Source organism: Ursus arctos, chromosome Y, assembly GCF_023065955.2.
Source record: "Ursus arctos isolate Adak ecotype North America chromosome Y, UrsArc2.0, whole genome shotgun sequence".
Classification (NCBI taxonomy): domain Eukaryota; kingdom Metazoa; phylum Chordata; class Mammalia; order Carnivora; family Ursidae; genus Ursus; species Ursus arctos.
The window spans coordinates 22,629,138-22,773,316 of NC_079874.1; the positions used below are offsets into that span (position 1 = coordinate 22,629,138).

The following is a 144,179-nucleotide window of genomic DNA, read 5'->3' on the forward strand; positions in this document are numbered from 1 at the left end:
GAGGAGAACACAGGCAACAACCTTCATGACCTCAGCCACAGCAACTTCTTGCTAGACACATTTTCAAAGGCAGGAGAAAAAAAAGTAAATCTGAACTGTTGGGACTCCATCAAGATAAAAACTTCTTTTTTTTTTTTTTTAAAGATTTTATATATTTATTTATTTGACAGAGAGAGAGACAGCCAGCGAGAGAGGGAACACAAGCAGGGGGAGTGGGAGAGGAAGAAGCAGGCTCATAGCAGAAGAGCCTGATGTGGGGCTCGATCCCATAACGCCGGGATCACGCCCTGAGCCGAAGGCAGAGGCTTAACCGCTGTGCCACCCAGGTACCCCAAGCTAAAAACTTCTGCAAAGCAAAGGAAACAGTCAACAAAACTAAAAGGCAACCTATGGAATGGAAGAATGTATTCACAAATGAGATATCAGATCAAAGGCTAGCATCCAAAATTTATAAAGAACTTACCAAACTCAACATGCAAAAAACAAAAAATACAGTCGAAAAATGAGCAAAAGACATGGACAGATACTTTTCCAAAGAAGACATCCAGATAGGTACCAGACACATGAAAAGATGCTCAACATCACTCATCATCAGGGAAATACAAATCAAAACCACAAGATACCACCTCACACCAGTCAGAGTGGCTAAAATTGACAATTCAGGAAACAACAGATGTTGGCGAAGATGCGGAGAAAGCAGAACACTCTTACACTGTTGTGGTACAGCCACTGTGAAAAACAGTATGGATGTTCCTCAAAAAGTTAAAAATGGAAATACCTTATTATCTAGCAATTGCAGTACTAGGTATTTGCTCAAAAAATACACACATACAGATTCCAAGGGGTACGTGCACCTCAATGTTTATAGCAGCATTATCAACAATAACCATATTATGGAAAGAGCTCAAATGGCCATTGTCTGTTGAATGGATAAAGAAGTTGTGGTGTATATATTATACAATGGAATATTACTCAGCTATCAAAAAGAATGAAATCTAGCCATTTCTTAGGATGTGGCTAGAGCTAGAAGGTATTATGCTAGGTGAAATAAGTCAATCAGAAAAAGACAAATACCATATGATTTTACTCATATGTGGTATTTAAAAAACAAAACAGAATAACATAAGGGTAGGGAAAAAAGAGAGGGAAAGAAACCATAAGAGACTTGACTACAGAGGAAATACTGAGGGTTGATGTAGGGAGGTGGGTGGGGAATGGGATAGATGGGTGATGGGCATTAAGGAAGGCACTTATTGTGTTGAACACTGGGTGTTGTATGCAAGTATTGAATCACTAAATTATACTCCTGAAACCAATATTGCATTATATTTAGGTAACTAGAATTTAAATAAAGTTTTGAAAGAAAAAAAAATTTTTTAAATAAAGATGTGTAACTCTTCCTTTGACTTGAACACTTAGAAGCCATTGTGGGGTTAGTAATTGGCCCAATTTTAAAATTGTTCTGTCTCATGAAGTAGGAGACCCAAGAGAAGGCAGAGAGATGGGGAATATCCTGGTCAGTGGAACAATCAGATCATACACAATATTTATTGAGTACAGTTATATAAGTACAGTTCCTAGCACCTCAAAACAATCATGATAGTAACAGCAAAGATTGCTAATCACAAACCATCATAACAAATGAAAAAGTGAAATGTTGTGAGAGTTACCAAAATATGACACAGAGACATAAAGGGAGCCAATGATGTTGGAAAAATGGCACTGATCGATTGGCTTGATACAGAGCTATCACAAACCTTCAATTTGTAAAATACTCAACATATGCCAAGTGCAACAAAGGGACGTGCTACAAAATAAAGTAGCATCCTTCCACCTCACTTATAACATTCAAGAATGTATTATGATGTCATGAAATATTCTTTATTTTACTAAAATGTCCCTTAGGACAAAATTGGGAATTATTGAGAATTACTGAACTAATAAACATTAATTTACCTAACTACTCCCTCTCTGTTGAGCAGTTGTTTAATTGTTTTTTCATTTGCTATTTACACTAGTCCTATGATAAATGTCATTTTACATGACTTTTGACTGAAACAATTATTATATACTTAGGAGACTGGCTCAGAAGAGAAATTTTTAGGTCAGATATTATGAATACTTTTAAGTCTCTGGCTGCATATTACCAAATGTTTCCCTAGAAAGGCAGTACCAATTTACTTGGCCATCTGCATTGTAGAGCAATATGCTTTTGACTCTTCAACCCCTTTTTTTGAGTAGCTTTGCTTAATTTTTAATATTTTGATATTCAGTATGAAAAAATATTTTGTAATTATTTTTAAAAAGGGTTTCCTTGAATAATAGTGAAATTAAATATACATATTGGCCTTGTTCTGTGTATAGTACCCTTTGCTATTTTTCCTACTGTCCTATTTTCTTAAGGTTCTTGGAAAGATTTGCTTGTTCATATCAACTTTTGCCATTTCGAAGATGAGATGAGTTTATCAATGTGACATTATGAATAAAATTGTTATTTATTATGACTTCTACGGAATGGCAGAAAGTGTACCAAAACGTTTGTTTACCTTCATGTCAGTGCACAAAATCTTAGTTTTTCGTTTTGTTCCATAGTGTCTGAGTCAGTTCGTATCTTACCAAAATACTATTTTGTATTGTAATGTCGCAGTCACATTTTGTTCTTTTTTTTTTTTTTTTTTGTCTCCTACAAATTTTCCAAAGGCGTTCACCCAGGTCTCTTCCGTTTGCATGTAATCTCAGTTATTGTTATATGCAGACAGATTTCCGCATATATATGCATTCAGACCTCAGTTCAAATAGGTTACTTTCTTAGTAGGAGGAGGACAAACCAGTTAAATCTGTAAATTCCCAGTGGGAAGTCCCAGAGGAAGCCTCCAGCTGTGCGGGTCACCCAGGTGCGCCCGCTGCCGGTTCGGGCCCTTGCTGAGGGCGCACAAAGCCCCCGGCGCTGACGTCAGGGCCCCTCTCTGCGCGGCCAGCCCCCAGTGCAGGCGGAGCCGCGCGGCGCTCCCACCCCAGCCCCGGAGCCAGGAGCCAGCCGCCAGCCCAGCCGCGCAGCAGGCAGCCCGGAGCCCGGTCCGCGCACGTGCCCGCTAGACCAGCAAACTTGTGCCACAGGCTCAGCCCGTCCTCGGGGAGCCAGAGGCCCTCCCGCCAGTCTCCAGCCATGGGTAAGCGAGCGCGTTGGCTCCGCGCCAAGGCCACGGCCCCGCACCCCCGCTCCACCCCCGCTCAGGTGGGGCTCCTTGGTCTCCCGGGGCTCCTCGGTGCCCCGCACGGAGGCCGGAGGTGGGAGGGGCGCGGCGCAGGTGTCCCGAATGCCCAGGTGCGCGTCCCTGCCCCGCGGGGGGGGGCGTCCCCGTCCCGGCTGCGCTGTGGCTGCCCCCGGCGTGCGGCTCGCGGGAGGGCGAGAGCCGTTCTCCCGGGAGGGGCTACGGAGCGAGCAGACGGGGCGTCCCGGGCTTCTTTATTTTACGGGTTGGTGGAGAGGAGTCTCTGGCTCATTTCCCGGGACGCTCACCCTGTCGCCTGAGCTCTCAGCTCCCAGTTCGGTCCTGTCCCACCCTGCCGTGCTCTTCTTGCCCTTCACCCCACACGAAACAAACGCCCGAGTCTTCCAAGAGCTCATTTGGGGACCAGCCCCCTTGATACCAGGAAGGGGGGAAGGGAGAGGGACAGGATGGGTCAGAGGCTGAGTCTCTTTTCTTTGTCCCCTGTTCCAACTATCAAAATGCGGACCTGGGCGCAGGTGGAGACGGTTTGCCGAGCGGATTCGAGTGCACTTGGGGGGATCGACTAGTAACGGTGAAAGCCCAGTTCTGGAGATTGAAAATCTCCCACCTGGCCCGGGGCGAATGTTAGGCGGCTGTGGGATTCTTTCTGTCACCTCTTAAGACCCCGAAACGCTGCCGTCAGCAACATGTCGTTAAATGGGGACTCCATGGGAAGGGAAACTCGGGAATGCCGTGGAAAACAACCTAATTCCGCCGCACCCCTGGAAATGTCTGATGGCTGTGGTTGGGAAAGGGTTTCTCTCCCTCCTCTGTTATCCTTCTCTGGTGGCAGCCAGACTGCAGCCGCAAGCGCCACAAAAGCCACAGACTGAGGAGCCACGCGAAGCATTCCTAATGAGGAACGCCTTGGGTTTAACCATTGCGGGTTAATGGTCAGGGCTTGGGAATCCCTGCCCGTCCCCCCACTGATCTTTTATCAACCCCACCGCTACTACTATTAATTATGTCGAGGACGGATACGGGGATTTATGTAATAATTAAAAATTGGTGAAGACGAGTAAGAAAAACCTCTTAGTTTAACATTTAAAACGAAACTCAGTGTTATAGTTAAATCTATTTTTTAATTAAACATATATTACATGATCAAAATGAGAACGGAAATAAGGCTCCTGAATATAATAAGAAAAAAAATTTTTTTTACCGTAATGTTAGGGCAGAGGTAGGATAAAATACTTTTAAAACGGGCAAAATTTTGTGACTTGTAATTCTTTTCTCAGTTCTCTTTAAGACCCCCTCTTTAATGTGACTAGTCGCTTCACTCAATGCTATTTTAAGTGATGCTTATATACAAAAATTAGATAATGGCTGTGTCAGACTGAAACAATTTTGATAATATTTACCAAATACGATTTTGAAGTTACAGAAAATGCGGTATTGAGAAATCGTTAACTAAGTTCCTATAGTAAATTTACTGTTGCTTTTTCTTTCCTTTGTTTTTAATACTAGGCCTACCCGTGCCACTTGGTTTTGTAGCAGTTAGAAACAGGATTAGGTTACCACATAAGACGTTCCTCAAACTGACTCTCACAATACCTTGGATTTAATTGGCAACAGTGTTTATTTGTTTGTTTGTTTGTTTATTTATTTATTTATTTATTTATTTATAAGTTTATTTATTTATAAGTTTATTTATTTATTTGACAGAGAAAGTGGGGAGGGGGAGGGAGACAGTCTCAGTCTCTGAGCATAGACCCAGAATCCCAACCTGGGGTTCTAGATCTCAATATCCCAAGATCATGACCTGAGCGGAAACCAAAAATCTATTCAACACTCAACCAACTGGGGCACGTGGGTGGCTTTTTTTTTTAAACAATGTTGTAGTAACAATATATGTTAAAAGTGTAAAATTTGTCATTCCAACCATTTTGAAGTACAAAATAAAAATGTGCCTTACAGTGTACAATTCATTGGCATTAACTACATTTATAATGTTGTATATTATTACCACTATTTCCAAAATTTATTCGTAATCCCAAACAAAAACTGTGTAACTCTTAATCAATAACTTTTTGTTTCCTCTTGTTCTCTGTTGATATGCTCTACTGTGCTCCTGGTTTCTAATTCATTGATTTCTGCTGTAATCTTGATCAACCGCTTTCTTGTGCATGGATTAGGCCTATTTTTCTGTACCTGTTCCAGCTTCTTGAGGTGAGAATATAAAAACTGCATTTTAGATTTTTCTGTTCTTTTGAGTGAGGCTTGGATGGCTATGTATTTTCCCCTTAGGACTGCTTTTGCAGTGTCCCATAGGTTTTGGACCAATGTGTTTTCATTCTCGTTGGTCTCCATAAATTGTTTAAATTGAGTTTTGATTTCTTGGTTTATCAAGTCATTCCTGAGCAGGATGGTTCTTAGTCTGCAAGTGTTTGAGTTCCTTCCAATTTTTCCTTTTGAGTTCCAATTTCAAAGCATTGTGGTCTGAGAATATGCAGGGAGTAATTTCAATCTTTTGGTATTGGTTTAGACCTGTTTTGTGACCCAGCATATGGTCTACTCTGGAGAATGTTCCATGTGCATTTGTAAAGAATTAGTATTCTTTTGTTCTGGGGTGTAGTATTCTATATATATCTATGAGGTCTGTCTGGTCTAATATGGCATTCAAAGCTCTTGTTTCTTTGTTGATTTTCTGCTTAGGTGATCTGTCTATTGTTGATAGTGGAGTGTTGAGGTCCCCTACAATTAATGTATTTTTATCTATATGTCTCTTTATTCTGGTTAACAGTTGGCTTGTGTATCTTGCTGATCCTCTGTTGGGGGCATATATACTTATAATTACCATATCCACTTGATGGATATATCCTTTAAGAATAATATAGTGTCCTTCTGTATCTCTAACTACAGTCTTTAGTTTAAAATCCAATCTGTCTGATATGAGAATTGCTACCCCACCTTTCTTTTGAGGTCCATTGGCGTGAAAGATGGTATTCCATCCCTTTATTTTCAGTCTGAATGTATCTTTAGGTTCAAAATGAGTCTCTTGTAGACAGCAAATGGATGGATCATGTCTTTTTATCCAATCTGCAACCCTGTGGCATTATGGGAGCATTTAGGCCATTCACATTGAGAGTGATTCTTGAGATATATGATTTTAATGATGTGATGTTGCCTTTAAGGTCTTTATTTCTATAGACTGTAAATTTCTGTTCTGTATCACTCTTGGGGCCTTTTTACTTTTATAGAACCCCCCTTAATATCTCCTGTAGGGCTGGTTTCGTGGTTACGAAATTGGTCAGTGACTGGCGATTCTGAAAGGTCCTTATCTCTCCATCAATTCTGAATGACAGCCTTGCTGGATAAAGGATCCTTGGCTGCATGTTTTTCTTGGAAGCGCTTTAATAATGCCGCCCCAACCCTTTCTCTCATTCCAGGTCTGTGTAGACAGGTCTGACGTAATTCTGATACCTTTGCCTTGGTACGTGAGAAATTTCTTTGCCCTGGCCACTTGCAATACTGTATCCTTGGATCAAATATTTGCGAATTGCACTATGACATGACTGGAGTAGGTTTGTCATGGTTGAATTTCGGAGGGGTCAACTGCCTCTGGGACACGAAGGCTTGTTTCCTTTGCTAGATTAGGGAATTTTTCAGCTACAATTTGTTCAAATATCTCTTCCCAGACCTCTCTCTTTCTCCACCCCCTCAGGGATGCCGATGATTCTGACATTGGAATGTTTCATTGAGTCAGTAATCTCCTGTAACCTACATTCCTGAGATTGGATTTTTTTGAGCCAAGTTTCTGTTTTAACCTTCTCTTTTACCAACCCATCCTCCAATTCATTAATTCGTTCTTCTGCCTCATTCACCCTGGCCGTCAGAGCATCTAGTTTTGACTGCATTTGATTTATAGAATTTTTAATTTCTGCTAGATTCACTCTCATTTCTGCCCTTAGAGATTCTATATTCTCATTAATATTTTCATTAATATTTTTTTCAAGTCTACATATCATCTTAACCATTGTTACTCTGAATTCCATATCTGATAATTTCGTTATATCCATATCCATCAGTTCTGTGGAGAGGCCACAGACTCATTATCTTTTCTTTGCTGGGGGGAATTTCTCCTTCTCATCAATCTGATGAGGTGAGGTTGTGGGGATGCCCAGAGCCCAAATTATTGACCAGGACACATGCAGTGTGCACTTGTTTTATAGGGATCTTAGGGATGTGCACTTCTTGATTTTTCAGGCTGCTTTCTGGAGGAGGGGCCTGCCGTGCTGGTATTAAGGCAACCTTGTTTGGTTAGAGTCTTCCTGTCCCCTGCCAGGGCCGTTGGGGATGGACACACTGTGAGCTGGTATTTCCAGGCTTTTGTTCTCTGGTGGCTTTCCTTGGTGGTTTTCTGTGGCTCTTAGAGTCAGAGCAGCGGTGGCTGAATCCCAGCCGCTGTCTCAGAACAGAGAGATCGCAGTCCTCTCTCCACTGAGCTCATCTGGCCTCTTTTACTCTGTTTCTGTTGGTGCTGCTAAAAACCCTGCAGCGTCCTGAGTTGTGCACCCCACAGGCAGCGTCCCAGCCCTCACTTCCAGGGCCGCCAAGTCTATGTCCTTTGTGTTTCTAAGTCTGCCAGCCGCCAGCCACCCCTGAGCACTCTCCTGAGCTCCCTGTTTCATTATGGTTCACATGCACTCTGGAGTGTTGGTTTTCAGTCTGGTTGTACGCATGCTCCCCAGCTTCCGGTATCAGTCCGGTTCCAGTGAGCGCTCTGGATCTCCAGTTTTCAGTCTGGTGTCACGCGTTCCCAGGCTCACGGTCTCAGTCTGCTCTCTTGTGGGTGCTGGTCTGCGAGACCAGCCCGCTCCCCAGTGCAGGTGGCTACCGCTTCCTGGCGCCCAAGCACGGAGGCTCCCCCCCTTCCGTTTATCTTCCGATATCTGTGTGCAGATTCACGGCTCCCCGCTTCATACCTCAATACTCAGTGCTGGAGATGTTCATTTGTAGAGATCCAGGTGTATCTTCCTACGTCTCAGGCTGATTCCGTGGATGTTCAGGCTGGTCTGGTACCTATCCCACACGACTCAGGGGACCGGCTGAAAAAGGGGTCCCCTACTCCTCCGCCATCTTAACTCCTCCCCCCTCGAGAAATTCTAATTTTGTTTAACTTGTTGTCTGTAATTTTAAATGAAAATGGTAAGTAAAATAACCAGATATAGCAGAATACTTAAATAATAATTTTAAGCATTTTGTGGTAAGGACATTTTTATAAGAATTATGAACTTTAATGTTGCCAATCATTTCACCTAAAGCTTTTAGAAAAAATGATTAAAAGTAGTCCTTCTCAAACTGTAATGTCAGGTGCATTGAATTATCTGATAATCTTGCTAAAAAAAAATAAGATTTTAATCTAATGGGTCTGGAGTGGCGACTGAGTGCTAAAAAAAAAAAACAAAAAACGTTCCAGGTGATATTGATACTCCAGATCTCAGAGGATGCTTGAGGAACCAAGAAATAGATATCTGTACAACTCAACGTTAAAACAAATAAACAATTTGATTAAAAAATGTGCAGAGGACCTGAATAGATATTTTTCCAAAGAAGACATTCATATGTTCAAATAGCATATGTAAAGATGACTCAATATCACTCAGCATCAGGGGAATGCAAATCAAAGACAAATGAGATACCACTTCACACCTGTCTGATGGCTATGATGCAAAAACAAGAAACAAAAATGTTAGCAAGGATGTGGAGGAAAAGGAACCCTCTAGCTCCATTGGTGGGAATGTGCACTGGTCCAGCCACTATGGAAGACAGTATGCGGTTTCCCCAAAAAGTAAAAGTACAATTAACATATGATCCAGTAATTCTACTTCTAAGTATTTATCCAAAGAAAACAAAACAAACACTAATTTAAAGGGCACATGTACCCTGATATTTATAATAGCATTGCAACGAGAGTCAAATTATGTAAACAGCACAAGTGTCCATCAACTGATGAGTGCATTAAAAAGATGTGGGTGGGCAGTGTGTTAACTAGACCAAGGAGATTAAGTGTTACAAACTTTCAGTTATAAATGAGACATACAGATTTAATGTACAGCATAGGGAATATACTCACTATTATAACAACCTTGTGTGTTGACAGATTGTGATTAGAGTTACTGTGGTGACTTTTATATTAGTATGTTGTACACCTGAAACTGATATGATATTGCATATCAAATATTTCTTAATTGAAAAAAGAAAACATTTAAAGATAGTTTTCTAAGCCTCACTTTAGTAAAAATAAAAAGATTATGCTTAGATAAATATCAGGATATAGACCTCTAATTGCTGAACCATTTGTTTTCTTAAGCTAGCATGATTTGTTTGCATCATTTATTGTTGTCTTAAATTTTGGCATCTTTGGTGTTCTTCGTACAGGAAGATTGTCTACTCACAAATGTGGGACAGTGTGACTCAGTTCAATGAAAGAGTACAAGAGAATTTGAATACTGAAGTTTTTTATTCACAGGTTCTGGAGGAAGTACACAGCAAGCCTCTAAGGGCACACTGAGAGGTCAAGACAGGATTGGGCAGAGGAACAGGTGGGACCTGGGCACATGATTTTATTAGGGTTTGGCATTCCTGGACTAATGCTGCTCTGGTCAATTGAAACCAAGAAGAGCACGGTTTTGGAAAGTATTTTGAGGTTTTTATGTAAGCGGTGCACAAAGAAAAGGCCTTTGAAGGTGCGGAGACTACTTTTCACAAGGGCCGTTGGGAAATCGGATCAGGAACATACATTTTCTTGGGACTCCTGGGCTACTGTCTAGGGCATGTCCTTGCATGAGGGGTCAGTGTCCATTTAAGGACTCTGTAGACCATGTCTGTCCTAACACTCGCCTCGGAAATTGGTGGAGAAAACTCTAATGTTTATCGTGTTTAACACTTTGATTCCAAAGGAAATAAGAAGAAATGGCATAACAAAGTACAGGACACTTCACTTCTTTAGAAACACTGATCACCTGGCAAAAACTGGCAGAACTATCAGAACTCAGGAAGACAGTGAAAGCTTTACAGTGACCAAAAGAATGTTTATTCTGAAGAAAGGCAGTGAAACACGGTTGAAAGATTTCTTATGTTTTAAATTAGCCTACAGTACTCATGCCTGGTTGGTAGCACTCTTAATAATAGCAGTCCTTGTTCCCAACATGGGTACCTAGTTTTTGAGGAGCATATCAGACAATGTGGGGATTGTGTGTGTGTGTGTGTGTTTTTTTTTTTTTTTTATCTGATTGGCAGTTCCCAGAAGGAGTAACACAGAGTCCTTTGTTCACTTAACTCAGAACTTTTACAGGGTGGAGAAGTGGCTCTGTAGAGGATATTCCTTGAAAGCATTTAAGGCAAATGAACAGGTTGCTACTGCCTGGTATGAAACAGCAACAAACAGCAAAAACAAAAACAACAAATCTTTGGGACAAAAAAACCAAACCAAAACAAAAAAAACCTATGAAAAGTCTAGAGGGAAACCTGGCTAATAATAGTGGGTTAAATAAGAGCTTTGAAAAACAACCACATCTATTGGTGAATTTAGAAAGCCAAGTGAATGCCAGGGGTATGATGAATCAATCCTGCTAGAAAGAAGCCAATGCCATAAACTTTTACTTGCATTTTCACTGATTTATATGCTCAGCAGCAACACAAAGTGAAAGCTAGAGCCAGCTGTGAATGGTGTAAGGTGTAGAGACTGTACACAGCATTAACAGCAGGGGTTCCCTCTCATTTAAGCTGGTCTAGCTCTTAGTGCTACCAAACCAAATATCAGCCTACCAGAAACAAAGGCTTAAGTTTGGTCCCCAATATCACATCATTCCTTGAGGATATCAGCTAACCACTTGGTGCAAGTTGCCCACAGTGTACACAGTGATTTATCTTGACAGTAACAGATATACTCTGAATATGGATTTGCTTTCCTACCTGCAGGGTCTCAGCTGACATCACTTTCTGAGAGCTTACAGCATTGGATTCATTCATAGTCATTTCATTTATTATGTCAGAAGGAGTATTCCAATAAAGACCCATTCTTCGAAAACCTGGAAGTTTTTCCTCACTCCCTCCATTCCTCTCTGCCTTCCTTCTTTCCTTCCTAATTTTTTAACTCTCCCTCCTTCTTTGTCTCCTTCTCTTTCTTCTTCTTTGGCTACAGATGTTTAACTAAATTTTATAAAATCATGACACTACTAGAAAAGAGATTTTAGAAACTATACATAGCAAAGAACACAGTCTTTATAAGAATACTTTAGATAAGTGACTAAACAAACAAAAAATAGCTAAATGCATAAGCAGCAAGAAATCCTAAAGACATGGGAAAGTTTGACTTCCAGAGTAACTAGATCACATAATTCAAAATGTGCAACTACTAAAAAAATTGTGAAATACAAAGAAACTGGAAAGTATGGCACATTCACAGGAAAACAATGAACTTCTCAGAAACTGTCCCTAGGATGAATAGATATTGAATTTTCTAGGAAAATATTTTAAATCAAGTATTTTAAATATACCAAACAGATAAAGAAAATGATGTACAAAAAACTAAAGCAAATCAGTAGAACAATGTGTCAACAAAAAGAATATCAAAAAAGAGAAATTATAAAATAGAACCAAATAGAAATTCTAGAGCTGAAAATTTTAATAACTAAAATGAAAAAATTCACTTTGGGGCTGAACAGCACATTTCAGAGTCTTAAAAAAGAACGAACCTAATGATTCGTTGAACACTACATCAAAAACTAATGATGTACTCTATGCTGACTAATTGAACATAATAACAAAAAGAAAAAAGAAATAAAGAATGAACCTAACTAAATGAGAGTCACATGAAATTACCCAGTCTGAAAGGGAGAAAGAAAAAAGAACAAAGAAAATCAACTGGACTTGAGACCTGTAATACATTATCAAGCACATGCAAGGAAAGAAAAAATAAATTTCATTCAAAGTTTTATGCATCAAAGTATAAGAACATGAAAAGACAAGCTGTAAAAAGACAAGTTATAGAATGGGAGAAAATATTTGTGAATCATAGATCTGATAAGATCTGAAACTACCTAGAATAAACAAAGAACTTTTAAACTCAAGAGCAAAACAATAACTTAAAAATGGGAAAAGGACTTGAATAGACATTTTTCCAAAGAGACAAATGGGCAACAAGCACATAAGATGGTGAATGTTATTGGTGGTTACAGAAAACAATCATACCACAATGAAATACCACTTCCCATCCACTAACATAAAGACAATTTTTTAAAAATAGAGGATAGCAAGAATTGGTGTGGATCTTGGAAACTAGAGTATCTATACATTTCTGGTAGTGATGTAAAATGGTGTAGCACCTGTGGAAAACAGTTTGACAGTTCCTCAATAACTTAGACATGGAATTAGTATATGACTTATGCTAATTTGTACATGAATGTTTTTAGAACATGTACATGGCTAAGTTGTATACCCAAAAGAATTAAAAAGAATTTCAAGCAGACTTGTACATGAATGTTTATAGAGGCACTACTCATTTTAGCCAAAAAGTTGAGACTATCTAAATGTCCATGAGCTGTGGAATGAACCAACAAAAAGTGTTATATACATACAATGGAATATTAGTCAGCCATAAAAAGGAATGAAGTTCTGATATATTCTGCAAAATATGTACTTCTCGAAATTATTACGTTAAGTAATAGAAGCCAGCACAAAAAATCAAATATTCTTTGATTATACTTGTATAAAATATCTAGGATAAGTAAATTCTTAGACACAGAATGATGCAGATGTGTGGTTGTCAGGAAACAGACAAAGGAAATGATGGTAATTGGCTATTTAAGGGGTTTGTAATTTATTGGGGTAATGAAAATTTTGAGCACTAGATACAGATGGTGGTGGGACAAAGATTTTTTTAAAGTTTTTATTTAAATTCCAGATAGTTAATATATCATGTAATATAAGTTTCAGGTGTACAATATAGTGATTCAATACTTCCATATAACATAAACATAAGTGGTCATTAGAATAAGTTCAATACTTAATCCCCGTCAACTATTTAACCCATCCCCCACCCCCACCCCCTCTGGTAACCATCAGTTTGTTCTCTGGAGTTGAGTCTGTTTCTTGGTTTGCCTCTCATTCTTTTATGTAGTTTTTCCTTTGTTTATTTGTTTTGTTTCTTAAATTCCACATATGAGTGAATCATATGATAATTGTCTTTCTCTGACTGACTTATTTTACTTACCAAAATACCGTAATTCCATTAATGTCATTGCAAATGGCAAGACTCCATCCTTTCTAATGGCTGAGTACTATTCTATTGTATATATGAAGCACATCTTCTTTATCCAGTCATCTGTCAATGGACATCTGGGCTTTTTCCATAGTTTGGCTATTGTGGATATTGCTGGTATAAATATCAGGATGCAGGTGCCCCTTCAGATCACAACATTTGTATCCTTTGGGCAAATACCTAGTAGGGCAATTGCTGAGTTGTAGGGTCATTCTCTTTTTAATTTCTAAGGAACCTCCATACTGTTTTCCAGAGTGCTGTACCAGCTTGCGTTCCCAGCAACAGTGTAAGAGGGTTCCCCTTTCTCTGCATCCTTGCCAACAGTGTTGTTTCCTGACTTGTTAACTTTAGCCATTCTGACTGGTGTGAGGTGGTATCTCATTGTGGTGTTGACTTATATTTTCCTGATGAGGAGTGGTGGTTGGACAAAGTTGTTAATGCAGTGTACTTTACATTTTTAAATTGGTGTATTTTATGTTATATGGAGTAGGCCACAATAAAAAGAATTCAGTGTTTATAATCCTAATGAATAAATTGGCACCAAATATTCCTAAAAAGAGTGCCATTTCTTTGTTTAAAGGTTTGATAAAAGGTTCCAACCTTGGGTCTTTAAGAAAGCTCCTTTTTAGTCTTAGGATGAAAACTAAAATTTAAGTTAAGCCTAATAATCCTGCACCATCAGGGTGTGCCAGTCTTTGTGCATTTGAGTTTTTACATGCCCTTTATCATTAAGGCTCTCAGGGAAATTTATAAGATGGTAACTCACTCAACAAGCATTCACAGAGTCCTTCTCATATGAGTCAGGTACTGTGTTAAGATTATAAGTAATAACGAAGCGAAACTAAATAAACAAAACTTCACCTTTTATTTAAATAACCATAGATATTTGAGAGAGGCAAACAAGTAATTATAATAAAAGTCACTAGGTCCTATAGAATAGAGAAAAATAATATCTGAGGTAAAAATAGGGCGGTGGTGATATTTCGGAGAGGGATTCCCTAGGGAAACAGTTATCTTTGACCTGAGTCTTGAAAGATGAACACAATGACAGGGGTCAGATTGTCTGGGAGAGGATATGCAGGCCTGGAGTTCAGATGTGCAGAAGCAGGAGGTGTGGCAGAAACTGCTGCATAGTCACACTGAGGAGTTGGGTGTGTTCTAAATTGGGGGAAAGGGCTAGAAGACAGACTAGGCCACACTAGATAAGAGAAGGAAAGACTGATTATTGCCTTGATGGTCACAGAGAATCATAAAGGGATTGAAAGCAGGCAAGTGACAGCTAGGAAGAAATGACAGCCCACCCAACGGAGACAAACCCATTGAGACAGAATTATTGTGTCTAGTTGTAAATTTCTGAATAAGTGTGCAGCAGGAGTTTTGAGAAGGATGCTGAAGTGGGGCTCATGAAACTTCTGGTGGAGACCTGAATTTGAGGTGCATTAGGAGGAACAGAAAAAAATTGGATAACCATGGAAAAGAGGTAGGAATGAGTTAGTTTTATAAGTGGGATTCTGAAGAAATTAGCCTGACCATAGCAGAGAGTAGGTGTTGGGAGAATACAAAATAGGATGGGGTAGACAGTGGACAAAAAGTCAAAAAGCATAGCAACAAATGATAAGTGAATTTTACAAAAATATTTTTTTAATTTTGTCTATTCCTTCTTTTCAAAGTGTAGAGTGGTGAAGGAAGGAAGTTTGAAGCTTTCTTGGATGGTTATGGATGATATTGGATGTGATTCCAGAGGAGTTAGGTATTGAAATGGAACATGGTTTTTGTGCATTTTTTATTATTAATTGTTTGTGATGGTTAATTTTAGTTGTCACCTTGACTGGGCATGAAGTTGGTAAACATTATTGTGCTTGTATTCATGTTGGTGTTTCTAGATGAAAATAACATTTAATTGGAATAATGAATAAAACAGATTACCCTAGGTCATCATTAGATCTCTTGTAGCACTTCTGCCTGGGGTGGCATCATTCAGTCTACTAAAGGTCTAAACCAAGCAAAAAAATAAACAAGAGAGAATTTGTTACTACTGCTTGAGTGTCTTTTAGCTGGGATATCAATCTTCTGCCTTCAAACATGGACTGAGACTGCAACTTACACTCTTTGTCCTTCACAGTCTCTTGATCACTGCTGATCTTGGACATTTATTTTTGGATAAGCCAATTCATACAATCATAAAAGTGTAGTATTTATTCCTTAACTTTGATTAATGAAAGAATTTATTAATGAAATAATCTGAGTCCAGAGTTTTCTACATGAAGTGTTTTAAGATATGAATTCTGTTCAGAAGGACTATTCAGATTTTCTTTTCCTTTTTGTTTCCTTTTTGATAAATTGTGTTTCAGAAAGACTTTTCCATTTTATCTGCATTATTACATATATTGGCATAGAATTTTTCATGATATTCTTGTATTATCTGTTTAACCGTTGATTATAGGATCTATAATGATGTCCATCTGTTTATTTCTAATGATGTATGGAATCTGTATGTTCATTTTATTTTTCTTGATCAATCTTGACTATTAAATATTTGAATAGCTTCATACTTACACCTAAAAATTACATCACATTGATGAATTGACCATTTAATGAAAAAAAGAAGTACATTTTCCATGAAGCATGAAATACTATTTTAATGTCTGGAAGTATATGTTGCAATAGGGAAAAAAAACACATTATAGTTTATTCCTAGAATTAAACTCTTAATGACTGTACATAATTTAGTATATTCAAATTTAGTATTAAAAATCTATTGTGAATGATCTTACTTAGTGTTATTATTGGCTCATGTGTTTGCTTGCTTCTGTAGGATTGTTAAATTGTATATTGTTTGAAGAAGCTGGACATAAATTGAAAAAAAAAAAGGTTGTTTCCTTTGTTTACATTTTAAATGTATTTTTAGAGCAGGATGTCTCAATCTTAGTACTAGTGACATTTTGGGCTGGATAATTCTCTGTCATAAATTGCAATATAATCTTGTGCCCAATAGGATGTTTATCAGGATCCTTGGCCTGTACTCACAAGTTGCCAGTGGCCCTCTCTTTGTTGTAACAGCAATAGTGTCTACAGACCTTGCCTCTGCTTTCTTTCTACTCATATTTCCACAACACCTTATTGAGAACAACGGCTTTAGATTAAGAGGGATTGAAAACAATCTGTGTGTCCCAATACCACAAAATCAGAGTAGTATTTTATGGCTGAACACATCGTCAGGATGCTTGATTTTCTCTGTGAAGGAATTAAAAAATTTTTTTCTTTTAAATACCATCGGAGAGTCTGAAAGTATAATAAGGACCATTGCAGATGACCTCATTCACTCTTTGGAGTGTTTCAGTAATGAGACCACACACTCTTGAGAATAGATAGTATCTGTTTTGTGGTGTTTTACAACTCCCTGAAAAGAATGCTTAAATGCAGCTATTAAAATTGGCAGCTAAAATTCAGACATCTGTTCCTTCATACAATCAGCAGAGGATAGAGATGTAAGTACCAAAGAAATTCAAACCCTTAAGGTAACTTTATTCAACTTCAGAATCAAACTGCAGCATCAACTCTTCTGTAGTCTATAGCCTCTCAGCTATTCTGCAACTTTTGGATTTTTCAATCTCCACAGTCATGTAAAAACAATTCCTTAAAACAATATGTGTGGACACATACACACACATCCTATTGGTTCTGTTTCTCTGGAGAACCCTAACTATACGGTTTTGGTAATTCTAAGGTTACTTAATTTCTAGGGTTTCTGTAATTGAGTTTTTAGTCTGATTAGATTTAAAAGCTCTAAATACTCTATTTCCAGTAGTAAAGAGAGCACTGATAGTTGCTGACATGATCTAGCAAAAGAGATATGCCAAATACCATGATTGGATACCCCAGATCAAATATGTATAAGACGCAAAGTTCTGAATGATGATATATATGATGTCTCCAAATTTTTTGTCAAACTGAGGTATAAATGAGATTGACTATTCATTTTTTATTATTATAGGACAAAGTAGGGAAACAAAAGGAGGAGCTAAAGCATTTGAATTCCCAGCATAGGAACTGCATAAATGAGTTGAAAGCTGCTATGTCTTCTTTTAAAGAGACTCTTACCTCGTAGAACCACAAAACGGAGATCACTGAAAATAAAACCCACATCTCATCTAGCTATTGGCTGGATTGCAACATAAATTTAATTCCCAGTTTCACTGGGTGTGCACTGTTAGAGTGATATCATTAATTGGAAAGAGGACATTGGTGAAGGGAAATCCTTCTAGCAGGTGGAACTTTGGGCCATATTCCTGGTTATGCATTGTGATTGGAAGGAGAAATGGCCAGATATGGGATTATATACTGATTCATGGCCTAGCCAATCGCTTTGCACAATGGCCAATGATTTGGAAGGGACATGGAGTATTAATGACTACAAATTTTGGTGGAAAGCATATAGGTAGACTTCTCTGAATGAGGGCAGGGGAGGAAGTAACAATATTACATGAATTTGTGTTCATGTAAATCCTTACCAAAGAGTAACCTCAGCAGAGGAGGATTTAAATTTTAATAATCAAAAGGTGTGATTACGCATTCTGTGGGATGGCACTCACTCTTTTTCCCCAGCCATCCCCATCTTTCACAGTGAGCTTATGAACAAAATTACCTTGGTGGAGGAATGGAAGTTCTGCATTGGGTCATCACATGAACTCTCACTCATTGTCTGTGCCCATCATTGGATGCACTCTCCTAGAAGCATAGACCAACATTGAATCCCTTAATGGTACCATTCCTCAGAGTAATCTATTATCTGGTAGCCAGCTGTCTGGTACCAAATTGTTTACATTGGACCACTGTCATCAGGAAAGGGGCACTGTTTATTCTTACTGGAATAAACATTTACTCTGGATACAAGTTTGCCTCCCCTGCACACAGTGCTTCTGCCCAAACTACCATCCACAGATTCAGAATGCCTTTTTCACTGTCATAATATTCTATGCATCATTGTTTAAGATATGCACTTCATACCAAAGAAAGTATAAGCAATGGGCCCATGCTTATGGAGTTCTCTGGTCTTACCACGTTCCTTACCTTCCTGAAGCAATTTGCTTCATGGAATAATGGAATGACTTATGGAGACTTAGTGACACTGTCAGCTGCATGACAGTAGTTTGTAGGGCTAAGGAATGGTTCTCCAGAAGGCTATATATGCTTTAAATCAGTTCTAATACTGAGTGTATTCCTCCAATTACCAGGATTCATAGGTTCAGGAATCAAGGAGTAGAAATGAAAGTAAAGTTTCCACCCACTATTGCCCTTTCTGGTCCACTGGCAAAATTATTGCTTCTTATTCTCAATGTCTTCTTTTCTGAGGGTCTGTATGTCCTAATAAAGGGAAGAGTGCTTCCACCAGGAGACACAACAATGATTCCATTGAACTAAAATATAAAACTGTTACTGGCAACTTTGGGGTCCTCATGCCTGAGTCAACAGGCAAAGAGGAATGTTCCTATGTTCGCTGGGGTGATTGATCCTGACTACCCAGGGGAAATTGCACTGCTTCTCCACAGTGGGGGACGAAAAGATATGTCTGGAAGGTCTCATTATAGCCAGTCTGCTCTCTTGTTTTACTTTATCTTTTTGTTTTATTGCAGTTAGTGCCTCTTTAAAGCATGCACAGGGCACACGTACACCACTTAATAGTGAATACATTTTCTTTGTAAAGAAACTTAAGTGCAGAATGCTGCACTATTTTGCATACAATAGCTGGGAGAGAGTGCCATGAATTTTACCTCAAGAGGGAAATACATGAGATTAGTGAAAGCTTTTGACCACACAGTTTATATTTGACTGTTTTACAGATGAGTCTTCTAAAACATTTGAAATTCTGGATAAGTGGGACATTACAATTTATGTAGATATATTCATACATAAATTCCACCTTATATCCACATTGTTTATATAAATATGAATCACATTGGGAACATATAAAATGATAACTTCAACTTTTTTAAATACCCATTCCAAAAATTTGGGGGTTGTATTAAAGGTGAGCACATATGAGTATTGTTTCAGTTGCAAGGTTTTATCTGTTGTGTCCTTTCATTGAGAAGCTGTATTTGATATTACTTTATGAGCCTTTTTCTTTGGATGCTTCAGATAAGCTCCCTTGGTCACTGAAAACATAAAATTATAGAGACTGCCTTCAGTGCTCTTTCTTCTAGCCACATGTCAACATTTCCAGACTGAAATTTGGCCAGAGTAGCTAAAAATCCCGCTGGGCCTTTCAGAGCCCCATAAGGAACGTTTAAGTAGCAAACACACTTAATTATTAGATAAATTACAAATACAGGAGAATAAGATTTTTTAATTCTTTTTAAGTTTTAATAAGATTTTCAAGTTGGGACACAAGGCCACTTTATTTTTTATGAACTACCTTGGTTTCCAAAGAAATCAAAATATATGTGTGTATCTGTCAAGAATTGAATATATATAGTGGCCGCTGGGTGGCACACTGGGTTAAGCAACTGACTCTTGGTTTCAGCTTGGGTTGTGATCTAAGGGTCTTGAGATCCAGCCCCACTTCAGGCTCTTTGCTCAGACTCCCTAATGAGAAGGAGTCTGTTTAGGTCTCTCTCTCCTTCTCCCTCTGCCCTTCTCTCCCCCACTTTCTCTCTGTCTCTTTATATATATTAAATAAATAAATAAATATTTTTTAAAAAGATGAATATGTGTATCTGTGTTTATGTATATATGTGTGTGCATGTGGACACATACCCACTGTATATGTACATACTAGATATGCTATGTAATTTATGTATAACATATACATATAACATATACATGCAGCAGATATGCATGTGCATATGTTATATATATATCATATGCATACACACATACTCTATATGTATACATAAATCACATTTACTGAGTCATTCCTTGCTATGTGTAGGCTCTGTACTACTGCCTTATCTCAATCGATATAATCCTCACCATTTCATAGCTATGAGAACTAATGTCACAGAGTAAGAAAGTACAAAAGCCAGTATTTGAACCCAAGCACCCTGCCTTCATCTCTGTATTCTTCATCTCCTCTTAATGGTGGGGGTGAAGTCAATATCATTTAAAAATAAAGTTAATTCAGTTTGTTGGAACTGGGTGTTGGAAGTCACAACCACAGAAGACCTTTGCAGAGAGAGAAAGATAGAGAGAGAAACAAACAGACACACATTACATTTGGGACCCAGCAAAATAATATAAATTGTTTAATCTCTCTGGTGGTGCTTTCAAAAGAAGAGGAGCAGCATCATTGGATCCCATATGAGTTGGAAGAGCAGTTCTGTGAACATTTTCAGTGTTTTTTTTTTTTTAATATAACAAACAGAGAGACAACTTCATTACATTGTTATCATGCTCTATTAGTTGGGATATAGGGGTAACTACTATAATAGAACTGCTATAACAAAGAATAAGCTAGTATGATGGCTCACCTCCACAAACAGTTCAGGAACATAGGCTCTTTCTGTCTTCTGCAGTGATTATCGAGACTTGTCTTTCATTTCATACTCCATAATAGATGCTCCAGCTCCAGTCATCACATTCATGTTCTGCTAATTCATGAAGAAAAAACAGAGTAAACCCTACTCTTTTAACGCCAGGCTGTGTGGGTTCTGTACATCATTTCTGCCAATATCCCATTAACAAATTTCATCATTTGGTCTCGCCTACTTGCAAGGAGCTCTGAAAAGTGTAATCTTTAGCTGGGAATCTATGTGTCCAGCTATAAATATTGTTGCAGAAGAAGAAAGGATTTAGATTTAGGAATTCAGATTTAGGAAAATAGCAAGCAGCGTATGCCTTACATTTTACACATTAAAAAGGAAGAGAAAATTATTAAAATACATAATGTAAACTTTAAGATGTTTCCTTTTGGTCTTAAGTATAGGAATAACGTGATTTCTTTTTTGGTTACTCATGGTGCAGAACAATGACATCCTTGTAATATCCCACGTTCCAAACTATACTTATAATTAAGAAACTTTTTTAAAAAACTCCATGCAGCTTGTAACTATTAAGAAATTCATGATGGGAAATGAGGATTTTTGAAGTTGTTGAGAGTATTAATGTATTTTGAATATGTCTTTCTTTGCTTTCTAAAATGCTCCAAAATTAAGATTTTTAACAAGCTTGAGTAAGAAGATGCTGAAGTGCTTATGGTTTACATTTGAAGTTGGCTGACCTGCTGGTTTTGCTTAACATTTTGGCCAGTGTAAATTGAGGAAGGATATATTTTATAATGAAAAAAGAATATGTTAATTTAAAGTTACCTTTAAACCTAGATCCCTACCTCAAGATCAAGTGTAATGGTCTAGAAAGAATGGAAGAACTGGGTGATGCTGTGATTGTCTTGGAATTTTCATTTAAAGTGATATTAATATATTCTTATACAGCAATTACAACCATATAGCTTTCAGTCATAGAAACTTTTCATTTTAAATACATAACACTTTTCATGTTAATAATACATAAGTAGGGTATACTATATTTGCCTCATAAAGATAAAAGAGATAAAGTTGATATTCAGTTATTTTACAATCCCATCTATTATTTTCTTCAGACCAAGATTTGACAACAAAATAGGTTAAAGTGGAAATTTTAAATCTTCCCCTTATAGTAACTATAAAAGGAGTCAATTTTAAATAGCAAAAATTGTATCAAGTTCAGAAAATGACAGTTATCCTAATGGTCCTTTTCTTACAATGTCCCACTGATGAAAGCAGAAAGTTTTGCTCTCTTTATGCTAAATATCCCAACTGTGTGGAAGTTTTGGTTGGCTGATAGCAGTTGTGGTTAGGAGTATACATTTAGGAACTGGTCCTTTATTTTAATCCTGATTTTTTTTGTTTGTTTGTTTCTTTTTGGGTGATCAGGAGTTTCTTAGCTTTTCTTGAAGACCATTTCAGTGGTCTTCTCTGGTTAGTTGAATAATAAAAACCACCAACATAATTTCATTATTGTGAAAGTTAAATGAGATGATTAATATAAAAAGCCAGTACAGTGCTTGACTCACAATAAGTAATCCATAAATTCATGCCCAGAATCAAGTCGATATTCATTTTATCATGTAAAGAAGCTTCCTAAAGAGCCAATGGGATCAGCTGCTTCATGAATAAAAATATATAAAGTTGGACTTGTTGTATTCTAGGCTGAGAGATAGCCACAGCCAGTACATCCAGAAGAGATGGATTAGAATGGCAAAGGATACAAAATCCAAGGCTTATTTAGTCTGGAAAAGAAGGCTGAGTGTGTATATGTGTTGAGAGGAGGGGGCAGTGATTTTATAAAATTTTATTTGTTTGAATTAGATTATATTCTTATATCACTCCTAAAACATGAATTTCATGTTATTTTAAAGAAAACATTCTATTTACAGTTCAGTTTTGTGAAAATATCAAATTTATCCCCTTCTAAGAATTTTTCATCACTCTGAAGGAAATCACATAATCATTTGTTGCTGTGGCTGAGGTCAAAGAGGTTGCTCCCTGTGTTTTCTTCTAGGATTCGGTGGATTCCTGTCTCACATTTAGGTCATTCATCCATTTTGAGTTTATGTGTCTGATGTGAGAAAATGATCCAGTGTCATTCTTCTGCATGTGGCTGTTTTTCCAACACCATTTGCTGAAGAGACTGTCTTTTTTCCATGGGATGTTCTTTCCTGCTTTGTAGAAGACTAGTTGACCATAGAGTTAAGGGTCCATTTCTGGGATCTCTGTTCTGTTCCATTGATCTATATGTTTGTTTTTGTGTCAGTACCATGCTGTCTTGATGACTAAAGTTTGGTAACACATCTAATAGTTCATTTAAAAGTTAGACATCTTGGTTATGCATATAACTTTATATTTAAATGGCTATAAGTCAGATGCTAGATTTAACTTTTAGTAATGTCATATACTAGTATATTACTTGGCTAACAAGCCTCAGTCTCCACACTCATAAAACCATCTCTTGCATTGTCATGAATAGTAAATGAGAAAATGTAAGGATGCACTGGGCTTTATGTTACATATTTGGCAAATGCCTAGTCATCATCAGTTATTATCTTTAATATTATTCTATGCTTTTGTTATGGGTTTTGTTTAACAGACTATCAAAGTATAATAATCAGTTTTGCATTCTAATTTATCTATATTTGGATTGCAGAACAACCCTGTTTTAAGAGACATAGAAAACAGGAAAAGCAAATATCCTTTGTACATTTATTTGCTAAAATTTAAGTGCAATTAGATCTTTTTAATTTAGTGTTTCCTTTCAAGACTATCAATCTGAATCTCTCTGAGGATGATACGTAGAACACAAAAGATTTTTTTACATGATTACCACATAATTTATTAATAAAAGTGATATATTTATAATAGCATATTAAAATTGGTCTTAGAATCTGTTTTGAGCGTAACCTAAATGTTGAAAAGAGTTTATGGGTGGAGTTAAGATGGTAGAGTGATGGGGATGGGGGGCCTGGGTTTGCCTCACTCCTCAATCACAGCTAGCTAGTTCCATCAAATCATTTTGAATAACTAGGAAATCAACCTGAGGATTAAGAACAAAATATGCAAAATTGGAGGGTGAGAACATCCCTCAACTACACAGTCACCTAATCTTCAACAAAGCAGGAAAGAGTATCCACTGGGAAAAAGTCTCTTCAACAAATGGTGTTGGGAAAACTGGATGGTAACATGAGGAAGAATGAAAATGGACCATTTTCTTATACCACACACAAAAATAAATTCAAAATGGATGAAAGACCTAATGTAAGACAGGAAACCATAAAAATCCTTAAAGTGAAAGCAGGTAGCAAGCTGTTTCCCTCAGCTGCAGCAACTTCTGGCCAGACCCGTCTCCAGAGGCAAGAAAAACAAAAGCAAAAAGGAACTATTGGGACTTCATAAACTTCGCCACAGCAAAAGAAACAATCAACAAAATTAAGAGGCAAGCAGTGGAACAGGAGAAGATACTTGCAAATGACATATCTGCTGAAGGGTTAGTATCCAGAATCTACGAAGAACTTATCAAGAAGAACACTCAAAAACCAAATAATTCAGACAAAAAGTGGGCAAAAGACATGAGCAAACATTTCTGCAAAGAAGACATACAAATGGTCAACAGACACATGAAAAACTGCTCAACATCACTTGGTATCAAGGAAATACAAATCAAAACCACTCTGAAATGCCACCTCACACCAGTCAGAATGGGTAAAATTAACAAGACAGGAAAGAGTGTTGGCGAGGATGCGGAGAAAGGGAACCCTCTTGCACTGTTGGTGGGAATGCAAACTGGTGTAGCCCCTGTGGAAAACTGTATGGAGATTCCCCAAAAAGTCAGAAATACCCAGTGACCCAGCAATTTCACAACTGGGTATTTATCCAAAGGATAAAAATACTGATTTGAAGGGGCACCTGCACCCCGAATGTTTAGAGAATTATTATCAACAATAGCCAAATTATGGAAACAGCTCAAATGTCCATTGACAAATGAATGGATAAAGTAGATGTGGTATATATATGCACGATGGAATATTACTCAGACATCAGAATGAATGAGATCTCACAATTTGGCACAATGTGTATATAACCAGAAAGTATTAATCTAAATGAAATAAGTCAGTGAGAGAAAGACAAATATATGGTTTCATGCATTTGTGGAATTCAGAAATGAAACTAATGAATATAGGGGAAGGGAAGGGAAAATAAAATGAGATAAAATCAGAGAAGGACACAAACTGTAACAGACTCCTAACTTTAGGAAACAAGCTGAGTGTTGCTGGAGGGGAAGTGAGTGGGGGTAACGGGTAACTGGGTGATGAGCATTAAGGAGGACACGTGATGGAATGAGCACTGGGTGTTGTATATATGTTTATCAATAATGAAATTCTCCTGAATCCAGTACTACATTATATATTAAATAACTTGAATTTAAATTAAATACAAGTTTATGAACTAGGGAGTTGAATTTTGTTTATAGCAGCTACTTTTTTTTTCTTTTCTTTTTTTTTTTTTTTTTTTTTTTTTGAGACAGAGGGAGAGCTTGTGTGGGCAGTCAGGTGGAATGGGGGCAGAGGGAAAGGGAGAGATAGATTTTTTAAAGTAGGCCCAGAGCAGAGCCCAGTGTGGGGTTTGATCTCACAATCCTGAGATCATGACCTAAGCCAAAATCTAGAATAGGACGTTTAACTGAGTGAACCACCCAGGCACCCCACACAAACTCAATTTTTTAAAGTATTAGATATTGGTAATGGTTTTTCTTCTAACCAAACCCAGGGAAATCTGTAAACAATGAACAGCTTTATTTAGAGTTTTAGATATTACAGGTTTGGGTATTTATATTTGGTCAAATCAAATGAATGCCCAAGGGTGGAGGAGAAAGAGTTAATAAATGCAAAAACTGCAGGCTTACATAAGATGTTTTGAAAGAATTATGATTGGTGTAGGCAAAAATGACTAATATTGGCCAATATAGGATAGGTTACTCTGCTAGTTGCTATGTTGTAGTTCATCAAAATAAACATTCCGAGAATTATAAATACAGTTTGTGATTGGCACAGTCTAAAAGTTCATGTCCCATCCAAGTGTGGGTGTGCTTTCCCAAAGGCCTCCCAGCTCCATCTTAGGGTCCCTTGACATTCCTGACTTCATTTCAGATGTTTCTTTCTTTCTTTTTTTTTTTTTTAAAGATTTATTTATTTATTTGACAGAGACAGCCAGTGAGAGAGGGAACACAAGCAGGGGGAGTGGGAGAGGAAGAAGCAGGCTCCCAGCAGAGGAGCCTGACGTGGGGCTCGATCCCAGAACGCTGGGATCACGCCCTGAGCTGAAGGCAGACGCTTAACGATTGAGCCACCCAGGTGCCCCCATTTGAGATTTTCCTATTCACCTATTATTTTTATTTTTTTTTCATTTTTTTCATTTTTAAAATTTTTATTTATCTTTGTCTATTCACCTTTTAATCCTGACATATGAGGTTTATTATCTGGACATATCTTAAAGAACATGAAAATGCTAAATTTGCTCTGTCTAGATAGGTAATGTCTAGTTAGGTGTTAGTTTGAAATTTATAGAAATTGTAGCATGATTGCTATATGGTATCTTCATTGAATTTAATATTTTCTCTAATCATAACTTGCTATTTCAAGCTAAAAATCTGTTTATAGTCTATCTCTGTGGGAAAGTAACTGTTGACTCATATGTGTCAGATTATAAAAACACAGTGGTCACTGCAATCAAATTAAACTTCTCTCTCCCCTCCCCAACCTAAATGGGGACATGATGTCCTAGAAACAGCCAGACCTATAATAGATTCCATTTTACTCCTTAGCCTCCAAAATGGGTGTTTAGAATTCAATTTGGCTATTAGCCCACATTTATTCAAATATTTAACAAGCATTGTTTTGTACTTCAGCATGTCCTCCCAGCCCTCAACTTTGTAGCTAGTTAGGGGAGTAGGAGTAGAAGAAGGCCCCAAAACAAGAAACAAAAGCAGCTGTGAGTAAACCTCGTTTTGAAAGAGGGTGAAGAAAAACAATTCTGCCATAGCAGATGTTCAAATTATCAAAAGAGAAACTTCTTGCTTTATATTCAACAACTTAAATTTTTGAAAGTTTATGGCCGTTATTTAGGAGGAAATGAAATGAAGCATGTGTTTGATGTTTGTCAATTAACACATATATAGAATTAATTTAGGACATAGCTGACTCTTGTATCAACAGTCCTTGCTTCAATTTTAAAATTCTGAACTCTTTTTTAAAGTTCAACACCTGTGTGGATTTGGACTTTGTTTTTCTTTTAATCTCATAATTTCAAAACAGTGATATATAGCTGATACAGGCCTAATAGAACATCCGAGATCAAATGGAATTTTAAGCTTGCAGCAGCATGATATCTGTGTGTGGCATAAAACTGTGAGGTCAGGCATCATTACAAAACAATAATCAATTTCAAATTGAAAGCAAATTGCATGCTTGGGTGGTCTAAGAAATCAGAATTACTCTTGGAATGTGGAAAAGTTAGCTGAACTAGAAAAGTCTTTCTTGGAGATGCATATTTCATTATCACATTTCTTAGTACCATAAGTGAGTTCTGCATTTTACAATGTGCCCCAATCTAAAAGGTAATTTTGTCATAGTACAGTTAACTCAGGGGTTAAATGCACCAAACACCCACACATTCAAAAATTCATGTATAACTTGACTACCCAAAAATTTAACTACCAATAGCCTACCATTGACTGGAAGAGTTACCAATATAATATAAATAGTTGATTAACACATATGTTATATGTGTACATATAATATATATTATATGTATGTCACAACATAACTAAGCTATAGAAAAAAAGTCATTAAGACACTCATAAGGTAGTTACAGCACCGTAGTTGAAAAAAAAATCTGCAAATAGGTGGACCCGTGCAGTTCAAACATGTATTGTTCCAAGTCTTGCCTGTGCTTTGGAAGTAGTACAAGTCAACAACGAAGCTTATGAAATTATAAGGAGCTAAAATGAATTCTTCATAGAGTCACATTTGTGTACTGGATGATGTACTCTATTAGGGTCATAGTACAGTCTTGGAACATCACATAATTTTTTGTGTGTCATGTAAAAAGTTGCTGTGGCAGATGTCAAAGAGGTTACAGGCTATGTTGTCCTCCAAGATTTTGATGGATTCCTGTCTCACATCGAGGTCTTTCATCCATTTGGAGTTTATCTTTGTGTATGGTGTGAGAGAGTGGTCAAGTTTCATTTTTTTTGCATGTAGCTGTCCAATTTTCCCAGGACCATTTATTGAAGAGACTGTCTGTTTTTCACTGGATGTTGTTTCCTGCTTTGCCAAAGATTAGTTGCCCAAAGAGCCGAGGGTCCATTTCTGGGTTCTCTATGCTGTTCCATTGGTCTATGTGTCTGTTTTTGTGCCAGTACCATGCTGTCTTTGTGATCACAGCTTTGTAGTACAGCTCGAAATCCGGCAACGTGATGCCCCCAGCTTTGTTTTTCCTTTTCAGCAGTTCCTTGGCGATTCGGGGCCTTTTCTGGTTCCATACAAATTTTAGCATTGTTTGTACCAGCTCTTTGAAAAATGTCCTCGGTATTTTGATCGGATAGCATTGAAAGTGTAGAGTGCTCTGGGTAGCATGGACATTTTAACTATGTTTATTCTTCCGATCCATGAGCATGGAATGTCTTTCCATCTTTTGTGTCTTCTTCAATGTCTTTCCTGAATGTTCTGTAGTTTCTAGAATATAGATCCTTTACCTCTCTGGTTAAGTTAACTCCAGATATCGTATGATTTTTGGTGCTATTGAAAATGGAATCAATTCCCTACTTTCTCTTTCTTCAGTCTCATTGTTTGTGTATAGAAATGCAACTGATTACTGAACTGTGTTGCTCTATAAGTTCTAGTAGTTTGGGGGTGGATTCTTTTGGGTTTTCCATATAGAGTATCATGTCATCTGCGAAGAGAGAGAGTTTGACTTCTTCTTTGCGAATTTGAAAACGTTTTATTCTTTTTGTTATCTGTTTGCTGTTGCAAGGACTTCTGGTACTATGTTGAACAATGATGGCGAGAGTGGGCATACATGTCGTGTTCCTGATCTTAAGGGAAAGGCTTTTATCGATTGAGAGGATCATATGGTTCCTGAGTCTTTTCTTGTTGATATGATCTATCACACTGATCGATTTGCGAATGTTAAACCACGCTTGCACCATGGGATGAATCCCACTTGGTCGTGATGGATAATCCTTTTAATATACTGTTGGATCCTATTAGCTAGGATCTTGTTGAGAATTTTGGCACCCATATTCATCAAGGATATCTGTCTGTAATTCTCCTTTTTGATGGGGGTCTCTGCCTGGTTTGGGGAGCAAGGTAATACTGGCCTTGTAGAATGAGTTTGGTAGTTTTCCTCCTGTTTCTATTTTTTGAAACAGCTTCAGGAGAATAGGTATTATTCCTTCTTTGAATGTTTGGTAGAATTCCCTGGGGAATCTGTCAGGCCCTAGAGTCTTGTTTATGGGGAGGTTTTTGATCATGGCTTCAATCTCTTCATAATTAATCGATCTGTTTAAAAAATCAATTTCTTCCTGTTTCAGTCTTGGTAGTTTTTAGGTTTCCAGGAAGGCATCCATTTCTTCCAGTTTGTATAAATTATTGGCATAAAGTTGTTGATAAAAGTTTCTAATGATCCTTCCTATATCATTGGTGTTGGTTGTGACCTCTCCCTGTTCATTCATAATTTTATTAATTTGGGTCCTTTCTCTATTCTTTTGAATAAGTCTGGCCAGTGGCTTATCGATCTTATTTATTCTTTCAAAGAACCAGCTTCTAGTTTTGTTCATCAGCTCTACTGTGCTCCTGGTTTCTAATTCATTGATCTCTGCTCTATTCTTGATCAGCTGTGTTCTCATGCATGAGTTAGGCCTGTTCTTCTGTTCCAGCTCCAGCTTCTTAAGGTGAGAATATAAAAACTGCATTTTATATTTTTCTATTCCTTTGAGTGAGGCTTGGATGGCTATGTATTTTCCCCTTAGGACTGCCTTTGCAGTGTCCCATAAGTTTTGGACTGATGTATTTTCATTTTCGTTGCTTTCCATAAATTGCTTACGTTCTTCTTTAATTCCCTGGTTTACCTAATCATTCTTAAGCAGGATGGTTCTTAGTTACCAAGTGTTTGAGTTTCTTCCAAATGTTTCCTTGTGATTAAGTTCCAGTTCCAAAGCATTGTGTTCTGAGAATATGCAGGGAATAATCTCAGTCTTTTGGTATCAGTTGAGACCTGTTTTGTGACCCAATATATGGTCTATTCTGGAGAAAGTTCCATGTGCATTCAAAAAGAATGGGTATTCTGTTGTTCTGGGGTGTAGTGTTCTGTATATATCCATGAGGTCCATCTGGTCCAGTATGTCATTCAAAGCTCTTGTTTCTTTGTTGATTTTCTGCTTAGGTGATCTGTCTATTGCTAAAGAAGAGTGTTGAGGTTCTCTACTATTAACGTATTATTATCTATATGTCTCTTTATTCTGTTTAAGAGTTGGCTTTTGTATCTAGCTGCTCCACTGTTGGGGGCATATATATTTATAATTGTCATATCCACTTGTTGGATACATCCTTTAAGAGTAATATAGTGTCTTTCTGTATCTCTAATAACTGTCTTTAGTTTAACATCTAATCTGTCTGATCTGAGAATTGCTACCCCAGCTTTCTTTTGAAGTCCGTTGGCATGAAAAGTGGTTCTCCATCCCTTCACTTTCAGTCTGGATGTATCTTTAGATTCAAGATGAGTCTCTTGTAGACAGTAAATGGATGGGTCATGGCTTTTTACCCAATCTGCAACCCTGTGGCACTTTATGAGAGCATTTAGGCCATTCACATTGAGAGTGATTCTTGAGAGATATGATTTTAATGTTGTCAAGTTGCCTGTGAAGTCCTTGTTTCTATAGATTGTCTCTGCAAATTTCTGTTCTGTATTACTCTTGGCATCTTTTTACTCTTATAGAACTTCCCCCCCTTAATAGCTCATGTAGGGCTGGGTTGTTGGTCACATATTCTTTCAGTTTCCGCTGGTCTTGGAAGCTCCTTGTCTCTCCATCCATTCTGAATGACAGCCTTGCTAGATAAAGAATCCTTGGCTGGATGTTCTTCTCACTTAGTGCTCTGAATATGTCTTTCCAGCCCTTTCTGGCTTGCCAGGTCTCTGTAGACAGGTCTGATGTTATTCTGATGTTCCTCCCTCTGTATGTGAGGAATCTCTTCCCCTTGCTGCTTTCAAGATTGTTTTCTTGGATCTAAGATTTGCAAATTGTACTATTATATGTCATGGTGTAAGTCTATTGTCATTGATCTTGGGAGGGGTCCTCTCTGTTTCTTGGACACAAGTGCTTGTTTCCTTGCCGAGATTAGGGAATTTCTCAACTATGATTTGCTCAAATATCTCTTCTAGACCTCTCCTTCTCCACCCCCTCAGGAATCCCAATAATCCTGATATTGGAACATTTCTTTGAGTCACTAATCTCTCTCAGTTTGATTCCTTTTGGTCTTAATCTGTTTTCCCATGCTGCCTCGGTTTCCTTCTTTTTTTATCATCTTATCCTATAGCTCATTAATTCATTCTTCTGTCTTGTTTACTCTGGCAGTCAGAGCATCTAATTTAGACTGAATTTGATTCATAGCATTTTTAAGTTCGGCCTGATTAGATCTTAATTCTGCCCTTAAAGATTCTATATTGTCACTAATATTTTTCTTGAGCCTATATCGCTTTCATAATTGTTACTCTGAAGTCTGTCTCTGACATCTTGGTTATATCCTATCCTTTAGGTCTGTGGCAGAGGCCATAGTGTCTGATTCTTTCCTTTATTGGGGGTTCCTGCTCTTAGTCATTCTGTTGAGGGGTGGTTGAGGGAATACACAGAGTCCAAAGTATTAACTACGACCCAAGCAAGATTCACCTGTTTTATAGGGACCTTAGGGTTGTCAGCCTCTTGTTCTTCCAGCCTGTCCTCTGGGGGAGGGGCCTGCATGCTGTTATGCAGATAATCCTGCTTGGGCAGAGTTGCCCACCCCCTGTGGTAAAAAATGGTTTTGGGTTTATTTTTTCCTCTGGCAGCTTTCCCTGGTGGCTTTCTGCATCTCTTCAGAGAGTCAGAGCAGACTGATTCACATTCAAACATTTGTCTCAGAACAGAGAGATCGCAGTCTACTCATCACTGAGCTGTCCAGGGCACACTGACTCAGTTTCTGTCTGTGCTGCTGAAAACCCTCAGTCTCCTGAGTTGTGCGCCCCACAGCAGCACTCCCAGCTGTCACTCCCAGGGCCAGGCACATCTCTGCCCTTTGTGCTTCTAACAGTGCCAGCCACCCATGGTTTACTCGCACACCTCAGTAGCTCCAGGTTTCAGTCTGGTGACTGCCTAAGGTCCTTTCCCCACCACTGCCAGTCTACAGTCCCCAGCGCTGGAGGTTTTTGTTTTCCCGGCACAAGAGCATGGAGGGTCCCTCCCACTTCTGTTTATCTTCTGGTATCTTCCTGCAGATTCACAGCTCCCTGCTTCACACCTGGAAACCAACCACTGGAGATGTTCTGTTTGTAGAGATCCAGATGTATCTTCTTACATCTTAGGCTGATGCCGTGGGTGTTCAGGATGGTCGTAGATTTCCAGCTCAATTTGGGGACTGGTTGAAATACGGTCCGTTACTCCTCCACGATCTTTTTTTCTTCCAAACCATTTGAGAACACTTTTGACAGGCCACTTGGCACATAAACATATACACCAATTGGTGGCATGGATTGTATTATATGATGTACTTTAATGCTTGTCAAAACTTATATTTGGTGGCTAGTGACTTGTCAAGTTAGTTGACAAATAGTGACTGGATACTCAAAAGTAGAATGATTATGCTTAAACTGTGCCTCTGAGATTGTTTAGTTGGAAAAAAGGTTCCTTTTGGTTTGTCAGTATTCAGCTAACCACACAACTGCTGCTTTTTGAATACTTGTTTTTTCTTAAGAAAATGGTTTCCAGAAAAAGAAATTCTGTCATACCGAAGGACAATGCTGGACAGGAGATTCAAAGTAATATTAGAAACAGCAGGTGAAGGAAGGTTTCTCTGATCTTCCCTTAGAATATAGTCCAGAAAGAAAAATATCCAGTGCATGGTAGGCACAATTTTCTGCCTGTGGACATTCACAAGGTTGCATTGTGGGAACAGAGGTCATTCAAACTGTTCATTGTTCTGTGGTTCCTACTTTGGCAGCCAGAAGCGAATGAATTATGCAGTGCTTTTTATTTCTGCATATTTCATGCCATGAGTACAATAATGCATTCTGTGCTCTCTGTATCCTCTTGTTTTATCTCTTCTGTTCCTCCAGCCCCACTGCTTCCGGAACTTAGTCACCACCAGACTTGTGACTGCTTGCCTCAAGCCATAGAAAATGGTTATGCGGATAAATTCCCTTCTGACTCCAAGAGAAACACACTTTATTTTCACATCTGGACTGGTCAGCCAGCCAACAAATATTTATTAAGCACCCACGAAGTGCCTTGCAGTGTGTCTGGCCTCTTTTGGGGGACTGCAAGCTGAGACAAATGTCCACAATGGCAGACATGCCACATTAGTCTCTTAGCATCTCCACCTGTGGAAATATGGCCTCTTGGGCTTAGAAGAGGGAACTTGAGAAGCACCTCTTTCGAAATTATCATTTGCAAGGATTTTTTGTTTGTTGTACGTGAATTGCTTTGTGCAGTTGGGAAAAAAGATTAGCATGACTAGTCATAAGTCAAGGTACTATTTTTTATGAATTCATACCATCAAATTTTAATATACCTTTGAATCACTAGTGAGGTTCTAGCTAAAAAGCAGATTTTTTAAAAAAGATTTTATTTATTTATTTGACAGAGACAGCCAGCGAGAGAGGGAACATAAGGAGGGAGAGTGGGAGAGGAAGAAGCAGGCTCCCAGTGGAAGAGTCTGATGTGGGGCTCGATCCCAGAACGCCCTGAGCCAAAGGCAGACGCTTAATGACTGAGCCGCCCAGGCGCCCCTATCCATTCACCCCTAAAAAGCAGATTTTTGATGCACTAGGTCTGGAGTGTTGCCCAAGACTGTATTTTTCACAAGCACCCAGGAATGATTTTCTCTTGGTCCACACACCATGATTAAGTAGCACTTACTAAATCAATGGTTTCTCACCTTGTGGTATATTAGGATAGCTTAGGATCCTTTAACAATAATACTCCACGTTGGGACCCACTCCCAGAAGTCCTGAAGTTTAACCAGTCTGGAGTGTAGACTGGACATGGATATTTTAATTTTTTTAAATTATTTAAATTCAGTTAGTTTACATATGTAACATATATGTGTATATATGTGTGTATATATATATGTATGTATATGTACATTATATATATGTATATATAAACAAATAACATATTATTTGTTTCAGGGGTAGAATTTAGTGATTCATCAGTTGCATATAGCACCCATCACTCATTCCATCATGTGCCCTCCTTAATGCCCATCACCCAGTTACCCCATCCCCCCATGCAGCTCCCCTGCAGCAGCCCTCAGTTTGTTTCCTAGAGTTAAAGAGTCTGTCATGGGTTGCCTCCCTCCTTGATTTCATCTTATTTTATTTTCCCTTCCCTTTCCCTATGTTCTGTTTTGTTTCTTAAATCCCACATATGAATAAAATCATACAGTTTTTGGACATGGGTATTTTAAAGCCTCCATAGATTTTTTTTTAAAAATTTTTATATATTTATTTGAGGGAGAGAGAGCACGTGTGTACACAGTGGGGGGGGGGGGGGTGCAGGGATAGCAACAGGGCTCAATACCAGGACCTTGAGTTCATTACCTGAGCCAATGTCAGACACTTAACCAACTAAACCACCCAGATGCCCCTCCACAGATGGTTTCAATATGTACTATTATGGAGAGGATGCAGCAGATTTATTTTTTTGAAAGGGAGGATAAATCCTTTTTGGTGTGTAGGGGAGGAAAAATATCTTTTGCTCTGTCCTTTTAAGTTCTTGATTGTAATGAGGAGAGATTAACAAGAAAAAAGTATTCAGTTTTATTTAATGTTTTATGTGACAAATCAGCCTTCATAAAGAAATGAAGACCTGAAGAAATGGTAACACCTGAGTATTTTTATGCTAGGTTTGAATTTCTACTGTAAGTCATTGAAAAATGTAATAAGACAAAATGGTGTGAGCTAAGTAATGTGTAGAGTAAGGGAAAATTTAACAAGGGCTATGTCTTCAGCATCTTTGGAGACAAGGATGTTCCCTTCCTGTATGTAATAGGATTAGCACCTTCTTGTGACCTGTGTTCAGGAAATTTGAATGGTATCTGTTCAGATAGGGTTCTGCTGTTTCTCAAACTCCTTATCTAAGAGTATTCAGTTTGCCGTGGTGCCATCAGGTTCTAATTTAAACAAGGCAAATTTTTTTCACTTGAAGAAAGCATCCTTCTAAGTCAGTTATTCTCAACCAGGGTGCCTTTGACCTCCAAGAGACATTTGGCAACATCAGGAGACATCTTGATTTGTCACAACTAGGGAGTGGGCTACAGCTACCTAGTGGGTAGAGCCCATGGATACAATCCAATATGTATCTTACGATGCATAAAATAGCCCTGATCACAGAATTATCCATCCCCAAAGGTTAATAGTCCTGAGGTTGAGAATCTTGGTGTAACTTAATTAATTCCTGTCCTTCACGGATCAAGGAGTTAGTTTACCTCTTTTTTCAGTGACTGTTGGAATAATTACTAAAAACATGTGGCTAGTAGATTTTCTTTCATGTATAATTCCATTTTATAGAATGATACTGTTGTAAAGATTTTGAAAGCACTCTTCCTCCTCTTTAAAGTCAGGTTACAGATGTATAATCTCCCAAAGTTACTTTAAGTTAAATTATATGTTTCCATAGTCATTGGGAGGACAATTAAGAAACCATGTGCTGCCCAGTTCATTAATGTGAAAGCACTATCATGTTTCATGTTCTCATTATAGTCAGTGCTTTTCTTTCTAGCACTTTTTAGCCTTAAAATCATGAGGATTTGTGTAACCATTTGATTAATGCTACTCTAAACTTTCAGTTTCATGAGAATAGGAACCACATCCATTATGTTCTCAACCATATCCCCAAAGCCCAGAACAGTTTCCCTAGGATTTAGTAGACACAAACATTAACTGAATTGATAATTCTACTACTAGCATATATGTAGGACATCATTAGGATCATGAATTGGCCATTATTCACACATTCATATCTAATATCTTCTGTCTTCTAGCCTTTGCCACTGGAGGAATTGTAGGATGGAGAGTTTGTGTCTAAGCACTGTGTTTCTGATATTATTCTCAGGGAATTAATGTCTGGGCTACATCCATGGATTGGGTAGCATTTATCTGCAGTGGGGCCAGACATCAGTAGTATTTAAATCTCTAGATAATTCCAATTTGCATATATGTTCAGAACCACAATTGAGGTCCTTGCTTCTCAAAATGTGGTCCTGAGACCAGTAGCATTACCATCACCTAAGAGTTTATTGGAAATCCAGAATCTCAGGCTGCAGCCCAGACCTTTGGCATCAGAATCTGCCTTTTAACAAAGCCCCCAGGTAATTTGTTTGCATATCCGCGTCTGAGAAGTCTGATTAATGTCCCAATATTGTATCTGGCCTAGAAAACTGTTGAGCCCACTATGAAGGAGTTGTATATTTCTGGAGGCATAACACAATGTGTTGGGAAATAGCAGACTCTCAGGAGGGTGGAAAAGAAGTCTTTTGCTTTTGGAACAAAAAAATTTTCTGTAGTTCTCATATACCTACCATAAGCAATGTGGTGTGAAACCACAAGCACTTCCCCAGGTGATTCTCATGTGCAGTCAACAGGAAGACTCTGCTGCCTTATCACACCATCCTTCTCTCCCAGCATTGTAAATCGCTGTTTCCACCCTTGGCTTCAACAGGGAGAGTAGGGCTAAGGGGTCTTGTTGATGGCAGTCTGATGGAAACTGACTGATGGACTCCAGGACTGCTCTGTGGAGAGAGGTGCTGTCCTCTCACCACCCTTGTTTCTGGTGTAGTCAAGCCAGTATGAGGAGGTTCGTGCTGCTCAGCCTTCCCTGTCTCTTCCCCCAAGATGCCTCCAGAGTCCTCTGTACCAGGAAACCCAAGGTACTTAACTGAACTAACTCTTTCCACTTAGTTCATCATCATTTGATCTTGACTTATGTTTGTTACCAAGAATGGAAGCACACAGCATTTATCAGTGGACCCAGTAGGCACAGACTGGACTGCAGTTAATGTAGTTGGAAGATCAAGGCCACTCTAGAGGGGGCATCTGCTACTTAGTACCCTACTTCATGCGCCAACCATTGAGAATAGGGCTTCTATATTTCGCTGTCATTATCTTTGATTCAGCAGTGACTTACCATAGAGAGAAAAGGGACGCAGAAGAAGTTATTCTCTTTAGTTCAATGTTAGTCATTGAGAGCTGGGGAAGTGATGATGTCTGCAGAAGACTGAGTACTTTGGGTTTGATGGCCTCCCTTAATGGAGGCTGAGAGGGGAAAGGTCTTGAAATTTGAGTACGGAGGGCTGGCTCATATAGACTCTATCCCTTCCAGGCCTTGTAACATCATCAGTGTTGGGAACTTATAAATATTGTGGATGCATAATAGAAACATTTTTTACATGCTCCAGTAAAGCAGCTATATACTGATACATATGGTATTATAAACATACAGAGGAAGGAATGCAGTATTTGTGGGTAATGTTCTAAGATTTTGCCAGAGAAAAATGTGCTAGCCTACAGTTTTGTGAAATGCTTTCTAATTTCTAATGAATTGCTTTCTAATTCATTAGCTTAAAATTTGAGTAAATTTTTATCACTGCATATTGAAAATAGTAATTTTTTGGTCTTTCCTCAGCACATAACCAAAAAATAAAAACAGTAAGTGTTTTATGCTTGTGAATTGTAGAATTGAGAGAAAGGTCAAGGTCAAAATTGCATTTCTGTTGGTAATTTAGTAAATTAAAAGTGTATCACGAAAGTGCACAGTGTAAGTTTCTGTGTTTTTCAAATATTTGTTCTTTTATTTTGCATGTTTTAGCTTGAAAAAGATACTGCTACATTTTATTGGGGAGGCTGTTATGATAACACTTGAAAGTAATTGGGAGTGAAAAACTGCTGAAAATCCAAACATAAAATATTATATAGCTTTGTGGTATAAGGTAAACCTGTTTCCCTGCCATGCACACTTCCATTTTCTTCCCATTTATTGTTGGGAAATGTCAGTCTTGATAGCACTTCCATCTTTCTATCCACCACTCTTGTCTGCAGCAGTGAGACAAGGTGGAAGGATGTGGGACTGTAAGAGGTGGTCTTGGCACTGGGATTTTTTTACACAGTTGTAGTAAGTACCTTTGAATCCTTTTGAGGGTGACAGCACTTCCTGCTGTTTTTCTAAAAAGACAAAAAAGATAATGAAATATTTAGTGCTTATGCTAGCTAATGATAGTTTGAGAAGAATTTCAAAGTGAGGTTTAATCTTCTATATGATGCCTGTATATTGTATAATAAACTAATTCTCCATGAATATTTAATAAAAAATAGGGTTTTTTAATATTATAAAAAGATTTTACTTATTTATTTGAGAGAGAGATTGAGAGAATGACTGGGAAGAGGGGCAGAGGGAGAGGGAGAAGCCAGCTCTGCAGGGAACCTGATGTGGGACTGGATTTCAGGATCCTGGAATCATGACCTGAACCAAAGGCCTGAGCCAAAGGCAGACACTTAACCAACTGAGCCATCCAGGTGACCTAAAAATAGTTTTTTATGTACACTTTAAATGGAAGTTCTACAGAACAATGCCATATTTTGGGAATGCAGAGTTGGGAATCAAGACTCCTACTCTAAGAAGTTCCTGAATTTCTCCTGAAGTAAGGTAACATATGCAAAATATATGTAGATGCTCAACAAATGTTATTTTCCTGTACTTTCCTTTGGGTTACAATTTCCCGTTATATAAATTTGGGAAAAGGCCAAATACCCTGTGGTAATGTCCTCAGGGTCCATTCACTACATGAATATTTTGCTTGTATTTTGAATGCTTATGTAGGCTGGAGATTGGATATTTCTGTCTGTCACATTTATTTACATCTTTGACTCTTTAATCTGGAGTCAGCACCTGGTTAGGAATCAGGCTCAATTATCTAATGTCTACAGGATAACAGCAATTTAATGACATGCTGCCTTATTTTGTAGAAATTTCAAGGGGCTGTCATGGATGTGAGCTTGGTCCTTGCTTGCCTTGTCGTCACTCATCAGCAATAGCTGGACAGAAAACTTCTGGAAAAGATAGGAAGCATATAGTAACTTTCTACCCTTTGGTAAGAGTCTTAGGGATCCTAGCTTGGACAGAGAGAGTAGATGAATGGATTTGTGCCTCTTCTTGTTGGGAACTTGTAGTGGCCCCCTCTTTGTCTCCTATCTAGGTTGTTAATGAGCAAAAAAAAAAAAAAAAAGAGTAGACTAGTTCCCTTCCCTATTGTAATTTTGTTTGGGACAGGAAGTCATGGGGACAGATATGGAAACAGGGTAGCAAGTTTAGGCCTCAATTTCCCACTTCTTCCCCTACTTCTGCTACTTACTTAAAACTTTCAGGATACAGTTTCAGCAAAAAGGTTTATTTCTCAGCTAAAACCTCTGTTTCTCCTCAACTGTAGCCCCAAAGAAGAAATAAAATTAAAGATGAGGTGGGGGGAGAGAAAGAAAGAGAGAGAGGGAGGAAGAGAGAGGAAGGAAAGCGGGAAGGGAGGGAGGGAAAGAGGGAAGGAGGGAGAGAGTGAGAGAAAAGGAAAGGGGAGGGGAGGGGAGGAAGGTAAGGAATGGGAAGTGATGGGGAGGAAAGGGGGGAGAGAAAGAAAGGAAAAAAGAAAGGAAGGTTTTCATAGCTACTGTCTCTATGTTCTGATCCTTTCTCAGCTGTGATGTTGGATAAATTTTTCTTCATGCTTACCGTTTCTTCACCTGCAGGTTTGGAGTGGTGATAGTAACTATCTTCTGAAGTTATGAGTATGTATGTAAATGAATTAATAAACCCGTAGGACTAAGGAAGTATATAATAGCATTACCTCCTTCCTAAATGATCATCATCGTCATTGAAATTTGGTTGGTTGTCCTATGTCTCACTTTTAACTGGCTTATTTATTCATTTGATAACAATCTACTGAGCGTTTTCTACATTTCAGTTGGTGTTTTGGTTGCTGGTGCCAGAGTGGGGAATGAGATGAACCCCCATTCATGGTCTCTGTCACTATCTCTCACCCTCTCTCTAATAAATAATAAATCTTTAAAAGAAAAAAAAAAGGAAAAAGAAATGGCCAGGCTTCATTTTTCATAAAGGAAAGATTGCTTTGTCCTTCGCAAGTGAAATTGATTTTTGTGGTAAGGATAATAGGTTTATACGCTGGATTTCAAAACGTGGTTCCCAAATAGCACCAACATCAGCTAGAAATGGAAAAATATTGGCTTTCTTCCCAGTAGATCTACTTAACCAGAACTTGCTGAGTGGGCTCGGTAATCTTTAAATTGTCTAGGTGGTGGCTTTGAAAATTTGGGGAACCACTGCAAATAAAATTGGTTTTTGCTGATAGAGATGGCTGCTCAAAGTAAAAAATGGTAAGTGGTTGAGGAGAAAAGCCACATCCCTTTTTATGTAATCTTTTAAATCAGTGTTGAGAATTTGGATAACTTTTGGAATCAAGCATCTGAGTCAGCTCTTTCTATTTGAAGCTATTTATATTTCGCTTAGGTTCTCTCACATGCTACAGTTTGATATAATATTTACAAGGTTTTTGAGCTAGCTCATTTTCAGAATTTTCAGAATTGTTAAAACTGAAATACTTATACCTTTACAGTTTTGCATTTAACAGTTTAAACTGGAAAAAACTTCTGGGTGCCCTAATAAAAAGTTCCTACTGAGAACAATTAGCAGCACTGTATTTGAACTAAAAAACTTCAGTCAACAAAGCTAATTCCCACTTGGTTTTGTGTGGAGTGTACATAGCATCTTCTCTCTGGTGACTTTTTAAATCCATTGGTGGCTTATGCTGCAGTCAACCTATTTTATGTGGATCATCTCTTTGATTGTAAGTTATTACCTACTTAAGGAAAGTATACTGATATTTAGCTTACGTACATTTTAAAAGGCATATCTACTGGCTGAAAGTAAATATTCCACACAGTATTTTAAAAGCCAAGAATGTTTTAGTATGGGTAGTGTTCTTATATTTCTCCCACATTCCTGAGGCTAAAGAAGCAAATTACCACAAGTTTTGTGGATTAAATTAGCACAAATTTATTGTCTTACAGTTCTGAAAATTAGATGTCCTAAAATGGGATAGTAGGGCTATCTTCATTTTCAAGGATCGAGGGAAGAATCCATTGTCTTGCCTTTTCTATCAGCCTGTATTTCTTGCCTTATTGCCCCTTTCCCCACCTTCAAAGTCGTAGCACTATATTGTTATCATATCACTCTGACTTCTCTTGCCTCCCTCTTCTACATGTAGGAATCCTTGTGATTGCATTGGGCCTATCCAGTATAGCATAGGATAAACTCCGTATTTTCAGGTCATATGATTAGGAAGCTTACTTCCATCTGTGATCTTAATTTCTGTTTGCTATGTAAAATAATAATTGACATATTTCAGGGAGGCATTATTGTAGCTACCACAACAGGTCACTGAACTTTCTTACAGTTTCATTTTTCTTATCTATTTAACACAGAAAATGAAAAGTTCTTAAAGGATCTTCATGAGCATTAAATAAGATATATGTGAAACATTTGGCACAGTATTGCTCTTTAGTATATACTGCTGGCCTTTTGTGAGTGTTTCAAACCTTTCCACACATTTTTATATTCCAAAGCTACATTGGTTCTTTTAAAAAATTATTTAAAATCTTCCTTCCCACTCCAAGACTCCTCTGCTTTGTTCAGCACCTGTGCTGGTGGGTAGACCACTGCCCCTAATTGACAATGAGGTTACAAGAAAATCAACGTTTACAAGGAAAAGGTGGAGGACGGGGAAAATTTATTGCCTCAGATAATCAATTTCTATTTTTCCCCTCTATTAAGCTCTAAAGTAACAACAGCAACAAGAAAATACACATAGGTACAGATTTTCCACTGATTTTTTAAAAGATGTGCTTTATTAAGGTAAAATTTTCCATCTTTATTTATGTTTCTTTAAGGGAGGGCATTTACTTCTAATTACCTCATTTTACAAACTTGTTGAATCAAATCAGCTAACAAAAACATTTGGGAGGACGAATAGCAATATTTGAATATAGATGGGCCTTGGATAATATGGAAAAAAATGTTGTTAACTCTTGTAGGGATGATAGTATTGTGTTTATGTAGAAATATGCATTTTTTTATATATACATACTGAAATATTTAGGTATGAAAGGTCACAAGGGCTTTATTTTATTTAACCTACTTTAGGAAAAAAAGAGAAATTATGGTGAGCGATTTTTGAAGTATGCACAATCAAATGATGCAAAAGTCCCAGATGGGTAGAAACATTGTTTTTGAAACAATTATTTGTTGTTCTTACCGCTGCTGGGGAAATAAGTTGAATTTTAGAGGCTATACTGAATACAATCCACCCACCCCTAAGCTCTTTTCTCTACATAAGTCATACTTTATTAGGCACCTTAAGGAAACCGCCAACCTCGGCATCCCTGTCAAGTTTACATGCTCCCAGTGCTCTTTGGTGGGCCATAATTATACACTTTAGAGACTGTTGATATCTTATGTTTTGTTGCATATCACAACCCCCACCTCAACTTCAAAAGGCCCTATCTCCCTTCCAGAGAGAGAGCATTCCTTATTTGGAGGGAAGGTGATGTAATCATCTACAGTTCTAGCTGCTTTGCATTTTCCAGTAGATCTTCAGCTGTGTGGGTGTGGCAAGGAGCTGCTTTGTGGGAGAGATGGTCAGGGAAGTGTCCTCTCCTGGCCCATGAGTCGGGCCTTGTAATGACACAGAAACATTCCTGGAAATCACCAGCCAGAAAATAGTCTTCCCTGTGTACTTCTGTGAACCCGAGGCTTGCTCGCTAGCTTGAGACTTGAGGTGGTACTCCCAAATTGCCTCAGTGCCTTATCCTTATTACAGAAGCTAGATAGGGTATGACACAGCATTATCCAATGTACATGATGTCACTTCAGACATTGTCAGACAACAGGCCCATTCAAGTTGCACATATAGCATTCCATAATGGAGGCTGGGTCCCACTGGAAAATAGGTGTTCTCTCATCCACAGGTAGCCATGCTGTGCCAGAGCTTGCACAGGCTTGTGGAAGTTTCCTTATGCCTTCGGAGCCAACAACAGGCCATCTTCACAAGAGTAGATTGAACTGCTGTTCAGGGTTTCCAAGGATCTGGAGAGTACAAAGGTCTACCAAGGCTGGAAAACTAGAGATGGCTTTTGTCAGAAAAGAGATATGCCTAATCCCAAACCCTAGCTTGCACTAACATCAAAATACACATATTCCTCCTGAAGTCACAGTTAGAAGATTCCAGAGACACTTGGGAGTTTTGGCATGGAAGAAGCTTGGAACTAATCAGGCAGCAGGTGTAAAAGGGACTGAGTGTCCTCAAATTGCAGATGCCATTTCACAGTGATAATAGGACATGAGTCCTTTTTACACTGAAAGGTATGGAATCATTCGGGACTGGGATCTAGTTCCTCAGCATTGGATGGCCCCAGCTACTCAAGGCCTTCCACTCCATCAGATCACAGGCTTTTCCTGAAGCAAGGCTCCTAGGTGTCTCTTCTGGGAGGAATCACCATTACACACAGCAGCCCTGATAGACAGCCCTGTACTTTCCACCTGTGCCTTCAAAAGGAATATGCACAGTTTTGTTATTTAAAAAGCCCTTTGTCTCCCCCAAAACAACTGTGACATGGCATCTTCAGACTCTTTCCCTGTTCCAGATCATTGTCAGCACTGAACTCCCCAGCCACTTTTGCACAGAATATACTCCTTTAGCTGGCTTGTTGCATTTTCAACACAACTTTTTTATATCATACATTTACATTTGTTTATTATATATCATCTTCCCATTCATTAAAGTATAAGAGTGAGAATTTTGTCTATTTTCTTGCCAGATACTTTTCAATGTGTAGAATTTTGCCTGATACTTTAGCATTACTCAATAATTAGAATAATAATTGTATGAATGAATTAACTTTGTATAGAAATAGACTGATCCTGTCCATTTGCAGTTTGTATTCTAATGTAAGAAGTAATTTGTATATTAAATTCTCTGCACTATGCACCCATACATAATTATATTTAAATCCATTCATAATACATACACTTTGTTATTTTGAATGAGTACTATGTTTACAAAACATTAAAACAATGTTCTTGAAATATGAAAATGATAATTTTGTGTGAAGTTCTTTGTTAGATCTCTCTACATTTCCTTATTTTCTACTGTATATATTTTGCCCTTACAATGAGAGAAAAGTCCCTTTCCTGCTGAGAAAACTATTTGATATTCTTTGTTCTTATTTAAATACATTTTTGCTGCTTCAGTAAATGTCAATGATCTTTAAATTTAAGGGAAGTATATTAGTCAAAACTTTAACTTGTATCAGTTCTACCCAAGCCTTATTTGGATTTTTCTGCCTGATATTTTCATGTCTCATAATCATGGTAAGTATCTTTGCAAAAACTTCTTTTAATTGTTGAAATTCTGGAGTAAATTAGAAAGATGACCAATAATTGGTCATCTTTCTAAAAGTCTTTTGGTATTGTTGCTTCCCCAGTTTTTTTTAAGCATTTTAACTTAGCCTGTATTTCTCTACAGACCAGGTAGTACACCATTAGAAGCTATTGAATTTCTACTGCCGTTAAATGTTTGTCACTTAAGCAGTCTGGATCTCTTTATTTTAAGGTTGTGTTTAATTTTAAAAGACCAAATACAATGTAATGAATGGGAGGTTCGTATTTTGATGATGAAATATGAAGAGGACCGGATACTTCAGATTCAAGCAAAAACAGAATACATTTTAAATATAAATGTACAATGTTTAATCATTCATTAGGGAAAAAAGAATCCTGACATTTAGAATAAAGCTGCTGAATTCTAATGTTAATCATGATCAAAATCGTAAACAGTACACCTAGAGGGCTAATTGTGTGTCAGTGTTTGTTCTAATTACTTAACATGGATTAAAGCATTTAATCCTAAAACCACTCTATAACGTTTATTCTCTCTCTCTCTCTCTCTATCTTTTAACAATCAGGATACAGAGATGGAGACAATAAGCTATTTTTTTGTAAGGTTACTGAACCAAAAAGTGATAGAGCCTGTTTTTGAACCTGGATTTTGGAACTCAAGGGCACTCTGTACAATTGTTGGAAGATCCATAGTTGAGTCTAAGCACAACCTTCCTTCAGTGCACCGGGGGGGCAAAGCGCTTAGGCTCTCTGTACCTTCATAATTTTCAAATGAAAATACGTAAGATTCTTGCTCATTGCTGAGCACTTGGCTACTCAAAATTCCCTCCATTTTTCCCCTTGGGAATCAGTCCAAACCTTTTCTTCCTCCATCAAACTTCTAATCCCTAGTTTCACAGAGCAAACAGCACACCAGATGGGAATTCCCCTTTATCCATTTATACACCACCTCCATATTTCTCTACATCAACACTCATCCACTAATTTCAGAAGATTCCAATTCTTTCATGAGGACAGGGCCTAGGGTGAAGCAAGAGAGACACCTATGGTACAAAATGTAAAGAGGCATCCACTCAGGTCATGTAAGCTCAGGGTTGTCTCTCTTTGATAATTTTAAAATGTTTGCCTGTGTATTCTTCACTTCTTTAGACTAAGCGCTCCTCCACAGTAGGGCCACTGTCCTGTTTCCCTCTGCTTCTCCATCCAGGCCACCATCAGAATCTCTTAGGAAACTTCTCAGACCTACTGGTTTAGAATCTTGATATGCTGAGCCCAGAAATCTGCATATATAAAAGACTTCACAGACCATCTTGATTTGCAGATCAGAATGAGCATTACTGCCTAAAAGCCTACCTTTAGCTTTAGCATGTGGCAAACATTAAATAAACATTTGTTGAGGGCATGAAGATAAGTTTTAAATGCTAAATGTCAGTGGGCAATCTTGGTAAACCCACCCTAGCTAGATGATTAAGGTTATAAAAATGAACACAATTACTTCTTTTATTTTTTTCCCACTAATGCATAACCTCAATTGAGTCTTAAGGAATCATCAGACAATCACAAATGGAGGGACAGTCTACAAAATATGTGACCAGTACTCTTCAAAAGAGTGAGTAATGAAAAACAAGAAAATAATGAGGAACTGTTGCAAGTTGCATGAGACTAAAGAGATGTGACAACTAAGTGTAATTTAAGATCTTGGGTTGGATCCTAGAATCGAATAAGAACGTTAGAAAAACTAACAAAATCTAAACAGGCTCTGCACTTTACTAAATATTTCTAACAGTTATATTAAGGTTAATATTTTTAGTTTTGATGAATGTTTTCTGGTTATGTAAGATATTAACATAAGAAGAAGCTGGGTGAAGTGTACATGGAAACTAATATTTTTGTAGTTTCTCCAAAAAAGGAAGGTAAAATAATAACTAAATAGAAAACAAGTAAGTGTAACTGAAGACGGTGTTCTGAAGAGAAAGTAAGTCTAAAAGAACACATTAACATAGAAATTAAATGGAAGGATTGTAAATTACAAATTGGTGGTCTCATATTTTCATCATAACTCCTTAATTTTATTTCACACTCACTGGGATATAATCCAAATATCATACAGTTCACCTATTTAAAATATACAATATAATGATTTTTAATATATTCCCAGATATGTGCAATCATGTCCAAAATCTAGTTTAACATATTTTTGTTTATCCTTTAAAAACCTCCTGCCCACAACTGTTACTTGATGTCTCCCCTTTGTTCTCCCTCCCTACCCCATCCTTAAGCAACCACTAATACACCTTCTTTTTGTGAAATTTCTTTGTTGTAGACACTCCATATAAATGGAATCTTGCAATCTGTGGTCTTCTTTGACAAACATGTTTCTTCAGCATAATGTTTGCATGGTTCAGGTTGTGTTGCAAATCAATACTTCATTTGTTTTTATTGTCAATAATATTTAATTATTTAATATTTGGCTTCTCTGTTCATCAGTTGATAGATGAACAATATTTTGGGGCCATTTTCCTGATAGCTTATTGTAAAATATTAGGGTAGAATACTCCCTCAGCCTCCTGTGTTCTATGCATATCTTGCTTCAAAATGTGAAATCTTGGGATGAAGTGTCCATGTGATCTCCAAGTATCGCAAGCTGTATTATTTATTTACATGACATTATTAACCACCTTAAAATTGAGTCAAGAAGTGTCCCAGAATGATTGATAGAAAAATTCAAATATGGGTTATTCTATGTCCAAATCAGTAGCAGCTCCTTCAGAAAAACTGCAGTGAATCTCCTTAATGAATAAATATGGTAAGGAAATATATATATATATATATATATATATATATATATATATATATATATATATATATATATATATATGTGTGTGTGTGTGTTCAAGATAACCATTGTCAAATTTTGAGAAAATGAAATTTATGCTTGTCATGGAGTTTTTCTTGTTTGACCCAAGCCTTAAATGAAATTCTTATGTAATAGCAAGCAATATAAAATATGTCATTTATATAGCCTGGTTAAGAATAATAAACAATTTCATTTAAGAACATATTACTAAGGTATTTCACTTTTACTGGAGTTGATTTGTATACTTAATCATACTTTACTAGTGGAAGTTATAGGAAATAATGAAATGTAAGGAAAAAACACCTCATTTAAGAATGCTTAAAAAGAGCCTACGGGCACCATTTCCTTCTCCCACGCTTCCTGCATAAAACTGAACTACCTGCTGAGGGCAGCTAATCAAAACATGGGTTCTTTAAATTTTAATTTTTTAATTTTAATTTTTTTCTTTGATTTCTTGGTTGATCCATTCATTGTTTAGTAGAATGTTGTGTAACCTCTATGTATTTATGGTCTTTCCAAATTTGTGCTTGACTTCAAGTTTCATAGTGCTGTTGTCAGAATATATGGATGGTTTGACCTCAATCTGAGAGGCATCTTTGTGAATGCCACCTCTCACAGATGCATTCCAAAAAGAGCAAAAATTCTCTCTCCATGTACATTAGGTGATCCTCAGATAAGGCCATCTGCCTTGGAGTTGTTTGCCTGCCTTCTCTCCAGGAGCAGGGCAGAACCTCAGGGCTCTACCTCAGCCAAACCCATGGACTACATGGGCTCTTTGCCTGCTCATGGTCTCTCTCTCTTAAAGAAATAAAATCTTAAAAACAAAACAAAACAAAAACAAAAATAACAAAGCCTAAAGCCAGAAGAAGAAGTGAAATAATAAAGATTAGAGCACACATAAATGATAGAAACTAAAAAACAATAGAACAGATCAATGAAACCAGTAGCTGGTTCTTTGAAAAATTCAATAAAATTAATAACCTCTTAGACTTATCAAGAAGAAGAGAGATAGGACCCAAATAAATAAAATCACAAATGAGAGAGGAGAAATAACAAACAATACCACAAAATACAAGCAATTATGAGAATATTATAAAAAATTATATGCCAACAAATTGGACAACCCAGAAGAAATGGATAAATTCCTAGAAACATGCAAACTACCAAAACTGAAACAGGAAGAAATAGGAAACTTGAACAGACTGATAATCAGCAAAGACATTGAATTGCTAATCAGAAATCCCTCAACAAACAAAAGTCCAGAGCCAGATGGCTTCGCAGATGAATTCTATCAAACGTTTAAAGAAGGGTTAATACTTATTCTTTTGAAACTACTCCAAAAAAATAGAAATGGAAGAAAAACTTCCAAAATCTTTCTAAAGGCCAGCATTCCCTGGATTCCAAAACCAGACGAAGATGCCACTGAAAAGAATTATAGGCCAATATCTCTGATGAATGTGGATGCAAAAATCCTCAACAAAATACTAGTAAATCAAATGCAACAGTGCATTAAAAGAATTATTCATGACAATCAAATGGAATATATAATTCCTGGGCTACAAGAGTGGTTCAATATTTGCAAATCAATCAGCATGATACACCACATTAATAAAGCAAGGATAAAAACCATATGATCTTCTCAACAGATGCAGAAAAAGCATTTGACAAATTATATTATCCTTGCTTGATAAAAACCCTCAACAAAGTAGGGATAGAGGGAATATACATCAATATAAGAAAGGTTATCTATGAAAAATCCACTGCTAATATTATTCTCAAGGGGGAAAAACTGAGAGCTTTTCCTCTATGGTCAGGAACAGGACTGGGATGTCCACTCTCACCATCATTGTTCAACATAGTATGTTAAGTCCTAGACTCAGCAATCAAACACTGAAAAGAAATAAAAGGCATCCAAATCAGCAAGGAAGAAGTCAAATTTTCACTATTTGCAGATGACATAGTAGTCTATGTAAAAAACTGAAAAGACTCGCTGAAATACTGCTAGAGCACATACACAAATTCAGTAAATTTGTAGAATACAATATCAATATATAAAAACCTGCTGTATTTCTATATACCAATAATGAAGCAGCAGAAAGAGAAATTGAGGGATCAATCCCATTTACAATTGCATCAGCAACCAAAAGATTTTTAGGAATAAAACTAACCAAAAAGATGAAAGATCTGTACTTTGAAAACTATAAAACATTAATGAAAGAAATTAAAGAGGACACAAAGAAGTGGAAAGCATTCCATGCTCATGGGTTGGAAGAACAAACACTGTTAAAATGTCTCTACTACCCAAAGCAATCTACACATTCAAAGTAGTCCCTATCAAAATAACACCAGCATTTTTCACAGAGCTAAAACAAACAATTCCAAAATTTGTATGGAACTAGAAAATATTCCAAATAGCGACAGAAACCTTGAAAAAGCAAAGCAAATATGGAGGCATCACAATTCTGGAGTTCAAGGTATATTACGAAGCTATAGTCATTAAGACAGCATGGTACTGGCACAAAAATACACATGTAGAACAGTGGAACAGAGTAGAAACCCTAGAAATGACTGCACAACTAGATGGTCAACTAATCTTCAACAAAGCAGAAAAGAATCTCCACTGGAAAAAAGATAGTACGTTCAACAAATCTTGTTGGGAAAATTGGACAACCACGTGTAGAAGAATGAGACTGGACCACTTTCTTACACCATACAAAAAAATTAATTGAAATGGGTAAAAGACCTAAATATGAGACAGGAAACCATCAAAATTGTAGAGGAGAACACAGTCAGTAACCTCTTTCCCATTAGCATAGCACCATCTTACTAGTTATGTTTCCTGAGGGAAGGGAAACAAAAGCAAAAAAAACAAAACAACAAAACACCAAAAACTATTAGGACATCAAAATAAAAATTTCTGTGAAATGAAGGAAACAAAATTAAAGGCAACCTATGGAATGGGAAAGAATATTTGCAAATGACACACCTGATGAAAGATTAGTATCCAAAATATATAAAGAACTTATAAACTCAATACCCCAAAACTAAATAATCCAGCTAAGAAATATGCAAAAGACATGAATAGACATTTTTCCAAACAAGACTCCCAGATACCCTGTGTCTTTCGATTGGGGCATTTAGCTCATTTACATTCAGATTCACTATTGAAAGATAGGAATTTAGTGCCATTGTATTTCCTGCAAAGTAAGTGTGTCTGTTTATTTTCTCTGTTCCTTTCTGGTCTGTGTTATTTTTGGGCTCTCTCTTCAATCAAAGGATCCCCTTTAATATTTCTTACAGGGCTTGTTTAGTGACCACAAATTCGTTTAGTTTCTACTTATCCTGGAAACTCTTGATCTCTCCTTCTCTTCTGAATGACAACCTTGCTGGATCAAGGATTCTTGGCTGCATATGTTTCCCATTTAGCACATTGAATAATACAAGCCAGGCTTTTCTGGCTTGCCAGGTCTCTGTGGACAGGTCTGCTGCCAGCCTTATGTTTCTACCTTTGTAGGTTACAGACCTCTTGCCCTGAGCTGCTTTTAGGATTTTTTCTTTATCTTTGAAATTTGCAAGGTTCACAATTTTATGTCAAGGTGTTGACCTATTTTTATTGATTCTGAGAGGTGTTCTCTGTGCCTCCTGGACTTGAATGCCTGTTTCTTTCCCTAGTTCATGGAAGTACTCAGCTATAATTTGTTCAAACAAACCTTCTGCTGCTTTCTCTCATTCCTCATCTTCTAGGACTCCTATTATTCAGATATAATTTTGCTTTATGGAATTGATGAATTCTCTAAGTCTCCCTTCATGATCTAATAGTTTCCTTTCTCCCTTCTTTTCAGCTTCCTTATTTTCCATGATTTTATCTTCTATACACTACTTACTCTTCTGCCTCATTTGTCCTCATTTTTATGGCCTCCAGTTGGGACTGCACCTTAGTTACAGCATTTTAGATTTTGGCCTAACTAGTTTTTAGTTCTTTTAATTTTACCATAAGTGATTCTCTAGTGTCTTCTATGCTTTTTTTCCCCCCAAGCCCAGCTGATATCCTTATAATCATTTTAAGTTCTTGTTCAGATGTCTTATATCCACATTGATTAAATACCTGGCAGTGAGTAATACTTCCTGTTCTTTTTTGAGGGGTGAATTTCTCTGTCTCACCATTTTGTCCAGAAATGAAGAGAAAGAGAAAAATCAACAGTGACAAAACAAACCAGAAAAACAAATAACAAAACAAGAAAAAAGAAACAAGAAACAAAACACTAGATCCTAGGTGTGTTTTGTTCTGCTATACACACACAAAAAGAAATAAAATACAATGAAAAGAAACAAAAAATAAAAAATATATATATACATAACATATATGTAAATAAAGATTTTAAAAAAGAATTAAAAAAGAGTTTAAAGAGTAAGAAAATAACTGAAGAAAATAGTACTAAAAGGATAAAGAATTTAAAAAAGTAATGAATGCTATATACTCTTTTCCCCAAGAGATGAATCTTTGTATGAATCTCTGTGATCAGTACACTTGCTGTGAGCAAGTTATTCATGCTGGTCTTCTGGGAAAGGGACCTGTTGTGCTGATTCACAGGTGGACTTGCTCTAGAGGAAATGTGTCTTCAGTGTGTAGGGAGGCAGGACTTGGTGTAGGCCGCTCCAGACTACTAGGTGGTGCTGTTTTGCTCCCTGAGGGCTTTTAGCACTGATGGGTGGGATGAATATGGTGATGCCCAGTTCTCTAGCTCCAGAGATGAAAATTTCCACCCCCCACTCTTCTGTGAGCCTTCACAGAAAAGCTTTCAATCACTCTTGTCTCCCCAGTTTCTGGCAGAAGTCTATTTTCACCTGGCCTGTGAAGAAGTATTTTTATCTGAAGCATGTGACTAAGTTTCAAAAGTCCAAATTTTATGGATTCCTGCTGAACAGACCCTCATTGTTCCTCCTCCCATACTTTGCCACCTGACCACCTTTAAGCCAGGTATATACCCCACTGTAGCAGACTTCTAAAAGTTTCAATTTTGTGCTCTGCTGCTTATAATACTTTGCAGTAGCCTCCTCAAGCAAGCTAACTCCCCTCCACCCTATCCTCAGGTGTATCACCCTGGATTCAAGTCTCTACACCACCTACCTTCTGAAAAGTGTCATTTTTCTACTTGTGGACTTGCAGCATTTCTTTTCTTAGATCTCTGATTGGTTGTGCAGAATGATTGGATATCTAGCTGTATTCAAGGGACCAGAGAAACTTACGGTCCCCTACTCCTCTGCCATTTTAACTCCTAGAATAGAGGTTACTTCTTAAACAGATTGGATAGTGGTTTCCTTGGGTACCCTGACTTAATTTTATTTGTTTATATTTAATAATGATATTAAATTCATCCTTAAATTTTAGTCTCTTAAAATTATTACACACTTAAGATACAAGCTACTTTCCAAATTTAATTTAATTTCCCAGAAATTAATGCTCATAAGAAAAAAAAGTGATTATCTCTTACTTTGCAAAAGTAAGAGAGCAAGTATTTATAATGAAGTAAATGTACATTGGGGAAGACTACAAATTCAGGATACTAGTAAGAGAAAATGGTTTCTAAACCCAACAAAATCCTATAAAAATTAGATAAAAAAGTAAAAAAATAAATAACACAAAACCCCACAAGAAACCAAAGCTTAAGTATGCTTTGCTCTTACTTAACATAGCTATTTAAACACACACACACACACACACACACACACACACACACACACCATAAAACCATTTAAAGTGCAAAGAACCAGATGGTGGTAATGCTTTAATGGAACCATTATGTTATTAAAAAAAAAAAAAAACTGTTAACCAAGTCAATTGCTACTGTAAACATAGTAGAGGATGACTTGGAGGAATTGAAAGAAACTATTATTAACTGTCAGAAACTACTAACAAGCCCTTGTTTTGAAAAAAAGAAAAATTAGGAAAATTTAGTATGTTCACTGTATAAAGATAATACGTGGTTATTTCAGAATGTGTAATGAATATTGCCAAATCATTTAAAATGGAATTTATCTCATAAGGTTACCATATGACTCAGTATTATTATTAAGAATATATCAAACAGATCCATGAGAAGTGAAGCCATATGTACTTATAAAAATGTAAATATGTTGGAATTAACTTAACCAGAGGCGTAAAGGATCTATATTCTAGAAACTATAAATCACTCTTGAAAGACATTGAGGAAGACACAAAAAGATAGAAAAATATTCCATGCTCATGGATCGGAAGAATTAACATAGTTAAAATGTCCATGCTACCCAGAGCAATCTACACTTTCAATGCTATCCCAATCAAAATACCGAGGACATTTTTCAAAGAACTGGAACAAATAGTCCTTAAATTTGTATGGAACCAGAAAAGGCCCCGAATTGCCAAGGAATTGTTAAAAAGGAAAAACAAAGCTGGGGCATCATGTTGCTGGATTTCAAGCTGTACTACAAAGCTGTGATCACAAAGACAGCATGGTACTGGCACAAAAACAGACACGTAGGCCAATGGAACAGAATAGAGAACCCAGAAATGAACCCTCGGCTCTTTGGGCAACTAATCTTTGATAAAGCAGGAAAAAATATCCGGTGGAAAAAAGACAGTCTCTTCAATAAATGGTGCTGGGAAAATTGGACAGCTACATGCAAAAGAATGAAACTTGACCACTCTCTCACACCATACACAAAGATAAACTCCAAATGGACAAAAGACCTCGATATGAGACAGGAATCCATCAAAATCCTAGAGAAGAACATAGGCAGCAACCTCTACGACATCGGCCAAAGCAACCTTTTTCATGACACATCTCCAAAGGCAAGAGAAGCAAAAGATGGCATGAAGTTGTGGGACTTCATCAAGATAAAAGGCTTCTGCACAGCCAAGGAAATCATCAAAAAAAAAAAAACCTAAGAGGCAGCCCACGGAATGGGAGGATATATTTGCAAATGATGCTAAAGAGAAAAGACTGGTATCTAAGATCTACAAAGAACTTCTCAAACTCAATACGCGAGAAACAAACAGATCATAAAATGGGCAGAAGATATGAATAGACACTTTTCCAATGATGACATACAAATGGCTAACAGACACATGAAAAAATGTTCAAAATCATTAGCCATCAGGGAAATTCAAATCAAAACCACACGGAGATACCACCTTACACCAGTTAGAATGGCAAAAATAGACAAGGCAAGAAACAACAATTGCTGGAGAGGATGTGCAGAAAGGGGATCCCTCCTACATTGTTGGTGGGAATGCAAGTTGGTACAGCCACTCTGGAAAACAGTGTGGAGGTCCCTTAAAAAGTTAAAAATTGAGCTACCCTATGATCCAGCCATTGCACTACTGGATATTTACCCCAAAGATACAGATGTGAAGAGAAGGGCCATATGCACCCCAATGTTCATAGCAGCATTGTCCACAATAGCTAAATCGTGGAAGAAACTGAGATGCCCTTCAGCAGATGACTGGGTTAAGAAGTTGTGGTCCATATATACCATGGAATATTACTCAGCTATCAGAAAGAATGAGTTCTCAACATTTGCTGCAACATGGACTGGAGGAGATAATGCTAAGTGAAATAAGACAAGCACAGAAAGACAATTATCATATGATTTCTCTCATCTATGGAACATAAGAACTAAGAAGATTGGTAGGGGGAGAAAGGGACAAAGAAGGGGGGGGTAATCAGAAGGGGGAATGAAGCATGAGAGACTATGGACTCTGAGAAACAAACTGAGGGCTTCAGAGGGGAGGGATGTGGGGGAATGGAATAGACTGGTGATGGGTATTAAGGAGGGCACGTATTGCATGGTGCACTGGGTATTATACGCAACTAATGAATCATCGAACTTTACATCAGAAACCAGGGATATACTGTATGGTGACTAACATAATATAATAAAAAAAACATTAAAAAATGTAAATATGAATGTTCATAGTGTATTCGTGATAGCCAAAAAGTGAAAACAACTCAAGGACTATCAACTGATGACTAGGTAAACAAAATTTAGTATATACATACAGTGGAATATTTTTGGCAAAGGAAGAAAAAAAGAAATTAAGTTCTGATATATGTTGCCAGATGGAACATTTGGAATGGAATGGGATGGAATATTAGGAAATATTATCCTAATAAGCTGCTGATAACAGACCATATGTTGTGTGATTCCATTGATTTGAAGTCCAGAATACACAGGTTTGTAAACACAAAAATGGATCTGTAGTTACATAGGGAAAATGGGGTTAGTAATTGCTGATAGATACAGACTTTCTTTATGGGATGATAAAAATATCTATAGTTGGTTGTAGTGTTGACTATACAACTCTATGAATATACTATAAATCATTAAATAGTTTAACTGAACTGTGCATTTTAATCAAAAACAAATTATCAAGTAAAGTATAAAAATAATTTGCTTTAGATTTTTATGTGTCTGTTCGTCATTTGTATGCCTTTCAAAAAATGTCTATTACTTTGCTCATTTTTTATTTGAATTATTTGGGGGATTTGGTGTTGTTATGTAAGATCTTTATATATTTTGGATATTATTCCCTTTTTTGATATATTATTTGCATATATCTTCTCCTAGTCAGTAGGTTGTCTTTTTGTTTTGTTGATAGTTAAAATCAAAACCACAATGAAGTATCACATTATACCAGTTAGAATGGGTAAAATCAAAATGACAAGAAAGAACAATTGTTGGTGAGGATCTGGAGAAAAAGGAACCCTCACGCATTATTGGTGTAAATGCAAAGTGGTATAGCTACTGTGGAAAACAGTATGGAGGCTCCTCAAAAATTTAAAAATGTAAATGCCAAATATTGAATAATTCCACTATTGGGAATTATCCCAAAGAAAATGAAAACACTAATTCAAAGAAGTATGTTCACTCCTATGTGTATTGCAATATTATTTACAGTAGCCAAGATTTGGAAGAGGCACATGTATAGAGAGTAGAGAGTATAAGGCTAAATGAGATTAGTCACTAAGAAAGACAAATACCATATGATTCACTCATAAGGGGAATAAAAATATTTAAAAATGAATAAACGAAAAAAAATGCAAAATTAGACCTGTAAATACAGAGAACAAGCTGATGGTTGCTGGAAAGGAGGTACATGGTTGGGCAAAATAGATAAAGAGGACTTAGAGGTACAGGCTTCTATTTATGGAATGAATAAGTCACAGGAATGACAGCTACAGCATAAAGAATATGGTCAATGCTATTTTAGTAGCAATGTAGTGTGGTGTGCATACCCTAATGTATAAACGTGTCAAATCATTAAGTCGTACACCTGAGACTAATGTAACTATAGTCAAATTAAAAAATATAAAATTATTTCAGTTCTGCCTATTGTATTTTATATTTTAATTAGGGAAATATTCACCTCTGATCACTTGCCGTTATTCGCCCCGTGTTGCTGTGTTTAGATAAATTATTTATACATGGAAATAATTATTCTTTAATCAGATCAATAAAACAAATACTGTGCACAGGTGGATGTGGTTCCTGTTCAACATTAAGGTCATTATCAACCCTGGTGCTTCACAAAGTTTAAGTGGGAAATTAAAACCAGTTAGTATTTCTGTGTCTGAGCCCTACCAATGTAATACAATAGGTGTATAATTCACCCATCACACTATACCTTGCCAAATTTTCCCTCCATAGTAAGAAGTGCTATTTATACATGAATTTCTTTAAAGGAATGGTAGTGTATCATCTATTTTTATTTCCTTAACTAACTGAGAAAAAATACCTTATTGAAAAGCCACAGGTCATAAACTTTGCAAATATTCTGGTAATAATTATTTCAAAAATTAGTGAATACTCATTAATGTGACATTTTTCTAATGTGGGGTTGGTGCTTGGACCTGGCAGGAGAAGTTATATAACATACTCTTTCTTGGCCATCAGCTATGAACCCCATTTCCTATATCAATAAGCAAGCCAAATAAACAATATGGTAGCTTAGAAAAAAATTCATGGTGTATCATTTAGAATTGAGGGTTCTTGATCTAAAGGACACATTTTAATCTGTTGAGAGAATATCTCTTAGTGTCAGGGGGACTGGGTGACAACTGAACTTTTTAAGCATTCATGGATAATCATAGGGAGAAAGGAAGTGTAATAAAAATAACAGAACATAGATACAAAGAGAGAAAGAATTTCTTCTTACATAGATAAGTACTTGACTTGAATTTCTTCTTACATAGACAAGTACTTGACTCAAAAAAGAAGTCCAAAAAATGTCATATGAATGTTTGTCAGTTTTGAAGGTTTTATATGTATTATATTTCAATATGTAACATTTTTAAATAGAAAATTCATATATCAATTAAAAATATACAATTTATATTCTATATTTTATACTTAAAATATATTAATATATGTTTATAAGTAATTAATATAGCAAGTATCTCTGATGGCTTTGATGGTAAGGGATAGAGCCTTGTCAAAGAATTCATTATGAGCTAGAGAAATCTTCATTTCTCCCCCTCGAACTAAGATTCAGTCTTTGGAGAATTAATATTTAGTGCTGTTAAATAAAAATTCAACCATGTAAATTTTAAAGACCTAATTGGCTTTATAATCAATCCATGAATTGGGCAACATTCCATGTGGTAAATAGAGGGGAGCTCCACAGGGCTATACAAAAGGAAAGGTTTTTATGGTAGAGAGGGAGGACAAAAAACGGAACTTGCTCCAAAGAAGCCATTGTTTTAGGCAAGGTCACCCTAGGTGTAATGAAGGAGGTCATCAATAAACTTCCCAAGGCTGACGAGGAAATTCCAGCTTGACTGGTTAAAGTCCTCCTTCCTGGGGGCTTGAAACTTCAGGTAGTTTGGGTATTTAGCTTTACTGACTTGGGGCCTTAACATAAGTGATACTGATATGGAAAAGATGTTAGGGTTCAAAGCTGACATCCAAAAAAGAATTCTTAAATCCTCTTTGGCGCAAAAAGGTGGTTTTATTGAAGCATGGGATAGGGCCTATGGGCAGAAAGAGCTGCACATAAGAGGCCCATTATTTACTTTCAAGTTGGTAGGGGGTTAGAGATAGTATAAATCTCTAAAGAATTTTGGAAACGAGGTTTCCAGGACCTTGAGGGGCTAGCTATTGTTGGGAAAGGTCATTTATTACCATCTAATAAAACCTGAGTCATGAGACCCTTCAGATGTGTATTAGTGGGTCATATGCTTGGGGGATGATTGCCAACACATATCTTGGGGGATTTAGAGGTAAAGGAAATTTCTAAAGAAATTTTTAATATGTTAAACTAGATTCATAGGATCCTGGGGTTGGGGACATTTTGGGTGCCCCCCAAAAATGTCATATGAATGTTTGTCAGTTTTGGAGGTCAACATTGAGGCAGCTGAGCCTTCAGACTAAAGTTACTAAACCCATTTCAAGAACTTGTCAGTGAGCTGCAAGTAGTAAGAAAATTTAATAATTTTTCTTCTGCGTTTGTTTCCCACATCAGTACAATTGGGGCCTATGGTTTTCTTCTTAACAGTGTCATGTAAAACAAATCATTTCTTTAGCTTAGAGATTTATTGGATTGACATAGTTTTACAGCCTTTCACATGTTCCCATCTGTTTTGCCAGCTAGAGCCCGTTGCAGGTTTAGGACTCTCCTTTAGCAAAGGTAAAGGTGACATATTTAGCAAAAAGACAAGGTCCGTGTGTGAGGTGGTCATTCCCATTCCATAGTCAAGTCTCAGGGTAACCAGAATATCCATGTTGTCTTTCAGCCTTTTTATTTTTTTATTATTGCTTGAGATTGGAAATATAGAAATAAACACAGGAAGGGTTTCACCTCTGAGGCTTCCCCTTAGTAGATATTTAGTTTGTAATTATTTTAATCAAGGAATTTACTTGCAACATAATGATAGTAGATAGGATATTTATTGCATAGTGGCCCAATAAATATTTTCTAATAAATTCTGAAGCCATTTGAGAGGAGACCTGCTGTAAGAAAATTGAAAAACATGCAAGCAGCATTCAGGGAGGAAAATAATTGCTTTCAGAGACCGTTGCTAAGAGCAGCCCAGCTTTTCACTCCTCTTCTTTCCCCTCAGATTTTACAAAACAGAAGCTCAAAAGCCTCCATTGTTTGAAGAGGAGGAATATGTTAATTTGAGGTTCATTTCCCTTCCTAAGTCCCCCTACCATCCACAGTCTATCATTGCTGTAATATGAATGATGATCAGGGGAGGCTCCTTGCTTCTTTGTACTGTGTGGGGACAAAGGAAATGAATAGGTAGCAGCTCCACTCACCCATGAGGCTTCCTAAGGCTGCTGGTGCCCAGAGTTGAGTTGGTTCTCATGGATTTGCTCTGTCCTACCCCAGACACTGCCTCCTGCAGTTGCTAGTAGACAACCCCCAGCTATAGGCCACTCAGGCTGTGCCTTGCAGGAAGACTGTATGCTTCACATTCATTGACGTGGTGTGAGGAAGTTACAGAAGGTACTTGGGGCCTTCCACATTCTGGATAAGGCATAGACAAGAAAAAAAATTAGTGATTCGAAATGGCAAAGACTTTATTAAGCCATGAACATTGATGTGATATGTTGGGGTCCAGGAACAAACTACCAAGAAAGCATTCTTCAGATGTCTTTTGTGCAAAAAGCACAGGTACAGGACACATGAGCAGAAAGAGCTGTCCCGGGATTGTGATGGGTGACTGATTATATACTTTTAACTTATGAGGGTTTTGGGGATAGCATAAGGCGGTAAGGAATTTGAAAGCAAGTCTTCCAGGACCCTTGAGGAGCTAGTTGCTGTTACGATAAGGTTATTTAGAACCGTCCAGTAAACATTAGTCATGAGTATAAATAGCAGACCATGTGTTTGAAGGATGATTGCTAATATACAACGGGCAGGGTAGAGATAAGGGAAGTTTCTAAAGGGATTTTTATATGTTAAAAAAAAGACTTGACAGGATCCAAGAGGTGCGGCTAATGGCAAGCTAGAGTTGCCTTTGCGTCTAGCAAAGTATTAACAGTAAGGCAGTTGTGAGTTCCTAGAGGAAGGTTACTCCACTTATCTCAAGCTGCAAGTTGTAAGGAACTTTAATTTTTTTCTACACTTCTTTTGTATTTGTCCTCCACATCACCATGATTAAAGGGTTATCTAGATACTTGTGCTTTCAAAGCCAGCCTTATCATGGTTTAATACATTTTGAGTTGTGTTTGTTTTGTCAAGTCCTCAGGTTATTCAGCTTGCTCTCTTACTCTGAATAACTACATTGGTAATTTTAAAAAACAAGATTCAAGTGAGTAAATGTTAAAGATGTCATTGGCTTTATTCAATAATGTATGATTTGGGCAGCATCCAGACTGACAAATAGAAAGGAGCTCTGAAGGACTTTATAAAGAAACAGATTTTTATGAACCACAGAGAGCAGGATCAAGGAAATAATTGTGATTGGTCAAAGTAGGATTACTTTATTTAAATGGAGCAAGGAAAGTCTTGGAGTCTGGTTAGATAACATGTGCTAATGTAACTCGGTATTGGTTGATAAAGCCTTCTTTTTCCAAGAGAGCCCAGCACAAAAATTAATTTAAGTATTGGTTTGCTGAGTAGGGCTTAGCATGAGTGACTCCATCTTAGGCCTAATCTGCTTTTTAACAAATGCTAATTTTTTATGTCTTAAACTTCTATTTTTAATGGGACAAAACTATCCAAGGTTGTGGTACAAGAGAAAATAGTATTGCATAAAGAATCATATGCTCATCAACAAAATTGTGTTTTGCTCTTGCTCTTAGTGGCTGATTTTTATGAAGGGAGATACAGTGCTCTATTTAATTCATTCTAAGTACATTTTAGCTCAGTGTTCTTTAAATGTGTGAATTTTATACAACCGTTTGAAGGTTGAAAAGAATCTTACTGAATTCTAGGTTTGTATTGAGTCCTTAGTAGAACAGTGGTATTTTATAACATAATATGTAGGCTGTCATTTATCACAATGATCTCTAATATGGTGTTTTCAAAAAAACAGACATTAAATCTTTTTTTCCTTTGTTTATAGATTCTAAAAACCCAGAACATGATAACATCTTGCACTTTAATAATAGAAAGTATTAATACCCCATGGAATTTCAATGAATAGAAACTGGAGTTAGAGCTCATTCATTCACCTAAACAAAGAAGTAGCTCACATATCTGGATGCAGACAGGTATTAAAAGATTGTCACTATAGATATGTTTCTTAAGTTAAGATTTGGAGGGGCTTTTTGTTTGCTGGATTCTGTTTGCTGGTGTGGTAAGCCAGCTTTGCTATTAAAATCACAGCCTATAAACAGATTCCATATTTTTCTTGATTAAAATTTTAGTAGATCAAGTGTATCACAGTGAAGAAGGAGATAACCCACCCATAATTAATGATTTATACTACTATCTGCTACTGGTTGGAAATGCAGAAGTTTTCTTATTCAAATTCATATAGATCACAGGGATTGATTGAGCCAGAAATAACCTTCTAGCAATGGTTTAATATGTATTTTGTTTCTTTAACTGAGAAATTTAGCCATCGTGGTGAATATCCCATGTGGAAATATCCCATGGGAGCTGATGATATTCCATGTAGTTTTGAGTTGCATTTATCAAATGTCTAATGTGTTCAGCATCTTTTCAGGTACTTGTTTGTTATTTTTATACCTTCCTTGGGGAAACATCTATGTAAGTTATCTGCCTATTTTTATATTCTATAATTGTTATAGTCGAGTTACCTATAAGGTTTTTTTATGTATTCTGGAAAATGGACCATAATGCCAAATAGACCAAGATCCAAGATCATGAAACTGTGTTTTCTCAACTACTCACATGGAGTCATCAGCTACATTCTTAGCCCCCTAAAGTTTCATTACCATCCCACAAATTTATTACAATATTATTGACAGTGTTGTATTTTTCATCTCCATGACTTACATGTTTTATAACAGAAAGTTTGAAATTCCTTTCACCTAGTTTCTTCTCTATATTTATGAATTTGTTTCTTTTTGTGTGTGTTGTTTGTTTTGTTTTTTAGATTCAGCATATAAGTAAAATCATATGGTGTTTGTCTTTCTCTGACCGACTTATTTCACTTAGCGTTATATTCTCTAGCTCCATTTATGTTAAGGAAATGGCAAGATTTCATTCTTCTTTATGGCTGAGTAATATTTCATTCTATATGTACACCACATCTTCCCTAAACATTCATCAGTCAGTGGACACAGGTTTCTTCAATACTTTGATTATTGTAAATAATACTGCAGCAAATATTGGGGTAAAATTGTCTTTTTGAATTAATGTTTTTATTTTCTCTAGATACGTACTCACTGGTGAAATTACTAGATCATATGTTATCTTTATTTTTAATTTTTGAGGCATCTCCATACTCTTTTCCAGAGTGACTGCACCAGTTTTCATGCCCACCAATGGAGCAAGAGAGTTACCTTATTACACATTATTACACATTAGTGTCAATAAGTGTTATTTCCTTCTTTTTGATACTAGCCATTCTGACTGGTGTGAGGAAGTATCCCATTGTATTTTTGGTTCTCTAATGATGAGTGATGTTGAGCATTTTTTCATGTGTCTGTTGGCCATCTGGATGTCTTCTTTAGGAGAATATCTATTTAGGTCCTCTGCCCATTTTGTTTTAAGTCAAATCATTTATTTTTATTTTTTGGTATTGAATTGTATGAGTCCTTTTAAAAAAATATGTATTTATTTATTTATTTGTTTGTTTGTTTATTTATTTATTTTTATTTGAGAGAGAGAGAGAGAGGAGAAGGAGAGAAGGAGAGAAGACTCTGCACTGAGAACAGAGCTGATGCAGGGTTCAGTCCCACAACCCTGAGATCATGACCTGAGCTGAAATCAAGAGTTGGACCCTCAACCAGCTCCAGAATTGTATGAGTTCTTTGTATATTTTGTATATTAACTCCTTTTCACATATATTATTTTCATATCTTTTCTAATTCAGTAGGTTATCTTTTCATTTTGTTGATGGTTTCTTTTGCTGTCGAAGCTTTTTAGTGTGATGTAGGCCTAATTATTTATTTTTGCTTTTGATTCCCGTATCTAAGGAGACAGATCCAGAAAAATAATTCTAACACTCATGTGCTTGTGTTTCCTTCCTATTCTCCTTTTAGGATTTTTATGGGTTCAGGTCTCACATTTACGTTTAATCCATTTTTTTAAAGGATTTTATTTTATTTATTTGACAGAGAAAGAGAGGGGGACAGGATAAGCAGGGGGAGGGGCAGCAGAAGGAGATGGGGAAGCAGACTCCCTGCAAAGCTGGGAGCCCAGTGCGGGGCTCAATCCCAGGCCTCTAGGATCATGACCTGAGCCCAAGGCAGAGGCTTAACTGACTGAGCCACCCAGACACCCTTTCTCTAATCTATTTTTAGTTTATTTTTTGGTGTGGCATAAGAAAGTGGTCCAATTTCATTCCTTTGCATGTATGTAACAAGTGTAGATTTATTCTGGGCTCAATTATGTTACATTAATCCAGCTGTCTATTTTTGGCTAGTCCCATACTATTTTAATTACTATAGCTTTGTAGCTCAGTTTGAAATTTGGGATTATGATACCTCCAGCTTTGTTCTTCTTAAGATTGCTTTGGCTATGTAGGGAATTTTGTGTTTCAGTAAGAATTTTAGGATTGTTTTCTTTACCTCTGTGTAAAATGTCATTTAAGTCCTTAGAAAGATTACATGAATTATAGTTTGCTTTGAGTTGTATGGATATTTTAACAATATTTTTTTTCTAATCACATGCATGGTATATCTTCTTATTTGTTTCTGTAATCTTCAACTTCTTTTCCCATATTAATTTTCAGGGTATGATTCTTTTACATTCTTGGTTAAATTCATTCCTTATATATTTTATTCTTTTTGATGCAGTTGTAAATGGGATTGTTTGCTTAATTTCTCTTTGTACTATTTCATTAGTAGCATACAGCGCACAACAGACTATGATTGATATTGTATTCTGTAATTTTCCTGAATATGTCTATTAGTTGGGTGGAATATTTAGGGTTTTCTGTATATAGTATCATGTTATCTGCAAATAGTGACAATTTTTACTTCTCTCTTACCAATTTGATGGCTTTTATTTCTTTTACTTGTCTGATTTCTATGGCCTGGACTTCCAGTACTGTGTTGAATAAAGGTAATGAGAGCAGCTGTCTTGCTTATTATCCTAAAGGAAAAGTTATCAGCTTTTCAACATTGAGTATGATTTTAGCTGCATGTTTGTCATATTTGACTTTATTATGTTGAGGTATGTTCCTTCTAACCCAATTTGAGAGTTTTTAATCATGAAAGAATATTGAATTTTTCAAATGTTTCTTCTGCATTTGTGATGCTCATAGGATTTTTATCCTTCATTTTGCTAAGTAAAGTATCACACTGATTGATTTGCAGGTATTGAAGCATCCTTGCATTCCTGGAATAAACCCCACTTGATGGGGTAAGGGATCCTTTTAATATATCTTTGAATGAGGTTTGCTAAAATTTTGTTGCGCCTTTGTCTGGTTTTGGTGTCAGGGTAATGTTGGCCGTGTACGTTGAATTTGAAACTATTCTGTCCTCTTCTCTTTTTGGAATAACTTGAGAATCATATTAATTCCAATTTAAATGTTTAGTAGTATTCACCTGTGAAGTCACCTGGTCCTGGACTTTTGTCATTGGGGAGGGTTTTTTAAATTATCAATTCAATTTCATCACTACTAATCACTCTGTTCAGATTTTCTTTTTCTTGCGTCAGTCTTAGAAGATTGTGCTTCTAGGAGATTATCATTCTCTTCTAAATTGTCCAATTTATTGGCATTTAATTTTTCATGGTAATCTCTTATTCTGATTTCTAATTTCATTTATTGAAATTACCTCTTATTTCATAATTAGCATGGCTAATAGTCTACAAATTTTATCTTTAAAAACACTATATTTTAATTTTTCACTGATATTTTATTGTTTGTGTAGTCTCTATTTATTTCATAGGTGATCTTTACTATTTTCCTTGTTTCTGCTGACTTTGGGTTTTGTTTGTTCTTTTTCTAGTTTTGTTAGGTGTCAGGTTCAATTACTTATTTGAAATTTTTCTAGTTTGTTGAGGTAAACCCATGTCACCATAAATTTATCTCTTAGAATAGACTTTAGTGGGTCCCAAAGATTCTGAAACATTGTGTTTTCATTTTCATTTTTCTCATTATTTATTGTTTTCTTCTTTGATTTCTTCATTGACCCATTGATAATATGGTAGTATATTACTTAGCCTTCACATATTTGTGTCTCTTTCAGTTTCTTTCTTTCTTTCTTTCTTTCTTTCTTTCTTTCTTTCTTTCTTTCTTTCTTTCTTTCTTTCTTTCTTTCTTTCTTCTTTCTTTCTTTCTTTCTTTCTTTCTTTCTTTCTTTCTTTCTTTCTTTCTCTTTCTTTCTCTTTCTTTCTTTCTCTTTCTTTCTTTCTTTCTTTCTCTTTCTTTCTCTTTCTTTCTTTTTCTTTCTTTCTTTCTTTCTTTCTCTTTCTTTCTCTTTCTTTCTTTTTCTTTCTTTCTTTGTTTCTTTCTTTCTTTCTTTTTTAAGATTTATTTATTTATTTATTTGACACAGAGAGAGACAGCCAATGAGAGAGGGAACAAAAGCAGGGGGAGTGGGAGAGGAAGAAGCAGGCTCCCAATGGGGGAGCCTGTTGTGGGGCTGGATTCCAACATGCCAGGATCACGCCCTCAGGCAGATGCCTAACAACTGAGCCACCGAGGCGCCCCTCTTTCAGTTCATTTCTTATAATTAATTTCTAGTTTCCTGTTTTTTGTGGTTAGAAAGATGCTTGATAAAAATTTAGTCTTCTTAAATTTATTGAGACTTATTTTGAGACCTAACATGTGATCTATTATGTAAAATACTCCATAGGCACCTGAAAGGAATGTATTTTTTCCTGGTTTCTTTTCTTTTTTTTTTTAATTTTCACCTTTTATTTTATTATTTTTTTAATGTTTTTTTATTATATTATGTTAGTCAACATACAGTACATCCCTGGTTTCTGATGTAAAGTTCGAAGATTCATTAGTTGCGTATAACATCCAGTGCACCATGCAATATGTTCACTTAGCATTATCTCCTCCAGTGCCATCCATGTTGCAGCAAATGTTGAGAACTCGTTCTTTCTGATGGCTGAGTAATATTCCATTGTATATATGGACCACATCTTCTTAACCCAGTCATCCGTTGAAAGGCATCTCGGTTCCTTCCATGATTTAGCTATTGTGGACAATGTTGCTATGAACATTGGGGTGCATATGGCCCTTCTCTTCACTACGTCTGTATCTTTGGGGTAAATAATACCCAGTAGTGCAATGGCTGGGTCATAGGGTACCTCAATTTTTCACTTTTTAAGGGACCTCCACACTGTTTTCCAGAGTGGCTGTACCAACTTGCATTCCCACCAACAATGTAGGAGGGATCCCCTTTCTCCACATCCTCTCCAACAATTGTTGTTTCTTGCCTTGTCAATTTTTGCCATTCTAACTGGTGTAAGGTGGTATCTCAATGTGGTTTTGATTTGAATTTCCCTGATGGCTAATGATTTTGAACATTTTTTCATGTGTCTGTTAGCCATTTGTATGTCTTCATTGGAAAAGTCTCTATTCATATCTTCTGCCCATTTTATGATTTGTTTACTTGTTTCTCACATATTGATTTGAGAAGTTCTTTGTAGATCTTGGATACCAGTCTTTTATCTGTGACATTATTTGCAAATATATTCTCCCATACTGTTGGCTGCCTCTTAGTTTTTTTTTACTGTTTCCTTGGCTGTGCAGAAGCCTTTTATCTTGATGAAGTCCCACAAGTTCATTTTATCTTTTCTTTCTCTTGCCTTTGGAGATGTGTCATGAAAAAGGTTGCTTTGGCCGATGTCATAGAGGTTGCTACCTATGTTCTCCTCTAAATTTTGATGCATTCCTGTCTCACATTGAGGTCTTTCATCCATTTGGAGTTTATCTTTGTGTATGCTGTGAGAGAGTGGTCAAGTTTCATTCTTTTGCATGTAGCTGTCCAATTTTCCCAGCACCATTTATTGAAGAGACTGTCTTTTTCCCACCGTATGTTTTTTCCTGCTTTATCAAAGATTAGTTGCCCAAAGAGCCGAGAGTCCCTTTCTGGGTTCTCTATTCTGTTCCATTGGTCTATGTGTCTGTTTTTGTGCCAGTACCATGCTGTCTTTGTGATCACAGCTTTGTAGTACAGCTCGAAATCCGGCATTGTGATGCCCCCAGCTTTGTTTTTCCTTTTCAACAGTTCCTTGGAGATTTGGGACCTTTTCTGGTTCCATACAAATTTAAGGACTATTTGTTCTAGTTCTTAGAAAAATGTCATCGGTATTTTGATCAGGATAGCATTGAAAGTGTATATTGCTCTGGGTAGCATGGACATTTTAACTATGTTAATTCTTCCGATCCATGAGCATGGAATATTTTTCTATCTTTTTGTGTCTTCCTCAATGTCTTTCAAGAGTGATTTATAGTTTCTAGAATATAGGTCCTTTACATCTCTGGTTAAGTTAATTGCAAGGTAACGTATGGTTTTTGGTGCTATTGTAAATGGGATGGATTCCCTAATTTCTCTTTCTTCAGTCTCATTATTTGTGTATAGAAATGGAACTGATTTCTGAGCATTGATTTTGTATCCTGCCACATTACTGAATTGCTCTATAAGTTCTAGTAATTTGGGAGGTGGAGTGCTTTGGGTTCTACACATAGAGTATCATGTCGTCAGCGAAGAGAGACATTTTGACTTCTTTGCCGATTTGGATACCTTTGATCCCTTTTTGTCGTCTGATTGCTGTTGCAAGGACTTCTAGTACTATGTTGAATAATAGTGGCGAGAGTGGGCATCCTTGTCGTGTTCCTGATCATAAGGGAAAGCCTTCCATCTTTTCCCCATTGAGAATGATATTTGCTGTAGGCTTTTCATAGATGGTTTTTATGAGATTGAGGAATGTACCTTCTATTCCTACACACTGAAGGGTTTTCATCAGGAAAGGATGCTGTGTTTTGTCAAATGCTTTTTCTGCATCTATGAGAGAATCATACGATTTCTGAATTTTTCTTTCTGGATAAAATCTAAGACCCCAATCAATTTGCGAATGTTGTACCACCCTTGCATCCCAGGGATGAATCCCACTTGGTCATGATGGATAATCCTTTTAATGTACTGTTGGATTCTATTAATCAGGATCTTATTGAGATTTTGCCATCCATGTTCATTAGGGAAATCAGTCTGTAATTCTCCTTTTTGATGAGCTCTTTGCCTGGTTTGGGGATCAAGGTTATATTGGTCTCATAGTTTTCAGCTACAATTTGTTCAAATATCTCTTCTAGACCTCTGTTTTTCTCCACCCCCTTGGATGCCAATGATTCTGATATTGGAACGTTTCATTGAGTCAGTAATCTGCCGTAACCTACATTCATGAGTGTGAATTTTTTTGAGTCCGGATTCTATTTTAGCTTTTTTTCTACTAACCCATCCTCCAATTTACTGATACATTCTTCTGCCTCATTCACCATGGCCATCAGAGCCTCTAGTTTTGACTGCATTTGGCTCATAGAATTCTTAATTTCTGCCAGATTCGCTCTCATTTCCGCCCTTAGAGATTCTATATTCTCGTTAACATTTCTGTTAATACTTTTTTCAAGTCTACACATCATCTTGACCATTTTTACCCTGAACTTCATTTCTGATAATTTAGTTGTATACATATATTAGTTCTGTGGCAGCGGCCACAGACTCATTGTCTTTTCTTTGCTGGGGGGGGGATTTCTCCTTGTCTTCATTCTAATGAGGAGAGGTTTTTGGGGTTGTCCAGAGCCCTAATTATTGACCGGGACCCAGGCCGTGAGCCCTTGTTTAATAGGGATCTTAGGGATATGGGCTTCTTGTTTTTTCATCCTGCCTTCTGGGGGAGGGACCTGCTGTGCTCATACTCAGGCAACCCTGTTTGGGTAGAGTCTCCATGTCCCTGTGAGGCACACTGTGAGCCGGTATTTCCAGGCTTTTGTTCTCTGTTGGCTTTCCCTGGCGATTTGCTCTGCCTCTTCTGAGAGTCAGAGCAGCAGTGGCCAAATCTCAGCCCCTGTCTCAGAACAGAGGGATCATGGACCATTCTCCACTGATGTTCTGGCCACTTTAACTCTGTTTCTGTTGGTGCTGCTCAGCCCTGCAGTGTCCCAGGATGTGCGCCCCACACCCAGTGTCCCAGCCCTCACTTCCAGGGCTGGCGCATCTCTGTCCTTTGTGTTTCTTACACCACCAGTCGCCAGCCGCCAGCCGCCCCCGCTCGCTCCCGGTGCTCCTGGTCTCAGTCTGGTTCCAGTGAGCACACCAAAGTTCCAGTTTTCAGTCTGGTGGTGCTCGGTCCCCAGGTCATGGTCTCAGTCTGCTCTCTCACGGGTGCTGGTTTGCGAGTCCGCCCCTACGCCGTGCAGGTGGCTACCACTTCCCAGTGCCCGAATGTGGCAGCTCCCTCCCCCTTCCGTTTATCTTCCGATATCTGTGCATGGTTTCATGGCTCCCCGCTTCGTACCTCAGTACTCAGCACTGGAGATGTTCATTTGTTGAGATCCAGATGTATCTTCCTGAGTCTCTTGCTGATTCCGTGGATGTTCAGGATGATCTGGTACCTATCCATCTCGACTCAGGGGACTGGGTGAAAAAGGGGTCCCCTACTCCTCCGCCATCTTAACTCCCTCCCCTCTCTCTGGGGGTATCTTCTGTGTAGGTTTCATACACCCTTCTGTGGCTGAGCTATGACTGTTGCTGGCATACTGTTGGCTGGTCTTCCTCGTGTGGCTGGCTGAATTGCCCTGCTGTAGCTACTGAGTTTAGCTCCCAGGGTGGGCAGAAAGGGCGGGATAGGTTCAAAGGGGAACACTTGGTTGGGGAAGCAGTGCTAGTGAGGTAGATAAAGAGTGTCAGAACTGGCTTCCACAAGCATCCAGACAAGCTGGGCTGAAGGAAGACAAGGAAAAAGATGTTCCAACTCTTTTGTTCCTGGAGAAATGTCCTGCAGTTCCCTGCCTCTCTGGCAATGTCCTAAAAGTTAATAAATCGTGTGTAATCCAGGTGCTCTTAAATTGCTGCTTCTGTGCTAGGTCTCATGTCAAATGATATATCATGCTGGGTCTTATAAGAGTGGTGACTCAGTTTTGCATTACACTCCAGGTTTCCCGAAGTTAAGCCTCACTAAAATCTAAAGCCAGAAATTATGGGAACTTGTTTGCACTGCAGGGTCACAGGGTGAAGGTGCCTGGTGTGAGGCTTGATCCGTTTCTCCTCTACACTTCTAATGTCCATACCTCTTGTGCTTTGGTTCCTGATCTTGATTCTGCCCCTCCTGCCCTTTTTGATATGGCCTTCTCTTTACGACTTTAGCTGTGGAAGATCAGTCCTGTCATTCTTCAGTCATTTTCAGAGTGAGTTGTGATATGTGTATTTCTTGCCCCAGTGTGCCCACGGGAGGTGGTGAACTCAGGATGCTTCTAGTCCTCCATAGTCCCTCTCTCTCCTCTAGTAAACTATTAACTGCTTTGTAGATACAACTAGAATCCCAATAGCTGCAATTTGACAGCTCACAATAAGAAGTCTGGATGTCCTGGCATTTTTTACATTGATTGGCCCATGTGTGGGAGGTTGGTTAATTGGGAGACCTTGCTGGGAGAACTTATTTGTGATGTGCCATTCTTAATGAGAAATATTAACTCCCTATGGGATATAATAGTTACTAAAGAAGGAACAAATAAAGGGAGTAACTTATGTAGGAGGGAACCAGGCATGAACCAGGATGATAGCATACCCATAGTGGTCCTAAATAACAGGATTCCCTCATTTGGGTCTTGTACTCAAGATTTCCTTCAGTAATTTAGATTGCAACCATATAGCATACATCAAACATGTTTATTGTAGTTGGAGATAAAACTAACCTGGGAGTATAATTAATATAATAGGTAATAAAAGACAAATTTAAAATTATCTGGAGAGTTTAGAAAATGAACCAAGATGTTTAGGCATAGACACGAGGCCCTATGTATATGTTCAAAGTTTAGTTGGACCAGAGGAGCTTCCTATTTTGCAAGCATGACTGTAAAAAAAGACTGGGTTGTCCAGCATCTGTCTCTGCTACTTAATCAAAACTCTTCTTAAAGAAGTTCCAATGGTTACTTGATGATAAAAACTACTTTCTATTTGTTGATCCTTATCCTTTCTGCTCCTTCTTGACCCTTTATTTGACCCTATACAAAACTTTAACTTCCTAATTTCATAATACCATGTTTTCCTTGTTTCCCTGCTTTTCCTGTTTTTCCTTCTTGGTCTCTTTTACTATCCCTTTATTTTTTTTAAATTTTATTTATTTATTTATTTATTTGTCAGAGAGAGAGAAAGAGAGCACAAGCAGGGGGAGTGGCAGGCAGAGGGAGAAGCAGGCTTCCACTGAGCAAGGAGCCTGATGTGGTACTGGATCCCAGGACCCTGGGATCATGACCTGAGCTGATGGCAGATGCTTAACTGGCATCCTTTTACTATCCCTTTAAATGTTTTCCTTTCCTCTATTTATTTAAAAGTCAGTGTTCCCAAAGTTTTAATTTCAGTTCCTTTGTAGTCTTCATTCTCTCTGGTCATTTGTTTGCTATTAATTCATTCTAAATACAGTTGTTGAGGACCTGGGAGGTGAATGACCCATGCACTGAAAACTATAAGACACTCATAAAAGAAATTAAAGAAGACATGGATAAATATAAAGATATTCCATGCCCATGGATTGGAAGAATTAATATTGTTAGAATATTCATACTACACAAAGTATTCTACAGATTCAGTGAAATCTCTATTAAAATGCCAATGGCATCTTTCACAAAAATAGAACAAAAACTCCTGAAATTTTCATGGGATCAGAAAAAATGCAAAATAGTTAAAGCAACATAAAGAAAGAGATAAGGCAGGGACATATTTCTTTCTGATTTCAAACTATATTATAAAACCATAATAATCAAAACAGTATGGTATTGGCATAAAAATAGACATAGAGATCAATGGAACAGAGTAGAGTACAAAAATAAATCCATGCAAATATGGTCCATTTACAAAAAAAAAAAAAAAGACCCAAGAATATGTAAGGGGGAATGGAGGAGTCTTTTCAACAAATGGTGCTGGAAAACTAGACAACCACATGAAAAAGAATGAATCTGAACCATTATCTTACATTATACACAAAAATAAACTCAAAATGGATTAAACTAGAAAGTAAGACTTGTAAAACTCCTAGAGAAAATATACTCAGAAAGCTCCTTGACATCAGTTTTTGCAGTGATATTTTAGATTTGATACCAAAAGCAAAGGAAACAAAAACATAAATCAACATGGCAACTACAATTGCTATAAAGGTTCTGCATAGCAAGGAGAGAATCAACAAAATGAAAGACAACTTATTGAATAGGAGAAAGCATTTGTAAATCATGTATCTGATAATAGATTAATACAAAAAATATATAAAGAACTAATACCAAAAAAAAAATAGCAGAAATCCTCAGAGTTCTGGCAGAGCAGTAGGGGGACTCTAAGCTTGTTTCATCCCTTGAATACAGCTAGATATCAATCATTTCAAACACCTTAGAAATCAATCTGAATGCTGAGAGAACAAAGTGCAGAATTAGAGAGAGAAGTGACATCACAGAAGGTAGGAGGTTCAGAGATGTGATTCCAAGGAGCAAAGAATTACTGATGTGGCAGAGGGGAAGAAGCCTTGATCTCAGAGAGAAGAGAGAAAGAGAGAAGTTCACAAGAGGAAGAGTGAGTACTCAAGAGAAATACTTGGCCAAAACCATTGACTGGGAAAGCTAGAGGAGCATATTATCACAAGTTTTTATAAGAAGCAGAGCTCAAGTCTGAAGTTTTAGAAGCTGATGCCATCACTGGGATTGTGCCTGGTGGGCTTAGCAGTGCTCCAGTGTGGAAGGATGATGGAACCCTGGGAGTGCACTGCATGATCTGATGATCCCCTGGGATGTGGGAAGAAACAGTTCCCCTTGTTGGAGTATATTTAGGAGAGGTGGACGACCTCGCTGGGACAAAAGAGCTGGCAGCACCAGTGTTCTGTCCCATTCATTAGCATAGGAGCAGAGACAGCAAACCTTGGTGCTGGCTTTTTGCTGTGCTTTGCCATGAAATCCAAACCCCACTGTAATTTTATGAGTGCTTTTATGGGACAAACAGTCACCAGCCGTAGCACAGCAAGACCCACCCCCACAGGATCAGCGCAGGTCCACACTCTGCCAGGTCACTAAAATTTGGAGTTTTGAAATCCAACCATGTCCTGAGATAAAATACACTAACACTGTGCTGCCTGGCAGAAAGACTGCTTGGGTTTAGACAGGGTAAAATCAGGGATCTGACAGAAGCCTGTGGCATAAGAGGGGAGACCCCTCTTCTGTGAGAGCTTCCTAACCAGTCATGTATGCAAACCCCTCAGTCCCAGGATGAGACATTGGGGCAAAGCTATTTCCCCCCAACTCATTAGCACTGACAGACTTCATTGAGCAACATAGTGGAGGCTGGAGCCACTTACACCAAGCCCCATCCCCTGTGCCCTACAACTGCATCTTTACTAGGGTAAGACTGCCTGAGTAGCAGCTCACCAGGACCCTACCCCAGAATATGAGCACAAACCCCTCACAAGCACCAGCTCTACTCCCATAGAGTGTTGCAAATCTTCAACTATGTGGAAATAGGATCAGGCTTATTTTAACAAGCAGAACAAAAGACATCTAGTTAAAACACCATATACTAGACAAGATCCAAACATCCTGCTGCAGTAAGGAGAAACTCAGCAGAAAACTGACCTGAGAGAAAGAGCGGCCAAAACACAACAGCAGAATGTGCTATGAAATACTTTCTAAAGTGGCAGACCTTGGACAGTATAGGACCTCTTCTTAATAAAGCCATTGTTCTCAGGAGCAGGAAATAGAATAGGCTTTCCTAACACACATAAGAAAGTGACCTAGATAAAATGCCAAAGTGGAGGAATTCACCCCAAAAGAAAGAACAAAAAGAGGTCACGGCCAGGGATCTAACAAAAACAGATGTAAGTAATATTCCTGAACCAGAATTTAAAATAACAATCAAAAGGAAACCAGCTGGGCTTCAGAAAAGCATAGAAGACACTCAAGAATCCCTACTGCAGAGATAAAAGAACTAAAATCTAGTCAAGCTGAAATTAAATATGCTATAACCAAGATGCAAAACTGAATGAGCACAAGAATGGAAAAAGGAGAAGAATGAACAAGTGATATAGAAGATAAAATTATGGAAAATAATGAAGCTAAAAAGAAGAGGGAAAGAAGTATCGGATTAGGAATGTAGACTTAGGGAACTCAATCACTCCAGAAAGTGTAATAACATTTGTATCATAGGAGTCCCAGAATAAGAGAAGGAAAAAGGGCAGAAGGTTTATTTGAGCATATTATAGGTGAAAATTTCCCTCATCAGACACCCAAATCCAGGAGGCACAGATAACTCTCATCATATTCAACAAAAGCTGGCCAACACAAAGACATATGTTAAAAATGCAAAATATAGAGATAAGGAAAGAACCCTGAATGCAGCAAGAGAAAAGAAATCCCTGATCTACAACATAAGATAAATCAGGATAGTGGCAGATCTCAACACAGAAACCTGGCTGGCCTAAAGGAATGGCATTATATACTTAACATGCTGAAGGTAAAAAATATGCAACCAAGAATTCTTTATCCATCAAGGCTATCATTCAGAATAGAAGGAGAGATAAAGAGTTTTCCAGACAAACAAAAACTAAAGGAGCTTATGAACACAACCAGCCCTGCAAGAAATATTAAAGGAAATTGTTTGAGGGGTGGGAACAACAACAACAAAAAGACCAAAAGCAACAACAAAGGAACAGAGAACATGACCGGAAACACAAACTTTACAGACAACACAATGGCACTAAATTCATTTCTACCAATAATGACTCTGAATGTATCACAGTGGATGAAAAACCTATATGCTGCCTATAAGAGAATCATTTTAGACCTAAAGACACCTGCAGATTGAAAATGAGGGGATGGAGAAGAGCTATCATGCTAGTGGATGTCAGAAGAAAGCTGAAGTAACAATAGCTATATCAGACAAACTAGGCTGTAAATCCAAGACTGTAATAAGAGATGGATGCTATATTATAATCAAGGAGTGTATCCATCAAGGAGATCTAAACAATTCTAAATATTTATGCCCCCAACTTGGGAGCACACAAATATACATGTCGGTTAATCACAAACATAAAGAAACTCACTGGTAATAATACTATAATAGTAGGGGACTTTAATATGCACAGCAATGGACAGATCATCTAAGCAGAAGATCAACAAGGAAACAAGGGCTTTGACTGACACACTGTACCAGATGGACTCTATTCAGAACATTTGATTCTAAAGAGCAGAACACACATCTTTCTCAAGTGCACATGGAACATTCTCCAGCATAGATCACATACTGGGTCACAAGTCAGGCCTCAAGAGTACGAAAAGATTGAGATCATACTGTGCATACTTTCAGACCACAACACTGTGAAACTTGAAGTCAACCACAAGAAAAAATTTAGAAAGACCACAAACACACAAAGATTAAAGAACATCCTACTAAAGAGTGAATGGATTCACCTGGAAGTTAAAGAAGAAATTAAAAAATTCGTGCAACCGAATGAAAATGAAAACAGGACCGTCTTCAACCTCTGGGATGCAGCAAGGGTGGTCCTAAGTGGGACGTATATAGCAATGCAGGCCTTCATCAAGAGGCAAGAACAATCTCAAATACACTACCTAACCTTACTCCTAACCTTACAACTAATGGACCTAGAAAAGGAACGGCACGTAAAGCCTAAAGCCAACAGAAGAAGCGAAATAATCAAGATTAGAGCAGACATAAATGATACAGAAACCAAGCAACCAACAAAAACCATAGAGCAGGTCCAACCAAAGTATGAGCTGATTCTTTGAGAGAATTAACCAAATTGGTAAATCCCTAGCCAGACTATTCAAAAAGAAAAGAGAAAGAACCCCCCAAAATTAATCATGAATGAAAGAGGAGAGATCATAACCAATACCACAGAAATACAAACAATTATGAGAGATTATTATGAGTAATTATATGTCAACAAACCAGGGGATCTGGAAGAAATGGACAAATTCTTAGAAACATACAAACTACCAAAACTGAAACAGGAAGAAATAGAAAATTTGAACAGACACATAACAGCAAAGAAACTGAATCAGTAATCAGAAAATCTCCCAACAAACAAAAGTCCAGGCCTGGATGGCTTCCCAGGGGAATTCTACCAGACATTTAAAGAAGAGTTAATATCGGGGCGCCTGGGTAGCACAGTCGTTAAGTGTCTGCCTTCGGCTCAGGGCGTGATCCCGGCGTGCTGGGATCGAGCCCCACATCGGGCTCCTCCGCTGGGGGTCTGCTTCTTCCTCTCCCACTCCCCCTGCTGTGTTCCCTCTCCCGCTGGCTGTCTCTCTGTCACATAAATAAATAAAATCTTTAAAAAAAAAAAAGAAGAGTTAATATCTATTCTTTTGAAACGTTCAAAAAAATAGAAATGGAAGGAAAACTTCCAAGCCTTCTGCAAGGCCAGCATTAACTTGATTCCAAAACCAAAGACCCCACTAAAAAGGAGAATTATAGACCAATATCCCCAATGAACATGGATGCAAAGAATTCTCAACCAGATACTAGCAAATCAAATCCAACAGTACATTAAAAGAATTATTCACCATGATCAAGTGGGATTTATTCCTGGGCTGCAGCATGGTTCAGTATTCACAAATCAATCAACATGATACATCACATTAATAAAAGAAAGGACAAGAACCATATGATCCTCTCAAAAGAAGCAGAAAAAGCATGTGACAAAATACAGCATCCATTTTTGAAAAAAAAAATCTGAACAAAGTAGGGAATAGAAGGAACATACCTCAACACCAGAAGGGCCATATACAAAAGACCCACAGCTAATATCATCCTCAATGGGGAAAAACAGAGCTTCTTCTCTATCACCAGGAATAAGACAGGGATGTCCACTCTGACCCTTATTATTTAACATAGTACTGGAAGTCTGAGTCTCAGCAATCAGAAAACAAAAAGAAGTAAGAAGCATCCAGATCAACAAGGAAGAAGTCAAGCTTTCACTATATGCAGATGACACGGTACTCTATGTAGAAAACCTGAAAGATTCCACCAAAAAATTACTAGAACTGATAGAGGAATTCAGCAAACTTGCAGGATATAAAACCAATGTACAGAAATCAGTTGCATTTCTGTACACCAATAATGAAGCAGCAGAAAAAGAAATCAAGGAATGGAGCCCATTTACAATTGCACCAAGAACCATAAGATACCTAGGAATAAACCTAGCCAAAGAGGTGAAAGCTCTGTGCTTTGAAAACTAAGGAACACTTATGAAAGAAATTGAGGAAGACACAAAGACATGGAAAAACATTCCATACTCATGGATTGGAAGAACAAACATTGTTAAAGTGTCTATGCTACCCAAAGCAATCTACACATCCAATGCAATCCCCATAAAAATAACACCAGCTTTCTTCACAGAGCTTGAACAAACAAGTTTAACATTTATATGGAAACAGAAAAGACCCTGAATAGCCAAATAAATCCTGAAAAAGAAAAGCAAATTGGAGGCACCACAATTCCAGACTTGAAGGTATATGAGAAAGCTGTAGTCATCAAGACAGTATGGTACTGGCAGAAAAACAGACACATAGATCCATGGAACAGAACGGAGAATGCAGAAACGGGCCGACAACTGTATGGTCAATTAATCTTCAACAAAGCAGGAAAGAATATCCAGTGGAAAAAAGACGGTCTCTTCAACAAATGGTGCTGGGAAACTGGACAGCCACATGCAGAAAAATAAAACTGGACCCCTTTCTTACAGCACACAAAAAGATAAACTCAAAATGGATGAAAAACCTAAATGTGAGCAGGAATCGAATCAAGGTCCTAGAGGAAAGCACAGGCAGCAAGCTCTTTGACATTGGCCATAATATCTTCTGATAAGACACATCCCAGGGGGCAAGAGAAACAAAAGCAGGAATGAACTAATGGGACTTCATCAGGATAAAAATGTTCTGCACAGTGAAGGAAACAATCAACAAAACTAAAGACAGACTATGGAGTGGGAGAAGATATTCGCTAATGACATATCTGATATATTGTTAGTATACAAAATCTAGAAAGAACTTATCGAATTCAACACTCAAAAACCAAATAATCTAGTTAAGAAATGGGCAGAGGGCACGCATACACATTTTTTCCAAAGAAGACATCCAGATGACTAACAGACAAATGAAAAATGGTCAACATCACTTGGCATCAGGAAATACAAATCAAAAGTGCAATGAAATACCACCTCATACCTGTCAGAATGGCTAAAATTAACATAAGAAATAACAAGTGTTGGGGAACCCTCTTATACTGTTGGTGGGAATGCAAATTGGCATAGCCACTCTGAAAAACAGTATTGAGGTTCCTGAAAACATTAAAAATAGAAATACCCTATGATTCAGTAGTTGCATTACTAGGTATTTACCTAGAGGATACAAAAATATTGATTCAAAGGGACATGTGCACCTGATGTTTATAACAGTGTTATCAAGAATAGCCAAATTATGAAAAGAGCTCAAATGTCCATTGATGAATGGATAAAGAAGAAGTGGTGTATATATACACAATGGAATATTAATCATAAAAAGGGTGAAATATTGCTATTTGCAATGACATGGATGGTGCCAGAGTGTATTATGCTAAGTGAAATAAGTTGGTCAGAGAAAAACAAATACCATATGATTTCACTCATATGTGGAAATTAAGAAACAAAATAGAGGAGTATAGGGGAAGGAATGAAAAGAGAGAGGGAAGTAAAGTATAGGAGACTCAAATATGAAGAACAAACTGGGGCTTGATGGAGGGAGGTGCGTCAGTGATGGGCTAAATGGGTAATGGACATTAAGGAGGGCACTTGTGATGAGCACTGAATGTGTATGTAAGTGATGAATCACTGAGTTCTACTCCTGAAACCAATATTACTGTATAATTTAACTAAGTAGAATTTAAATAAAAACCTGAAATGAAAGAACAAAAACAATAAATGCAAATTGAAACTGCAGTGAGATATTACCTCACACATATTAGTAAAAAAACACAAAATAAGTTGGTGAGTATATGGAGCAAAGGGAACTCTTATCTATTGTTAATGGAAATGTAGATTGGTACAGACTCCATGGAAAGGCTAGAAGTTCCTCCAAAGACTAAAAATAGAACTACCATATGGTTCAGTAATTCCACTTAAAATTTCAGGAAACTGAAACAATAAGTTTTAAGTTCATTACAACACTGTTTACAATAATCAAGACAAGGAAGCAACCTATGTGTCCACTGGTGGACAGATAAGGAAATGTGGTATATATAAATATTATTCAGGTAAAAGAAAGAAGGAAATCCTGCCATTTGGATCAACATAGATAGACCTTGAAGGCACTATACTAAATGAAATAAGTCAGGAGGAAGACAAATGTCATATGATCTCACTTATATGTGGAATCTAAAACAAACAAACAAAAATAAGCTACAGGGGAATGAGAACAGATTGGTGATTGCCAGAGGTGAGGAATGGGGTGAGAGACGTGAGAATGATCCAAAGGTACAAACTTCTAGTATAAAATAAGTCATGGGAATGTAATGTATAGCATGGTCAGTATAGTTAATAATGTTGTATTGCATATTTGAAAGTTGCTAAGAGAGAATATCTTAAAAGTTCTCAACACAAGAAAAAATTAATAGTTGTGTGGGATAGATGTTAACTAGAATTATTATGGTGATCATTTTGATTTTACAATCTGTACATATATCAAATCATGATAGTATACACTTGAACCACATAATTTGACATGTCAATTACATATCAATAAAAATTGTCAATTATGTCAATTGAAAAATAAGAGAAAACAAGTAACAGGTAATTCAGACTGTTCCTTTGTACTGAATTAACTTTTGTTTTGATTTTAATCCTCATTTGAAGTGCTAGTGATACATTCTGTCACAAACCAACATTTACCACCTTTCTGGCCAAGTGGACCTTGTACTATTTACAAAAATGCTTTTACACTATTCTATTAGAATACATAATTGAGTTTTCTGTGTAGACATATCACAAACCAATATTTTTCAGAAATCAGCAGATTTAGGCTCACCATACTTCCCTATCTCCTTAGTATGAAACAATATTATTGTCTAGACCATTATTTAAGGGACCAATTAATCATAACATAGTCTTCTAGAGCAATAAGAAAAAAAGAAACATGAAAAATTAAGGAAAATGTTGAAATGAGTCAAAATGATGTTAAAAAATCTTTTCTGGTTTAATAGGCAGAAGTACTGAGTTATATGAGTTTAAGGCCTAGGCAGAAGTACTGAATATGTGAGTTTAAGGACCATCTAAAACATTAAAAGATCAGATTGCTATATAATTTTAATTCAGTATCGTACACACTTTTCTTTTAGGTTTAGAACAACAAACCTTCAAAATTTGGGTGGATTCCTTCCAGAAATTGGAGCTAAGTAAAATTCCACCCAAGGATGCCTAGGTGGCTCAGTAGGTTAAGCATCCCACTCTTGAATTATGCTCAGGTTCTGATCCCAGGATTGTGAGATGGAGCCACACCTAAGTCTCCAAGCTGGGTGTGGATTCTGGTTAAGATTCTGTCTGCCCTCTTCATCAGCACCTCTCAAAAAAAAAAAAAAAATCTATTCATAGTAAAAGACCACTTCACCCTGTGGTTATCAATGGGTATCCAGTATTTAACTTTAGTATAACTTTACACACACACACACACACACACACACACACATACACACTTGGGTTTATATGCCAGTATTTATATATTGAGTATATTGGGTTATTTATATCCCAGTATTTACCTTGAGTTTATATATGTATGTGTGTGTGTGTGTGTATATATATATATATATATATATATGTGTATATATATATATATATATATTTAATTTGAGTTTATATGTATATATACTTGAGCATATACATATATGCCAGTATTTATATATTGAGTATATTGAGTTATTTATATCCCAATATTTACCTTGAGTTTATATATGTATGTGTATATATATATATATTTATGTATGTATATATATATTTAGTTTGAGATTATATGTATATATACTTGAGCATATACATATATATGGTAGAGACTGTGAAGGTAAGCAGTTAATAAAATGCTTAAAATATTGAGCAGAAATTTGTGAAATTTGGAAGCTATGGCTCAAAACTGTGATAAAGGCTCATATGCTTGGATGGGTTGAGAACTTAGGTATCTTAATATCTGGGTATGCAAGAAAGCTTCAAAAACCAGCATCAAAATCAAACAATAGGTACCATAGCCTTTATGCTGAACCTTAAGAATGTTAAAATATCATGGTGACTTTGAATGAGGAGCTCTAGCTAATAAAGTTCCACATAGAAAGAATCTGTTCAATAAAAAAAACCCACTGTATTTTGATATTCGTTCCAAGAATTCTCCAAAATATTAGCTAGAGATAGTTGTAGCGTATTATGGTTATTTTTAAGAGACACGTACCTTTTTATGATTTAGGCTTGAGCCTTTTTTCTATCACGTATTTAGCTATAGACCAAGAAATTCATTCTAATACTGAATTACTACACTGCTATTGCTATATCCATGTTTGAGTTTTCTTCGCTCTAGTATTTTGTTTCCCTTCTAATACATATTTAAAATGTTCCTACTCATATCTAGTATATATTCTAAAATCAATTAGTTAATCTCTCCATTGCGTGAAAGACAAATCCTAAAGAAAGCGAATAAAATAGAGACCGCGGGCTGGTCCTCTGACTCTCTTCTGCCAGGGTCGGGTAAATGAACTTCAGTCAGACCGTGAAGCCCCATAAAATGGTCCGCCGGCGAAGGAAGGAGTTTGCAGGGGTGGAAGCCCAGCATTCTGCGGAAAGAACAGACATCCCGACCAGCTGAGTCACGTGGTGGGAGGGGGCTCTCTCTCCCTTCTCCTCCACATCCCGTCCTCTGATGTCACAAGTCTGTTCTTCCCTGGGAGAGCTGATTAGCATTCAGTGGGTGCATTTGGCCGGGAGCGAGCGGCGCGGGCGAGCGAGCGGCCGGGCAGCGGGCGGGGGCGCGGCTGTCCCCCGGGAGCCGCAGTGGGACCGGGCGCAGGATGGCTGTGTTCTAACTGGGATCCTCGCTGACGTGTGGCCGCCGGCTCCTTGGCAGCTGTCTTTTTGGACCAGTAGGCAGAGGGAAACTGACGCTGACGAAACTTTTGCATCTTGGAAGGGACTGTAATCTAATGTAGTGAAGAACAGAACCTCTCAATCACGCGGTGTAAATAAGAGACGGAGGGGAGTCCAAAGGAAAAGGAAGAGGAGGGGAAAAGTGTGTGTTGGGGGAGCGGGGAAAAGCATTTTTGGTGGATGGTATGAAGCCAGCCATGGAAACTGCAGCCGAGGAAAATACTGAACAAAGCCAAGAGAGAAAAGGTACCCAGCGCCCTGACAATAGCCTGTTTCAAGCTTTTCCCTGGGGGTGCTTTCAAAGGGGTAGCCTGGTTTTGTGTCTCTTGTAAAATAGCTCTGAAACAATCCCTCTGGCAGGGTCTTGCTTTCAGGGTGGTTTTTGCCTGTAGGCTGATGTTAAATTAATAGAGCAGCCTTTCTTCAGCCCATTCCTGTTCCAAATCTTCCTATCTAATGTGGGATTTCTCAGGATGTCTGCAGTTCGTCACCTAGGGTTGGAGAAACTTTTTTTCCCATCAGTGTAATGAGTCATAACTTAAAGGATATATGCTTCTCTTTGATAGATGAGTAATATTCCATATATATGTCCTTTTTATCCATTCATGTGTCAGTGGACATCTTGGCTCCTTCCACAATTGGCCATTGTGGACATTGCTGCTATGAACATTGGGGTGCATATGGCCTTTCTCTTCACGCGTCTGTATCTTTGGGGTAATACCCAGTAGTGCAATAGGTGGATCATAAGGTAGCTCTATTTTTGCTCTATTTTTAGCTTTTTGAGGGACCTCCACACTGTTTTCCACAGTGGCTGTACCAGCTTGCATTCCCACCAATAATGTAGGAGGGATCCCCTTTCTCCACATCCTCTCCAACATTTGTTGTTTTCTGCCTTGTCAATTTTTGCCATTCTAACTGCCGTAAGGTGGTATCTCAATGTGGTTTTGATTCATATGGCTAATGATTTTGAACATTTTTTCACATGTCTGTTAACCATTTGTATATTTTCATTGGAAAAGTGTCTGTTCATATCTTCTGCCCATTTTTTGATTTGATTATTTGTTTCTTGGGTATTATTTTGAGAAGTTCTTCATAGATCTTGGATACCAGTCTTTTATCTGTAGTGTCATTTGCAGATATCTTCTCCCATTCTCTGAGCTACCTCTTGGTTCTGAAGGCTGTTTCCTTTGCTGTGCGGAAACTTATCTTGATGAAGTCCCAAAAGTTCACTTTTTCTTTTGTTTTTCTTGCTTTTGGAGATGTTTCAAGAAGGAAGTTGCTGTTGCTGATGTCGTAGAGGTTGCTGCCTATGTTCTCCTCTGGGATTTTGATGGATTCCTGTCTCACATTGAGGTCTTTCATCCATTTGGAGTTTATCCTTGAGAATGGTGAGAAAGAGTAGTCAAGTTTCATTCTTTTGTATAGAGCTGTCCAATTTTCCCAGCACCACTTATTGAAGAGACTGTCTTTTTTCAACAGGATGTTTTATCCTGCTATGTCAAAGATAAGTTGACCAGAGAGCCGAGGGTCCATTTCTGGGTTCTCTATTCTGTTCCATTGGTCTACGCGTCTGCTTTTGTGCCAGTACCATGCTGTCTTTGTGATCAGCTTTGTAGTATAGCTTGAAATCAGGCAACGTGATGCCCCCAGCTTTGTTTTTCCTTTTCAACAATACTTTGGTGATTCAGAGACTTTTCTGGTTCCACACAAATTTAGGGGATGTTTGTTCCAGCTCTTTGAAAAATGTCATTGGTATTTTGATCGGAATTTGCATTGAAAGTGTAGATTGCTCTGGGTAGCATAGACATTTTAACTACGTTTATTCTTCCTATCCATGAGCATGGAATGTTTTTCCATCTTTTGTGTCTTCTTCAGTGTCTTTCAAGAGTGATTTGTACTTTCTAGAATATAGATCCTTTACCTCTCTGGTTAAGTTAATTCTGAGATATCATATGATTTTTGGTGCTATTGTAAATGGAAAGGATTCCCTACTTTCTCTTTCTTCAGTCTCATTGTTTGTGTATAGAACTGCAACTGATTTCTGAGCATTGATTTTGTATCCTGCCACATTACTGAATTGTTGTATGAGTTCTAGTAACTTGGGGGTGGAGTCTTTGGGGTTTTCCATATAGAGTATTGTGTCATCTGTGAAGAGAGACAGTTTGATTTCTTTTCCGATTTGAATACCTTTTATTCCTTTTTGTTGTCTGATTGCTGTTGCAAGGCTTCTAGTACTATGTTGAACAATAATAGCGAGAGTGTGCATCTTTGTCACGTTTCTGATCTTAAGGGAAAGGTTTCAGCTTTACCCCATTGAGAATGATATTCACTGTAGGCTTTTCATGGATGGTTTTTATGAAATTGAGGAATGTGCCCTCTATCCCTATACTCTGAAGTGCTTTAATCAGGAAAGGATGCTGTATATTGTCAAATGATTTTTCTGCATCAATTAAGAGGATCATATGGTTCTTGACTCTTTTCTTGTTGATATAATCTATCACACTGATAGATTTGCAAATGTTGAACCACCCTTGCATCCCAGGGATGAATCCCACTGGTCTTGATGGATAATCCTTTAATTAATTAACTGTTGGATCCTATTAGCTAGGATCTTGTTGAGAATTTTGGGGTCCATATTCATCAGGGATATCAGTCTGTAATTCTCCTTTTTGTTGGGGTCTTTGCCTGGTTTGGGGATCAAGGTAATACTGGCATCATAGAATGAGTTTGGTAGTTTTCCTTCTGTTTGTATTTTTTGAAACAGCTTCAGGAGAATAGGTATTATTTCTTCTTTGAATGTTTGGTAGAATTCCCCAAGGAATCCGTCAGGCCCTGGAGTCTTGTTTTTAGGGAGGTTTTTGATCACTGCTTCAATCTCTTCATAATTAATTGGCCTGTTTAAAAAATCAATTTCTTCCTGTTTCAGTCTTGGTAGTTTATAGGTTTCCAGGAAGGCATCCATTTCTTCCAGGTTGTTTAATTTATTGGCACATAGTTGTTGATAATAGTTTCTAATGATTCATTCTGTTTCTTTGGTGTTGGTCATGATCTCTCCCCTTTCATTCATAATTTTATTAATTTGGGTCCTTTTTCTATTCTTTTGAATAAGTCTGGCCATTTTCTCTTTCTTGATTGTTACCTTTTCTTTTCCCTTTTCTTTCCTTTGCTTTCTTTTCTTTTCGCTTCTCTCCCTTTCCTTTCCTTTTTTTCTTTTCAGTTGTTCTTCTGTAGTAGCCATTCTAATAAATGTGAGGTGGTAGTTCGTTTAGTTTTAATTTGCATTTCCTAAAGCTTTTTTGTGTTAAGATCTTTTCATGCCATTGGTATACTGTCTTTGGATAAATGTCTATTCAAATCATTTGCTCATTTTTTAAATGTCTTTATTTTTTAATTCTTGAATTCTAGGAGTTCTTTATATATTCTGGATGTTAACTCCTTATCATTTATATGATTTGCAAATATTTCTCCCATTTCTGGGGTTGCATTTCATTGTTTTGATTACTCTTTTGATGCACATAATTTTTAATATTTATATAATCCAATTTACTTATTTTTACTTCTATTGCTTTTGTTTTGGTATCACACCCAAAGACATCATTGCTATAACCAATGTCATGAAGCTTTTCTCCTATGTTTTATTATTCTAAGAGCTTTATAAGTTTTGCCTTTTACATCTAGGTCTTTGATTCAATTTGAGTTAACTGTTCTGTACTGTATGAGGGTCAGCCTCATCCTTTTGCATGTAGCTACCACCTTTCCCAAAATTTGTTGAAAAGACAGACTTTTCGGGGCGCCTGGGTAGTGCAGTCGTTGGGCGTCTGCCTTCGGCTCAGGGCGTGATCCTGGCATACAGGGATCGGGTCCCACATCGGGCTCCTCCACTGGGAGCCTGCTTCTTCCTCTCCCACTGCCCTGCTTGTGTTTCCTCTCTCACTGGCTGTCTATCTCTGTTAAATAAATAAATAAATAAATAAATAAATAAATAAATAAATAAATAATCTTAAAAAAAAAAAAGACAGAATTTTCACCTATTTTTTTCTACCCAATATTTTTTAAAAATTTAATTTAAATTATTTAAATATTTTTTATTCAGTAAATCCACCACAATAAAAATCAAAGCATTGAGGAAGAGAGAAAAAAATCCAGTATTAGGAATAATACTCTTTTCTTACTAGAAATCTGCTTTAGTCTCAGTAAATAAAACTACATATATTTAAAGAATACAATGTGATAATTTCATATACGTATATATAGTGAAATGATTGCCACATTCAAGTAATTAGCACATCCACCACCAAAATACTTACCTTTTGTGTATGTGGTGTGGTGAGAATGCGAACTACTCTCTTATAAATGTTCAAGTGTTTATATATCTAAACTACCTTTTCTTTATCCCTTCATCCTTTGATGGGTAGTAAGTTTCTGTCCATATCTTGGCTATTGTAAGTACGTGCAGATAGTTCTTAGAGATACTGATTTAATTTTCTTCAGATATATATAATGTGAATGGATATACCTACCATCATATGGTAGTTCTGTTTTCAAATTTTTGTAGAATCAACATTTCCAACGGCATGGATAAGGGTTTTCTTTTCTCCACATTCTTCCCAATGTCTATTACTCTTTTCTTTTTCATAATAGCCATCTTAGCAATTGTGAAGTTTTATTTCTTTGTGGTTTTGATTTGTATTTCCCTCATGATGATTAGTGATGACAAGCACTTTTTTTATGTACCTATGGCCGCTTGTTATCTTTGAAAAAAATGTCTATTCGTGTTCTTTTCCTAATTTTTAATCAGCTTTTCTTTCTGTGTGTGTGTTTTTTGCTATTGTGTTTTATTAGTTTCTCATATATTTTAGGTCTTCTCATTATATATATAATATATTGATATTTTCTCCAGTATGGTAGGTAGCCTTTTCATTTAGTAATGCAGAAAGAAACTTTTTAGTTTGGTGTAGTCCCACTTGCTTAATTTTGCTTTTATTACTTGTGCCTGTGATATTTTATCCAAAAAATTGTTGCCAAAATCAACATCAAGGAACTTTTTCCTTATACTTATAGAAATTTTGCAGTTTCAGATATGTCTTTAATCTATTTCAAGTCAATTTTTTGTGTATGGAAAAGATAGTTCAGTTTCAATCTTTGCATGTGGATATCCAATTTTCCCAAAGTTATTTATTGAACACACTTTTGTTTTTCCATTGTATGTTATGACACTCTTGTCAAGATTAATTGACTGCGAATGCATAGGTTTATTTCTAACCTTCTACTCTGTTCCACTGGCTTATGTATTTGTTTTTATGAGAGTATGATTACTATAGGTATGGAATTAGGATGTAATGCCTCCAGGATTGTTATTTTTTTCTCAAGATTGCTTTGCCTCCTTGGGGTCTTTTGTGATTCTGTATGAATTTTAGGATTATTTTTCCAATTTCCATGAAAAATATTAACAGGTCTTTTATGTCCTTGGTTAAATTTATTAATAAATATTTTATTCTGCTTGATGTTATTTTATATGAAATTGTTTTCTTACTTTCCCTTTCTTATAGTTTATTGCTAATACAATTGACCCTTAAAAAAATACGAGGGTTAGGGGCACTCACTCCCCCCAGTGCAGCTGAAAATCCACTTGTAACTTTTGACTCCCCCAAAAACAACTACTTATAGCCTATTGTTGACCAAGAGCTAACTGAAAACAAAAGTAGTCAATTAACACATACTTTGTGTATGTATTAGATATGTATTTTTATAATAAAGTAAGCTAGAAAAAAGAAAACATTATTAGAAAAATCATAAAGAAGGCAAAATATATTTATAGAACTCTTCTGTTAAAAATCCATTTATAGGTGAACCTAAACAGTTCAAACCCATTTTGTTCAAGGGCCAGATATATATAGAAATGCATCTGTTTGCTCTATATTGATTTTGTGTCCTACAATGTTGTTAAATTACTTTATTATTTTTAGCAGTTTTTGGTGGGGCCTTTTGAGCTTTCTAGGTATGAGAACATGTGATCTTCAAACTGAAACAACTTTACTTCTTCCTTTCTGATTTCTTTTTTCTTGTCTTTTCTTTCTTTTTTGTGTGTAATTTCTCTGGTTAGCACTTCCTATCTAATGTTAAATACATGTGGCAGGAGTAGTCACTATGTCTTATTTCTGATCTTAGAGGAAAAACTTGTAGCTTTTCATTGTTTAGTATGATGTTAGCCATGTATTTTTTTTTAAATAGTTTTTATTATATGAGGTAGATTCCTTTTGCAACTAATTTGTTCATAGTTTTTGTCGTGAAAGGATGTTGAACTTTTTCAATGCTTTTTCTGCATCTACTGAGATGATCATGATTTTTATCACTTATTCTGATAATGTGAAATATTTATTGATTTTTTATAACGAACCATTGTTGTCATCAAGGATAAGTTCCACTTAATTATAGTGTATAATACTTATAATGTGCTGTTAAATTATGTTTACTAATATTTTGTTGAAAATTTCTGCATTTATGTTCATCAGGGATATTGATTAGTAATTTTGTTTTCATATAGTGTTCTTGTCTTGCTTTGGTACTAGGATAATGCCATCTCCATCAGGCTAATGAGTTTGGAATTGTTCCCTTTCCTTAAAATTTCTGGAATTGTTTAAGAATGTTTGGTATTAATTCTTCTTTACATGTGTGGTAGAATCAGCAGTGAAGCCATCTAGTCCTGGATTTTTAATTGTTAATAGACTTTTGATTACTGATTCAATCTTCTTACTGGTTATTAGTCTGCTAAGATTTTCTTGTCATTCATGATTCAGTCTCAGTAAGTCATTTGTTTCTGGAAATTTGTCTATTTCTTCTAGGTTATCCAATTTGTTGGTGTATAATTGTTCACAATAGAGATCTATGACCCTTTATAATGTCTAGATAATGGTTTAACAAGTTTGTTTTTCTATAAAAAAAAACAACTTTTAGTTTTATTGGACTTTTTAATTGTTTTTCTAGTCTCTATTAATCTATTTCTGCGCTGATTTTTGTTCTTCTTTTCTCCTGCTTAGTTTGGGTTTCATTTGTTACTTTTCTCTTGTAGTGTCTTGAGTCATAATGTTAGGTTGTTATTTGAAATCTTTTTCCTAAATGTAGACATTTATCACTATAAATTTGCCTCATATAACTGTTTTTGGTGTATCCAAGGAGTTTTGGTGTATGGGTTTCCATTTCATTTGTTTCAGGGTTTTATTTTAAATTTCTTCTTTGACTCATTTGTTATTTAGATGTGTGTTGTTTAATATCACATATTTATGAATTTTCCAGTTTTTTTCCTATTAGATTTCTAATTTCGTGCCATTATGGTCAGAAAAGACACTTGGTGGGATTCCAGTCTGCTTAAATCTGCGTTAAGACTTTTTTGTTGACCTAAAGTATGACATATCTTTGAGAGTGTTTTATGTGCAGTTGAGAAGAATATGTATTCTGTTGTTATTGAATGAAATATTTTATATATGTCTGTAAGATCCATTTTGCCTCAACTGTGGTTCAAGTTCAACATTATTGATTCTAAATAGAGGATATACCCATTATTGAAAGTGGGCCACTGAATTGCCTATTATTGTGTTGTTTGCATTTTTCTCTTTACATCTGTTAGCATTTGCTTCTGTATATTTAGGTGCTCTGATTTGCGGCTTTATATTTACAATTGTAATTACCTCTCATGCATTGACTATTTTATTATTATATAATAACCTTCTTTTTCTCTTTCTATAGTTTTTGGCTTAATGTCTCTCTTCTGTCATATAATTATAGTTATCTGTACAGTCTTTTGTTTAATATTTGCATGAAATATCACTTTTCATCTTCACTTTTAGCTTATGTGTGCCTTTAAACTGAGGTAAGCCTCTTGTCAGCACATAGCTGTTTCTTGATTGTGTTGTTGTTGTTGTTGTTTATTTAATTCATTAGCCACTGTATTTCTTTTGATTGGGAGATTTAATCTGTTTACATTTAAAGTAATTATTGGTAGGTAAAGACTTACTATTGCTAGCTTTTTAATTATTGTCTGGCTAATTTGTACTTTCTTTATTCTCTTCTTCCTGTCTTACTTACTTCCTTTGTAACTGGATGATTTTCTGTAGTGCTTTTATTCTTTTCTGTCTTTTATGTATCAATCATAGGTTTTTGCTATGTGGTCATCATGAGGTTTACATACAACATGTCGTAACAGTCTATTTTAAGCTGATAACAACTTACCATCAATTGTGTACAAAAACCAAAGTTTTATTTCTACTTTCTCACATTTTATGTTTTTTGATGTCTCAATTTACATGGTTTTTTAAAGTTTTATTTATTTATTTGAGAGAGAGAGAGAGAATGCACAAGTTGGGGAGAGGAGCAGAGGGAGATGGAGCTCCCTTCTGAGCAGGGAGCCTGACACGGGTCTGGATCCCAGAACCCCTGAGATCATGACCTGAGCCAAGTGCAGGCACTTAACTAAGTCAACCAGCCAGGCTCGCCTCAGTTTATGTGCTTTCATATTATGCATCCATTAATAACTTTTTGTAGGTATTGTTAATTTTATAGTTTTGTAGTTTTTAAGATTTTATAGTTTAATTTTTATATTTAATTTTCCTTGACTTGAAACTCTTACAAAGCTTATATAAATCAAAACAGTTTGATATTAGCATAAAAGCAGACCTCAGTGAAACAGAATAGAGACCCCAATAATAAACACTTTTATAGTTAACTAATCTAAAACATGGCACCTGAATACACAATAGAGAATTATTGCCTCCAATAATTGAGAAAACTGAATAAGTCTCTGCAACAGAATGCAATTGGACTATTTATTCTGTCTGTACATCTATGTATCTATCCATCTATCACTTGTCTGTCATCTATCTACCTATCTCAAATGTCATGATATACACCTAAATATATATTATAACTTATCAGTTATACCTCAATAAGACTGAAAAAATATGAAAACACATTCTTAACTGAAGCAGCTTTTTAATTTAATGTAACTGTTTTAATTGAGAGTATATGGTGGGGAGAAATGTACTGCTAATTAGTACACTTTGATAACATGGGCTGATTCATACAGCATAACTAGTTTTACTATACAAAAGCAACACAGTGAAAAAAAGTTGAGAACATCTCAGTATTTTTATAAAGAGTTTTGATGTCACAGACCTGAAAGGATCTTGCCACTTCACAGGGCTGCAGAGACCCAGTTTGATAAAATCTATAATCCTTCTTTTCCGTGACTCCAAGTGGGGTAGGTGAACTGGCAGGATCTAATCATCTGGAAAAGGTAAGAAATGAAGACATGCCTTTATAGAATCAATGTTTTAATGAGATCGATCCCATAGGGATTTATATTAACATCAAACTTTGAGAACTACTGTTCTTTCACAGGGGCCTGTAACATTTTCTTATAAAGGGCCAGATAGTAATTAGCTATGGTAGTTCTTTAGGTCTGCCTTTTTAACTTCAGTCATTGACAATTGAAAAAAAGAGGGGAATGAGTGTGGCTGTATGTCAATAAAACATTATTTTTGGATACAGCAATATACTTTTCATGTTTCACAAGATCTTTTTTTGAGGTTTTTTTTTTCTTTTCTTAAGTTTTCTTTTTCCTCTCTCCCTCCCTCCTCCCTCCCTCCCTCCCTCCCTTCCTCCCTCCCTCCCTCCCTCCCTTTCTCTCTCCTTTCTTTTTTCTTTTTCTTTTCTTTCACCCACTGTCCCTCCCTCCATCTCTTCCTTCTTTCCTTTTCTTCCAACATTTTAGAAATGCAAAAACCATTCTTTGCTGAGCTGGGTGTATCCATGGGTCACAGTTTGCCAGTTCCTGTTCTGCAATACTTGTTCTTAATTAAGAGTGCTCACTGACATCACCTGAAGAGCTTTAAAAAAAAAACTAATTCATACATTCTGTCCGTAGAACTTCTTAGGTAATTGATTTGGTGAAGCCTGAGTTTACAATTTTAAAATGTTCTCCAGATGATTCTAATATACAGCAAAGCTTGAGAAGTTCTGATTTTTAACATATTTTCATTGAAATTAATTTTATTGTAAGCATTGTTATTTTTTTATTAAAAGAATAGCATTTGGTATTGTTGCCAAATATCTTGGACAAGGATTATACAAAATAAACAGAGCCCTTGCCACTACTGATATCAGCCCTGCCTGTGACTCTTTATTGTGGGGATAGGCTGAGTCACAAATTCAGTTCCTTTGTCTGTAGAGATACCCTCTCTTTTGTGGGGACATCCTCCACACTGTAGGGTGTTAACAACATGCCTGGCCTTTACCCACTAGAATCCAGTAACACCACCCACTCCCAGCAAGTAACATACAAAAATATCTTCAGACGTTACTTAATGTCCTTTGAGCCACAATCACCCCTATTGAGAACTTCCATGTAGGCCATTTGAATCAGGCAGGCACATTCACTTTTGCTTCTCTAAGTCAGATTCTTTCCACCTCCATTCTCCTGCTGCTGTTTGTGTAAAAGTTGTGAAGTTGGCTCCTTTTCTTTTTAATTTTATGGCTCATGATAAAACAGTAAAGTAGATAGGAATGCTGTATATAGAAATGTGCGTATGTTCGTACGCGCGTGCGTGCGTGCGTGTGTGTGTATGTGTGTGTGTGTATGACATTCATTCTCTGGGGAAGAATATAGCCCTTGTTCCTGCTGGCCCTCCTTCTGAACCAGCATTAAATCTGCTGCCAGGATTACAGACACTTGGGGCAAATCATTAGGCCTTTGTGAACTTATAGCCATGGCAACAACCATCTGCAAGCCTGAGGACAAAATGTGTTTTATTCTTTTTTTGTATACAAAAAGTCCCAGCAATGCTGGAGACAAAATGGCCATTGAGAGAGGCATTGAAGCATTTTTTTTTCCTCCCTACTACATAGTTTATATTTAAACTGTGTTAGGTTAATGCATGCTGAAGTTTTTATGTGAAGAGAAACCTAAAATTCTCTTTAGCCAGAAACTAGATAAATGAAGGCTTATGATATTAGCCCAATGTAGGTTTTTAATATTTGATGAGAAGTACTGAGAATTTGTACTATGATGTAGTAGGCTGGCATTTGTTTTCCTTTACGTGAGTAGAAGATAATCATCGACAAATGCTTTCCTTGCGTTTTCTGGTTCATGTCAACCAACATTGCCATTGCTGCTTTTACTTTTGGGAAAACTCTATCTGCAGATTTATAGTTGTATCCAAGAAAGCACTGATGTCCCTTAGCAAGGATTAACTTTTAAAAGTGGGCTGTTTGGCTGATATATAGCACCACCTGCACATTTGAAAACATTAGCCCTATCCATGACTCTTCATACTGGGGACAGCCAGTTCCTTTCTAGAGGCACCCTTAGCACCATGGAGGAGGGGACTGTGAGGTTAGCTTTCTCAGGACCTCCTGTAGTGCGGCACTAAAAGCATCTCAGCCAGCACCTCTGAGGTGAACAGTACTTGTGTGACTCAGAGATAGCAGTAGTTATACTCTTCAGGTAGCTGAACACTGTTTTCATTGCAGATTTTGGAACTTCCATTTGGTTGGCAAATGGCTACAGTATTATGGCCAAGTCCAGTGGGCTGCCTCTTATAGAGAAAACCGAAAACTGGCTTGAACACAAAAGCAGGCCTTTTGTGTCCTGTGACTCAGGACACAGCCCCCAGGACTGGGGAGATCAGAGTTTTGACAGAAATGCGCTTCTCAAACTCTCCTACAGACACAAATCCCCTGAGGAGTTGTTAGAGTGCTGACTTTGATTCAGCTGACCCAGGGTTGGGCCCAAGAGTGTGCATTACTCTCAAGCTCTCTGATGGAGCTACTATTGCTCATCCAAGAACCATGCATTGTGAAGCAAAAGGTCTAAATCACTGTCAACTGATAAATGGTCCACTCAAGAAAGCTTCCCTTGATTTGACACCCAATCTCCTCAAACTCAACATGTCTAAAACTGAACTCATCGTCTTTGTTCTCCAATCCTACCATTCTTCTGCTCAACCCTAGCTCAAGGATCATCCCAACACCCATCCAGTTACACATGCCAGACATTTAGGAGTCTTCCTTGGTACTCACCAATCCATCTCCAGCCTCACCAGGACATCCATACCAAGCTGTGCAAATTTGACATCTTAGACATCTCTCAGATGCATCCATTTCTTCTACTTCCTCTGCCTTTGCCCAGGTCTGCTCCTGTCATCTTTCACCCAAATTATTACACTGGGTTCCTAGTCTTCTCCTTATCCACTCTCTTCCTGTCACAAGCAGCCAGACTGATCTTTTACAACCCCAGTGTGTTCCCTGTGGATAAAAATGCTCCACGCCTTCACCTGGTTCTGAGGATAAAGTCCAGAATCCTTAATGCAGGTTAGAAAGCCTTAAATAGTCAAGCTACAGTAGACCCCTTGTGCGTTCCCGTTCCTTTCATATATTCGTGCAATTTTTTAACTGATTCAGGAAGGAGAGGAAATGTGATCCTTGTTATTCCACTTTGGCCAGAAAGCAGATATTGTTTGTGTCACTACACTTCTATTACAGTGGAATAAATGGAAGGCAATAAAAGTAAGTTGGTGGAACTAATGCTGCAAAGTGCTTGCATGATGCTTTAGGACAGAGGTTCTCAGGCTTAAGCACACATCAGAATCTTATTAAAACACAGATTACTGGGTAAACTCCTAGTTTCTGATTCATTTGTTTTGGAGTGGGGCCCAAGATTTCCCCTTTTTAATATGTTATTAGGTATTGCTAATGCTCCTGGTCTGTGGTCCATACTTTGAGCACCAGTGCTTTCACATATGGGTCTGCAAATTTTTTTCTATAGAGTTAGAGTTTTGGGCTTTGTAAGACATGTATTCTCACTCATAACTATTCAACTCTGCCATGTGAAAACAGCCACAGTTTGTAAGTAAATAGGCATAGCTGTTTTCCTATAAAAACATATTTACAAAAATATAGACTACAGTTTGACTACAACTGTTTGGGAGAATGTTAACATTGATTCTGTAAGGGGATACAGTAGTACTTGCTGCCAACTTTCAGAGCAGAGGGAAGTCATTAATTCTAGCACATGAGTAATACATTCATATAGAGTTTGATGGTCACTGTAGTAAGAATTGATGTGGTAGGGAAGATTATGTTTGCCTTTCTAGGCTTGTATTTCTAACACTGTGAAATAGAACACTATTATGTACATACATTATAAGAATCCTGAGCTCTCCCTCTCTGGATACACCCAGGAATGTCTACATAATTTGCAGGGCTACTAAAAAATTAAAATTCAGACACCCTTGTTAAAAACTTATTAAATATTTTATGTAGTGGCAGCAGAACATTAAACTAAGAAGAGGGCCCTACGTGACTTGAACAGACCACATGCACATGAGGCCGGACTGAAGAGACAGCATCATCATGGCCTCTACTACCATATGTATCACATACACACGTACATGAATTTCAATTCACAAATTCTATAAATTTAGAAGCATTACTAGTATCAGTATCAGATTTAGACAGTACCTTTAACTTTTTCTTATTAATTTTGTGCATGAGTTTTGGTTTCTTTGGAATGAGGGAGTAGCATATGGCAAGATTTCCTGTGTTCAAAGATATCTTAACACACTACAGATAGAGTCACATACAAGTTAAAATCAGGGAGGTATGCTTGCTCAGATATGCACCATAAAAGCAATTTTAAACCTGCAGATAAGTGATAAACAAAATAAAAATAAGCTCTGTATTTTGCTTTATTATTTCATGTATTTTCCCTTTATGTATAACACAACCTTTTTGTCATATTTGCAATCAGGATCCATGAGAGTTTTACCTGTATTTGTGCAATATAATGACTTCTGTTCTGAGGGGCCAGAATTCTTATAGTTACAAACAAAATCTTGTACTGAAAATGTAAGAGTATTGGAAGTACTTTAAATCAGCTGAGGAGGTTTGAGTCTTAGAAGAGATCTCTCAGATTCCCCGTCCCTGGTTTTCCCTGCTAAAACTAGAGCCATGGCATGGGGTATCTGGAGTCCTTGAGAGAGATATATCGGAGGGAAATTTGAGCCTTACTCTGGTGGTAAATCTGGGACTGAATGGCATCGTTCTTCTAACCTCACTTGTCTTTCTGAGCCAGGGAGTGGTAGTGATCTTCTGCTCTAAAACTTTGGATGAAAGACTGTTTTGAAGTGGCAGCTGTGGATTTGGAAGACTGAGTTCTGTCATTAAAGGGCAAGCACATCTTGGTACACCACCTTACCCTAAGTTGCCACAATGAGAAAAGATGTGGACTTAGTAAAATGTGTGTGCAACAAAAATATGTAGGAAGTAATGAGCATTTTATCAGATTATATATCAGCAGCAGTATGTCAGCTGTGTATATATACTGCATACTAGATATTTCTGTACAAAATCCTTTATGACCCTCCAGCAGTGTACACTTTGGCCCTCATCAGGGCCAATATTATTACTGCTATAATAATTGTTGTTTGTCTGCCTTCAGTGTTACAATGATTTCCTTCAACCCAAAAATGTCTTATTTCATATTGTATTCTCAGTGCCAAGCACAGAGCTAGGCACCCACCAATTCAATAAAAAGTACTAAATTAATGAAATTTACATGACAACCCAGTTATTATTTAACTTACATTATTGAAAATTGAATTATGTTACAAGTCAAAAATGTTACTTCCAAAGTACTGTTTGGCAGACAGGGAATGTTCTGCAATATTGCACATGTGAAAAATGACCAGCACAACTGAATTGAATTTTTTAAAATTTAATTTTAAATAATTTAAGTAGCTGCATTTGCTAATGCCTATAATATTGGACAGCACAGTCCCAAGGCCACACATCTCTGCGTAACTATAATTTCATTAGTTAGGGAAACAGCATTATCTAGTTCTTCACACCATCCTAAAGGGTGAGGATGGGGAAGGGGGTGAATGACACCACACAGTCAGGTCTGCTTGCTCTTTCTGGAGTGAGGCACGAGACTGAGAGTGTAGTTTTTCTTGCTTTGGGACTCCTGAGAGAATTTGGACTTTCAGTTGCCTTCTCCTTCCCAGAAAGCTGTATGACAGAATAAGATGGAACTCCGTTATCCTTGCTGCCAAATTTCAAGTATCCAAAGGTCTTGAAGGTACTGACTTGCTGGTGAAATTGAATTGTATTGTGCACTGGTTCCCACTGTATGTAGTTTCATAAATCCATTTTAAGGAAGTTGGTCTTCATGACAAGAGCCAACCATCTTTTGAAATAAAGAAAGCATACTTTCTTATGAGGCTCTGAACTTTTTTACTTCCCAGTGAACTGAAGAGAAATCTAGTAATGAGAATTTATAGTCACCTCTTGTGGTGGATTTTAGCAAATACTACTTTTGCATGGGATGCTCATCAAAATTTAAAAGCCTATTTCCAATGCTTTATGCTGGGTATTCGTTCCCTGTCTAGTATAAAGGCCATTTAGGGAAAATAAACTTAGCTTGCTTAGTGTGCTTGCCTTGAAGTAATGAACTGCTCTGGATTACAGTTAAACATCATAATGCATTCAGAGTTCAATTTCCCTGACAACCATTTAAAGATGTGGATAATATAAACAAGGAATGGGAAGTCAGGAGAGATACTGACATTGCTCCAAGGCCAGCACCACTTCAACTGAAACATAAATGTCTCTGAATTGAAAATATCACCTGGCTCTGCCCTTTTAAGAGAGCTTTATGAACATCTTAAGTAAAATGTTTATTTGAAAAATGATTAAGCCTGTTTTTCTCAAGATTTACCTTGAATTTCAACTTTTTCATTTCATGTCATTGATGTTCATTTTGTCTTTTGTTTCTCTTCTGTTCCTTTTACTTCAAGTATTTACATGTCACCCTGGGTTCTTACTCTGAACACATATATCAGAGAAGAAGGCAGATAGAAATTGTGAAGGATGAGGAAGGTGAATAAACTGCTGGTGTTGGCTGGATGGAGAGACATTTTTATTAAAAAGTTGAGGGGATTTGATGTTGACATGAATGAAACTTGAGTTTACCCACTTGAGTGGATGTTGGTGACATTGTACTTGTAGGGACCAAAAATAACCATCACCTTTCCAAAGTGACCATGTTGATATTTGCTGAATACAGCAACAGTGTAATTACTATATGTGCTGCTTCTGGTTGCCTAAGAGGTCAAGACTGGAAGAAAGCTATTGGCAGAATAGAGGTAATTGAAACCCCCCAAGGTTAAGCTGGGGATCACTATTCTTCGTGGAACTGCAGCTTCATTGTTGTCCCCTCTTTTAACTTTGTTAGTGGAACAATTGCTCCTCACTGTCACTCAAGCAATCCCCCACTGCAGCCCCAGGTCAATGAGGAAGCTGTAGAATTGTGACTTACTCCATTAATTATTTGTCAGTTGGTTGCTCTTAATTTACACCAAGTAAATTAAGTTGCATTCTTGGAGAGCAAGGATCCTCCCCACAGAATGTGAGAAGAGGACAACTACCCAAAACTGGCCCTTGGCATGTTGAGCTGTTAACCACAGAGCACAAAAGGGAGATGGTAAGAGAGAACCCTCTCTGTGGATGTTGTTGAAGACAGAGACCTCTTGCCCGTAACTGCTGCATTTTTTCTCCTTTGGGTTCAGGCTGCTTTGAATGCTGCATCAAGTGTCTGGGAGGAGTCCCCTACGCCTCTCTGGTGGCCACCATCCTCTGCTTCTCTGGGGTCGCCTTGTTCTGTGGCTGTGGGCATGTGGCTCTTGCGGGCACTGTGGCAATTCTTGAACAACATTTCTCCACCAACACCACTGACCATGCCTTGTTCAGCGAGGTGTAAGTATTAATTACGTTTTAAAGTGTATTTAAGGTGTGCCCGAGTGGCTCAGTCAGTACACAGGTGACTTGATCTTTTGATTGTGAGTTCAAGCCCCATGTTGGGCATAAAGATTAACTTAATAAAAAAATGAAACTTGAAAATTTAAGAAAAATAAAGCGTATTTAAAATGCAACCACCTCAAGGCATTTCTTAAAATCTATAGTGGAGCAAGGATTATTTAAAGATGGTTAAATATGAAATGCCAGGAATATGTCTTCTCATGCAATCAATGTCTATATTAGCAGGATCTGTCTGATAAAACTATTTTAGAAATCAAGATTCTGTTTAATGCTTACAACTAACAGGGAGACTCTTGGATGATTAATTTTATTCACTTTTAGCCCTCAACATTGTAGCATCTGTCGATACCATACCATCCACCCTCTCAGACCTTGAGTGCTTGCACACAGCTGGTAGAACCAGGGTGGGCAAAAAGTATCCTATTGTACAAATATTAGGCATGCTCTAATTACAGACTGCTGCTTTTGATTGCAGGGTCAGGAAGCCACTGTTGCTCTTCTTCTCATTCTTCTAAGCCCTTCCCACTCTGGCTGAAGTGACTTCCAGGGGACTTAAAGGGCCAATGCTTATCTTCCCCTCCTTTATTTTCCTCTTTTCTCTTTTGTGAGCAAGACTTTGAGGACTATGACATTCAAAAGCAACCACATATGTAAGAGAAAGTAGAAAGTAACTCCACATGTCCAGGGGAAGGCGCAGGATTAGAAAAGATATGAGAAAATCTTAAATTTACATCTCAGAGTGATCCTCAGCACAGATATGCTGCAACAATCAAAAGCAATGAACAAAAACAATAGCATAGAGAAGATAAGGAAGGAGAATCTGATTTTTGAGTTACCACATTATTAGATTAAAATATACAATTTTCAACAAAAAAAAATAAGGTATACAAAACAAAGATAAGTGTTATTTCCATTGAAAGGAAACAGCAATAGAAACTGTCCCTTAAAAAGACCTGATGGCAGGTCTACTACACAAAGACTTTTAAAAATCAGTGGCCTTAAAGATGTTTAAAAAGTTAAAGGAAGACCTAGATGAAGTTAAGAAAACAGTGTCTGGAATACATGAAAATATCAACAAAGAGACAGAAAATCTAAAAAATGAAATAAAAATTCTGGAACTGAGAAGTACAATAACAATGAAAACTTTTGCTAGAGAGATTCAAAGGCAGATTTGAGCAGATAGAAGAAACAATCAGCAAACATGAAATTAGGACAATAGAAATTATGGAGTCTTTTGACCAGAAATAAAGAAATGAAGAAAAGTGAACAATGAGACAACCAACAATGAGACAAGCCAACAAATATACATTTTGGGAGTCCGGGAAGGAAAAGAAAGAGAAAAGGGGACAAAGATAATATTCAAGGAAGTAGTATTCTAAAAGTTCCCAAATTAGGTAAAAAACATTTAGGAAACTCAATAAATTCCAAGTAGGCTGAATTCTAAGGTTAAAAGAGACAATGAAGGACATTATATATTAATAAAAGTTCCAGTGCAGTAACATGAGAAAACTATTATAAATATCAAAATATGAATCAAAATAGATTTGAAGGGAGGAAAAAGAGTTTTACAATAATAGTTGGAGACTCAATACCCCATTCTCAATAATTAATGGATAGATAACCCCATATACTAAAGTATAGATATAGAAGACTTAAACTGTGCAATAATCCAACTAGATCTGCCAGACATATACAAGATATTCTATCCAACAAGAGAATACATTTTACTCAAGTGCACATGGGACATTTCCTATGACAGACCATATGTTAGACCACAAATAAAGTCTCAAAAATTTGAAAAGTCAGATATCATACTACCTTTTCCAACCACAACAGGCTAGAGTTAGAAATTAATAACAAAAGGAAAACTGAAAAATTTACAAATTGTGAAAATAAATACACTCAAACAACCAGTGGATTAAAGAAGAAATTGTATGAGAAATTAGACAAATGACAATAAAAATACAGCATACTAAAACCTAGGGAATGCAGTTTGCATAATGCTAAGGAAGAAATTTATAGCTATAAATGCTTACACAAACAAGAGATGGCTGAAATCAATAACCTAACTTTACAATTTAAAGAATTAGAGGATAAGCATCTGCCTTTGGCTCAGGTCAGAGTTGTGGAATTGAGTCCTGCATCAGGCTTTCTGCTCAGTGGGGAGTGTGCTTCTCCCTCTGCCCTTTCTCCAGCTCCCTCTCTCTCTCTCTCTCTCTCTCTCTCTCAAATGAATAAATAAATAATCTTTTTAAAAAAAGAATTAGAGAGACAAGAACAAATTAAACCCAAAGCTAGCAACAGGAAGATAATAATAAAGATTAATGAGGATATAAATGAAATAGGGAATAGAAAAATAATAGAGAAATCAGTGATACGTAGTTGACAAACCTTTCACTAGATAAACTAAGAAAAAGAACAAAATCATAAAAGAAAAATAAAAAATGAAAGTGAAGACATTGCCAATTTTAGAGAAATAGAGGATTATAAAAGAGCACTATGAGCATTTGATAACAAACTTGACAACTTAGATGAATTAAACAAATTCCTAGAAACACAAAAATTTCCAAGACTAAACTACAAAAAAATACAAAGTCTGAATAGACTTATAATTATTAAGGAGATTGAAACAGTTACCAAAAGTGTCCCAACAAAGAAAAGCATTGGACCTACTGGCTGCACTGGTTAATTCTCCAAAACATTTTAAAAACTAACATCAATCCTTCTCAAAGTTTTTTAAAAAAGTTGACCAGGAGGGAACACTTCCTAACTTATTCTGTGAGACCAGCATTATTACCCTGACACCAAAGATGATAAAAACACTACAAGAAAACTACAGATCAATCACTATAAACATTGAAGCAAAAATCCACAACAGAATTCTAGCAAACTGATTTCAGCACTATATTGTTTATATTATAAGGTGCATATACTATGACCAAGGGATTTATTCAACCATGATTCAACATAAGAAAATCTATCAATGTAATTCACCACATTGACATAAAAATGGTTTGGAAAGGAGGAAGCATAATTATTTCAAATGATGCAAAAACATCTGACAAAATTCAATAGTCTTTAATAATAAAAACAGTCAACAAGCTAGGATCAGAAGGACATTACATTATAAAAATTTTAATGATAATCCACATCAAAGATTATACTCAAGGCTGAAAGACTGCCAGTTTTCCCTCCAAGATGAAGAACAGAGCAAGAATGTCTGCTTACACTGCTTCTATTCAACATACTACTACTAGTCCTGACCTAGCAAGTAAGTGAGTAAAAGAAGCCAAATGAATCAAAATTGGAAAGTAACAAGTAAAATTATTTCTGCTCACAGATGGTGTGATCTAATATATAAAACCCTAAGGATCACAAAGACACCCACACACACCCATACACACAAAACTGTTAGAACTTAAATTCAGTGAAGTAGCAGAATTCAAAATTATCACTTAAAATTAATAGGTTTCCATACAACATTAGTGATTAATTTGAAAATCAAATTAAGAAAGTATTTCCAATTACAGTGCTGTACAAAAACAAACAAAATACTTAGGAATTAATTTAACAAAGGAGGTAAAAGCTTTGTACAGTGAAAACTATGAAACAATTCTGAAAGAAATTTAAAAATACATAAATGGAAAGCCATTCATGTTCATGGAATGGAAATTTTATTATTGTTAAGTTGTCAGTAGTACCCAAAATGATCTATAGATTTAATGCAATCCATACCAAAATCTGAATGATGCTATTTTTTGCAGAAATAGAAACACTGATCCTAAAATTTATTGGAATTTCTAAGATGCCAAATAACTGTAATAGTCCTTAAAAAAAACAAAACAAAACTGGAGGACTCATACTTTCTGATTTCAAATTTACTACAAAGATACGATAATCAAAACGGTATTGACATAACGGTAGACATATAGACTGATAGAACAGGATAGAATAGAGAGCCCAGAAATAAACTCTTGCTTATATGATCAAAAGATATCTAAATGTGCCAAGACCATTTGTTCAATTGGGAAAAGACAGTCTTTTCAATGATCTCTGCTGAGAAAGCTGGATATCTACATGCAAAGGAGTGAAACTGGACTCTCACCTAACACCATATACAAAATTTAATACAAAATGGATCCATGCCTTAAATGAAAGACCTAAAACCATAAAACTCTTAGAAAAATACATAGGGCAAAAGTTTTGCATTAGATTTGGCAATTATTTCTTGTATATGAAACCAAAGACAAGCAACCAAAGTAAAAACAGACAAACTGGACTTCATGAAAATTTAAACATTGTGCATCAAAAGATATTATCAACAGAGTGAAAAGACAAAGCACAAAATAGGAGAATGTATTTTTAAATCATTTCTGAAAAGGGATTAATGTCCAGAGTATACAGAAAACTGTTAAAGTTCAACAACATTAAAACAAAGAACCTGATTCAAAAATGGGCAAAAGACTTAGGATGCCTTGGTGGCTAGGTAGGGTTGAGCATTCAACTCTTGGTTTCACCTCAGGTCGTGATCTCAGGGTCTTGAGATCCAGACCCATATTAGACTGCAGGTTGGGTTCCACACTCAGTGAGTAGTTTGCTTCTCCCTCTCCCTCTGCCCCATCCCCCTGGTCTCTTTATTTCTCTAAAAATAAATAAGTAAATCTTTTTTAAAAGTGGGCAAAGGACTTGAATAGACATTTATTTATAGAAGATATGCAAGGAACCAATAAAAATATAATTTAGTATTAATAGTTAGTAGGGAAATGCAAATCAAAACTACAATGAAATTGTGGGGAGGATGGTAGATTAGGAAAATCTTAAAGTCACTTCCTCTCATGGACACACTGAAACTACAATTACATATAATAGAGCTCACTGTGAAAACACCTGAGGACTAACAGAACAGCTCTTCTATAGCAAAATATTTTTTTAATAATGAAGAAGTGGAGGGGTGGAGACCTGGTTTGGGAACCAGACCCTCAGCATGAGGTCCCACAAGAGAGACGGATATTACAAGAAGAGACATCCTCCCTGAGGAGCAATGGAATTAAGCCCCACACCAGGCATCCAAAACTCTAGGGATTTAGATAGAGAAGAAAAGCTTTTATAATATCTGTCTTTGAAAAACAGCAGTACTTAACTTTGGGAGCTTAAAAATCAGCAGGTCTAATTCAGAAGAGCTGAAAATCTATAGAAAATTGAGACTCCACTCTTAAAGAGCCACAGCACTATATCACTCAGTCTAAGACCAAGTACAGAGGCAGCAGCTTGAAAAATGCCAGGATTATAAATGAAGGGGAGTTATTGAGTAATCTTAGGGCATCAATGGGGCAGGGATCTGCAGGAGCTTTATCCAGAAATAGAAGCTCTAGTGAGTGCCATTCTTCTAACTCCTTTAGCCAGCTAGTGGGAGGCACTTTTGACACTCTCTATCTATGTTGCTAGCAGTTCTTATCCTGCTATGGCATTCCCAAGTGAATTTGTTCCACCAAATATGCCCCACATGAGGTGTTTCTCTAAAGTAGTCTACACACAACCACACTTGGTGGGGAGCTCCAGTCAAGATAGTAGCCCGTCAAAAGCAACTACTGCTGCAGAAATGGGTGGCAACTCCATGCACCTGTATGCCACCATGGGTACAGCCCAGCCTGTCAACCAGCTGTGCCAAGATCCAACCCCATCTATCAGCAAGCCTACAGCAACTATACCCAGGCCTCTCAGTCAGCCATGCTAGAGGCCAGATCTCACGTGTGCACTACAGTAGTAAGAGCTGGTCATTGCAGCCAGCCATGCTTGGGGCCAGAGTACACACCAAAGGAATCATTACCCCTTAAAAACGAAAGAGTATTCGTGCACATATAAGAGGCAGCCCTGGTCTGCCTTGTTCTGGTGACTAGGGGAGATTGAGTGCTAAGCCCTACAAGATATCTTCTATATGACACCACTACTTTCAAGTCTAGAGAACATAGCTAATCTCCATAATACAGAGGAACAATTTACTGTTTCCTCCTTTTGTCTGACTCTCTGTATCTGTCAGACAAAATGAGGAAACAGAGAAATGTGCTCCAAATGAAAGAACAACACAAAAGCATAGAAAAAGAGCTAAGCAAAATGGTGAAAAGCAATCTACCTAATGAAGAATTCAACATTATGGTTACACAGAGTGGATGAACTCAGCGAGAAATTCAATAAAGAGATAGAAAGTATTTTTAAAAAGCAGTCAGAGATGAAGACCTCAGTAACTGAAATTGACAGCAGATTAGAAGATGCAGAAGAACAAATCATTGATCTGGAAGACAGTGTAATGGAAATCACCCAATCAAAATAGCAAAAAGAAAAAAATAATAAATGAGAATCAGTTAAGGTATCTATTGGACAACATCAAGCATGGTACCATTTGCACTATGGGGGTCTCTATAAAGAAGTCAAAGGGAGTCCATACCAAGACACATAGTAATGAAAATAACAGAAAATTCTGAAGAAAAAAAAAAGAATTTTTAAAGCAGGAAGAGAAAACCAAATGCTTATGTACAAAGGGAAGTCCATAAGACTATCATCTAATTTTTCAGTAGAAATTTTGCAGGCCAGAAGAAACTGACATGATATGTTCAGAGTACTGACAGGAAGAACTACAATTAAGAATACTGTATCCAGCAAGGTTTTCATTTAGCATTAAAGGACAAGTAGAATTTCTGAGACAAACAGAAGTTTTAAAAGAGCTTGTTACCACTAAATGAGATTTACAAGCAATGTTAAAAGGAATTCTTTAAGTGGAAAAGGAAAGGCCATAACTAGGAGTAAGAATATTATGAAAAGAATAAAATGTCATTTGTAAAACAAACATATCATTTACCTAAAACGCTAGTGTGAAGGTTAAAAGACAAAAGTTGCTAATTCAATTATATCTATGAAAACTATCTAAGGGATACACAAAATAAAACAATGTAAGATATACATACTTGGAAGGGAGAGCAAAAATTTAGTGTTTTTACAATGTTTTCAAATTTAAATGATCATCAACTTAAAATAGACTGCTATCTACATAGGATGTTATATATGAACCTAATGGTAAACACAAATCAAAAAGCCTATAATAGACACACAAAAAATAGAGAAAGGAGTCCAAGCATAGTACTAAAGGAAGTCATTAAACTACAAGGGAAGAGAGCAAGAGAGGGAAGAAACAGAGAAGTACAAAGACAACCAGAAAAAAATAAAATTGCAATAAGAACATATATTTCAATGATATCTTTAAGTAATTATGAACTATAAGCTCAAATCAAAAGCTACAGGATGACTGAATGGAGAAAAAGCAAGACCATATATATGCTGCCTACTAGAGACTTACTTCAGACCTAAAGACACAGACTAAAAATAAAGGGATAGAAAAAGATATTTCAGATGCAACTGTAATTGGGGGAAAAAAAAAAGCCAGGGTAACAATACTTATATCAGACAAAGCACTCTTTAAAACAAAGATTGTAACAAAAGAATAAGAAGTGATAAAAGGATCAATTCAACAAAAAGGTGTAACCATTTTATATATCTAACATACCCAACATAGGAGCACCTAAATATATAAGGCAAATATTAACAGACATAAAAGGAGAAATTGAGAGTAATACAATAATAGTAAGAGACTTTAACACCCCAGTTACATCAGTGGTTAGACTGTTCAGACAGAAACCCAATAAGGAAACAGTTTCTTTGAATGATACATTAGACCAGATGGATGTAACAGACATATACAAAAGTTTCCATCCAAAGTAGTAGTATAAGCGTTTCCAAGGTCACATGAAACAATCTGAAGAATAAAGCACATGTTAGGACACAAAATAAATCAGTAAGTTTAAGAATGTTGATTTCATATCAATTATCTTTTCCAACCATAGTGGATGAAACTAGAAATCAATTACCAGAAAAAAACCTGGAAAATAAAAACAGAGACTAAATAACAAGCTACAAAAAACCAGAGGGTCAATGAAGAAATCAAAGAGGGGGGAAAAAAACCCAAAAAACAAAACCTTGAGAAAAATGAAATGGATGCACCCTGTTTTAAAATCCTTAGGACTCCGTGAAAGCAATGGTAAGAGAGAAGTTCAGTGGTACAGGCCTACTTCAAGAAACAGGAGGAATCTCAAACAATCTAACTTTACATCTCAAGAAACTAGGGAAAGAAGAACAAACAAAGCTGAAAGTTATTAAGAGGAAATAAAAAAGTTTAGAGAGATAGACTTATAAAAAAATGAGAGCTGGTACTTTGAAAAGATAACAAAAAATTGATAATCTTCAGCTATAGTCCTCAAGAAAAAAAGAGAGAAGACTCCAAAAAATAAAATCAGGAATGAAGGAGAAGTAACAACTGATACCACAGAATACAAAGGATTATAAAAGACTACAATCCAAATTTTAAGCCAACAAATTGGACAACCTAGAAGAATTGGACAAATTCCTAGAAACAATTTTCTAAAACGGAATCAGGAATAAATAGAAAATTTGGACAGACTGATTACTAGTAACAAAATCGAATCAGTGTTTTAAAAAATTCCCAATAAACAGAATTCAGGGCCAGATGACTTCATAGATGATTCTACCAAACATCTAAAGAAGAGTCACCACCTATCCTTATTAAACTATTCCAAAAATAAAAGAGAAAGGAATTCTTGCAAATACATTCTATGAAGTCAGCATTATGTTGATACCAAAATCAAAGACACCACAAAGAAAATTACATACAAGCATCTCTGATGAACATAGACACAAAAATTCTCAACAAAACATTAGCTAACTGAAATCAATAATACATTTAAAAGATCATTCACCGTGATTAAGTGGAATTTATTTCAGGTATGAAAGTATGGTTCAATAGCCACAAATCAATATGTCCAAACAAAGGACAAAATGTTATATGATCATCTCAATAGATGTACAGGAAGCATTTGACATAATTCAACAAACACAAACATACAAAACTACATACACAAATGTAAAAACTCTCAACAAATTGGGTTTAATGTGAACATCCCTCAATGTAAGAAAGTCATCTATGACAAACCCAAAGCTAACATCATATTCAATGGTGAAAAACTGAAAATTTTTCCTACGAGCAGTCAGATTTATAGATAGAGAAAATAGAATGGTGGTTGCCAGAAGGCAGAGGGAGAGGGAATGGGAATTATCATTTAGAGAGTATAGAGTTTTACTTCTGTGTAATGAAAGATGTGGAGAATGATAGTGGTGATGGTTGCACAATATGAATGTAATTCATACCTCTTTTTTAAAAAAGATTTATTTATTTATTTATTTGACAGAGATAGAGACAGCGAGCGAGAGAGGGTACACAAGCAGGGGGAGTGGGAGAGGAAGAAGCAGGCTCCCAGCGGAGGAGCCCGATGTAGGACTCGATCCCATAATGCCGGGATCACGCCCTGAGCCGAAGGCAGACGCTTAACAACGCTGCCACCCAGGTGCCCCTGTAATTCATACCTCTTAACTATACACTCAACAATGATTAATATAGCAAGTTATAATTAAAATATATTAGTACAATAAAAATAATAGGAGAAAAAGACTTTTTGTTCTGCCGACAGAAAACTGATGCTTTGATTAATATTCACTGTGTGCAGATAATAAAAAAGGTTTACAAAAGATGGAAAAAATAAAAGTAAGGCACTGATGGTTATTTGGAATCCAGGGTGCTTTGGACTGGCAGTTGAATAGCACCTGGTAACAGCCAAGTATGTATGTATATGTATAGTATAAATATATATATATATATTGTTTAGAGAGTATACAGTAACTGTGGACATGAAAGATGTTGGCAAGGTTAGATTGATGTTGCCAATCTTCATATCGATATAACACCTTCCACTTTCTAGTTTTCTCATAGGAAATCATCCCTGGGATGTTTGGAAACCCACTGAAGACTTAGCCCAAGTCAAAGTCTACAAGAATAATATTTTATCAATGAAGAATAATTCCTTGGGCATCCTTCTCTGCATAAAAGGCTATTTCAGGGGTTTAGCCCCAAATCTTTGCCTTCTCATTCTGGAAACATTCTCAGTGGAGTTTTAACAACTAAACTGATTCTCTAACTATATAAACCCAGCCTTAATATGTTCTTCCTTTTCTCCAATTCCTTCAGGGTTTTCTTTCTTCTCTTTTTGAATCCCAGAGTTTAACAATGCTTGCTTTTTTTTTTTTTTTTTTGTAATTGTAAGAAAGTTCACTAGACAGGAAAAGATATGAATGAATATTTTTGGAACTATACTGGAACACATTGGATGAATCCTTAGGGAGAAAATTGTATTCTTTTTTTTCTGTCCATTAATGTCATGTAAAGAAACAAGTAGTGTGAGAAGGGGGAAAGTATTATGAACAGGAGAAGACATTTACTGAGTGGCAAAGAAGGCAATGTAAAAGAAGACCAAGAAATATTTACCAAGACTGAATCTGGGAAGCTTCTACGAAGCTCTAAAATCCCCATGCCCATGCTTCACCCACACTAATTAAGCCATAATCTCTGAAGATACAACCCAGTACCTGTATTTTCTAAAGCTTCCACTGATTCTCATGGGTGACCTAAGGATATGGAATGGTTACCTGGGTCTTTGTGGTTATTCATTAGGACAAAGTTAGTTGCAAATTGACTTTCTGTATTTTGACGTATTACCATTTGTATAATGAAATCTCAATGCAAAAACATCTGCCCAAGTTAACGCATAGAAGCCCTAAGTGCTTATGTAGGTGAGTCTAACAGAATAACAATTAGTAGGCCTGGTTGGAAGGCGTTTTGCTATGGCAGAAAAAACATGTTGTCCTTAGACCAGAGTTCAAATGCTGGCTCTGCCACAAACATCTGAACTGTTGGATGAGTAACTTAACTTCTCAATGTCTGTGTTTACTTACATGCAAAATAAGGACTCATGGAGAAGGACACAGGTGAGTATTGAAAGATGACAACTGAGCCTCTTCCCCTGACCAGGTAGACTTATCCCTTGCCTGGAAAGGTTGTCCATCTCAGTGTTGGGTCCACCTTGGAAGAAAGGCCTAGGTTACTGTAGGGGGTTACTGTAAAGGCGGGCAGGGATGCCTTCCCGGAATGCTCTACGAGCCCACTGAAGCCATTAGCAGGGTGGGAGATGTCACAGGACATCACTAACCCTCGTGCCCTCCCTCCAGAGGCCAAAAACATCTTCTCTTCACCATGTGGTGAATGTCACTTTTTTGGATCTTGTCTTCCTTTCCATAGAATACAGCTGATGCAATATGTCATCTATGGGATCGCATCCTTCTTCTTCTTGTATGGGATCATTCTGTTGGCGGAAGGCTTCTATACCACAAGTGCAGTGAAGGAGCTGCATGGCGAGTTTAAAGCAAGTGCCTGTGGCCGATGCATCAGTGGGATGGTTAGTACAAATCTCTGACATACAACCAGAGCTACACCTCTGGGTATTTATTTGTATTTGGTGAAAGCTATGAGATAATCAAAGGTGGATGTAGAGCACATGACACAAATATTGTTCTTACCAATTTGTAGTTGGGGATATAATAAGCACCTCCAACATCGTATTGATAATAAATTAAAATATATTGGTAATACTATTAAACCTTTCTCCTATCAGTGTAATGGAAATAAGAATACTGAAAAATTTTCATATTGTCTCAATGCTATCCTATGTCTTTGAATATTCATATTGGACCAAAGCCATACCTGTACTATGATTGATTGTCATAACTGTTCTGGAAGTATATACCAAGCACGCACTGTATCAAGCACATAGCTGCAAATTTTGCTCATTGCTAGTGGTGCAAAGATTAAAATACAGTCTTCTCAAAAAGCTTATAGGCTAAGATAGGGCTTGCAAACTGCAACCTGCAGGCCAAATCCAGCCCATTACCTGTTTTTGTATAGCACATGAGCCTAGAATGGTTCTTGCATTTTTAAATGTTGCAGGGGTGTGGGGGATATGATGATTCTTTTAAGATGTGTGAAAATTATACATAGTCAAATTTCAGGAACTTGTTTGGTGTGGCTTCATCCATATGGTGCAAGACCATGTGAGCCTATGTTTCGAGTGGTTCTCCTGGTGAAGGCGTGGGTACACCTGGAGGCTTCCGGAAGTCTCTTAACCAGCACAGCCACTTTTACCTGTTGAATTTGTTAGATGATATTTATTTATAGAGAAGATCTATTCTAAAAAGTTGAAAAGATTGTTTTGCAGGGCTGGCTTCATTCATTTTCTCATTAATCACTTGATCCTTAACACTGTGATATTGTTGATACATTCAAGGGGATCTTTGAACAGACCTGCTCGAGCATTTTAGGAAGACAGAAGTGACAGGGAAGGTTGTTGACAGCTAGAGGAACAGCTAAAGAAGGAAGTTGTATGAGGTGCCAAAGACAAATGACCTTTGCCCACCAGGGACAACAAAACTGAATTTTGTCACCAGAATCCCTGATACTCTCTAGTGTGTTATGGGAGGCTTCTACCCTGGGATCACACTAGGGAGCAACTCTGAATGCTTAAGGCTGCCATGATAGGAATGGTCCACAGGGGGTGCATTCCACTGAGCCCTGGCCTACCCTTTGGAACACTGACCGTAGCTGAAAGGCAGGGCTGACCAAACAAGGAACTACCCAGTCCTTTTTTACATTTTTGTGGTGTTATTGAAAAGGGCAAAGAGTAAGAAAAACAAACCCTAGTGTGTAGTAGTGTATCCATAAGCACTGGGGACAAAGGGTGTGTGAAACTGATGAAATGTACTTCTTTGAATATTTTCACAAATGGAAATGCTTTTGAAAGTGTGAATGTCCTTGAAATAAAAGAAAAAGTGACCAGTTTCTAGAGTTTCCTGGGGTGACCAACAGGAAGTGGCTTGTCTGAGCCTGACACCAAGTGGACCTCCCATGGTCCAAATATTGGGTCTTCATGATTAGTTTAAGAAATAAAAGGCAAACTAGGAGAAATCCAAACACTTGCTACATACTCTGAGGGCGTATATTCTGAGACTATAAATACCACAAAAGTTTTTAGATAGTCTTTCAAAGTTCTCTTAAAATTAGTGGTTGGCAGAAGGTTATAAATAAAGTGAAGTGATATCATTTTATTTTTCCTGAAATTGTCCATAGCAATGTGTAGAACACAATGAAGATTTTTTCCTAGGCCGTTGCTGCTTGTAGAACTGCTGTGAATGCTAACGTTAAAAGAAAACCAAAGAGGAATGAGATTTTTGTCACATCAGTGTTCATTAAGTTTGTGTTTAAGGTAATGTTAAACTTCAACAAAAGGCTCAGGAATCCAATGCTTTTGCTAATTTCACAGGACAATGAAACTAGCCAAATTCCTTTTGAGAAAGTGCTTCCTGAAGTACTTATACTACTAGCCATATGTTGTATAAAATAAAGACAATTTTTGAGAGACTAACATGAAGTTATAATTCAGTGCTGTGAAAGCATCCCATTACATAATTACCATGATCAATATAGAACTAATACTTAGTAATTGCTGTCTACCTTTCTAATTTGTTCTGCAATCTTGAACAAGGGAGATCGCTGTGTGGGGTCTCCTGGCCTTGTTCATTGAGAGAGGGAGCCGCACAGAGTCCCTGAAGTGGCTTTGGGCAGTCGCATTCTCCATCGTCTAGCTCTGGAGAGCACGACCGCCCTGGCCCAGCCCTCGCTTCTCCTCTCCCTTGTCACTCTGCCCGTCGCTCCGGTGGCCCAGGCGGTGCTGGGAACGCACCCCACAGGCTCGGTATCCAGCCAGAGCTGTGTCAGCATCTCCTCCCCAGTGATGCACACCGCCCCCCGCCATGACGCTTCTTTCTCCTCCTCCTTTTCGGCTCAGTTCGTGTTCCTCACCTACGTGCTGGGAGTGGCCTGGCTGGGCGTGTTTGGTTTCTCCGCCGTGCCCGTGTTTATGTTCTACAACATCTGGTCAACCTGTGAGGTCATCAAGTCACCCCAGACCAACGGCACAGCCGCCGTGGAGCAGATCTGCGTGGATATCCGACAATACGGTACCGTCTCCTTTCGTTTCCCCGACGAACCTCTAGCCTCTCGTGCAGGTGTCTGGACCTCAGTGATTACACGGGTGGCTTTTTAATCATTGTGATCAGTTTCATATGTTCTTCTTTAAAAAAAAAAAATAGAGAGGAAGTGGGAGGAGAGGCAGAGGAACAGGGACAAAGAGAGAATCTCAAGCAGACTCCATGCCCAGTGGGAGATGTACCTGGAATTGGATCTCACGATCCTGAGATCATGACCTGGGCCAAAAATAACAGTTAGATACAACCAACTGAGCCACCAAGGTGCCCTGGTTTGTTCTATTGAAATTGTTTATAGTCTTTCTCTCAATAAACCCAGTTTGGGGAATATTTCTACAACCAATTATTCTTGAAATCATTGTTTCACTCACAGTTTGGGGACTTGTTATTTCTCTTCTGAAACATAAAGAGTTACTTCTGGCTGAGGCCAAAGGATGGAAGGATATGCAGATTTTCTTTCTTTCTTCTTTCTTTCCTTCTTTCCTTCTTCCTTCCTTCCTCCCTCCCTCCCTCCCTCCCTTCCTCCCTTCCTCCCTTCCTCCCTTCCTCCCTTCCTCCCTTCCTTCTTTCCCCCTTCCCTTCCCTTCCCTTCCCTTCCCTTCCCTTCCCTTCCCTTCCCTTCCCTTCCCTTCCCTTCCTTGTTTAAAGATTTTGTTTATTTATTTGACAGAGAGAGAGACAGCCAGCAAGAGAGGGAACACAAGCAGGGGGAGTGGGAGAGGAAGAAGCAGGCTCATAGCGGAGGAGCCTGATGTGGGGCTCAATCCCAGAACGCCAGGATCACGCCCTGAGTCAAAGGCAGACGCTTAAGCGCTGTGCCACCCAGGCGCCCCCAGATTTTCTTTTTTAATCTTTATGCCTTATATACTGAAAAAAGTGTAATTTCAGCTATTTTTAATTTTTAAGGACACACGTATGCAGAAAACATATGCACTTATGTTTAAATTAAATAGAAAAGAGAAGCATTAGCCTAGGGACAATTGTTAAATACAGAGAAAACTCACGGTTTACTGCGAGAGACACATTATAGACTGTGCTTGTCCTGTCCTCTGGGGTGAAAGACAGTGTTTTTCTTTTTAAATATTTACAATTAGACTTTCAATCCAAAATTAGGTCCAATACATTGAACATAATAAAATGTATTGTAAAATACATGCAAAATACAAATTTAAATTTGTATTTGTAATTTGTAATTACTCTGCAAAATGTCCATGAAACCTTGTGAGTGTATACTCTCAATTTCAGTGCTTATCTCATGAGAGAGTAAAAACATCTTGTTGTGAGCACCTCTTTTTTAGTTGGAAGGCCACAAACCAAGACATTTGTATAGAAATATATTTGACCTGAGTGTAATATAATATGTGATATGAAGAATAGTTTTATATGCGTGTCATATTATAGTTATTTCTTTGTAACTAGTAGTTCATAAATTAACTGTAGGGAAATCCTAGCTTTGTGATATAATAAATATTTAGTGAACAAAGTGGAATTTGTAAAAGGAAAAAAGTCAGGGGAAAGAGTCAGAGTGTTTAAATTTCTAATTCACCTTTGCTCTTACCCTGTTGTCCAGATAGGGCTTACTTTTTATTTCAAAAGCCCTGGTCTGCGGACGGCAGACATGTCAAGTGTTGATGAAGAACAGTGTACAATTACAGAGTAACTGTACCCTGAAGTGGTGAGGATGTGCAGTGTGTACTAATAACTAACATTCTGTTGTGATTCACTCCACAGCAATCATTCCTTGGGATGCTTTTCCAGGAAAAATATGTGGCTCTGCTCTTGAGAACATCTGCAACACCAATGAGGTAAAACCTTCTTCTGTCTGGGCCTGGGCATGGTCAACCTGGCAAAGGACAGTGAAGAAAAGGCCCTCCTAGGTAGAAAGAGCGGGAGATGGTGCAAATGCTAGTAAGGAAAGCCTCGCTTTGTAAACTGATTTGTATGCAATCACCAATAGTTAGCCATTTTTGACCTAGCAAATGGCCATTTTATGTGGTCCAGATATTCAGTAAGGATCCTTAGCAATCAGAAAGCTTCCTCTTTTGGCAGTAATATGTACTGATACCAATTGTGCACATCTGAAAACATATGTGGCTTCTTCTTTTTCACTGCCACGTATTTTTTTGAAAGTAGGACATTCGTTACAGAGTAAATATAATTTTCTTGAAAAGATTCCTCTGAATTTGTGTATAAACTATTTTTTAAGTCAATTATACTTAATTATATTTCTATAGTAATTTACTGGTATGTCTCTTTGTTTTTAATTAGATTGAAAATCTTTGTTTAAAATATTAGAGCTCTAGAATAGTTTTAGACACCTTATAAGTGTTTAGACATCTTATAAGTGTTTATAAAGGAAAAGTCTTAAATGCACTAGTAAGAGTGCATATTTAAGAGAATCTTAGCATGCTTTTGGAAAGCCGTGAATCACTGAAATAATCAGCCACTGCCTCCATCATTAGGCAGTTTGTATATCTATACTAAGGTGTGGCTCAAAGCAGGAGCTCCCAAATGTCGCTGCACACTGTAGTCATAAAAGAGAATTATATTCATGACTGAGGTCCAGCCCCCAAATTGTGATTTAATTGGTGTAGGGTATAACCTAGGCATCATAAAGTTTTAGAAAACTCCTACATGATGCTTTTCTGCAGTGAGCCAGGGTTGAGACAGAGACTTGAAAGGAGTGCAGTTTGGCACACAGCGTGGCGGAAAGCAGCTCTTGAGGAGAAAGAACAGGTGGAGGCCCGGTCCTTCCCCATCCACTGCTCACCTGGTGCCCTGTTCTTTCCTAGTTCTATATGTCCTATCACCTGTTCATCGTGGCCTGTGCTGGAGCTGGTGCCACCGTCATTGCACTGGTGAGTAATTGCGGCTCCAGGCCCACCTAGAACAGCCCCCCCACCCTCCAGGCTCTGATGCTCGATTTGCTTTCCAGCAACACACCTCTGGGACATAGTCTTGGTTCCACTTCACTGGTGGAAACTTACCCCAGGGCTGAAGTGTAGGCAGTACTTGTTATCTGTCCTGGTAACTGAGTATATATAGTGGAATTTGGATTCTTTTGAAAGAAGAGAGAGTGTCAATACCTGGAATAGGTGTTGACTAGGAATAGCACTTAACCTAGTTCTACTGTGTTTGTAAACGGAAAAGCAGCCACTGCGTGGGTCCTGAGCGGGCACCGGCCCTGACTGCCTGTATCTTACTGTCGTGTTCTGTTCTCTTCCCCCAGCTGATCTACATGATGGCTACTACCTATAACTATGCCGTCTTGAAGTTTAAGAGTCGGGAAGATTGCTGCACTAAATTCTAAATTGCTTAAGGCCAACAAGGAGCTGTAGGGAGCGCTCCTCCGCAGCCTGAAATCTCCCTGTCGCCCCAGACTAAAGCAGAGTCTAGGTTGCTGCAGTTTGGTGACAGTAATTTGTAAATAGCTCTAGTCCGCTCATTTCACATCGTAGATTAATAAGCTGACTTACCCTGAGTGCATTACAAAATGAGATCTGGCTACTTCCACGTTGTGAGAAGGATTCAGTTATGTACTGCTGTGGGTCAGCATCCGTTAAAGACAAATTTTCTTAAACTTTCAGCATGTTTCTAAATGAAGTGTTAAAACTTTGTAATACCTGCATTTTCCATTACTTTTACTTGCTTAGTAACCAGTTTCAGTGACAAAAATGAAAAGTGTTAAAGATGAAATAGAAAAGGAATAATTTTAATCTGTATTTTGTTTTATCAGACTTTTTCTGCAAAGCATTTTGCAAACATATTTTGATTTAAAATACTTTATGATCATATGCCTCATTACCATAACAAATACTCCTAAAAGGTGACATGAGAATTTGAAGGAAAAAAGCCACAAATGTGTTTCCTTCAAAAAGAGAATTAATTCATATCTGATTTTTTGGGCATAATCCTCTGATTCCTTTTACAGTCCCCAAACTGATATCTTTAAATTGCTGTGTTTAATGAAATGTACTTGCTCAGTAGCCCATTCTGAAACTGCACACAACATTTTAATAGAAAAATTGTGTCTGAATATGAAGGTCTCAATATGTCAAAAGGTAAACATGAAATATAAGATACATGAGGTACATATTTATTTTTTAATTAAATAAACAGGAAAGAAATGTTTGCCACACGAACTATAAACAATCATAATAAGGATTTTTACATTTTGTAAAACCAAATAATATAGTTGTACTCCAAATATCTGTTAACACAGAGATTGCATACTTTATTAATCTTAATTTCTTGTTTTTACATTCATCTAATTTTTCCATATTCAATATGTAGTTTTTAAATTATTTACTCAAAATAAACATTGTTCATACCTTTAACTCTTTGGGGGAAATTGATTTTTGTCTATAAGGAGAAAAGGTCTTTGCAATACAGTTATTCAAAAGTAAACACAGTGTGTTTCTTAACTTCTACATTAGTCTTTAAAATTATTCTTAAAATTGTAAACAGCACTCTCATATTTATTTCATGTTTGCTTTTTCTAAACAGTAACTTTGGCCATTTTTTTCAGTTCACTGTGTCTGTAGACTAACTCTTCTTCAGCCTTCTACTCTTAAGCATAGTAGTAGAGCTGCTTCCAGAATCTGATGGCTCTGACAGCAGAAGGAGTATAACAGAATAACCCTCTCCCTTTTGACAGCAAAGACCGTGTAGTCTGCCTAGCAGCTTGCTTTGCCTTCTGACATGCTCACTAGCCATCACGCTCACCCTTCTTTTCCAGATCCACTTCCTCATGATACTGTCTTCTAACTGGGCTTACTTAAAGGATGCAAGCAAAATGCAGGCTTACCAGGATATCAAAGCAAAGGAAGAACAGGAACTGCAAGATATCCAGTCTCAGTCAAAAGAACAACTCAATTCTTACACATAAATGTTTGCCAGAGTGTTACGGCTGACGAAGTGACAGCTCTGCCCACTCACGAGACGGCTGCTCTGCAGTGCAGATGTGTCCCCAGCAAACAACCTAAACACTTCACTGTCCTCTCCAGCTGCTGGGAGGTGTTGCAACACCTCCCAGCAGGTCAGTCCTTTTCTTTACAGCAGATATTGGAGGTTTCATGTTAGCCTTTTGAAATATAGGGCATAGTCACAATCCTACCAAGACAACCGATAGGAATATATCATAGTTCTTGTTATGTATACCAGGGATGGGACTATAAGCTTATGTATGCTATCTGTGCTCTAATCAATGTATTTATATGGAGAATAAACTGGAATTCTGACAGCTGGTATGAATTAAGCCTTGACTCTTAATGTGGCTTATATTAAGTTAAAAAAAATTTAGCTGAATTTCTTTCCCCCAAATCCAGAACACATAAATATTTTAGCCAACTAGAAACCTATTCTTCCTATTGAAACCTATAATGAGCCACTGTAGTTCCACTATAGTACTAAACAAGAACTACACATTAAGAAGCCTTCAGGAATCAATTTTATATAAATTTCATTTTAATAAAATGGAAATAACCTAGTGTCATCAGTCCTTTTGGGGAAAAAAATATCATTTCTGCCTTAATAAGTATTTGCTTTAAATTTCCGAGCAATTTAAATTTCAACAATAAACCCTAAGCCTTTACAAGTTTGTACTGTAAATTTTTTCTTCATTTTTTTTAAAGATTTTATTTATTTATTTGACAGAGAGACAGCGAGAGTGGGAACACAGGCGGGGGGAGTGGGAGAGGAAGAAGCAAGCTCTTAGCAGAGGAGCCTGATGTGGGGCTTGATCCCAGAACGCCGGGATCACGCCCTGAGCTGAAGGCAGACGCTTAACCGCTGTGCCACCCAGGCGCCCCATAAATTTTTTCTTCCATAAGAAATATAACCTTCAAATAATCACTATTCTAAACCAATCTTAGCTGGTCTGGATAGTGAGTTTACAGTTTCATATCAACCAACTAAAATCTAATTACCAATAGACTACAGACCTTCTGCTCCTCAAATTTTAGTAATTTAATTTACAGTATTTATTTCACATTTCCTTACCTAAACCTACATTTTCTAGAATAATAATGGGTTTTTTGCAGCAAGAAAACTCTGAGTTTAGACCATTTTCAAAAAAAAAAAAAAGTAGTTTTTAATTCATTGTGTTCCAGAACAGCAAGTAACTATAGGTATTGGGTATTAGTGATGATAAGCTTTGTGTTGTTCTTTATGAAATGATACTTATAACTGTTGGGTGCATCAGTGCTTTTTAAAAGGGACTGCATAATATAGGATTAACTATGTATATTAATGATTTGTGTTCCCTGAATTTTAAAACATACATGATAGAAATGTTTTAATTTTAAAAAACATATTTTTATCAACATCTTATTAAAATTGAAAAATCCACAAATATGATATTTCATTGTTTTGTTTGCTTGGTTGGTTAATGCCTAAAAATGTGTACTTTTGGTTTTTTTAATTGGGAGCAGCTCTCTTCTGTGTAGAATAGTTGTTCCAGAATAGCTTGTTTTGTTTTCCTGTTGCATGACAGACTTAAATATTTTTTTCCAGCAGTGGAGGTGCTGTTAGAGGCCAGTGTTCTAGAACAGGCAGTGTCTCAAGCCTAATTTTACTTTTCTAATTCTGATAACTATTACTAAGAATATTTTATTTTTTTAATGCTTTTTTTTATTATATTATGTTAGTCGCAATACAGTACTTCCCTGGTTTTTGATAAGAATATTTTAAAGTTTTGTGTAAGTAGTCTAATATTTTTTATGTAAATCACACTAAATTTTCCTATGTATAAATATTTGTAAATGCACACTGAATCAGTATTTTCTATCAGTGCCAAGGGCTTCCTATAGTTCTGTTCAAGTGTTACAATAAATATTTGTAGAAAATAGTCAATAATTGTATATGCTTATTTCAAACATCTACTTAGGTGGAAAAGGTTGCAGATGTAGTAATAATAATGGAATAAAATTATAGCTTCATTCAGTTGGCTTTTACCACAAATAAATACTATCTTTGTCTTAGACTGGTGTCACTTTTAAATAATATGCATAATCAAAATTTCACAAAATATTATAATTCCCCAGGCTGTAGTTTGCATAAATACTAGTAGTACTTTATAGATAATATGCAAAAGTTAAAAAAAATTCTGGCTAGTTTTTCCCCACAAATAAAAGCTATAAGTTCATGGGAATGAAATGAAACTTAAACTCTGCCACTGATTGAGGAAACTACAAATAGAAGGCTTTTAATGGTCCATGTAAATACTAAGTGAGGAGAAAAGTGAGTTATGTTTGACTGCTAAGATATTATGAGGTAGTGTTGAAAGAGAAGAAGCCAAATTCTTGGTGGCAATAGGACTCAATATTTGTATGCTAGGTGTGATAAAGATGATGCCTGGACACCTTATTTGGAATACTGCAATGAAAAATTCCTTACAAGCCTAAGCAATTACACCAATAAATTGCCTTCCCACATTGTTACAGAATTCAGTGATCTAATAAGTATCATGGGAAAACCAATTCAACCTAGTCTGTATTTATACCCGGAAATGATTCTTGCTACTTCACTGATCAAGTCACCAACCTCTCTGTGCCTCACATTTCCTCATCTATAAAATGTGGATAGTCATAGTATACAGGCTTCATATGGATGACATAAGAATTAAGTGAGTTAATACATATGAAGGTTTAAAATTGCATTTATTGGGGGGATGTCTGGGTGGATCAGTCAGTTGAGCATCTGCAGTTGAGCATCTGAGCATCAGCTCAGATCATGATCCCAGGGTCCTGGGATCGAGTCCCGAGTCAGGCTCCCTGCTCAGAGTAGTCTTCTTTCTCTCCCTCTGTTCCTCCTCCTGCTCATATTTTCTCTCTCTCTCTCGCTCTTAAAGAGATAAAATCCTTTTTTAAAGTATTTTTTGAAATGTATATGAAATATAATTTGAGTCTACAAAATTGGTGACGTTTTCATGCTAAGTTTAGCAAATTTCCAAACTATATTTGTGTATTGCAAATATCTGTAGTACTTCAGACTTTTGTCTCATTAAGTACTTCATACAGAATGTCTCAATCCTAATGAACTCATTAGTCATTGATAGAGTTTTGTTTCTTAAACAAAATCTTTACTCTTAAAACAATAACAGACAATCCAATCTTTATAAATTTGGACAAATCAAAATCTCTTCAAGCTTATACCCATGTAAAAACTATGAAATTTTGTTGAAAGAGTGTTATGTATGTTAAAAACTAAAGACTCCATTTGAACTTTGGATTTTCATGGTTTTACCTGGTCTACTTAATGGAGATGACAAATTCCTGGACAAAATTTTTGTATAACCCATTAAAAAGCTTGTTTGCAGACCATCCCATTTACAGATCACTCTCTTCAGAGCATTAGCACCTTAACTACCAATTCCCAGTTTTCTCCCGTGCTGAATACATTTTTTCAAACTTTTGTTTAAATTCTAGTTAGTTAATATAATATAATGTAATATTGGTTTCAAGAGTAGCTTTCAGTAATTTATTGCTTACATACACACCCAGTACTCATCATAACAAGTGCCCTCCTTAATGTCCATCACCCATCTAGCCCATCCCCCATCCAGCTCCCTCTATCAACACTGTTTGTTCCCTGTCGTTTAGAGGCTCTTATGGTTTGCTTCCCTCTGTTTCTTCTTTACCCCTCCCCATATGGTCATCTGTTTTGTTTCTTAAATTCCAGATGAGTGGAATCATATAGTATTTCTTTCTCTGATTTCAATTAGCATAGTACACTCTAGCACCAACCACATCATTACAAATGACAAGATTTCATTTTTTTGAAAGCTAAGTAATATTCCATTGCATATACATAACACATCTATTTTATCTATTCATCAATCAATGGACATTTGGGCTTTTTAAAATAATTTGACTATTGTTGATAATACAGCTATAAACAACAGTGTGCATTTACCCCTTTAAATCAATATTTTTGCATCCTCTGAGTATATACCTAGTAGCGCAGTTGCTGGCTCATAAAGTAGTTAGTTCTATGTTTAACTTTTGGAAGAACCTGCATACTGTTTTCCAGATTGGCTGCAACAATTTGCATTCCCACCAACAGTATAAGAAGGTTCCCCTTTCTCCCCTCCTGGGACAGACAACACCGGTTGTGTCCTGTTTTGTTAATTTTAGCCGGTTTGACAGGTATGTGTTGGTATCTCATTGTAGTTTTGATCTGTATTTCCCTGAAGGTGTGAAGGTCAGCATCTTTTCACATGTCTATTAGCCATCTATGTTATCATTGGAAAAAATGTCTATTTGTGTCTTTTGCCCATTTCTTAACTTGATTATTTGGGTTTTGGGTGTTGACTTTCATAAGTCCTTTATAGATTTTGGATACTAACCCTTTATTAGACATATCATTTCCAAATATCTTCTCCCATTCTGTGGGCTGCCTTACTTTTGTTGATTATTTCCGTCACTCTGCAGAAGCTTTTTATCTTGATGAGATCCCAATAGTTTATTCTTCCTTTTGTATCCTTTGCCTGTTGGCAAATTATACAGTAATATTGGTTTCAGGAGTAGAACTCAGTGATTCATCACTTACATACACATTCAGTGCTCATCACAAGTGCCCTCCTTAATGTCCATTACCCATTTAGCCCATCACTGACGCACCTCCCTCCATCAAGCCCCAGTTTGTTCTTCATATTTGAGTCTCCTAAACTTTACTTCCCTCTCTCTTTTCATTCCTTCCCCTATACTCCTCTATTTTGTTTCTTAATTTCCACATATGAGTGAAATCATATGGTATTTGTTTTTCTCTGACCAACTTATTTCACTTAGCATAATACACTCTGGCACCATCCATGTCATTGCAAATAGCAATATTTCACCCTTTTTATGATTAATATTCCATTGTGTATATATACACCACTTCTTCTTTATCCATTCATCAATGGACATTTGAGCTCTTTTCATAATTTGGCTATTCTTGATAACACTGTTATAAACATCAGGTGCACATGTCCCTTTGAATCAATATTTTTGTATCCTCTAGGTAAATACCTAGTAATGCAACTACTGAATCATAGGGTATTTCTATTTTTAATGTTTTCAGGAACCTCAATACTGTTTTTCAGAGTGGCTATGCCAATTTGCATTCCCACCAACAGTATAAGAGGGTTCCCCAACACTTGTTATTTCTTATGTTAATTTTAGCCATTCTGACAGGTATGAGGTGGTATTTCATTGCACTTTTGATTTGTATTTCCTGATGCCAAGTGATGTTGACCATTTTTCATTTGTCTGTTAGTCATCTGGATGTCTTCTTTGGAAAAAATGTGTATGCGTGCCCTCTGCCCATTTCTTAACTAGATTATTTGGTTTTTGAGTGTTGAATTCGATAAGTTCTTTCTAGATTTTGTATACTAACAATATATCAGATATGTCATTAGCGAATATCTTCTCCCACTCCATAGTCTGTCTTTAGTTTTGTTGATTGTTTCCTTCACTGTGCAGAACATTTTTATCCTGATGAAGTCCCATTAGTTCATTCCTGCTTTTGTTTCTCTTGCCCCCTGGGATGTGTCTTATCAGAAGATATTATGGCCAATGTCAAAGAGCTTGCTGCCTGTGCTTTCCTCTAGGACCTTGATTCGATTCCTGCTCACATTTAGGTTTTTCATCCATTTTGAGTTTATCTTTTTGTGTGCTGTAAGAAAGGGGTCCAGTTTTATTTTTCTGCATGTGGCTGTCCAGTTTCCCAGCACCATTTGTTGAAGAGACCGTCTTTTTTCCACTGGATATTCTTTCCTGCTTTGTTGAAGATTAATTGACCATACAGTTGTCGGCCCGTTTCTGCATTCTCCGTTCTGTTCCATGGATCTATGTGTCTGTTTTTCTGCCAGTACCATACTGTCTTGATGACTACAGCTTTCTCATATACCTTCAAGTTTGGAATTGTGGTGCCTCCAATTTGCTTTTCTTTTTCAGGATTTATTTGGCTATTCAGGGTCTTTTCTGTTTCCATATAAATGTTAAACTTGTTTGTTCAAGCTCTGTGAAGAAAGCTGGTGTTATTTTTATGGGGATTGCATTGGATGTGTAGATTGCTTTGGGTAGCATAGACACTTTAACAATGTTTGTTCTTCCAATCCATGAGTATGGAATGTTTTTCCATGTCTTTGTGTCTTCCTCAATTTCTTTCATAAGTGTTCCTTAGTTTTCAAAGCACAGAGCTTTCACCTCTTTGGCTAGGTTTATTCCTAGGTATCTTATGGTTCTTGGTGCAATTGTAAATGGGCTCCATTCCTTGATTTCTTTTTCTGCTGCTTCATTATTGGTGTACAGAAATGCAACTGATTTCTGTACATTGGTTTTATATCCTGCAAGTTTGCTGAATTCCTCTATCAGTTCTAGTAATTTTTTGGTGGAATCTTTCAGGTTTTCTACATAGAGTACCGTGTCATCTGCATATAGTGAAAGCTTGACTTCTTCCTTGTTGATCTGGATGCTTCTTACTTCTTTTTGTTTTCTGATTGCTGAGACTCAGACTTCCAGTACTATGTTAAATAATAAGGGTCAGAGTGGACATCCCTGTCTTATTCCTGGTGATAGAGAAGAAGCTCTGTTTTTCCCCATTGAGGATGATATTAGCTGTGGGTCTTTTGTATATGGCCCTTCTGGTGTTGAGGTATGTTCCTTCTATTCCCTACTTTGTTCAGATTTTTTTTTTCAAAAATGGATGCTGTATTTTGTCACATGCTTTTTCTGCTTCTTTTGAGAGGATCATATGGTTCTTGTCCTTTCTTTTATTAATGTGATGTATCATGTTGATTGATTTGTGAATACTGAACCATGCTGCAGCCCAGGAATAAATCCCACTTGATCATGGTGAATAATTCTTTTAATGTACTGTTGGATTTGATTTGCTAGTATCTGGTTGAGAATTCTTTGCATCCATGTTCATTGGGGATATTGGTCTATAATTCTCCTTTTTAGTGGGGTCTTTGGTTTTGGAATCAAGTTAATGCTGGCCTTGCAGAAGGCTTGGAAGTTTTCCTTCCATTTCTATTTTTTTGAACGTTTCAAAAGAATAGATATTAACTCTTCTTTTTTTTTTTTAAAGATTTTATTTATTTATGTGACAGAGAGACAGCCAGCGGGAGAGGGAACACAGCAGGGGGAGTGGGAGAGGAAGAAGCAGACCCCCAGCGGAGGAGCCCGATGTGGGGCTCGATCCCAGCACGCCGGGATCACGCCCTGAGCCGAAGGCAGACACTTAACGACTGTGCTACCCAGGCGCCCCGATATTAACTCTTCTTTAAATGTCTGGTAGAATTCCCCTGGGAAGCCATCCAGGCCTGGACTTTTGTTTGTTGGGAGATTTTCTGATTACTGATTCAGTTTCTTTGCTGTTATGTGTCTGTTCAAATTTTCTATTTCTTCCTGTTTCAGTTTTGGTAGTTTGTATGTTTCTAAGAATTTGTCCATTTCTTCCAGATCCCCTGGTTTGTTGACATATAATTACTCATAATAATCTCTCATAATTGTTTGTATTTCTGTGGTATTGGTTATGATCTCTCCTCTTTCATTCATGATTAATTTTGGGGGGTTCTTTCTCTTTTCTTTTTGAATAGTCTGGCTAGGGATTTACCAATTTGGTTAATTCTCTCAAAGAATCAGCTCATACTTTGGTTGGACCTGCTCTATGGTTTTTGTTGGTTGCTTGGTTTCTGTATCATTTATGTCTGCTCTAATCTTGATTATTTCGCTTCTTCTGTTGGCTTTAGGCTTTACGTGCCGTTCCTTTTCTAGGTCCATTAGTTGTAAGGTTAGGAGTAAGGTTAGGTAGTGTATTTGAGATTGTTCTTGCCTCTTGATGAAGGCCTGCATTGCTATATACGTCCCACTTAGGACCACCCTTGCTGCATCCCAGAGGTTGAAGACGGTCCTGTTTTCATTTTCATTCGGTTGCACGAATTTTTTAATTTCTTCTTTAACTTCCAGGTGAATCCATTCACTCTTTAGTAGGATGTTCTTTAATCTTTGTGTGTTTGTGGTCTTTCTAAATTTTTTCTTGTGGTTGACTTCAAGTTTCACAGTGTTGTGGTCTGAAAGTATGCACAGTATGATCTCAATCTTTTCGTACTCTTGAGGCCTGACTTGTGACCCAGTATGTGATCTATGCTGGAGAATGTTCCATGTGCACTTGAGAAAGATGTGTGTTCTGCTCTTTAGAATCAAATGTTCTGAATAGAGTCCATCTGGTACAGTGTGTCAGTCAAAGCCCTTGTTTCCTTGTTGATCTTCTGCTTAGATGATCTGTCCATTGCTGTGCATATTAAAGTCCCCTACTATTATAGTATTATTACCAGTGAGTTTCTTTATGTTTGTGATTAACCGACATGTATATTTGTGTGCTCCCAAGTTGGGGGCATAAATATTTAGAATTGTTTAGATCTCCTTGATGGATACACTCCTTGATTATAATATAGCATCCATCTCTTATTACAGTCTTGGATTTACAGCCTAGTTTGTCTGATATAGCTATTGTTACTTCAGCTTTCTTCTGACATCCACTAGCATGATAGCTCTTCTCCATCCCCTCATTTTCAATCTGCAGGTGTCTTTAGGTCTAAAATGATTCTCATAGGCAGCATATAGGTTTTTCATCCACTGTGATACATTCAGAGTCATTATTGGTAGAAATGAATTTAGTGCCATTGTGTTGTCTGTAAAGTTTGTGTTTCCGGTCATGTTCTCTGTTCCTTTGTTGTTGCTTTTGGTCTTTTTGTTGTTGTTGTTCCCACCCCTCAAACAATTTCCTTTAATATTTCTTATAAGGCTGGTTTAGTGACCATAAACTTCTTTCTTTCCTATTCTGAAATACAGCTTCACTGGATAAAGAATTCTGGCTGCATATTTTTCCAGTTCTGCACATTAAATATATCATACCAGTCCTGAATTTCCATGTTTCTGAGAACAGATCTGCTTTAAACCTGATCTGTTTTCCCTTGTAGGTTATGGACTATTTTTTCCTTGTTGCTTTCAGGATTCATTCCTTGTTTGTGTTTTTAGTGAATTTGACAGTTCTATGCCTTGGTGATGGCCTACTTTTGTTGAATTTAATGGTAGTTCTCATGCTTCTTGGATTTGGATGTCTGTTTTCTTCCTCAGGTGAGGGACGTTTTCAGCTATAATTTGCCCAAATAAATCTTTTGGCCCCTTTTCACTCTCTCCTTTTTCTGAGACTCATTTGATACAAATGCTTTACACTTTAAGGAGTTACTGAGAGTCCAGGTCTATATTTGTGATCCAATGCTTTTTTTCCCTCTTCTTTTCAGCTTCATTATTGTCCTTAATTTTATCTTCTGTATCACTGATTTTTTCCTCTGCTTTGTCCATCCTCATTGTCATTGTATCCAGGTGGTTTTGCATCTCAATTATAGCATTTTTCAATTTCTGCCTGACTAGTTTTTAGTTCATTTATCTCTGAAGTAGGTGATTCTCTGGTGTCTTCTATGCCTTTCTCAAGCCCACCTAGTATCCTTATGATTGTTGCTTTACATTCTAATTCAGATGTCTTATTATAACTGTTTTGATCAAATCCCTGGCACTGACATCTTCTTGTTCTTTCTTTTGGGGTGAATTCCTCTTTCATATGTTGTCTAGGTCAGTATGTGTGTGTGTGTGTGTGTGTGTGTGTGTGTGTGTGTGAAGCCTGTTATATTCCTGCCCCTGAAAGTAATAGCCATATTAATAAGAGGTCTATACTGTCTGGGACCTGGTGCTTCAGGAAGTGTTTCAGAGTGTGCACCCTGCTGTTGTGTATTGGCTGCCCCTTTGCTCAGGTCAGTCCTCTGCATAGTTTCTCCTTGCTTGCAATGGGGAGTGTTTGGACCTCGTCCAATGGGTGGTGAGTTTTAACTAGGTGTGTTTTGGTCTGCTTGTTAAAAGAGGCTAGATGCTATTTCCTCTAGAGCTGAAGCTTTGCAGCACTCTATGATCAGTAGACCTGGTGTGTGAAGGGGGTTTGTGCTGGTCTTCTGAGGGAGGGGCCTGCTTGTTCTGATTCTCATTTGGACTTGGCCCAGTAAAGGTACACCTGCAGTGTGCAGGGCAGTGGGGCTTGGTGTAAGTGACTCTATCTTCCACCTGGGGGTGATTTGTTCATCACTGAGGTCAGTCAGTGATGATGGCCACAGAGGAAATGATGTCACCCCACTCTGTTGGCCAGGAACAGGAGTTCACACCCACCACTCTTCAGGAAGCCCTCACAGAAGAGCCATCACCCCTCTTGTGTCCCCAGATTCTGTCAGATCCCTGCCCTCATCCTGTCTGTGTCTGACATATCTGCCTGCCAAATTCTAGGGACTGACGTGGCACAGGCCCTCACTGATCCTCTGGGAAATGGTCTCACCATGCTGTGGCCAGTGTCAGTTTGCCCCAGAGAAGTAGTCACAGGACTGCACAGCAGTTCAGAGTTTAGGGTAAAACACAGCAAAAAGCCAGTACCAAGTTTCACTGCCACCAGCTGATATCTCTCTTCCTATGGTAATGAACAGGGCAGTATGTTGGCACAGCCAGTCCTTTTGTCCTTGGAGAAGCCATGCCACCTCTCCCAAATGTCCTCCAAGAAGGGGAATAATTTCCCCCCAAGCAGCCCAGGGATCTTCAGACCATACTGCCTGCTCCCAGGCCTCTGTCCCCCTTCCCCACTCGAGTAGCAGTAAGCCGCCAGGCATGCCCCCAGTGATGGTGCCGACTTGTAAAACTTCAGACTTTGTGCTCCGCTGCTTATCATGACTTGCAGTAATCATCCCCTCTCCTTTTCCCAGTCAATGGTTTTGGGGAAGAGTTTTTCCTGTGCAATCCCCCGTGTGTGCTCTCACTCTTTCTCTGTCTCTGTCTCTCTCTCCCTCTCCTGTCTCTGTGATCAGGCCTCCCTCCCCTCTACAGCACCCACAGTTTTTCTCTCCCCAAAATCAACCCTCTGCAGCGCCTACCTTCCATGACGTGGCCATATATCTACCTGCAGATGTGCAGTTTGTTCTCTCAGTCCTTGTTTTCTTGGGTGCTCAGAATGATTTAATATTTATCTAGCTGTGTTTGAGGGAGGAGGCAAGATTACTGTCCACCTGCTCCTCTGTCATCTTTACTGTCTCCTATTTGGTATTTTTAAAGTCAATAATCTGGAACAACCTACTTCAAAAGGTCAGTCACCAAGAAAAAAACATATATGGAGAAAATTTTCAATTGTACATACTGCTAGGAAGCTTTTATTTTTAATTAAATTCTAACTTGATAAAGAATTTAAATCATTATTGCTAAGTTAATATAACATGACAACATAGGAAAATTGCAATGTGATATAATATTCCTTCATTCAATATTCCAAAATAAAATAACTATATATTCTCAGTAAACTTTCTAACTTCACTTGTGAGTAGATTTTTTTTTTAATGTATGCCAGTGGCAAGTCAAATAAATGTAACAAGGGATATGCACTCTTCAATATATGCCCACCTGAGTAAGACAGAGGTTTTAAGGACACTGCATAAACAAATAATTGAGGACCAACACTTAAGCCATTTCCAGTTTCATAAGTAATATGAGAAGTCCCATTGGTAGATTTTGGTTAAGCCATACCTTTTTACCCTTTCTTATTTTCCACAAATAAGTAAAGCATATTGAAATATCAGGTAAAAAGCAACACATGAAATCTCTAAATATGTAAAGCCCACAATCTGAAAATTGAGACGCAAGCCATTTGGAAAGTACTCACTAAGTCACTACTCATCCAAGAAGAACCTCAACTGGAAAACATGTATCAAACAAAAATGGCTAAATTCCCATCCATCATTTAGAACTTACAGCAAAAATCGGGCCACTCAAGGAAAGTACTCTCAGGGAGTCAATTCCTCTTTTGAAGAAAAGATGTCCCAGCTTCTTCATGACAAAACATTTTCTATAAATTCTAGGTATTTCATACCCATACTTTGACTTTTATTTGTGAAAAGATAAATTCACTCAAAATTCATTTGTATTATATGATTTTATTTTTAAGTCCAGCAATGAGAAGTACCACCAAAAATTATGTCTTTATTCTAATTTCCAAAAGTATTAGGAGTAAGAGAATCAACATTCATGAAGTCTCTGCTATGTGCCAGGTACTTCACCCTAAAGCAGGTCATATCACCGAATGAAGACTTGAAAGTAGATTCCATTTTGGAAGAAATCTGGCAAACAAAAGCCAGAGCTCTATAACCTGAGAAGTCAGAGCAAATTACCAAACTGAGGGTTAGAAACAAGGGGCCAGGAAGAAGGGCAGCTATGGCCATGGCCTCTACCAGTCAGACACTGGGTCTCAGGAAGAAAGCAGTAAGGGAGACTTGATTGAGGGCCTTCAGAGTAGTCAAGGTGTCCTTCCTGCCTCAGGTCACAATGTATAACAAGAGGATCAAAGATCCATATATCCTCACACACGAACAGCCTTGTCCTCTTAGGAGAAACCAGGCAAAAATCCAACTTAGTAAACACAGCACTGAAATAATGTGACTTGGGTTTTTCTAGTAAACTATGAAGAGAATTTTAAAATCTAATGAAATAACATTAAAATTTCTGTATACCTGAGTGAAGGATGCAGGATTTTATCATGAAAATGAGAAAGGAATGAAGTAATTAGCAATTACTAAAGAACTAGTTAATTTTAATGACAACCATAACGTGATTATGAACTTTTGACTCTCCTGTGTGAGATCCCTTGGGTTATGAAATCTGTCCCCTTGAAAGTGGATTAGTTCAAAAATAGATATGGCTTCAGGTTATAGTGATATCAACTGGATAGAAATTTACTTTTCTCTCACATAAAAGTCTAGGCTGGTATGTCAACACCGTTCTGTGAGTTGTGAGAGTGTTACAGCCTCCCATGGTGCCAAGGAGCCCTGCCTCCTTTCCTCTAGACGCTCTGCCATTCCCACCATGCTGTCCTTGACCACAGGGCCAAGATGGTGCACCACTAGGTCTACATTCCACTCTGAAGGAAAGAGGACAGAAATTAATCTTGCCTAGCTACAAGGAGTCTGGGAAATGTGTCCCACTAAAACAATAATGGAAGGATTTTTTTCTTTCTTTTTTTTTTTTTTTTTTAAGACTTTATTTATTTTTTTGACAGAGATAGAAACAGCCAGCGAGAGAGGGAACACAAGCAGGGGGAGCGGGAGAGGAAGAAGCGGGCTCATAGCGGAAGAGCCTGATGTGGGGCTCGATCCCATAACGCCGGGATCACGCCCTGAGCCGAAGGCAGACACATAACCGCTGTGCCACCCAGGCGCCCCTTTTCTTTCTTTTTTTTTAATGATTTTTTATTATGTTATGTTAGTCACTATACAGTACATCCCAGTTTCCAATGTAAAGCTCGATGATTCATTAGTTGCATATAACACCCAGTGCACCATGCCATATGTACCCTCCTTACTACCCATCACCAGTCTATCCCATTCCCCCACCCCCCTCCCCTCTGAGGCCCAATAATGAAAGGATTTTTTAATTTATGGAACATGGGTCAACAAACTACAACTCACAGACCAAGTTCACCTCACTGTGTTTTTATGGCCAGAAGCTTAAGAGTGCTTTTTATATTTTTAAATCATTGTTTAAAGAAAAGAAAGAAAAAACATAATTGTGACAGATTCTGTGTGTGGTCCACAAAGCCTAAAATATTTACTATGTGGCCTTTCAGTGTTTGCTGATGCCTTTTATAGAGGGAATGAAAACAAGATATAGGAGAGGAACTGGATGTTTCTGTCTCAGTGGTGTCTTTTCAGCACTGATAGTTTTTAGAATTAAGTAACAACTGAAATAACAGTAGCTCAAAGAATTGTTTTTTTTTTAAGTAAATTTCATGAACAATCTGTATTATATAAGTGACTTAAGAAACTCTAACATATTCGCCTTCCCAATTTAAGCTGAAAAAAAATAAGAAAATTGATTTTAACCAAATGAGAAAAATATTTTAACAGAATTAGAACATTTCACACAGACTGCTTTGTAAGTTTGATTTATTATAACAGCACTTTTAAATGCTTGGAAAGGTTTAGACTATTTGCATATCAAGTTGTCCGTTATTCACTGGAAACACTTCAAAAGAAAACAGAACAGATTAAATGCATAACAGCAGTGTAAGATACCCAAAAGAATTCAATGAACTACCTTCAAAAATGGCTCTAATTTTTAAAATAAGTATCATTTGTTAGATGCGAATTAATTAAATATTAAGCAAAGAAAATACAAAGGTGATTGTCTTTCTTCTGCTAGATTTAAAAATAGATTAATAAGATTTATTCACTGAGGTTCAAAACACAAGAAAAACTAATATTTTTGCAAATGTAACTGTAGTAAAGTAAATATGAAGTTAAAAGAAGTTACTGTAAATAATCCTTTCCATACACACAGGCTTCCCTCCGACATCAAAGAGCTCATGGGCTGGTAAGCAGATCTGTAAGCCAAGTGGAGCAAAAGTTGCTTATCAAAGAAAATTCGAGTATAGCCAGAGGCTCAAGCAACCCCCACCATTCGTCCTGGTAGATTCAATCCTGTTAATGAGAACTACAAGAACGCCAGTCACTCCCAGTCTGCCATAGTCTGCGAAGCTGTTCTCTACCAGGTCCTTCCTGGGAATATAAAATAAATGCCAGAGCCATGAGACAATCACCTGCTGAAATCAAACACTTTGATTTTCACAAAAGTACCTTTCAGGATGATATGCTATTTCATTTTGTCACTTTGAAATTACATCTGTGGAATTTTTTTTTTAATGCCTAGTTTTGACAGTTTAAAATCTTCATATTTTTTTAAGTCTAACATTTCAGCATTTGGTATTTTAAAATACAACTTACCATTTAATGTTGTGTCTTTAAATTTGGCAAATGTTAAGGCTGTCACTTTCTGTCGTACATCTAAATTCAAACTGCAGGTTTTATTTCCCCCTTCTTTGAGTGTGTGTGTGTGTGTGTGTGTGTGTTGGTGTGCAAGAGGGAAGGGTTCCAGCAGTGACACACGATGACAGCTGGCAGGGTCTCCAAAATGTCAGACTGCGCTCATTGGGAGCACTGCCAAGCTCTCTGGAAATGTGTGCTAAGAAGCTACACCCCCTTGTCTTTCAGGAGAGATGAGGACATCCTTGCCCACTCTTCTTGCCTGGCCAGCCCCTCCAAAAAGTCTCCCTCGCAGGTGCACGCTCCCAGTCTGATTGCTGGCCCATATTTAAATTGGGGGTGATTTCAGGCTCCCGCAGAACCAGCCAATGCAACTCTAAAGTCCCTCAAATATGTGGATTTCTCTTTGCCAAATATTCCAATCATTTACAGATTAACACGTGACAGCATGAAGGCAGGTTCCCTAGGGACACTTTACCTCCCTTGGTAGATCACTTTTCACCCTGAGGGTCATTGCTGACTTCTCTAGAAGACCATCAGCTTCCTCAGAGGCCAACTTTCTCCCAGCAGAGCAGCAGGCACCCCGGGGTTCAGGAAATACTTACAGAAGGAAGAATGGAAAGGAGGGAAGGAGGGAAGGAGGAAGATGGCCACTGACCAAACTGTGGAGAGAAGTGGCAGAAGAAGAAATTTTGGGGATGCAGATTCAGAGCACCTGCTGGCCTGCCAGCAGCTTATTTCCAGCAGCATCGAAGTGGCTGTCTTAAGTGTTAGGAGTGGGAACCCTTCTCAATCTCCCCTTAGCAGGACCCAATTATCTTTCCTCATCACACCTCCTCAGATATCCTCTCTCTCTTTGCTACCCCAAGCATACAGGGTTCTCAGTTTCTGCTGTTCTAGGCCCTGCTGTCCTCTTGGGTCAGCCCCAGTGGAGCACAGGGGGCCATTTCACCTGCCTCTTTCTCTCTCTCTCTCTCTCTCTCTCTCTCTCTGTCACACACACACACACACACACACACACACACACACACATACACACACACACACAGGACTAACAGGTGAGTGCCTGAATTTAACCCCCATAGACAAAATGTCCAACTAGCAATAAGGGAAAGAGGCTGTGTTCGTTCGTTCGTTCATTCATTCATTCATTCATTCATTCATTCATTCCAGAAGCATTCTCCAGGAACCATGGGGTACAGTGCTGACCACTAGGGTGGCCACTGGGAATTCAGACAGAGCACAGGCCTGGAGTCCCCGTCTGAGCAGACCCCAACAGCTACACCCTGAATAAGCAGGCCGTTGGCCGCCGAGGTTCCCCAGGGTGGTGGCAATCATTGCCGGGGCCTCTTCTGGCCCAGACAGGCTGATCCTGTTCTCACCTGGGAGTGCCTGGACATGGGCCTCTGAGTGAACTCCTCATCCCCACCCAGCATCAGGCCAGCCCTCTGTCTGCTCGTGCACAGCCCTATGGCTGCTCTGGCCAGAGTGGGGCTGGACCCTCCAGGGACCTTCTCCACTTCCTGACCCAGTGAAGCTGCAAGAATGTGCGGGGAGCCTCCAGCGCCCTCCCCCACACCCATCCTTGCAAGCCCAGACCGTCTCACCATTTAAGTGACTTCTGAGTGCCCCCCCTTTCCCCTACATCGGGATCAGCCTCTGCACCCCAGCCAGCCTGGGGCACCATGAGCCTTAGCTGCCTCTCCTGGACGTCAGAACAGGACGGAGGCAGGCATTTGCAAGGACACTGGGGACTGGCAAACTCAGAGGCTCAGGGTGCCCGGGGCTCTCCTGGCTGCTTTGCTGGCATCTATCCATCCAACACACAGGTTTTCAACCTGCTACTGGGGACAAAGGAAACCAAACAGAAGTGGGGCAAACACAGAGGAAAAAAGAGGAAGCAAGAGAAGAAGAGACAGGGAGGAAGAGAAAAGAAACAGGGACGGAGAAAGACCAAGAATCCTTGGCTGAGAACTGCTCTTAAGGAAGTTGTTCTGAGCTCGGTGTTTACACCACTGTCAAATTCAGCTAATGATACACTTACTACTCCTGACATTTGGTTACAATTCAATTCAAGGTTCAGGACATGAAAGGTCTGGACTTAGTGAGCTTCTCTTGGGGTGATGTGCTCCTGTGGGTACATGGGAGTGAGTATGCACCTGTGCGTAAAAGTGCACACATGTAAGGAGTGGGTATGCACGTGTGCGTACAAGCGCATGTGTATAAGTGTGCACCCATGTGCAGCTGGGTGAGCAAAGCCCGGTGCAGTGAGCACTGCCATGGATCATCAACAGATGCAGACTGCGAGACCCCCATAAGAGGGTGGGGTCCTCCAGGAAGGCCCAGTGCAACCAGATCTGGGATGGTCTGAGGTTTCTGAGGCAGGAGGCGTGTCTTGAGATATGTCAGTGGGGCAGGGGCACTCAAACTGTTCTAGAGGTTGGGGGCAGCCAATAGAGGAGCCCACAGGTCTTCAAGGTAAGTGCAGAGGTCCTGACCTGACCTCATGCATCAGCAGAGAGAGTCAAGGGGTCACAGTTGGGGCTGGGTTAAGGGAGGTCTTGGGGAGAGGCAGGGTATCATGGTTGGGGTTCAGAAATGTGTAAGGTGGAACAGGGCTACCTAGTTGGACTTCTGGGGTCAGCAGGGAAATGCAGAAAATTTATTTGAAGAACAAATAACTGAAAACTTCCCAAATCAGAAAAGATAAGCTACCAACAAGATGAACAAAGGGGGTTCACAATAGGACTAGAGTAATTAAAGTTAAAGAATGTTGAATCATTAAAGTTAAAGTGAAAATAAAATTCCACAACCAAGAATACTCCACTGGTCAAGTTATCATTCAGAATTAATGGAAAGATAACGAGTTTCCCAGACAAAGAAACATTAAAGGAGTTTGCCACCACTACTATCATTACAAGAAATGTTAAAAAGACTAAAGTGGAAAGAAAAAGGCTAACTGAAGGCTTTTTTAAAATTATGAAAAAAATCATTCACAAGTAAAATATAGTAAATGTAGTACAGAGTAATAATTTATAAAGCCAATATGGAGATTAAAACATAAAAGTAGTAAAATCAACTGTATCTACAAAATCACAAAGAGTTACACAAAATACAAAGGCATAAAATACAACATCATAGGCAGGACAGGCATCTGACGAAAGCCTGGGACACAGGGACGGAGACTGTTCACTTTTCTGTGAACAGCAGAAGGCCTCCAGAACAGCAGTGGACATGGGTTCTCCTCCCCAGGATGAGAAGACAGGGTAATGCCATCTTCCATTCCACCACCCACACCCACCAACATGGTGGGACTTCAGAGAGAAATACAGAGCTTCCGGTAGAGGCTGCAGGTGCTTACACCAAACTCTGCCTCCCCTGCACCCTACAGGACAGGTCTGAGTGGGAGCCAGCACAAGGGACCTCTCCCCAAGATGACCAACTCAGGACCCTGACATGTTCCAAGCCGACTGATCACAGAGCGTTCCAAAGTGTCAACGTCACTTCTGCTGGAAATTGGACCAGGCTTTGTTTTCTTTTTCTTTTTTTCCCCCCCCTTTGGAATCAGGATTATACTTTTTGTTCATTTGTTTTTCTCCTTTTCTCATTTTTTGGCTCAGGCTTCTTTTTGTTTTTCTGTACTTTTCTTTTCTCCTTTTTTTCTTCTTTGGGATCAGGCTTCTACTTTTTGTTTGTCCATTTGCTTTTTTGTTCCTTTCCCTTTTCCCTTTTCTCAGATCAGTCTCCCACTCCCACCCCACCCCACCTCCATCTTTATCAGGCTTACTTAACAAAACAATCATAGCACACCTAGATAAAGATCCAAACACTCCCCCTGGCAAGCAAGGGGGAACCCCCCAGAGGCCTGACCTGGGGAAAGAGCAGCTACAACACAACAGCAGAGTGCACACAGCATACACCACAAACATTTGAGTGTAGGACCCTTCTTAATGTAGCATTACTCTCAGGTGCAGGAAACACAACAAGCTTTCATAACTCACAAAAGATAGAAACTTAGTCAAAATGACAGGATGGAGGAATTCTCCCCCAAAGAAAGGTCAGGAAGAATCCACAGCCAGGGACTTGCTGAAAACAGATATAAGGAATTTTTATCAGAACAAGAATTTAGATTAAATTAACATTAAAATTTAGGTTAGTAGTCATAAGACAATGAGTTGGACTTGAAAGAAGCATTGAAAACACCACAGAAATCCTTGCTGCAGAGAGAAAAGACTTACCAACTAGTCAGGCTGAAATGAAAAATGCTACAACTGAGATGCAAAACATACTCGATATCATCACAACGAGGACTGAAGAAGCCAAGGATGAAATAGGTGAGTTAGGATATAATGAAGTTGAAAAGAAGATGGCAAGAGCACTATTAGATCACAAAGGCAGACTTAGGGAACTTGGCCATCCCATGAAGAAAACTAATATTCCTATTGTAGGAGATCCAGAAGAAGGAGAGCAAGAAAAGAGGTCAGAAGAGTTATTTGAACATGTTATAGCTGAGAAGTTCCCTAAAATGGGAAAAAAACATGGGTATGAGTCCAAGAGGCACAGAGTACTCCCTTCAAAATCCACAAAAATAGGGCAACCCCATGACCTATCACAGTGAAACTTGCAAATGACAGGGAGAAAGAGAATAGTCTGAAAGCAGCTCGGGAGAACAGGTCCAGACACAGTAGGCTTGCAGCAGACCTGTCCGCTGACACCTGGTGGGCCAGGAAAGGACTGGCATGATACATTCAATGTGCTAAGTGGGAAACATATGCAGCCCAGAATCCTTGATCCAGAAAGGCTGTCATTCAGAAGAGAAGGAGAGACCAAGAGTTTCCATGACCAATAAAAACGAAAGGAATTTGGGAACACTAAGCCAGCCCTGTGAGAAATAGCCCTGTGAGAAATAGTAAAGGGGACCCTTTAAGTGGAGAGAGAGCAAATGTAACAAAGACAAGAAAGCAACAGAGACGTTTTACAGGAACACCGAGTTTACAGCTTATACAATGGCACTAAATTCATATCTTTCCATCTTAACTCTGAATGTAAATGGACTAAATGCTCCAGTCAATAGACTTAGGGTATCAGAATCGATTTAAAAAACCATAACAAACAAACAAACCCCAAAACCAAAACAACAACAAGACCCATCAATAGTTGGCCTACAATAGACTCATTTCTGACCCACAGACACCTCCTCATTGACAATATGGAGATTCCTCAAAAAGTTAAAAATAGAACTACCATATGATCCAGCAATCCATCCCTGTATCTCTTCAACTTATTGTTCATCTATCTTCTTTAGCATATCCTTTAATAAGCTCATAAATATAAGTGAGTTCTGTGAGCTGCTCTAGCAAAATAATTGAACACAAAGAGAGGGTCATTGGCAACTCCAAATTGCAGACAGTCAGTCAGAAGTTCGTGATAACCCATGCATGTGTCTGGTGCCCAAAGTCAGTGGCACAGTGTCATAGCTCACCTGTGGGAACTGACATTATCTCCATAGGTAGTATAAAAGTTAAGTAAAATTATAGGTCATTATCTCCACAGGTAGTATAAAAGTTAAGTAAAATTATAGGTCACCCTGGTATTATTTTAGAGAATAACCTGTGCTAGGGAAAAAAACCACATGTTTGTTAACCAGAAGTGGCCCATTAAAAAAAAGATTTATTTATTTTATTTTAGAGAGAGAGGGTGGGGAGAGAGGCAGAAGAGGGAGAGAATCTCAAGCAGACTCTGCACTGAGTGGAGAGCTTGATGTGGGGATCAGTCTCTTGCCCCTGAGATCATGACTTGAGCCAAAATCAAGAGTCAGGCACTTTTAACTGACTGAGCCACTCAGGTGCTCCCAAAAGTGTCACAATGGGCATGGTGTCTGTATAATACGTAAGGGAGAAACACAGGAGGGAAAAAACACATTCCCCAAAGAGAAAGAAAAAGACTTGAGTTTTTCCTATTAAACTTACACACCTTATATGTCACTTAAATCTTAATAAAGCTGGATAAAAAATTAAAGTGAGGTTTGAATCCAATTATTAAAAACACTATAAATTTTTTGTAAGCATTTTGATGATATGTCTTTCCTGACGTAATTCCATATATCCAATGCAAACACAAATTAACAGATATTGTATCCAAAAAAGAATCATAATAAACATGTTACATGCTTTTTCCTGTTAAAGTATTTAAACAGAGACAACTAGGTTTATTGGTTCTAATGCCTTGGCAGCCAGCAGAAGGAAAAAAACCCAAGCCAGAGTCAATTCCTGCAAATGCCTCAAAATCAAGAAATTTGAACTTAAGAATAATCGATCATGGTGAAATAAGTCAAGCAGAGAAAGACAATTATCATATGGTTTCTCTCATCTATGAAACGTAAGAACTAGGAAGATCGGTAGGAGAAGAAAGGGATAAAGAAAGGGGGGGTAATCAGAGGGGGAAGTAAAGCATGAGAGACTATGGACTATGAGAAACAACCTGAGGGCTTCAGAGGGGAGGGGTGTGGGGGAATGGGATAGGCTGGTGATGGGTAGTAAGGAGGGCACGTATTGCATGGTGCACTGGCTGTTATACGCAACTAATAATTCATCGAACTTTACATCGGAAACCGGGGATGTACCGTATGGTGACTAACATAATATAATTAAAAAATATTTTAAAAAAAGAATAATTGTTCCTAAACACTTAACTAGGCTTTCCCAACCATTTAAGTTATTGCCTATCAAATAATGTCCTTGCTTTGCGCTCTGTCTCCTTTAGAAAAACCTTTCCTCTGATCCTATCCACAGAACACTACTAATGACTTTTGTTTAGTACTGCCTGGTATGAATCAATTACTAACATAAAATACTGAAAATCTTAAAGTGCCTCAGTTTTTCTTTTGTAAAAATTATCTATCATCTATCATCATCTATCTATCATCTATCATCTATCTATCATCATCTATCTATCATCTATCACCTAATCTATCTATCATCTATCATCTATCATCTATCTATCTATCATCTATCTATCTATCATCTATCATCATCTATCTATGTATCATTCTATCTATCATTCTATCATCTATCTATCATCTATCTATCATCTATCTATCTATTTATCTATCATCTATATATCTATCATCTATTATCATCTATCTATCTATCTATCTATCTATCTATCATCTATCTATCTATTTATCTATCATCTATATATCTATCATCTATCATCATCTATCATCTATCTATCTATCTATCTATCTATCATCATCTATCTATCTATTTATCTATCATCTATATATCTATCATCTATCTATCTATCATCTATCTATCATCTATCTATCATCATCTATCATCATCTATCTATCTAATCTATCATCTATCATCTATCATCTATCTATCTATCATCTATCTATCTATCATGTATCAATCATCTATCAATCATCTATCATCTATCATCTATCTATTATCTATCTATCTATCATCTATCATCTATCTATCATCTATCATCTATCTATCTATGTATCTATCTATCATCTATCTGTGATCTATCTATCATCTATCATCTATCATCTATCTATCTATCTATCTATCTATCTATCTATCTATCTATCTATCATCTATCTATCTATCATGTATCAATCATCTATCAATCATCTATCATCTATCAATCATCTATCAATCATCTATCATCTGTATATCTATTATCTATCATCTATCTATCATCTATCTATCTATCATCTATCTATCATCTATCTATCCATCTATCATCTATCTATCTATCATGTATCAATCATCTATCAATCATCTATCATCTATGTATCATCTATCTATCTATTTTCTATCTATCATCTATCATCTATCATCTATCTATCATCTATCTATCTATCATCTATCTATCCATCTATCATCTATCTATCTATCATCTATCATCATCTATCATCTATCTATCTACCTATTTATCATCTATCTATCATCATCTATCATCTATCTATCATCTTTCTACCTGATCTATCATCTATCATCTATCAATCATCTATCATCTATCTATCATCTATCAATCATCTCTCAATCATCTATCATCTATCTATCATCTATCTATTATCTATCTATCTATCTATCTATCTATCTATCATCTATCTATCATTATCTATCTATCATCTATCTATCATCTATCTATATCTATTTATCATCAACTATACCATCTATCATGTGTCTTATCTATTTATCTGTTTATGAAAGTCCAGTGTAGTTGATATATGGTGTTATATTAGTTTCAGGTATGCAATGTAGTGATTCAAGAATTCTATACATTACCTAGTGCTCATCGTGTAAGTGCACTCTTCATCCCCATCACCTGTCTCACCCATCCCTCACCCACCTCCCCTCTGGTAACTACCCATGTGTTCTCTGTAGTTAAGAGTCTGGGTTTTTGTTTTTTTGAGGGGGGAGGAGTTTGGTCCTTTTTTTCTTTGTTATTTGTGTATTTCTTAAAATCCTCACATCAGTGAAATTTTATGCTATTTGTCTTTCTTTGACTGACTAGATCCATGTTTTGCAAATGTCAAGATTCCATTTGTCTTTATGGCTGAGTAATACTCGATTACAATAATCTATATATCCATATCGTATCTACACACACACACACACATATTCAAGTGTGTGTGTGTGTGTGTGTGTGTGTGTGTGTGTGTGTGTGTGTAATGCATCCTCCCTGCTCATTCTTCAAACAATGGGCACTTGGGTTCCTTCTGTATCTTGACTATTGTAAATAATGCCGCACTAAATATAGGGATGCCTCAGTTTTTCTTTTAACATCCATTTAACATGTTGTAGACCCAAGAATGCCAGAGATAAGCTGATATGTTGTAAGGGTTTCAATATTCCAGGTACTCTCTTAAGTGTTCTGTATGGATAATCTATTGTTCATCACAACAACACTATGATGTAGGCTTTCTGCTTATCACAGTCACAGATCAAAATAGATGCCAAGACAGTTACTCAGAAATAGACAGAGTAAAACTAGTTTGACTAAAAGCTTACAGATTTTCTTGTCATTAAAAATTATACTGCATTAGGATTTTTAACAACTTTAAATTTTTTAAGCTTTTATTTAAATTCCAGTTAGTTAACATACAGTGTAATAATAGTTTCAGGTGTACTCTATACTAATTCACCACTTCCATACATTACCTACTGCCCATCATTACAAGTGTACTCATTAATCCCCATCACCTATTTCACCCAGCCCCCCATGACCTCTGCTCTGATAACCCTCAGGGTGTTCTCAGGAGTTAAGACCCTGTTTCTTGGTTTGCCTCTCCCTCTTTGTCCCTCCCACCATTGCTCATTTGTTTTGTTTCTTAAATTACACATTTGAGTAAAATCATATGGTATTTGTCTTTCTCTGACTGACTTATTGTGCCTAGCACAATACTCTCTAGCTCCATCCATGTCTTTGCAAATATCAAGACTTCACTTTTTATGGCTGAGTTCCATTGTGTATATATACCACTTCTTCTTTATCCAACCATCAGTCCACAGACAATTGGGCTCTCTCCATAATTTGGCTCTTGTAGATAATTCAGCTATAAATATTGGGGTGTATGTATCCCTTTAAATCAGTATTTTTGTATTCTTTGGATGACTACCAAGTAACAATTGTTGGATTGTAGGATAGTTCTATTTTGAACTTTGTAAGGGACCTCCATACCGTTTTCTATGTAGGCTGCACTATTTTGCATTCCCACCAACAGGGTAAGAGGGTTCCTTTTCTCCACATCCCCGTCAACCCTCAATGTTCCTGTGTTGTTAATTTTAGCCATCCTGACAGGTGTGAGGTGATACCTCATTGTAGCTTTGACTTGTATTTCCTTCATGATAAGTGATATTGAGCATCTCTTCATGTGTCTGTGAGCCATCTGGGTGTCCTCTTTGGGAAAATGTCTGCTCATGTCTTCTGCCCATTTCTAATTGGATTTTTTGTTTTTTGGGGTATTGAGTTTGATACCTTCTGTATAGATTTTGGATACTAGTTTTATCTATTAAGAGATTTGCAAATACCTTCTCCCATTCTATAGGTTGGCTGTTAGTTTTGTTGATCGTTTCCTTCACTGTGTAGAAACTTTTTATGTTGATGATGTCCCAATAGTTTATTTTTGCTTCTGTTTCCCTTGCCTCAGGAGACATATCTATAAAAAATTGCTTCAGCCTGTGTTTATTTTATTTTGTTAATTAATTAATTTTTAATTTAAATTCTATTTAAAGAACACA

The 144,179-nt window shown here is 37.5% G+C and overlaps 1 protein-coding gene across 2 annotated transcripts; it reads left to right on the forward strand.

The window, feature by feature from the left end:
- The first annotated feature begins 3,060 nt into the window (after window positions 1–3,060).
- Window positions 3,061–120,744, forward strand: LOC125281247 (neuronal membrane glycoprotein M6-b-like). 2 transcript variants are annotated; one of them, XM_048213782.2, is made up of 7 exons: window positions 3,061–3,170; window positions 99,743–99,929; window positions 111,244–111,400; window positions 113,843–114,014; window positions 115,773–115,846; window positions 116,834–116,899; window positions 117,271–120,744. In XM_048213782.2, the coding sequence occupies exons 1-7, from the start codon at window positions 3,167–3,169 to the stop codon at window positions 117,349–117,351; spliced, it is 741 nt and encodes a 246-aa protein (XP_048069739.1). In that variant the 5' UTR covers window positions 3,061–3,166; the 3' UTR covers window positions 117,352–120,744. The 2 variants fall into 2 exon arrangements, with proteins under 2 accessions (XP_048069739.1, XP_057171411.1); XM_057315428.1 differs by lacking the exon at window positions 3,061–3,170 and adding an exon at window positions 82,854–83,369 and having other exon boundaries at window positions 117,271–118,172.
- Window positions 120,745–144,179: the final 23,435 nt, after the last annotated feature.

Excerpts from the sequence above, each read along its gene's own strand:
- LOC125281247 (XM_057315428.1), top strand. The coding sequence starts at position 83,309 with ATGAAGCCAGCCATGGAAACTGCAGCCGAGGAAAATACTGAACAAAGC. Across the intron at positions 83,370-99,742 it reads ACAAAGCCAAGAGAGAAAAG|GCTGCTTTGAATGCTGCATC; the intron begins GTACCCAGCGCC and ends CTTTGGGTTCAG. Across the intron at positions 116,900-117,270 it reads GTGCCACCGTCATTGCACTG|CTGATCTACATGATGGCTAC; the intron begins GTGAGTAATTGC and ends CTCTTCCCCCAG.